Source organism: Coffea arabica, chromosome 7c (assembly GCF_036785885.1).
Source record: "Coffea arabica cultivar ET-39 chromosome 7c, Coffea Arabica ET-39 HiFi, whole genome shotgun sequence".
NCBI lineage: Eukaryota > Viridiplantae > Streptophyta > Magnoliopsida > Gentianales > Rubiaceae > Coffea > Coffea arabica.
In genome coordinates, this window is record NC_092322.1 from 7,357,283 (window position 1) to 7,492,997 (window position 135,715).

The following is a 135,715-nucleotide window of genomic DNA, read 5'->3' on the forward strand; positions in this document are numbered from 1 at the left end:
AATAAATTTCATTATTTTTCACGTTGCTGTGTCAAAATTACGTAACATTCTCCCAACTTTAAGATTGGAATTTTGGCCAATTTGAAGCCATACATCATTTGGGAAAGCTGTTTTCCCACCCTTCAGTATTCATTAAAGTCAGAGCTCAAGTGTACTATACCCTGCTGAAAAGCACCTATATTCTAGTAGTATTTTTCCTGAGAAAATATTGAATGAAATGTATATGATTCGTTGAAAATAGACAACAAGATTTTCCAGTTGGAAAAAACCCTAGTAAAATGAGATCAAAAATTAGCATAGAAAAAAAAAATTTATCATTCGCGCGGTAAATGGTTATGTTCTCCCGAGTTTAGAAATTTCAAGTCGTTGACTGCAAGCAAGCTCACATGAGCTCCAAGGTTCTAACCACTATATATTTTATTGTGTTCTGTTTTCATTAATTTCAGTCAATAAACAAATTTAGTCTAAGAAGAGTCAGGTTACTAATTTGCAAACCACCGACTCAAGTAATACTTGCAAGTTCTAGCATTTCTAAAAATGAGAAAATGGAATCTATTTAGGTTCACCCTTTATTTTTTTTTCCTTTTTTAATGATTGGGATTTGTGAAATTTACAAGTGATCATCATGCTAAACAAACATAGATCATGGATAAATGTACAGTCAATTTAACGACCTTATTTTTAAGTTTAGTAATCGATATGGTACCGTTTTCATCTAAGAATTTCAAATTATCATTTTAAAGCAACAAAAAATGTCATTATCTTAAAATGCTTGCCACTAGTGTATAGACCACAGTAGTATCGCCTTTTCACTGACAACTCAATGTCACTTTTATATTTATACAAAGTGATCTGATTATTTAACTTGTTATATGATATTTATTTAAGTTCCTTTAAATAATAAGTGAGAATGATATTAAATTTGATATCGGGTAGCGCATAGAGGATCCCACCTGCAATAACACGACAACTAATGAAAATAAATGCAAATGCATTTGACGGTTGATCTTAAAGAAAGACATTCCCGTATTAAAGAGCGATCCTCAAACAATACCACCTAAGTCAATTTCTTTCCTATATGCTATGTGATATGTGAATTGAAGTTTTAAACTTCTAAATCACATAAAGTGTTTCTTTTTCAAATTTCCTTTTGCAAATACTAGTACCGTTTCTTTCTGCGTATCAGTGCTTTTTGTTTCTTCCTTTACACTTTTTGCCAAATGTTTTGAAACTGGAAATATTGTTGAAAAAATAATTTCACAAAAAAAACAAGGAAACACTCTGCACTAAGAACAAATAGCATACACTACAGTAAAAGAAGAAAATTGAATTCCTCTCACGGTTCCAACAAAAATCAAATGTGAATTACTACTAGTACCGGTTGACATGCAAAACTAGGCCCTGCATTTTTTGTTTTTTGCTTATTCTGTTTGTTTACAGAGGATTAACCGTAATTCTCCACCAACCCTCGTCGATTTGAACCCGTAAGTTCCCAAAATTAACTAATCTATGTTTGATGACTTGCTGCATTTTACCCACTAATCTACATTTTGTTGTTTAGGTCTTGTAATTTCAAAACCAGTACGTGTGCACAACACAAATGCTAAAAAGTTTCTACACGCTCAGATAATATAATGGAACAAAGAGCAATAGATTTTAGAAAAATAAAACAGAAAGAAAAGAAAAAATGGAGGGTGGAAGGTGTTCTGTAGGAACCAGGCAAATGACGCCAGCAATGGGGACGACCATCAAGCCATGCGCAATTGAGCGGTCCAAACTAGTCCTTTCCTTTCCCCCTTCTCTTCTCTTCCTTTGCCCTCTCCTTTTTATATTCACTACTTCTCACACTCCCTTCGGACTGAGTTCTCTTTCACTTTCTCTCAAACTTTGCTTTTTTGCAGTATCAGCAGTGTCTTCTACCTTTGTCTTCTTCTCCTTTAAATTCATTGTCCTTGAGCAAATAACTAGAGTAACGGAGCCAATACTACACTACCAGCACCTGTCCGGCTATCTCCTCCAGGTAAGCTTTTGCATTAATTTCCCATGCAAATGCACGCAAACTGAATACAATTTTCATTGTATCTGCAGATTTCATGCATCACTCCCATAATTTTTTTTTCAGTTTCCATTTTGGTTGATGGCTGATGAGATCGGTCTTCTCAGCCATGTTGTTTCATCCAATTTCTTCAGTTCACCACATGCTTACTGCTCTTTTTTTTTTTAAAAAAAAAGGTTTAATTAATCAGATTCTCATTTTCTCTGCATCCCATTTTAGTGGTTTGGTTCCTAAATTATGCACTATCTTCCTTCGACATTCTTTGCTCAAGGCAACTGTGGAATGGTTTCCTGTTCTTGCAAAAAAGATACCCTTTACAAGATTATGAATACAGACATAGGTGATGATACCGTACGAAATGAGATTTAGCTTTCGACTTCCAAATCCCCCAGAGGCTCTAGCCCTATAACCTCTAAGCCTGGCCTGAGTACAAAGATTTCAGATAGACCAAACACCTACAGTACAATCAGTCTTTCTCCAAGATTTGTCAAGGTTGGCAGTTGCAGCATCTCTACCTCTCCTCTCCTGTGGTTGAGCAGTTGCCCAGTTTGTGATACTGGTTGGAGTATCCTCTGAAGTCCAATCATTACCACAGCACTGTGTCTTCTAACCTCTCATACACTGAGAATAGAGATGAAATGGTCTCTCTTCCACAACTTCTTAACAAGTTGGACTAAGGACCAGTGAGTCAGGGAGTCAGACTCAGGTGTTGCCAAGTTTATTGCAGACAAGAAGACAAAGGTCTCAGACTCCATCACTGAAATAATACATCGATTCTCGAAAAACCCATGACAGAATTCTCTCTTTTCCTTTTCGTGCATTCCCTTTCTGGCAGGCTTGATCCAAACTAGCCGAACCGCGCACTGCCTTTTAACTCCCCTTACCTTTTCGCATTCCCTTGCAAATAGCGCGTGCCAAATAAATACAAGTAGTTGATAACGTCATCCCCTCTGAACTTTTGCCACTCAAACTTCTATTACTAATCTTTTATTGATCGATCTCAATGGACTACTAATTTATCTTGGTTCTTGACTTTTTTTAAATTGTGAGAACAATGTGTTTGAATTTGATTGATAATAATTTTATAATATCGTGATCAAGTCCCTGTTCTTGATTCATCATTTCACCATTCACCACCACAAGACAACATCATTGGTACAAACCTTTAGTTGTCCGTTTCTACAGAGCCACACAATTAGTATAGATGCCACCCTCCCCCCACCCCCGTCCCCAAAAAAGAAAAACAAAAAAAAAGGAATTAAGCTGTAAAAACTGAAGTCCTTATGTTTTGAGAAGGGTTAGCAAAGCCCCATTATTGTTTTTTGTTTTCTTGAAAGTTTTGTCCGGTCCCTTATCTCAACCTCTATAAAAATGTCAATTTTCAAAGAAAAAGAAAAAGTTTTGCCAATGACAAGTGCTTCCAACCTTCCAGAGCTAAAGTTTGAACATTGTTTACTACCAAATGTGTGGCTTGATGATTATTTCCCATCCCTTGTGTAACACTTGTCATGGATTAATCTGAAAGCTTCATAGTCTTCCCTGTCCCTCTTCACTTTTGTGCTTCTTATGGCATGTTTGGCTATGTACACACACGTTACACCACAACAAGAGTTATGATCTAAGCATCATCTTCATTGATGCTGATTTTGATGTAGAACAGCCATCATGATGGACACATCCGAATCATGTGTTCCTCCAGGATTTCGGTTTCATCCAACCGATGAAGAGCTCGTTGGTTACTACCTCAGGAAGAAGGTTGCATCACAGAAGATAGATCTTGATGTTATAAGAGATATTGATCTATATAGGATTGAACCATGGGATCTACAAGGTACATACACGTTTCTTTCCATCTTTTCTACTTACATTTGTCATACGTCGTAGCAAGTATTTAGGGTTTCAATTAAAACTACCTCAAAAGTGTGTTACTTGACAGATAAATGCCGGATCGGATATGAAGAACAGAATGAGTGGTATTTTTTCAGTCACAAAGATAAGAAATATCCGACTGGGACAAGGACTAACCGGGCCACCATTGCCGGGTTCTGGAAAGCAACAGGGAGGGATAAATCCGTTTATGATAAATCAAAACTCATTGGCATGAGGAAAACCCTTGTCTTCTACAAAGGGAGGGCACCAAATGGGCAAAAAAGCGATTGGATCATGCATGAATATCGGCTGGAATCTGAAGAGAATGGTCCTCCTCAGGCAAGTACTCAATCCCCCACCCCCCGTCTCCCTTCTTCAAATCGTACAGGAAGCATAATTAGCTTTTTCAGTCTTCTTCCTTCACTCTGAAAAGAATACTTAAAAGCTAAACTATTCCCGAAATGGTTTTGAGCTTCTTCCCACCTTCGTGCATGGTTTTTGTTCCTACACTTTCAATACTATTGTCTTTCTCAAACAAGATGGAGAGGGCCAAAAATTCTTGGGAAATACTTACTAGTTTGCATAGAATAATTGTTTCAGAATTCATATACTTCAAAAGGGCCCATATTTCCAACTTGTGAGGTACGGAATCATCGATCAAAGCTTTCCGTGCATGTTTCATTAATTGTTGATCCAAACCCCACATGCATATATCTCAGCAGAAGATGCATATCCGCCCTGAAAGTCGTTTCATTAATTGTTGATCCAAAACCCCACATGCATATATCTCAGCTACAGATGAATATCCCCCTTGAAAGTCAAAAAGTTTATTAGTCACTACCAAATTAACACGGTTTCTCCAACTTGATGTGCCTTTTTTAGTGTAAACCATCCCGAATTCAACTTCTCTAAAGAAAAGTTGAATCTTTTCTAGTTGTACCTCTACAGTTGCACCATTGACTATCTTCTCTACTTCTATGCAAGTAAGGGACCGACAAGGGCAAATGATTTCAGCAACCTTTTTTATTTTTATTTTTTTTTCTTTTCCATCCAAAGAATAGTCGTGGACTAAATGTAGGGATATTTTATTACAGGAAGAAGGATGGGTGGTATGCCGAGCATTCAAGAAGAGAACCACCAGTGGGCAGACAAAAAGCATTGAAGCGTGGGACTCAAGTTATTTCTACGATGAACCAAGTGGGGTTAGCTCCGTTGTGGATCCTCTTGATTATATTACAAGGCAGCCGGCAAATAATTATCTTTCCCAAAATTTCATCTGCAAGCAAGAGATAGAAGCAGAAAACTTGAATAATTTCTTGAACACCACTGACCCCTTTGTACAGCTTCCTCAGCTGGAGAGCCCATCCATGCCACAACTAAAAAAGCCAAGCTCAATATCGTTAGTATCAGAGAACGCTGAAGATGACGAACAACCTTTAAGGGGTTGCAGCAGCAGCAAGAAAGTGACGGATTGGAGAGCCCTGGACAAGTTTGTAGCCTCTCAGCTGAGCCATGATCAGGAGAGGTACGAGGGGGATATAGTGTCCGCAGGATTTGAAGGCCATGAGAGTTCAGATTTGGGATTGCTGCTACTGCAGAGTGGCAGGGAAGAAGGGTCTTCTAAGTTAAATGGATTTTTTAGCTCCAGCTCAGATTGTGATATTGGAATCTGCGTTTTCGATAAATGAAGAATTTATCTAATTAATTAGTGGTCTTTTTTTTTTTGTTAGTATTACGTCATGATTTCCAAATATTCTAAAATATTATCCTGTAAACATAATGGTTTTGATTTTTTTTTTTTTATATGAGTGACTGAAACTCAGAGCTAGTCCTTCTTCTAGATCTCTTTATCCAATAAAGATGACTGCATGTAGGAATTTTAACTTGGGATTTGAGGGTGACCAAAGACTTTGATAGGTAGGTTGGTGCAAAAATGAGGACTGAAGTTGTAATTTTCATACTCAATTTACAGCTCAAAATCATGGCACCTTATATATATATATATATATACTTCTATTTATTACTGTGTTCGTTGAATGCACATTAGTTACTTATCAATGTAAAGATTGTACTTATCCATGTATATATATATATATATATATATATACACGCAAAATTTAAAAGATTAATTAAAAAAAATGCTTGTATAAAGATTTTACACACAACAGCCCATGGTGGTGGTATGTAAAAAAAATGCTTGTAAAAGATTTTACCTTCCTCAATTACTTCATAGAAAAGCTACCGATTAATGTACTTCTGGTTCTCCGATAAGGAGATAGTTTGTACGCGCAGACAAGGCTTACAAATTGATTTGTTTTCCCGGTAATTATCACAGACAAGCTTATAACCTACAAATTACTTCGATGTATAAGCAGTCAAGCATAGTTGTACGTTGATTCACATTTCCACAAAAGCGAAGAACAAGAAACGTTAAAAGGGATTCACTTTGATGGGATCGTTCAAAACCTCTCCTATTCTTGTTTTGCATTCTCCTTCTTTATTGCCATTTTAGTCTCCCTCACGGAACCCACCCTTTCTATGCATCCATGGCAGGAATGAGATGTCGCATTAGCGAAGAGAGAGGGTATTGAATATAGTGATAGTTGGAGTTATCGTGATGAATTTGGTGTCATACAAAGAACGGGTGTAAATTTATGGCTGTACTACGCTGCGTTATTGGTCGGCCGGCCTGCTAGCTGCTTTCCGTCATTGCATGCCATTTTGACCAAAGGGGAAAATTACATGATTCTTCTACATCACTACAATATGCTTATTACAACATGAGTCCAAAAAGAACACTTCTTTTTATTATTACTAAAAGTATTCCCTTTTTCTCACTTTAATATAAAATCGTGTGAGTTTTTTATTTTTTTTTTACGCATGATCTAAGAAAAATTAATTAACTTTGTTAGAAGAGTAAATTTAACGTACTGTTTTTCTTTCTAAAATATCCTTGTACAATAACAATACTATAAAAAATTGTACCGTTTAAGTTATGAATCCAAGCAATTAATGAATAAGAGAGTACACATGTCAAGTTAATTATTATACCCTTTATTGGAAAGCGGACTATAATTTATGACGGATCAAACAGAAAAACAAAACTATGCATGAATTTGGAGGGAGTAGTGTATATACAGCTTCCATGAATTTGGAGTCGCGACCTCTAATAATTAATGATAGTTCAGTCACGATCCAAAAACTAATCGATCAATCAAAGTGTATCGTGCCTCCTCTATAACTGAAGAATGCTACGTGTCACAGAAGATAAACATATAATTTCTCCGGGATCTCCCACCTTCAGGCTCCGTTCACTACTTAAAAGAATTGTACACCGAAAGCTAAAGATTTTATAGCTTGTAAACAAGAAAAGACAGAATGAATACGAAAGAGATTGATAGATTTCAGGCGTGCTGCTTGTTTTAATTTGGTTGACTGAAAATTAATACAGACCTCGTTTTCCAGCACTATGTGTGTATGTGCGGGTGTTTATTAGATTCAGAAAAGGTGCTGCTTTATATAAACAGACTGAATGGAAATGATTGCTGGAGAATTAGGAAGCGTCGTAATTCTAATGCTATAGGCTAAAAGCCCGAAACAGATGCATGGTTCAGTAACAAGATTTTAATTCGCTTATACGTACTCCAGAGTTTGAAGGAGGATTTCTTCCTACAAGAAACATGGACTGGAGCAAAATGTAACTACACTCAACAAAATTGGAAGTATCCATCATCCGCCAAAGAACCTTCAAACAAAAAAAGAGAGAGAGAAAAATGGTACTGCAAGTAAATATGGGCAAGAAAGCGCCAGCTGCTTGTTTCTCAGTCTTACATATCCAATTCTTTCCTAGCCTGAATCATTTGAATAATAGGCAGGCACATCTGGGTTGTTCATGGATAAACCATGGGAGTAGAGTAGGATTGTAGGAATACCTCATCGATGTTGTTAGGGTCCTATTCTGTGGGGCCATGACTTGTCTAGCATGCGCTGTGCAAGAAGGCTACCACTTTCCATGCTTGTCTCTCAAACTCTCTCAAGCCCAAAGGCCATTTGTCCTCCTCCTGCCTCGCAACATTGGAAACTAAGGTCACTATTAAGTACTATTAACCACCCTACTTCTTTTGGAAATTGAATATACACGAGAAAGAAAGAAAGAAAGAAAAACTTTGATATGTCCAGCCCCGGCAGCCAAATTGAGCTCTTGGTGCTTGGTGCATAATACTCCTAAAATTTCTTCCCAGAGCAGCTTTTGGAACTATCAGCATTTCCTGACCAAGCAAGTAACCCGGTCTGCTGCAGAATGCACGGTTCGTCCCACCGTACGGATTCTATATATGGGACCTTTGTGCAAGCTCCTTTGAAAATCATGGCAACTCTCGTAAAAGAAAGCAAATTGGTCCAAAAAGAACGACATGAACTCTACCTAAATCTCCTTTCGTGCATTTCTGGGATTAAATTTGGTCTAATCACCCATGGCTTTTAGGAAGCTCTGCACCCTGTGTATATATGCTCCTTTTTTTTTTTTATTCGTTTCAAGAATGTGCTCAACGATATCTAGAAGAATTTTGTTAGAGCTGTCCGTCCATCCAAGTACTGCAAAACTACAAAATGGGACCGACCTTTTTCTTGCATTTTATCTTATTTTATTTATTTATTTTGGTTAGAACTTAGAAGCAAAACATTAGCTTGCCTACCAATTGTCCTGATTAAGAGAACAAAAAGTTCAAGCCCGCCCCCAGTTATCATCCTCTCCCCCCCCCCCCAACAACCACAAGTATATAAAATTACTAAAGAGTGTGCAATTAGCCGGTACCACCACGTAGCCCACTCCAAAGTGTTTCGAATCTTTTAATTGCTTGCGTCAACCATATTATCACCTCTAACGTTTGGTAAAAAAAAAAAAAGTTATGATGACTTCGCTAAAACTTAAACAAAGATTGGAAATCCTTAATGTACGTTAAACTATTTGTAAGTTGCATCAAATTCAACTAGGTAGAAAGTGATAACTTATGCTGCAGCTCCTTGCAGCAAGCAAATCGTTACTTACCCTCATCTCCTCCTTTCTATAAACATGTATAGTACGCTTCAAGCCATTGCTAGTTAGTTTCATTGGAATGCAAGGGTGTTCTCGTCTGATTTTGACTTGTGAAAAAAAATCAGTTTTTTTTTAAAAAAAAATCTTATCCTTTGCTTTTGCTCCTGAATTTTATGTTTTTCAATTGATAAAAATGCTGAATTAGCTTCGATAATAGCCCCAAGTAGTCAACTTATAATATTGCCTCGTAAAATTAACTAGTTAATTCATTAGCCATGCATCAGGACGAAAAGACAAATTAAATCAAACATTCATCACTAAAGAAAAATTAACAAAAACCAAATAATCATGAGACATACTTTGACTAAGACAGTGCCAAAATGGAGTTTGGCCTGCTCTTCTTCAGTTTAAGCACACCACAAAGTAAAACCAAGAGTGAAAAATGAAACAGTAGTATCTTTTTGATGGATGGGCATGCCTCTAAAGGCAGGGGCAGGTTAATTAAACATACTTGGGGCTTCTTTTCTATTTTTTTTTAAAAAAAAATAGGAGGTTTTTAAACCAATATCTTCGCGTCTCCAATCACATGCTTCTTTTATCCCAAGCGTGAAATATTTGAGGATACATCACAAGAGAATGGTAAATATGGACGTAATAATAATATAAGTAAGGAAGTTGACCAAAATAAGCTTCTTTTAAGCGAACAATGATTCCTATAATGGCACGCAACTCCATCAACCTGACTTTGATGACCTTTTCATGCAAAAATAAAGATTAGGACACGGCGAAAAGGTCGAAACCATGTGGCCTCGCTCCCTCCGGAATTTTAGCATCAAATCAACTACTACTACAAAAGATAAGGATTCACTTACTGTGGATTCTCAGAACGCGTCTGTTGAGAAAAGAAAATTAGCTTAAAGTGCTTGCTGGTTGGTGGAACCTTCTTAAAAGATGAGGACGCGTAACCTGAAGAAGAACTTCACGCACCAAATGAATAAACGATACATCTGGAAAGCTGAGATTCAACTCAATTACCCCGGGGAACACATTGAATTTGTTTGGACAAAAATAATTTGGTTTGCAAAATTTAATCTCACAAATCCCAATTATCTTTTTATCTTTCCAATTACCTTTTTATCTCACATACATCACATCACAAAAAATACTACAGTAAATATCTCAAATAAATCATCCAAATAAACTCTTATCCAAACAAATTCATTGTGAGGGAAAAAGCAGCCCACATCCTTACCCAACAAATCTTGTGCATTACCTTGTGTTGGTTCTGAAGGTTCAGAGCCCATGGACCAGAGAGAGGTCGTCCAACAGAAGACAATGATGATTCACAATAAACAAAAGCATTGATAAGCCCCCTTTTCTGTGCACTTGTCAAAAAGTCCACAAGTCACAGAAAGATTATCCTTTCACTCCTAATTCCAAAAAGTGAAGGATATCCAGCAAAAGTTCTAGACTCTTTCAATCAACTTGATCGATCAATGAGCATGTGACAGCAGCCCCCATTTCGACCAACCAACGGTCTGAACAATTGGAGGAAAAAGGAGAATCTGAATAATTGAAATTACTTGATGTTCAACAATGAGACTTGATTTACAATCAACCCAATCCATGAATCCAAATGTGCCCTGCATCTGCCTCATCCCAATGCTATGCAACATGAATCATCAACCCCCCCCCCTTCCCTTCCCTTCCCTAAACAAAATAGGAGAGCAGGGAAGAAAGAGATTATGGAGGAGATATATAAAGTCATGCTGATAGAATGAACAGAGTATAAACAGGGACGATTAATAAGACATTATTGTGGAAGTGAAAATGTACACTGTTCAAATGACACTGACCAAAGAAAAGGTCATCGCCATCTAAAATGCCTTGACAGTACGTTATGGCTAGATTAGTGTTATACCATCAATTCTGGTTTGACATCCTTCAATAGGCTTGACGAGTAAGAAGGAAGACAAAATATAACAGTTCAGGAAAGAGGCTATGAGATGACAGCATCAGAGGGCTGACCGATGAAATTAGACTAAATCATCTTAAGTCAGCAGGATCGTGTAGTAAAAGAGTGAAAGAAAAAAGAATTTAAGGCTGTGGAACACAAAATGGAAAACCAGGAGGCTTCCGTCCAATAAAGGCCTGAAAAGTATCAAGAAAATTATTTATTTAACAATCATGACACAATCAAATGTTTCTTCTCGTATCAGGCATAGAGGATGGGGCTACAAGTACATAGCCCAACGGCCAACATGCAACTAAAACCTAAAACTTAAACTAAAAAAGTCAATAAATCAAATATGAAAAAAAAAAGAAGCAAATCACGTTGAACAGATCACACGTATCTTTAACAGTTATTAACAAACCAAATTGAAAATTAAAGTGTTACATGAACCAATTCTTACAAGACACACTGAAATTGACATATGGATTGCAAGAACCGCCACCTAACCAAACAAGTAATAATGAACATTCATGCCCTTTCACCACGAATACGCCTCGCAAGTTGGATGTCCTTGGGCATGATAGTTACCCTCTTAGCATGGATTGCACAAAGATTTGTGTCTTCAAACAGACCAACAAGATAGGCCTCAGCAGCTTCTTGAAGAGCAAGGACGGCATGACTTTGGAACCTCAAATCCGTCTGAAGATGAAAACAAATTTATGGCACAATTAGATGCAACAAAATGTAATACTCAAACAAGGTAATGAGAATATTAAGTAACTATATGAACAAAACCAATTGAGAAATCAAAGACATCTAAATCATTACACCTTGAAGTCTTGAGCAATTTCACGAACAAGCCTTTGGAAGGGTAGTTTGCGGATCAAAAGCTCAGTACTCTTCTGATATTTCCTAATTTCACTGTGGGCATGGCATGAAGCAGCAAAATCTTAAACAACAGTCTAACCTAAAAATATACAAGCAAAAGAGTTCATCAAATAGTTCAACAACTATGGAGTTTAAATAATGAATACAAACCGCAGTGCAACAGTTCCAGGTCGGTAGCGGTGAGGCTTCTTCACACCTCCAGTCGTGGGTGCCGACTTCCTGGCAGCCTACAACTCAAAAAATTGAAGAAAATTGGTTGTTATCAAGCATTACGAGATTGATATCAAGCATTACGAGATTGATCACATTCGCAAACCAAATAGTGGTGCCTGCAGTACTTTTTGATGATCAAAAGGCCAAAAAAAGGTATACAAAGATACAACATGATTCTGGCCATCAGATATACATAAGTAACAGTAGTAGTTGTTCAGAGTAACAAGCGCAGCACAACTATAGTTCATTAAGTTATAAGGCATCGGGAACAATTGACCATCTCATTTCAGGAATGACGATAAAAAAGAGTGTCCAATTAATCCATTTCAGTGCTATCTTAATTTCTCTTTCCAACTACAACCTACTCTGTTGATATCCTCTCAGAGGTGAATCCTGTTAACAATTCTAGCATTACCTAGAAATGAATATGTTAGTAGCTAAACTGCACATCAGCACACCAATCATGCTGCAGGTCACTGTTGAAAAATTTATGAGCAAAATCCGTTGTGTTTATCTAGGAATAAAAGATCATAGCTGTGTGTGTGTGTGTGTATTTATGGTATATATATATATAAAGACCAAATTCAGTCAGTACTGCACTCGTAACACCAAGAAGGACCAAATAATCCAGAGAAACCAGTCCTCCATTATTTCGTACACATAATTATTACAATTTGCATAAAAAATTCTAACAAAGAGTGAAAATAAATCTCAACATACAGGGAGGAGCTCTGTAAGTTTACAAACGACTATAAACAAGAATACGAGCTAAATCTTCAAAAAAGTGACATCAAAATTCACAAATTAGTGTACTCAAATAAATATTACCGGAACAATTCATTCCGAGGAAGAAAGCATATATACCTTGGTGGCAAGCTGTTTCCTTGGAGCCTTTCCTCCGGTGGACTTGCGAGCTGTTTGCTTCGTACGAGCCATTTTGATTTTGAAGAACTGCAAAAAGTCTCAAAAATTAAATACGAGAGGGCCAAATAAGATGAAATTAAACTGCTAAGTTCAAAAGATCAGAAAATAAGGAAGTAACCGGAATGCCCTAGGGTTTCGATGTTTTTCAAACCTGAATGAACTCTGACCGACTATTTGATTTCTTCGGTTTGCTCTTAATCTGGCCGCTAAAGAAGCTCTTATAGACGGTTGAATTAGAATTTGAACGGGTTAATTGGACACAGACCCCTGAGGTTGGCGCATATAGCCAATAAATCCCTATACTTGAAATTTTATATCAAACCCCCTCTGCTCTATTTAGAGGTGACAAAATGGGAGGGATGGGCGGGATTTGTTTCGATTCGAAATAGAACCGAATCATATGGGTTTGGGTCTAATTTTATCCATATGTGTTTTGGGACTAACTTAGGCGAGATCACTTTGGAATGAGTTTAGATTGATCTTGTCCAATACCCAAATCTATTTTCTATATATTTTTTCCTTTAATTATTTTTATTTTTTATATAACTTTAATATTTTTATGTATTAAGTTTCTTTTGATCTTATTGTGAATTTATATTTTCTTAAATTCATTTACACTTTAGAACGATCAACAGTTACTTTAAAAAGACATAACATTTTGATAAGAATGCACATATCTTCTTGCTGGATTTAAACCAAAAATTGAATTAACAAATAAAGGAAAAGATAGATATACAATCATATTCCAACAGATATCAAAATAGTCAGGGTACTGAGGCTATTGAACATTTATCCTCATCATTGTCCAAGGATATGGGTAAGGTTAGTCATTGTCTCTACCTAAATATAACATGATGTTGTCTGACACAAGGACTGGAAACAAGATTTTTTCACACCAAATTCATTCTTACTGACATCCTTAAAATTTTCAAAAAATTGATACAAAAGAAATTCACATTAAATGCTGAATAAAGCTAGCACAAAAACGAATAAATTAATTAAAAATTGATAACAAGATTGCATATAGAAATCTACGTAGATAGTTTAACAATTAGCATAAAATCAACATAAAGGGGTGCCAAGTCAAATTGAGATATCATCCACTATATTGGTCAAAAATGACACTACTTTGTCCAAGTCCCTATTTTTTCTTTGGAATAAAAAAAGGGGGGGACCATTTTTTTAAGAAAAGAAAATTTGAATTTAAAACCCGTAATTCTATGAGTTTCAACTTTAACTATTAAAGGAAGTTTCATTAATTGTCCAAATTCCGACTCTTCTAATCTAAGCATGCTTGAATTCTTTATAAAAAAACATGAATACTAGAAAAATGTGTCAACTTATACTAAGTTGGTTGATAAAACAAGGTAAAACTTCATTGAAAATGACAGGGCTTGTGAGTTTAAATAGAAATGCAAACTTGCTAAATAAAAGATAGAAGTAGGTGAATTCCACCATAACAAAAAAAGATGACGAGGTTAAATTGCAATTATTTTTCTATATTTTAGTTTTGCAAGCTCTTGTAACGTCTGTGCTTATCATACCTTATAGTCTTGTAGTTACGGGGTTATGAACCGACCCAATTAATTCTTTTTGATGTCAACATTTGCAATTGAAATTTATCACTTAAACTCATCAATGTGGCTGAAGGTTTTTTTTTTTTTTTTTTTTTTTTTGGGTCAATCGGCAACATAACTTTCATTAATATGAAGAAATTAGAATTATAGAGTCAGAGCAACTACTCCTTGAACATATGCTTGAGCAAACTCAAGCATCCAAACTAAGAAGCTAACCTTTCATTGAGTGACATTTTTCAAATTTAAAGCAGACTTTACTAATTTGTGATTAACAATGTTGTTTACTCTCCTAGTAAAGGAGAGATAACAATCATCAAAACTTAACTTTAAATACTCGTTTGGATTAATATTTTTAAAAATTTTTGTTAAAAAATATATTATAATGATTTAATACATGTGAAATAAACAGATATTTGAAAAATGTGTTCACGAGAAACGTAAGATTATTTTGGAGAAAAATGACTTTCCAAATACCTTTAATACAGTACTAAATAAGACATCCTCAGTTGCATCATTGATCTTATCTATAAGGGTTCACAATTTGATTCAGTCTCCATCTTCAACCAGCCTTGCTCTTTAGCTCTGATTGTGGCAGCTCTAACTGCAAAGGCTTCTTTTGACCTAGCTCCTCATCATTGTAGACAAAGGCAAAAAGAGAAAACTTAACTCCTGAAGTTGAAAGGGGTTAAACTGATCAACGTTTGTGATTCATAAATACAGATTATAAATGATAGAGAATTGAGTTCCTACCATTGATAGAGAAATTATTGGCTCATTTCCTAAATCCGATTGTCATTCAAACGTTTCAGACAAAACATCTCAAATGGTTATCTGCGACTGAAAAGAAAAATTATTGGTAACTAAGAGATATTCCGGTAATTACACCAACTAGGGCTGCAAACGAATCGAGCCGAGTCGAGTTTTGAGCTAATCGAGCCGAGTCGAGTTTTGAACTAATCGAGCCGAGTCGAGTTTTGAACTAATCGAGCCGAGTCTCGACTAAATTTTATCAAGCTCGAGCTCGAGCTCAACGAGCCGGCAATTTTCAAGCTCGAGCTCGACTCGAATCAAGTCGAGCCGAGCTCGAGCTCGAAAAAAATAAAAAATAATTATTTTTTAAAAAAAAATAAATAAAATAATATTTTTTTTCTTAATAAATAATAAAATATTAAGGATATATACTTAATTTTACTATGAAAATAAAAAATAAATATATATAATATACGTAATTTTATTATTAAATAAAAAAAAAAATATATATATATACTCAATCTCGCGAGTCGGCTCGCGAGCTAACGAACTTAATATTCTGAGCTCGAGCTCGACTCGAGCCGCTCGATTCGTTTGCAACCCTAACACCAACGCACAAGCATATATGGATTGTACAAAAATACAAAAACTGTTGCACACTAATTACACATTCCATCAATATCCAGATGGCTCATCAATGATAACTTTAAATGTATTAAAATGGGGTCATTTCAGTAAATATATCCAAATACATGCTTCCTTAACTTGTATCTAAAATTTTTAAACTAATACACAATATTTCATATTTCCAAAAAGTCTCCACTTATACTATTGAAATTGACCAAAACTCAATTTTATATGGTATAAGAAAATCGAATCTGTCATTCGAATGGTACATTCTGTTGATATGCTCAAAACATCACACCAACCTTACACCGGGAAGGATTCATTGTCCATTTTAGAGAATAACTAAAAACCCAATCTGTCGAAGAAATTGTTGCTAAATATTACGATGGGTTATGGTAATTTGAGACTCAAAAAAGTATTCTTCCAAATTCCACAACAATTACTTTCGCTTTTCCCGGCTTGTGAAGAAACAGGGAAAAGTTTTTCAAATAAAGCAAAATCCTTCTCTAGCGGAGAAGTAAAAATTCCCTAATTATCGTTTTTGGGGAGGAGTTTTTCAAATAATCAAACATTGTAGCTCTTTTTTGAGAAGTTATGCATGTATCTATTATATATCTACTATTGTCTTAATGGACAAATGTGATAATTCATTAGGCTTTAAATGGACCGTTCACCATTATCACTTTCCTTCCATGAAAAACCTTAGGATCAATCCAAATTAGACACTTCCCCTTTTCGTCTCCCCCTCCCATGTTCCAATACGCCAGCTGTTTGCTTTACCAGGCGAATCGAGGCTACAGTGAATGTTTTCCAGGTGAAGACATTCGTCCACCAATACAATACCATGTTCATTTGCTATATTGCAGCCTATGTCTAGAATCATCGACAAAAATCGACGAGACTAATCCCGAGACCAACTGCCAAAAAATATCTCCCGTCTGCTGTAATGAATGGCCGACAAACAATTCCATCCAAAAAAAAAAAAAAAAAAAAAAGGGACCACACAAATCACAGCTGCAATCCAAAGAATATTTGCAAGTTGAGCCCCAGAGTTTGATGATTCTATTCCATTAAACCCCAAAATTCTAACCACATAAAAACATCTCAAGCATTACACCAAAACAACCACGGATACCGCCATGATCATCATCTACCGAACCGCATCATTTCCCATATTCACAATCGACTACTCTTTCCCTAACAAACAGAAAACATCATTTATTTATTTTTCCTACTCCGAAGTCCGTACTACCTCTATACCTATACAGATACTTTGGAAACTACTCGTAAGACTCCTCGCTTTAAGTTTAAGCAGCAGCGGCTTTCCTAGCCCTCTTAGCAGCAGGAGACTTAATTGACTTTGGCTGCTTTGCCTTCGCTGGAGCCGCCGCCTTCTTCGTTTTCTTAGCCTGTGTTACTTTCTTCTCTGGCTTCGCCTTTACAGCTTCCGTCTTCTTCTTCGCCGCAGCAGTTGCTCTAGTGGTTTTGGCATTCGATTGAGCAGCCGGCTTACCAGCCCTCTTCTTCTCCGCATTGGCTTTGGCTGGCTTTTTCACGGCGGGGACTTTTTTGCCTGCCTCGCATAACTTGTACGAGGCCTTGATTTTGGTCAGTTTTCCCCTCGCGGCAGAGTTCTTCAACTGAAGCCCTAGGATCTTCCTGAAATTCGCAGGCAGCACAGCCTTGTGCTTCTCTTCCACGAACTTTGCGATTGCGTACGGACTTGATCCGCTCTTTTCGTTCAGTGCCACGAGGGCCTCCTTAATCATCTGCAAGATAAACCAAACCAAAAAAAAATCACCAAATAAATTCCCCATCCATAACAAAAATCATTTCCCAAGAAAAGAAGATTGAAATTGAGAGATTTAAAGAGCATAACAGTAATAATACATCAAAGTAAGGAGGATGAGCAGCAGCTTTGGGGGCTTTAGGCTTCTTTTCTTTAGGAGCTTTAGGCTTTTTCTTCTCCTTAGCAGGCTTCTCGGCTGGCTGCTCCGCAGGGGGAGCATCAGCCGGAGGCTGCTCGACGGCAGTTTTCTCAGCATCTCCGGTGGCCGACATCGCGAAGTGTCACAAGAAACAACAACAGAGCGATCGATACGGCGATAACCTTTCTGACTTTGCGTGAACAATTTTCCAAGTGGCAGTCAGCATTTTATAGGAGGGAGCGATCTGCGTGAAATGGAGTTTCCGGATTCTGATTGGTCAGCTAAGAGTGACGCGGATCGAGGAGTTTTAGAATCAGTGTTTTGAATCCTACACGTGGGCGATTATGGGTCGTTGATCGAACACCGAATTGGATTTTTGGGGTGCCAGTCTTGTCTGGAATGCGTACTTCAAAATACTACTCATAAGGACGCTGGTATTTTTTCACGCATAGCTTGTGAGAGGGGTGTGTTTTCTTGGCGCATTTGGGGATAATTTACAGAAGCATTTTTTACGATTTGGACTTGGAACTTTCGTGAGGATGAAATTTAGAAAATTCTGGTTGTAATGTGGGTGGTCTGAGGTAAATTGGTTGGAATTTGGGTGGGTTTTGAAGGCGTCAAATACAAACAGTTTTGAAGTTGCTTCTTCAGGCTTTAGTACCGCCTTTCTGGAACTCCATTTCTCCGTATCATTTACAGTATCTTCGTCGGTAGTAAACCAGCTAGATGGAGGATTTACCCCACACTCTTTTAGATTGGTTTTTGTAAAAGGTCAAAAGAAATGTAGACGAAACATCCCAAGTAAAAACCAGCAGATCCAAGTTGTACATCTCATCTACTTTTGATGTATTGTGGTGACGAGGCTCTTTTATTTATTTAGGATTAGGACAATAAAAGAATCAAGAATCATTTTTTATTTTTTAATTTTAAAATCTTCTATTTATAATCTCCCCTATCTTACCATCTAAACTAGCCCTCTTCCCAAACAAATTTTATTACAAAATCTGATTATAGAAATTAATCATAGAGAACAATCACAATCAGCAAAAGCTACTCGAGAATTTTAGTTTTTTTTAATCATTAAAAAACCAAAAATCATAATACAAAAGGAATTGAAAACATCACAAAAAACTAATTATTCAAAACGATTTACAATCAGGTAAAATAGCTACTCTTTAGGTGATTATAGATTTTAGGTTTTTTTTTATCATTAAAAAATCTATAATCAGAATACAAAAAAAAAAAAAATTGAAAATATCACAAAAACTGATTATTCAAAATAATTTACAATCACTTAAAATAATCAAATCTAAAACAAGCCCTTAATTCTGAATCATCTATTCCTATTCCTTGGTTTGTTATTGGAAACCTTTCTACCGAGAATTGATCCAATCAGCTTCATTAAATTTTCTCTTACCAAACTAACCTAGAAACTGACCAAAGAAAAGAAGATTAAGATCATGGCAGTGATTAAGCAGGTGCGTCAACCCAAATAGAAAGGAGACCTGCTCCTGCTCTTTGCTATCCGGTTCAAAGTTTAAATTGCAACGTCAGAGAAACGCTGACCCTCTAAAAACGCGACCATTGTAAGATCTCGTACTCAGACCGGCCGCTGTTCGATCTTCGAACCACCAAAAAACGCCATAGTTTCCCCTCTTAAAAGCCGGTACGCTCACCGTTTTCTCAAACATCCCAGATACTACTACAACTTACAGCTACAAAAATCGAACGCTCCCAAAAACAAAAAAAAAAAACTAGTAGTAAAAGACTGAGGGAGGAGGAGGATTCGGCCGTCGAATCTCAACCTCTTTCTCCCTCTCGAGCAGAGCTGCGAAGAATCTGGCTGCATTCCGTCATCTCTCTCAGCTCTGTCTCTCGTGTAAGTCTTGACGAATCAAATCAAGTTTTTTTTTTTTTGGCTTCGCATTAAGACATTCCGATCTGCTTAGTTGCTTATTCATTTCCTCATTTTAGGCGTTTTCCGGCGCATACTCTTAGCCTAGCTTTCCGATCTTCTGCATTTCAGATTTCATACAAGTCTTCTCGGATTTTTCTTTTTTATTTTTTGAAATCTTAGCTGTGTGAAAAAAGAGCTTAGATGAAGCTGCATTACTTATTTTTTATCATAAGAACGTCGTGCGTTTATTTCTGAATTGTGCAAATAGTTGAGTAAGTCAGAGTACAGGATATTGGTCAATGATTTAGTTCATTACTCTTTGGATTACCTTTTGGTTTTCATGTTGGTGATATTGCGTTTTTAGAGGTTTAAATTAGCTGTTGCAGATGTACTTTTTCATAATGATCTGGAAATTATTTTTAGTCTGGTGCTTGTTTGTACTTTATACAGCATGTGTTTATGTAGCTTTTAGAACTAAAGTTGCTTTTATTTCCTGAAATTACTTTATGCCGTTTAAGTTTGCTGTAAAATTGGCTTCTGAACTTTCCAACTCCAAATTTGTCAGTGAGTGCCTTCACCAGATAAGAGTATTATTTAGTCTTTGACTCATGAGTCCAACTGTAAGAGATACCGTTCTGTGCTGTATTTGTGCTTGGCTACTTGATTAGGAGAACTGGGAAAGCAAAAATATAGCTGGTGGTTCAATGAGGAGTTGGGGGGGGGGGGGGGGCACGGCTATGTTGGGAAGAAAAAATTATGAGTTTTGAGGTAATTTAGGGTGAATATTTGAGTCTCATTGGGAACGTCCAAGAACACTGTATGAATTTGAAGCTGTAACTTGTTATATGTTTTACTAGATGTTGAATTTTTTACTTATTTCTATCTCATGCATCCAGTCCTACTAAAAAGTTCAGCGAACTTATTACATGTGCTCAACAAAGTGTAGCTCTGGCTCTGGGTGACTGCAAAGTACTTTCCTAAGTTAAGATTCTGTAGTATTAGTCTGGACAAATGAAATGTTTAGTATTTAATCAACCATATCTACTCCAGAAATGACTCATCAACTGAACATTTTTGAGCTTCTGATAGCTTTATTGTTTTACGATCTGCATTTTTGGAATATTTTCTTTAGTTTTCAGATTGTCTAAGAAGTGATATTTTTCCTTCTGCAGATATTTCCATTTCAGAAATGGATTATTAGTTTCACCAGCTTGGCTAGTGATGGTATGAGATTGTACTTTTCACCATGCATCTGTTTCGTAACATTCTTTCACTTGACATGCTTTAACTAATGATGGTTGATGTGCTATTAAGAAGGGATTGACTCCTTTCATACTACCTGTCTTGATTTACATCTTGTTTCAATTGATACATGGAATCTAAGATGACTACATGATAATATTGACTTCTGATATAAATTTATTAATCCTGTACCTTAATAAATTAACAATTGACTGGCTAGCTTATTATCTCTTGCATAATGCTTTTTCTCATTTCTCTTTTCGCCTTTGAAGTCTTCGTTGTCAACCTGTCACAAAGATACCTGATTGTGCTTGATATCTTGTGCTTTAATCCAAGGACCACAATCACTTTTCGATAAAGACATATATGGCCATCACGGCTGAGCGAGATGCGGCCATCCAGGAAAGGAACATGGCACTGGAGGAGAGAAAGAGGGCCTTCTCTGAGAGAGACATGGCAATGCTTCAGCGGGATGCGGCTATTGCTGAACGTAATTCTGCCATACAAGAACGAGATGAGGCCATTGCTGCTCTGCAAATAAGGGACTGCTCTGTAAATAATATGCTTTCTGACTCTGCTGAGGATGGGGTTGCAGATGGAACCGAAGACATGCATTACCAGCATATGCATCATGCTATGGTTAATGCTGCATTTAGTCCTAGAGATATTCTAACTAGTGAGACCTTTAATAGTGCACAAGTTGCTTCTGAAACTGCGAAAGCCACGAAAGTGAGGCAGCCAAAGGAAGGTAAGATGACAAAATCAGTCAAGTCTCCAAGGTCGCCTAAAAGACGGGCTGAAGGCATGATTAAGCCACTAACTCCTGCTTCATCAAATGGTTGGAATGCTGGCCATGATTTGAAACGCGAGGAAGAATTCGAAGGGCATCTTGGTACGTGGAAGGATAATATAGGCTTGAATCAAATAAACTTTGACGAAACTGCCATGCCAGTGCCAGTTTGCTCCTGCACTGGAACACCCCAGCCTTGTTATAAGTGGGGGAATGGTGGATGGCAGTCGGCTTGCTGTACGACGACCATGTCTGTGTATCCGTTACCTCAGGTATCTAATAAGCGGTATACCAGAGTCGGTGGCAGAAAGATGAGTGGAAGTGCCTTCAATAAATTGCTAAATCGACTTGTTGCCGAGGGTCATGACCTGTACTCTGCTCCACTGGATCTGAAGGAGCATTGGGCAAAGCATGGCACAAATCGGTACAGCACCTTGAAGTGACTCCGGAATGACCTGCTGTCAGTGTTGCACACATGTTGGACGGTTTATGTTGTATGGTGCAATCTTATACCGCCCATTAGCGGAGATATTGGAGGGGCTCGACTCTGAATTCTGCTGGTGCTCATCAAATCCCAGATTATAAACAATGGAAAGGAAAATATACAGAGCTCAAAATTTGTTTTCCATGTTCTGTTGTATTGTGTTTGGTGTTGATCTTAGTTGCTATGGATTAGGACAAAAATTTGTTGTTGGGCATACATGATACGGGGAGAAAGATTATGTATATGAAATCTGAATACTCAAACAGCTCTATACCAATTGAACCTGAAGCTGCAAAATCTTATCACCGGAGCGAATGCTGTAATTTGGCACTCTCAATACCAGTTGTTTTTTTTTTTTTTGTCCAAGACGTTTTATTTTCACCTTCAAGTAATTGGAAGCAGTTTCTTGAAAAATTACGAATTCAGTAATTGTCCACGCCTGCACAAAATGCATTCGCGTTCGGGCGGTAGGCCCCGACTCCAGATTGGTTTTCTGATTTGGCTAATAGACGAGCAAATTTTCCTTTGCATTTGACTTGAATTGACATAATTTATTCTTGTTTCAGAAAATTGAAAATCCGTCAAGGACACTATACAACTAGGTGGCACATTTTTTAGGGCAAATTTTCGTGACCGTGGATTTGATCCTCAAGGCAAGAAGGCCATCAGCCATTCAGACTCGGAAAATGTTTCAAAGTCCCAATTTTCCATATTCTCATTTGCATTGCCACGCTGTGCAGAATAATTAGCTTCAATTTCTCCTTTTTTTTGTTGAAAAATTTAATTCCCTAGCATCTTCAAATTCTACACCTCCTGAGCCTGGGAAAAAATGTTTGCACTCTCTTGAGAAAAAAGAGAAATTGACTTATTAAATCTCAGCCACCAAATTGAATACTTATATTAGATCCGATAAAGTTAAACGCCAGACTTGATCACAGACTCGACAATCCGGGAAAGCAAATAAATTCAGATTCCACACTCATGCGACTTATTTAAACATAAAAAAAAAAAAAAAAAAAAAATCCCCAGGTCTACTCCATAACAGAGGCACTTCCAGGGTTTTAAAACCCTCCTCGCGAAGCTAAAACCATTCAACCAACCAACCAACCAACCAACCTTTTAGAGACAGACTTGCATAATAAATGTCTAATATTATAAAATCAAATGCCAATCTATATCACGGTTGTTAATTCACATTAATTACAAGGCCAGAAAAGGACAAAATTTCTATGCTGTGAATCCCAGACTGGACAATGAGTACACAACCAGAATGGCTAGACAATGAACAGTAATTAAACCAAACATGCCAGACCAGCCAATGCAGACTAATACAACTCCAAGCAAGCCTCGTGGTTCCAATTCCTATATACTCCCTCCGTTCCTTATTAGATGGCCTGAATAACTAATTCTCTTAGATTAAGAAAGTTGGTTATTTTCTAAAAGTCAACAAAAGTTTAACTTTACTTCTCAAAATTACCCTTTATCTCTCTTCATCTCTTCAACTACTTTTATTGTTAATGCTACAAATACTGCATTTAATTATTTAGAGTTCCAATTCAAGAAAGTTGAAAGGGTAAGCAAGGGTAAATTTGGAAAAAAGTTCATAAATGCTTTCTTGATATCATAAAATGACAGATAAAAAGAAACAATGGATTAGGAAAGGAACGGAGGGAGTATCATTTACCATGCAAAACTCAACAATACTTCATTTGGCCAAATTTGTCCTCAGCCACCAGCAGTACCACCTACTTTCCTTCAGGAGTATTTTGCAAAAAGATAAAATAAACTAGGAAAATAAAAATGAAAGATGGAATGAATGTGTCTAAAAAATCACAATGAAACATCAAAAGGTCCAGAAAACTAGAAACAGGATCTTTCTCCAGTTTTAATCTTCGATAAAAACTATGGTTCCTGCAGGTAATCCGTCTGGATAACAAATTTTTCTTCTTCAAAGTAGCTAGTAATGTCGACTACAGGACATTGTCGACTTATGCAACATCAATCAAGTATCTATTTCCAACCACTCGTGTTTGTTTTGACATTGAACTTCATAATTTAACAATTACCACAATCTGATAAAAAAAAACCTATGTTCGCAAGATAACAAAGCATTCCCTTCAGACAGCACCAAATGCTCATCCACGTAGAACAGGGGAAAAAAAAAAGCAAAGAGCACAAAGAGCATCCTCAATTATTTACAATATAACCATTTAACCTCAATATGAGTTGCATGTGAGACTACGCATTTCAATCTTCTATAAAACTCTTGGATGATAGGTTTTTACATCGAAGTAACTATTTCTGTCTCTATGAGACTTTGTGCATTCATGAAAGACTAATCATACATCCATCCAGTATCTGACTCCTACAATTCATGTTTGTTTTGCTATCAAACTTCAGAGTCTAATAGTTTTCCCAATCTGATATTAAACCCTACATCAAAGCGTTCCCTTTGTACACTAACGGTAGCACCAAATGCCCATCCATCAGGGGGAAACTTAAAAGCCAAAAAACCTCAATCATTTATCATATGATTACTTAACCTCAAAATGAATTGAATGTGGGATACTGGGCACTGATACCTGCTAAACTTACTAGTTTACGTAAGCATCAAAACTACTTAGTAGCAGGAATTTGATATGATAATCACTAATAAAGCTTTAGCTACAAAGAGGCAGTAACTGCATCTTAAGTTTAGACCTTCATGCCTTTTAACCAAGAAAATGTAGTGCACTCAAGCCTAGCAAAATTCTATTACATATATAACCATAGCATATCGTAACCAGCAAATCACAAAGTCCAACTCATATCCTTTTCAAAGCTACAGAAGAAACTGGATCTGATTAAAAGAATACTGCATGGTTATTCAGAGTCATAAATCATGCTCTTATAAATAGGCTTGACTTATGTAATCTTTTAACCTCTGATACAATTGGTAAGGTAATATAAAATCATCACATATCATGTATCTCCAAAGAGGTAGAAAACTCCACAATGATCGACTAAGAGAGTGTCAATGCCTACATAATTGTTGCTTCAATCCACTGACACTTTTAAGAACGTCTATACATGATAAATCCGTCATTGCGGTATAAGTTTTATCACCAATAGAAAACAACTCCTGTCAAAGGCATAGTTTACCTGAATATAGACGTTCATAATCAAACTCAGCAGCACCTCACATTTACCCAAAAAAACCACAAAATGCCAGAGAAAATATATTCCTTCTCCATAATATAGTAATAAAGTGTTTAAGCTCAAATTACAGCTTAGAAAAGATCTATACTTGAGTTACAGAAACATAAAATCAAAACCTACAAGTTGAACTAAAATATGCCATCAAGGTGATCTCCACCAAGTTGTCAACTTAACATCATCATTGCAGCATTATGCAACAACCATAAATAAAATAACTTGAGCTGAATCTTTATCACCTCAAAGGACAATAGCATGCCCAACTTATTCCCTTGAAACAGAATCAAAACATGTACTTTTTGTCCATAAAAGGGTTATTACTAACAAGGAAAGCAAGTGTCTTCCTCATCTGGACTGCTAACTCCCCAAACTGCTTCCACCTAGAAAAAAAGGAGCTCATACCTATTTAAGTCTCCAACTTAGAAACTGAGTACCAGTATCTACAAACGTCCATCCAAGAGACATGGCTGACAATCTAAGACCAAATATTATATGACAACCAGGATTGGTAAGAGGTAGAGAGACAAGAGACCAGATGATACAGCAAAAACGGGGAGGGAGAGAGAGAGAGAGAGGAAAAAGTAGAAAACAGAATCACATCCCAGCAGCAGCCGTACGAACTAGACCTGAAGAAAAATGCAAAAACCATAAAACTTAAGTGTGAACAACCCAACAAGAACACCTATACGCAGTTGTGCAAGTGTATTACCTAAAGTTCATCATGTCTAATAGTAATATCCACGTCCATATGGACGATCACCTCCATAAAATGATGGATATGCTCCTGCACCATGCTGCAAAATAGCAAGAGAAGAGTCCAAATCATAAAGCTGTTAAGACGTAGAATGCATTGTGGAAGGAATATGACCATCATACGCACATCAGAGCCATAGTAATCTTGTCGATAAGGCCCACGATCAGCTTCAAACCCACCTAACATCAAATAGGAAACAAGCATAGTGTTATGAGAAGTGATTACAAATCAAGAAGCAAAATTTAAGAACATAATAGGAATTTCTGAACCTCGGTAACGACTTCCATGAAAAGAAGCTGAAGCGTCAGGATACTCAAACCGAGGGCGACGAGTGCTTGGCTCCACATAATCTGGATCCTGATCCTAGGAACAAAAAGAAACATTGTTAACTTGGAAAAAAAAAATTGAAGAATCTGATTTCCTCACATATCTTATCCCAAGGTTTCTGTTCTAGCTTACTGTCATAAAATACGGTCGTTTAATTCCATGGGCAGGGTCATCATAATAATAGGGGTCATCAAAGTGTCTTCGAAAATATGGCTCATTGAATCCTTCCTCTGGAGGGAAAGGCTGCCTCCTCAGTGGATCATGAACACCATGGCCACCATGTCTACTTCTATCCATGTCAGGCCGACGTGGCAGCGGACCTCCACTATATCCTTGTTGAGGCCTGAAACCCCACCTTCCTCCTGTTTATGCAACAGAGTCCATCATAAACTTGCTCCAGCAGGGAAATAGGAAAAAAATGGTTCTTGATCTTGTATAAATAAGCTAACAACTATCATAAAAATTCTCCTCCTCCATGCAAAGGGTGTGAAATTGTATATCTAACCATGCGCAAAGCTTTGCCTTCCATGCAAGGGATATTCATTATCAAGTTCACGATCATTTAGAGAACCAATTCTACCACCACGTCCAGGTCCACGTGGATAAAAACCCCTGCCATGCTGGAAGCTTGGTCGATCGAAGGCATGACCACCTCGACCAAAACCCCTTCCTGAAAGCACAAGACCACGTCATACTGCAATTGAGTATTTGAATATAAAAGAAGTCGACAAAATTTCCATACCAAATCTGGGGAAAGTCCCGCCACTGCTTCGAGCTATTCTAAAACCTCCAGACATACTGCCTTTTACTGCCTGAGTTTTAGGCAACGGATTTGAAAGTCTTGCTCTTACTTTTGCCTAATTACAGAGAAGAAAATGTCAAAAGCTGAAGAGGTTGCATCTAGTAGAAATTACGTAACAAACAGGACAAAATTATCATGACTCATCCTCTGGGTCATGTCAAGAAATGCGTGTCAAAGTTCTGAAAGCATGATATTAACATAGGTCACTGAAATAGTTCTAAGATGCAATTTGGAAGATGGATGGAGATTAGAAATGGACATATTTATGGGGTCGTGCAGTACTATGTTAATATATGCTGGTAGAACTACTCACATACAATCAAACAAAACCATCACTGTTAATTGCAAGACTCACTAGCTGCAGATGCCCTTTAAGATCGCAAAAAATTGAAGCATACCTTTGAGTTTCCATCACCCAGTTCCATGTTGTTTACTTCCTCAACGCATGAAACAGCAGCTTCATGTGTAGTGAAATCAACAAACCCGAAATCCTTCCTCTTGGCTGTAGACATATTACGAGCTAGCATTACACGTGCAATCTCCCCAAAACGTCTAAATGTCTCTCTAACTCGATCTTCATCCCAATAAGGAGGAAGCCCATCAACAAATACTGATTTAACCTGGGCCATCACTGCTGGGTCTGGCTCACGCAGAGGTTCAGCAAAAGCCACCTTAGCAGTTCTCTCAGCATGGCCAAAAATAGCATCAGGCTTTTGAAGTCTCTTGTATGCCAGCATAGCTTCTGCATGACAAGAAAACTCAAGAAATGCAAAACCGCGACTCAGCCCTTCGTGTTTGGGATCTGCCACAAGAGTGATGCTTTCAACACTTTCTATGCCATACTCCTTCAGCTTGTCTTTTATCTGCCATCGGTTATGATAAAATTAGAAAAAAAATTTTCTAAAAGTGCACCATCCAAAGATAAATATTAATCTTACAGCTTCTTTTGTCCATGTATTGCAAATATTGCCAACAAACAACGTATCATTGTCCTCACTTGGAGCAGTCCCACATCGCTTCCCACGTATCTGCATTACAAACCAATTATTGAGTATTTATACAATTTTCAGGTATATGAAAGTGCATAAGTCTGCAACGGAGAATGAATTTTTCAGTGTGTGAGTCAAAGCACACCATCTAAAGATGCATCTTACAACAGGGTTTTTCATTTCCGACAAAGCCCGGTTTGCTTCTTCCTTGGTTGAAAACCTGACAAATGCATAACCCTTATTCTTGTTGGTGGAGGGATCCTTGTGTAGGCGGACATCAACCACCTCTCCAGCATATTTAAACACCCTCTTAAGATCTTCTTCAGTAACATCACGATCCAACCCACCAACAAAAATCTCAAGCTCTTTCCTCAACTTACGCTCCTTTGCAGCAGCATTTAGTTCTGCACGCTCCTCTTCCAAAGCTTCTTCACCTTGCCCTATCATGTCATCTTCAGCAAACTCTTCTTGGCCAAGTTCATCATGAATCTCTTGATCAGCCTCTGATCTGTCATCATCTGCTTCTGCTAAAAGACCATCAAAGTCAGTCATCTCTTCTTTGGGGTCTTCCTCCATTTTATCTTCCTCAGTCATGTTCTCCACTTTATCCTCAATAAGTTTCTCCTGCTCCTCTTGTTGGTCTATCATATTCTCTTTCTCATTTGGTTTAGTAGGTACATCGTCCTCAAAATGTTCAGAATCTACAGAAGTCGATCCCTGTTCTTTCTGATCAAATGGTGCACTTTCCGTGACTGATTCTTCTGCCTTGTTCTTCAATGACTCTTCAACATGCAAAAAATTTTTCTCCACATCAACTCCCTCAACTTTTTCAACGTTTGGTCCTTCGCTTATTACTGGTCTGTCAATATTTCCAAGGCTAATTCCATCATTTTTAGCAGTCTCAGCACCCTTTGCCACTGGTCCTCTATTTGCAGCATCTAAGACATCATTCTCCTTCTTGGATTCATCAGCAATTGCATTTTCAGCTTCCCCAGACCTTTTCTTCAGTCGAGAAGCTGGTCTAGCAACAGTTCTTCTTATGATCCTCTTTACAACTCTTTTAGTAGTTTTCGTTCCCAAAGCAGGTTTACTTTCCCCTGTCACCTGAACAGCACCATCATTCGTTGCTTTTGCTCCCTCAACTGCACAAGAAATAAATAAGTTAGAAACTCACACTTAATTGCAGTGAATGTGCAAACAAAAAATATATATATATATATGTATGTGTGTGTGTGTGTGTGTGTGTCCGAATATTAGAAGCTAAAATGAATTTACTGGCAACAAAAAGTCCCTAATTCCCGAAATTTGTAACTCAAAATAATCAGAGAAACAACTAGATGTCAAGGAAATCTTTACGCGCAATGCAAAATTGCTTTTCTTGACAATCACAAGAGCCTATATACCTACTTGAAGCAGACAACCTCAAAACTTACAATTCATCTAAGTAGATAAACCTAAATTTTATTAAGAAATAAGTTAAACTTATTATCAATATGGATGAAACTGTATCAGAATCAGAATAATCCAAATATCACCTGCTGATGCTGGTTCCTGCGTAGGCAGGGCGGTGGTTACGGGAGCGCTTATGGTCTCGAAGGGCTTAGTTTGCTGTCCTTTGAGGGCGGGGCTAGGTCTCGCTTCGGAGGACTTGGGTGGTAAGGTCGACGTCCCCGGAGCTTCAGCCAATGCTGCGGACTCGGCGGAGCTGGGCGTGGATTGTGATTTTAAGGATGTTTTCTTGGCCGGCGGCGTCTTCTTCGGTGTTGCGCCTGTATTTCGAGTTCTCATAATTTGATTGAATTGTAACAGTTACAATCGGTTTATACCGGGGGAGGATTGTCAAAAACCCTACACAGTTAAGAGAGACTTGAGCGGGGAAGGCAGCTTCGATAATCTAATCGTATCGCTTTGGTCATTTATACTGGTAACCGACAGAAGCTGAAGTCGGACACGATACGACGTTGCTCTGTATTCCATAAACACCGTAAAGATTTCCATTTTTTTTATTTCCTTTTTTGGGAAAATTTTCAGAAAGGAAATGGTAAAGTGGTAACAACTGAAATGCATAATTAAGGTGTAATTTTTGGTAAATCTGTGGAGGGGATGTGGGTTATTATTCATAAATAATAAAAGTATTCATCTTGCAAATAAATTTATGAAATTAAAAAGTTCACATTTTTATTTATTAAGATGCACACTATAAATAACCGAAATGCATATTATTGCGAGGGTAGTTTTATTCATCCAACAATAAATTTATTTTCTTTTTTGTAATCCATAATAGTAACCCATATCAGAGTCACAAATATCCCAAAATTACATTATGAATTTCAATTCTTTTTATTTCCTTTTTTCCAAATTTTTTTTCCTAAAGAAGATTGTAAAAACAAAATAGGTTAAAATATTGAATTGGCTTTCCAAAATGAAGTTGCTTCACACACACACACACACACACATATATATTTGGCAAAAATGATAATAGTAAGTAACTTTTTTTACTAGTGGGGTCGTGAACTCAAAACTTTTTTATTTATATTTTCTCTTGTTTTATCATCCAATCCAAATCTATCTTCCATTCAAAATAATTAGGGATAATTTACCTCCCTTGATGATAGACAATAACTATAATAACCTTTATAATTTTTCAAAAGACAAGTCATTGATAAAAGAGGGAAAAAGATAACAGAAAAATGGAAATCCATTCTTCTTGACCAGCCCAAATATTGTGGCCAAACAATTTCAGTTATAATCATTAAATTGTAACCTTCTATCATTTAAATATGCCAATCAAGGTAGTTGTCTCCTTTCTTCTATCACTCAAATGCGCTATTGCTATTGATCATGATGGAAGCAATCATCACTGTCAACAATCTAATTGTTCATATTATTGAGTATAAAAAAGTTATTGGATTACGGGAAAGAATAATTTGATAGATTGTACTAAAATTATTCTCCCAAACTTGCACTTTTGTTGATGTTTTGCCTTTTAAAAATTTTTTATGATTATTCATACCAAGGAACTTTAAATGAAGGCAATTTTGGGCATTTATATACTTTTTTAATTTTACATCATCAAGGTGAAACCCAAACCTATGTTTTAGGGAAGGTATGTGTAATTTTCAAAATGTGAGGAGAGTTGTCTAAAATTACTAGAAACCTCAAGGGAGGTTTCTGAAATTATAATAACCTTGAAACAGAAGTGATTATGATATGATATTGCACTATATTATATAAATAAATAGTATAAAATTTTTTCATTTTTGTTGGGAAAATTTAAGAAAGGAAATTATAATAATAATTGAAATCCATAATTAAGGGGTAGTTTTTGAGAAATTTATAGAGGGGATATCGGTTATTATTCATAAAGAATAAAAGAATCCATCATGCAAATAAAATTTATGAAATTATTGCTAATCTAAAGTTCACATTTTTATTTATGATGTGCACTACAATTAATTGAAATACAGATTGTTACAAGGGTAGCTTTTTTCATTCAACAATAGATGATATATTTACTTTTTTTAATTCATAAATAATAATTTACATCTTTTGTTTAAGTGTAAGTGATATGGTTCAAAATTAGAATTTCTTATTTATATTATCTTCTTCAAATCACCCACAACCTATCCCTCCCCGAAGTGACAAGTATCCCAAAATTACACTACGAATTTCAATTCTTCTTATTTCCCTTTTTTCCAAATTTTTTTCCTAAAAAAGAATGTGACAAGTTCATATGTTAAAATATTGAATTTGGCTTCCAAAACGACGTCGTTTTCGATATTTGCAAAAAACCTTGTCGCAGGACCTCGGTTCAACGACATACGAGCCCAGAAAAGGAAGTACTCCACAATAAAGCACGTCCTCTCTGAAGAGTAAATAGAGATGGGCGCGTCAGAGTCAAGTCTCTCCGGCTCCCAAGTAATCCCCTCAAATTCAATTAACCTGAAATAAGCTCTACCTTTTCCGATAGCATTTTATTATTGCTATTTTATTTATTTAATTTGTATATTTTTCATGGGTGAAGAGACCTGGAGATGAGATTACCACAGTATCGGAGCGGTCAGAAATTGTGGATCCTGTCATAGAGCAGCTCAAATCCCTTAAAATTGTGAGCTGCTACTCCAATTTTTGAGCTTTTTTGCTTTAATGGATTATCGGTTTTTGTCCTCGTATTACTTTAATATCACATCAGTCGGTTTTAATTACGTGTATTTTGTAAATGTTTATGAATAGGCAACTCCAATATTAACGTCAACGCCGGCAGAGACTAGCTTGACGGATATTCTAGTGAGGAAAGCTTCATCTTCTTCAAATTCAAGTAATTAAGGGGAGCTTTCCTGTTTGGTTTGATTTCTCATTGTATTGTATCATTTGGTCCCTAAGTTCTGAACTTGAAAAGCTTTACTCAAGTTACGTTGGATTCTTGAAACTTGTATATGCTGGAACAAGCAACGACTTGGTATTGATTGGGTGCTTTTGCATAAAACTGCTGTTGATTTCATGCCACAAAATGATAGTTGTAATGATCGATTTTCCCAAATGTTCTCCATACTTAAAATATGTCTCAGATGTTATATACTGGAAGATGCTTAATGGATGAAAAATAATATTGCAGTGCCTGAATGTGTTATTTCAAGGAATTAAGTCGAGATAATCCTCTAGAACAACTTCTAAATAACAAAACCTTTGGAAGCAAATCTTGTTCCCTAGTTGAAAAGGAGCCTCTGGAGAAAACCTGTTATCCTTTGATTGAATTCTTTGGTTACCAAACGTATAGTTTGCTGTCGAAAAGTATGCCCTCTAGCTATGTATTGGACTGCAATTCATTATGGGAATTCCTGTTAGTTGGCAGCCTTCATCAATGTTGGCATATTGAAAGTCCTTGGATGTGTGATGGAACAAAATTTTAATTTCCTGAGTTTCTAATTGTGCTTTTGGCTGCAGCTTATGATAGACACCCCTCCTAACAGCTAAATGGTTATTTTTATGTTTTTTGCATGATTCTTCAATTTCACTGCTCTATTATCCATGTATTACCCCTGAAAGATTGAAAACTGAAACAGGTACAGTCAATCCAAATGTGTTGCTTGAGCTCTTTTCCATGTATCGTGACTGGCAAGAGCGAAAAGCACAGACAATTAGTAAAAGACAGGTAAATGGGATCACTCGTTTGTTCATTTTTCTTTCTCCTTCTTGTTGGATTTTGTTATTTAAGAGGGTTGTTTTGGTTGAAGTAATAAGATTTCCTGTGACAACCCGACGGAGGTAAGAAGTTGAAGCGTACTACTTATAGGAAACAAGTTCTCGATTTCTCTTGATTTTAAATTTAAGAATCCAATGGCCCGATTTATGTATTTTAATGTCCGCTTAAGGTCCAATTAAGAGTTTGATGTACTAGGACTCTGAACCTTCTTGTAATTTATATTAACATGTTGAACCAGGTGTAGTTTGGTACTTGTTTGATATGTCATTGGGTTCAAATAGTTAGTAGCCACTAGGCAGAAAGGGAGGGGCAAAGACATGCCGATAGTAATTGACAGAGGCTGGATATACTTGATTTCTGAGCTGCTTGCTTGGTAATTCGTGCAGGAAGAGATAGAAAATAAAATAGAAGTTGCTGATGCATTGGCAGTTAAGCTTCTTCAACGTTTCAATTATTCTGTCTCTGCGATGAAGACAACTTCACACCATCTCTCAGAAGGTAATTAGAATTTGAGTAAAACAATGAAGGTGGTTACCAGATTGGTGGTTGCATATTAGCAAGCTAGCGGAGTTAACTGAGCATGCAAGAATTCTTACTTAAAAGCTTTAGCGCCTGTGCAAGTTAAAGAGTCTAGTCGGGGTTGGCAGGAGCTCTAAATGACCCTCCCCTTATTCAGATCTCGTGGGTTGTTGGAAAATCTGGTAATCTATGAACTGCTATGTAAGTTGCATATGGTTGGAAGTGCATCTTCGGTTAGGAATGTCCTCAGTCCGCATAAGCACACGGGATCAGAATGGACTTCATTGTGTTAGCTTCACCTAACTGACTTCTTGTTTGAAAATCCATGCAGTTCATGCGTTACAGGTGGAACTCGGAGAATTGAAGGGAAGATTGACTGAGGTTATCAGCAACTGCGATGCATTGTGTCAAAGAATTACTGCAGAGGGACCAGAATCACTTCGATCATCTATCAAGCCATTTACAGCATCGCCTATGGACATGGGTACTGCTGATGTGCTGAATTCTAATAAAAACTGATATGGATGAACCACAATTATAGCAAGTAGGTGTTAGGCTATTCTTCTGTTTTATATGGTACATTATCTTACTGGAAAATAGAAATTCACTCGCATGCTGCAGTTTGGGCTTTTGTTGACACAATTCTAACAAGTTGGTTTAGGTTGTCTAGCTCGGCCAGGAATTGATTTTAATGTGTATGTCCTGCAGATAGGACATCAAGCGAGTCCTGTTACTTTTTTGGGTGTTTATTCTGTAGAAACTTTTGCAAGACACGTAATTTTGTTTTTCCAGTGGCTGCGCTAATTTTAAGAGCCATACAGTTAAGGCATTCATCTCACGTCTGTATGCATGAATTGTAAAAGAACTGGAGTAGAGTATTCGTTTAACAGGAGTCGATACGGACTAAATTTTTTTTTTTACTTTTAACTCTTAACTCTTAAATCCAAGAGAGGACAAATCGTAAAGAGCACATGGCTCGTTCCAGTCACTCGCTACTCGGTTTTGCAGCAGTGGTAATCCAAATACACAAATAAACGGTAAACTCCTCCAAAGAACAAAATTAAAAATCTATATGGATTAGCTTCATTACACTCTAACCCAACATCAGAAGTAGCTATACTGCAATTGAATCACATTCTTTAATGATAGATTGTATCGAATAAACAAAGCTGCATTTCTGGTGAGGTGCACGTAATCTGAAGCAGTCAAGGCTGTTGTTGAGCATCCATGTAACCAGCATCAACGAGAACCTTCTCCCTCTTAGCCAACTCAATATCTTCATCTACCATCATCTTCACCAGCTGCCCAAATCCAACCTTTGGCTTCCATCCCAGCACCTTTCTCGCCTTACTAGAATCTCCCTTCAGATTATCCACTTCTGCAGGCCTAAAATACCTCTTATCAATCACCACATGATCCCTCCAGTCCAACCCAACATACCCAAATGCCACCCGCAAAAACTCCTCAACCGTGTGAGATTCCTCCGTCGCCACCACATAATCGTCCGGTTTCTCCTGCTGCAGCATCATCCACATTGCCTCCACGTAATCCCCTGCGAAACCCCAATCCCTTGAAGCCTGCAAATTACCCAGAAACAGCTTGCTCTGCAGTCCAATCTTGATTCTCCCCACGGCCCGGGTAATCTTCCTCGTCACGAAGTTCTCCCCACGGCGGGGAGATTCGTGATTGAATAAAATCCCATTGCAGGCGAAAATCCCGTATGCCTCCCGGTAATTGACCGTGTACCAATGGGCGGCGCATTTAGAGGCGGCGTAGGGGGACCTGGGGTGGAACGGGGACGTTTCAGATTGGGGAGGAGGGGTAGATCCGAACATCTCCGATGATCCGGCTTGGTAGTACTTAATGTGGGACCGGCCGGTAGCTGAGATGTGGGAACGGACGGCTTCGAGGAGGCGGAGAGCTCCGGTGGCGACGACGTCAGCTGTATAATCAGGAATCTCAAAGGAAACAGCGACGTGTGATTGGGCGGCGAGGTTGTAAACCTCGTCGGGGTTGATTGTATCGAGCCAGCGGCGGAGAGAGGAGGCGTCAGTGAGGTCAGCGTAATGGAGCTTCATCTTGGCTTTTTGGGCATTGTGGGGATCGATGTAAATATGGTTGATGCGTTGGGTATTGAAGTTAGAGGATCGGCGGATGAGGCCATGGACTTCGTAGCCTTTGATGAGGAGGAATTCAGTTAAGTAGGAGCCGTCTTGACCAGTTATGCCAGTGATCAGGGCTACTTTCCGGCTCGTGGGAGGTTGAAGAGCTGGGGACGGAGAAGCGGTTTCATCGCCGTTGGCCGCGCTGGTAAATCCGGATCTGGAGGTGGTTTGGTTGTCGGTGGCCATTTATGGCAGACCAATGACTGAAGTGTTTGGCGGGTTTGACGGAAAATGGAGGGAGATGGGGAGGTTTAGGTCGGGGAGAAAAGGACGATTTGTAGAGGGAGCAGAGCAGGATGCCAGGAATACTAAGGCGGTGTGACAGCTCGCGTTTGACAACTAGGACCAGGACTTTCTGCGCTCTCAAGGCTAGTTTGGGGAGTCGTTAGAGAAGAAGATTAATGACTTGCGGGACCAGAAGTAATTGTTTTAAGGCCTAGTTTGGGAGTTTAGGTGAGGAAATTCTATAGTTATGACTTATAAGCCGTCTCATTTGCGGGCTTGAAAAATTGATACTTTTCCGTTTAATGCAATGGATATTATTCTTTTATTCTTTTTTTATTTTGTGAAGTGAATTGATTATTTTTTCGAGTATAAAAAATTTTGGATAAATTTGATTCCAATCACTATTATCACGAACCATAGCGTACTCCTCGAAACCATAAGTAAAGAAGCGGTTCATCTTTACTAGACTCTTCTTTTTTTTTAACATCATTCTTATTAAATTGAGCCAATTTCAATTTTCAATTTTAGAGAGAGTATTGTTTTGCGATGTCTTTTAAAAATTTTAACTTTCAAACCAATAATAAAAACTATACCTTTTTTGGTTCTCCTTTTTTCCGTTGATCTACTTAAAAACTAATTTACATGCAGAAGTATTGTCATTGTTAAAGAATTAAAAAAAGAAATATTCCAACTTACTCTTCTTTTTGTTTTTAAAGCTAAATACTTTAACTTGCTCTCTAGTGTCATCATATCTCTTCTTTTCTCTTTATTTAGTAATCCCAATCAAGAGAAGGTTTTCATTCATACTTCGTTGCTTTTCTCTTTTTGCATCTCTAAATCTATCCATCCAAATGAAAGTGTCATTATGAAAAGGTGGCATTTGATATTCTTGTTACAGTTCAAGGAATGATAAACGAAAAAAGCAATGTAAGTTGCAAAAAAGAATAAAAAGGAAAATAGGACCAAAAGATGAAATATCTTAAAGGGGGAAGGAGTGTAAGTAAGAGGTCCCGGGTTCGAATCCTCCTATTTACATTGAAAAAAAAATATTAAACATATGGAAAGGGAAGAGGAATTTATGACATAGAACACCCTGCACCCTTTTTCTTATCTTTATTAATGAGTTTGATAAATCGAAGAGATTTAGGTAGGTGGATAAAAGATTTCTAATCCAGCACAGGCAAGGCCTTAAAAAAGGAGTACACACTCTACGATATAATTCACATTCAGGTTGCCAAACATAGGTTGAATTTGGAGTTAGATGTTACTACTTTGTTAAAAGATTTATGATCTAGCCCAAGCATATACCTAGGCAATAAGAATGGTTTGTGAGGATGCCTACCTCGGCCACCCACTCTGTCGAGATGATCCACCTCGACCATCACTCGAACGCGGTCATGGCCTGAGCATGACCCCTGGGTTCGGGCGGATCTATGGCCTCTGACATGGATGACTTCTAGACCTCACCCCTTCCATTTCGCCTGCACGCTGATGATGTCAACCATACCTGACACAGTACGGAGCTCATGCTTTATCTGAAAAGCACCTGATACTCTTAATGGCTACTGCGCCAGACCCCCCGTCATCAAGCCCCGACTACTACAGTGTCAGAGTCAGACATCCTGTCAGGGGACAGAGCCGTAATGGCCAGAACGTGGGTCCCGCCAACATAAGCACACTGCCCTGTCCTCCATTATTGCCCTATAAATACCCCCATTCACTCGTCAAGTAAGCACACTACTGTCTTTTACTGTTCATTACGTTTTTATTCCTCCAATATACTGACTTGATCGTCGGAGTGATCCCAAGGGAGAAGCCCCGCCACTCACTTCGGATAAGCAGGTTCACTTTGGACCGGCAAAACTGTTACACCTCACTTGAGATAGGACTGATTCAGGTCGGTTCAACTATCCACCAGAAACCACCTCTTCAATTGGCGCTGTTAAGAAGTGCGTCTTTGGCGTCACCCGAGCACCATCAGCCCTCAAATCTCATGGTTCCAATCATCGGTTCTTTTCCTAAAGCTGTCGGGGGGTATGCCTTCCTTGTGACCGCCGTAGACTACTTCACTAAGTGGGTCGAAGCCGAGCCTCTAAGGTTCATCACCGGGCTGGCGGTTCAAAAATTTTTTTGGAAATACATCATTTGCCGCTTTAGCATACCTCAGGTCATCATTTCAAACAATGGGAGGCAGTTCGCCGAGAACCCGTTTAAGATTTGGTGCGAAAATCTCGGCATCAAGCAACACTTCACTTCGGTAGGCCACCCCCAAGCCAACGGTCAGACCGAAAATTTTAACCGAATTCTCTTGCATGGCCTCAAGACTCGATTTCACCAAACTGGATCATCATGGATAGAAGAACTCCCTAGTGTCCTGTAGTCCGAGGTCAACCACGCAAGAAACCCCATTCTCCTTGACCTACGGAACCGAGGCGGTCATCCCTGCTGAAATCCTCAAACCCAGTCCTCGGTTGGCAGCTTATTCAGCCGAGGTGAATGAAGAGGAGAGACAACTGGATCTCGACCTCGTGGAAGAAAGAAGGGATGTTGTCTCAGCTCGGGTTGCTTCATACAAGAACACCTTGGCCCGTTACTACAATGCCCGCGTCAAACATCGTCGATTTCAACCAGGAGATCTGGTCCTGAGGAAAAACACAGTCAGTCAAGCTGAACCGCAAGGGAAATTATGCCCAAAATGGGAAGGCCCTTATCGAGTTGTGGAATCTAACTTAAGTGGGTATTGTAAGCTAAGTTACCGGAATGGTTCTCTAGTACCGAGAACTTGGCATGCCGAGAACTTTAGATTGTATTATGCTTAAAAATTTTAACAAGTTGCGACTTCAGACATTTTGTTATTTTTTAATACCTTTGTATCACACATCCGTCATTAAAAAATAAGGGGGACAAGCAGGGGACGAAGCGAAAAAACTAAAAGAACCGAGATGAGAAGGAATAGAGATTTCATTTAATGAAAAAAACATTACAGAGGGAATACCAGAACTGGGGTTAGGAGTGTTACTAAGCACATCCCGCCTCGGCATTCCCCTCCACCTGCGAACCTAAACCCCTTTCTCGGCTCCCTCCTGGCCTGTTTCCTTGCCGATCTCTCCTCCGCCGGGATGAGGCTCCCCACCTCCTCCATGCCCCTCGCCAATTTTCTCGCCGGAGCCTTCAGTAGCCTCTTCTTCTCCCCCTTCCTCGTCGAACTCCTCGTCGAGCTCAGATAGCCACTTGTTGAACTCGTTCCAGACCTTATTCAGGTTTCGTCCGGCTTGGAAGCCCTCAGCCATCCGATCACACAGCTCCTTGGAGTCCTCGTTGTAGTTGGTCTTATTCCTCAGGGACTCCAAGGCCTCGGAGGAAAGGAGAGGAGCGGCCTCGTCAATAGCACAGGTGTAGCCGAACATGAAGCTCGTCATGGTCAGTTCGCCGAGCTCCCTATTGAAGGTTTCGGACCTCTGGTAAGCCTCCAACGCCGAGGCTCCAGCACTCTCGAGTGCCTGTTCGTGGGATTTCTTCACCTTGTCGATCCTTTTCTGTTCCACCTCGAGTGTCGATCTAAGACTATTTATGGTAGTCTCGATCTCTACCTCCTTCGCTTCGACCTGTTGGAGTCGCTTCTTGAGTTCCGTCTTCTCAGACTCGGACACCGCAAGTTTTTTCTCTAACTTGGAGATCTTATTTTGTAGCTTGCCGGTGTTCTGCCCCTTGACTAGGACACAATACCGTTGGGCCATCTCGGCCACAAATGCTGTATTGGAGGTCGTGGCCACCATGACGCTCTAGATCACCTCGGTTGGAGATAGCTTCCTCTTGAACTCCACGTCTCTCGGTAAGCTCGACTGCATCACCAACTCCCGTGCGACCCGAGGTTGGGTGCATCTGTCGTTGACCGAGATCATCTAGTCTGGGCACCAGTGTTCGCCGGGATGTGTCTTGCTTTCCCCAAGAAATACAGGGGGCTATGGAAATGATTCTATAGTGACGTCCCCGTGATCGGATTAACTGGGGGCTTTAGTTGTTTGCCTCGGCTATGAGGAGGCGGGAGTGCCGTTGTGACTCCCTGGTGAGGCACCCTTTCTGGCACCGATGAGGTGGACCCCGTGGCAGCTGTGGCCGAACTGCTTTTGGCCGCCATGGCCGGTGCGCTCTCAGCCGCCGTAGTCAAGGACAAATGTCCTTTAGTTTTCTTTGGTGGTAGTGCCGATGTCTCACCCGAGTTTTTCCTTTTTGGCCACTTGGCCACCTCAGCCGAACCAGAGGTTATAATATCGGATAGCTTAGTCACTGCACAAGGAGCAAACATAATTATTTGTAATAGCCGAAGTGAAAAGAAAGCTAATAAAGAAAAACTTACAAGGCTTCGAGTGTTTTGTGGAAAAGAAAGGAAGCTTTTCAGGGTCAATCATGGCTCGGCTATTTCCCCCATCGACCAACACTACCTCGGGGTAGTCCCAACAATTAATTCAAAACCCTGATCCCATTAATTTCTGAAAAGCCACCTCGTCATGATTCCCCGTGGAAGGGTCACCTTTCGATTTAAGCGGCTTCCACCAAAAATTTCATGGGAAGTCTCCAGCCGGGACGAAGATGAAGTCGCGCTTCCAGTTCTTTATCGAGGTGGGGGCGTCAACCACGAGTTTCGGGATGGTGTTATTCCGGTTGCAGATATAGAACCATCCCTTATTCGTCCCGTGTGCCTTGAAAATATAGCACCGACGAAAAATATTAACGGTGGGGATCACCTCTTGATGTCGGCATAGTATCTCGAACCCCACCAAAATGCGGATCGTGTTCGGGGTGAGCTGAATGACCCTGACGCCGAAGTACCGAAGTACGTCCCTGAAGAACCTTGACGTCGGCGTTTTTCAGCCCAGCCTCCAGCTGTTGGAGGTAAATTGCCACAGTACCCATTAGGGGCTTCTCGGCTGAGTCATTCGGCCCAGGTGACCTAATGAGATACCCAAGCCTAAAGGGGTATTTTTTTATTACTATTTCGGCCTTGTCTCTTCCGACACGGCTCCTAAACATCGGCATTTTGCCGAAGTCTGTCTCAACGACATTCTTTGGCGCATCCGGCTCCAATACGCCCTCATCGTGGGGTATTTCAGTTTCGAGATCGTCATTATATACGACATCGGAACCTCCCTCAATCATTTCGGAGGATTCCGATCCCGGGGCTGTCTCGGCCGTCTCCTCGGCCGATTCATCTGCAACCTTAGACGTCGACTCCTCGGAGCTAGACAATGTCGTGTCTTCTGGAGGGTCAGGCCTCTCCTCGGATTGGTAGCTCGGTTTCACAATTTCTTTGTGGGTTTTAACCATTTTGGTCATGTACGAAAAACAAGACGAAAAAGAAATCACCTCTTCACCCACAGATTTGCAAGTCTGATACGAAGTTAGAAAGTGACGGGTAGGGTGGTGAAAAGGACCTCCTATTTATAGAGGGTCGAGGGAATCCGAAGAGGTGGCAAGAATGCGAAGAGGCGGTCACGTTCAAATTCAAAAGATGCATCTCTCTCTCTTCATTAATGCCCCGTCCTTTCAACAAACATGCCCACCTGTCGCACCCCCTCATCTTCCGGAACAGGTTCAGGTCCCAAAATCTGAATGACCTCGACGCAAGAAAGTCTCGGTCCATCACGAGCCCCTGAGCTCCCGAGGCTTTGGGGGGCTTATTGAGGATGCCTACCTCGGCCACCCACTCTGTCGAGGTAATCCACCTCGACCATCACTCGAACGCGTTCATGGCCTGAACATGACCCCTGGGTTCGGGCGGATCTATGGCCTCTGACATGGATGACCTCTAGACCTCACCCCTTCCACTTCGCCTGCACGCTGATGATGTCAACCCTACCTGACACAGTACGGAGCTCATGCTTTATCTGAAAAGCACCTGATGCTCTTAATGGCTATTGTGCCAGACCCCCCGTCATCAAGCCCCGACTACTATAGTGTCAGAGTCAGATCTCCTGTCAGGGGACAAAGCCGTAATGGCCAGAACGTGGGTCCCGCCAACATAAGCGTACCGCCCTGTCCTCTATTCCTGCTCTATAAATACCCCCATTTACTCGTCAAGTAAGCACACTACTGCCTTTTACTGCTTATTACGTTTTTATTCTTCCAATATATTGACTTGATCGTCGGAGTGATCCCAGGGGAGAAGCCCCGCCACTCACTTCGGATAAGCAGGTTCACTTCGGACCGGCAAAACTGTCACACCTCACTTGAGAGAGAATTGATTCAGGTCGGTTCAACTACCCACCAGAAATCACCTCTTCAGTTTACAATATCATTTACACGTACATTGCCAGTTGTAGCTTGAATTTAGAGTTAGATGTTACTCTGTTAAAAGATTTCTGATCTAACCCAAGCACAAACCTAGACAATGAGAATATTTTACGATATACTTCATGCTTGCATTGCCAACTTTAGTTTGAGTTTGGAGTTAAAGTGTCATTTTATTACCAGATTTACCAGATGTCTTAGGCTATAATTAGCCTTAGATCTTATGGTGCTACTTTGTTCCAGGGATGGCAATTGAGGGAGGGGATGGAGTGGGATGGGGGTCATTTTCTTTCCCATTAAAAAAGGGACAGGGACGGAGGTATACCTAAAAAAGGGACAGGGACGGAGGTATACCTAATTATATTTATTGAAGCCTACATTATTTATTGAAAAAATCATTTAAAACGTTTCTCATATTTTTTTAAATGAGATTTTTTATCATTCATTATTATAATGGTAATTTTATGTCTCTTGCAAAATTAAATCGATAAAATTTATTTTTAAAAAATCGGTAAAATTTGATCCCAACTTAAGTTTTCGATCTTTTTTTACACCTGACTCCATCATACAGTCCACACATAATTATTATTTTAGGACTAAAAGGTTAGATCTTGTTTATAGTTAAACAAATAACCTGATCCATATTTATTTTTATTCTTAAAAAAGTAGGATCAAATTCAAGCCATAATCAATTTTCTCAATAAAAAGGGATCTCATCTAATTATATATATTCATTTTTGTCACTAAAAAATGGGATTTAATCCTTTTATACATAAAAAATGACTGCATATGAATCATGTTAGTGATTTCAAGTTAAAACATGGTAAAAAACTTAGGTTTTGACTAAATTTTGTTAACTTGATTTTATAAAGGGAGTAAAATTACTATTTTAAAAGGGAAGGAAAAAAAATCATTTGGTAAAATGTGAGAGATATTTTGAACGATTTTTTGTTATTTAAATGGAAGATCCTGAACTCCATATCTCAAATTTATACTCTCCTTCCCTGTATCATCCAATCCATCGTTCCCTCTTCCCCGACCCACATGATGCTTGATTTTGAAAATCATCCCATTGTGTTGATCTCTTAAATGAAGCGACGTAAAATCATGAAGTTTTATCTTCATAATTATCATTTAATGTAAACATTGTCTTGGTTACAATATGTTCTCTAAATGATTAGCTCTACATAATAGTCATTCAATCCAACTTTTTTTTGTATGATTTCAAGATTTCAACAGCTTTCATAAACTTTTTTTGTCAATGATATCTATGTTTACCACTAAACAATGTGCTATATATAGCTAATTGTCAATGAGGTATTTATGCACGTATGGAAGTTAACACACATAAATCACACTAAATTTATTATGTAAACACATATACTAACAATTATTATTTTTCATTGCATTTATACATTTTACCTAATTATTTTTATGTTTTAAAAGAAATTTAACATCTCATCTATTTCTTCTTCTCGAGTAGTGCGTGCAGTGGACACTCATTAAATATTTCCAATATGATCACATTTTATGTTACATGTATAAGAACCTACTTAAGTAAGAAAATCTCTATTGTTTATTAAAATTAATCCTCAATAATTATGCCACCCCAAAAAATGTTGCTAGTTCCTAATTTGAAGTCATACATGCTGTAGACTTTCTTTTGACTAATATTTCATTCGGTGGATAGACAAAGAATCTGGTCTTCCAAAACTCATACATCTTGCCTTCCATCCAAACATCTCCACCATAAATTTGCAACCAAGTCACGGATTACATAAGATTAACTTACCTTATGAGATTAGTGACAAAAGGAAAAAAGTGATTGGAATTAAGAATAGACATTGATGATAGCGGGAAAGTGAGTCGGACTCAAATAAGTGCCCCGAAGCTGATGGCTCAAAAAAAGAAAAGAAGCACATGTCAGTAGCCGTGGCAGAAGCAGATGCAGATGAATATCCCCGCACTTTTCCAGGTAAAAGTACACTAATCATTTACTCTCCAAATCGGACGAGGCGGATCAGTGCGTATGCAGCAACCCTGGTCTCGTCAGCGCCTCTTCAACCCAAGAGACGCGTCTGTTAAAACGCTTGAGCTCAAGCAAAATGGCCGAAACTCAAACAAGACGAAGCAGAAAATAATCGCTTGTTATAGCCTCAAAATTTTCCTCTAGGGCTTTTGCATTCTAATATCTAGAACATTCCTAGTCTTGGAACACTGCCCAAAAAAAAAAGTTTTCTCTTCTGCGGCTGCTTAACGAACTTGAACTTGATTCAACCATTACTACATTAATTAGTGGTTCCGGTTCCTAAATGCGGCGTAAATCGTGTTGATTTTCTTTATGTAAAACAAGATAAAAAAATGAAGCGAGTGAAGAAATCCAGCAGAGTTTGTTGGGCAACTGAAGCTAATCTTTGTCAGGTATACTCACACTAATGCTGTTGATGACCATCATTGTTTCCGTACTAAATTCGTGTATTGAATCAGCTTTTCAGTGTTTTTTTTTTTTGAAAATTTTTCTTGTGTTAATTTTTTTTTGGGAAAAAATTACTTGGTTTTTTAAGACTTCAAAAATGAGATTTCCTGCTAATTTGTGAGTGCACATTAGTTTACAAATTTGCAAACAAATAATTTGTGTGCATTCATTTATCTATTGTATTTGGGAACAGTACTTTATTGATTTTTGTTGGTAACCTAATTGATCCTGCCCATTGTAGTAGGATTGGTTTTAAGAAGCCACAACTATATTGTTTTTGGAGAGACCAGGTATTAAAAACTCTGTTGTTTTCTAAAATGCAGTTCTTAAAAATACAAACAAAATTGAAATTTTTGAAAAAGAGCATCATGGACATAATTTAGATATACAGTCAGTAAATTTTTAGACATATGGAAGTACACATTATAAGAGATAAGACGAGATAAAAAGGTCAATAATCATTCAATTTGAGTTTAAACTTTAAAGGAAGCTTTGAACTATTTGAGGTGCTAATCTGTTACATGGGGAGATCAAATTCTGTTCTACATTAATGAACGCAACTCATACTTTAGGGAAGCAAATTTCTCCTTCCTGGATGCATGGATGCATCTAGTTCGGTGGAGAGAAAGAACTCAACCCAATAAACAAGCTTCTGAGAACCCTTCATTCTCATTTCACGGAAGAAGTACTCATTGAGCTCCAATACGTGGCTAAGACACTGATAAGCTGGCTGTGTTTTGTGTTTACAATGATTCTGGGTGCATAGCTTTTAAGTTATATCTTACTAAAAGAAATGCAAACTAAGATGTTTTCGACCAAGCAGGTGCATGCAGTCAAAAGAAGTAAAAGGAGAGTAGAAAAAGAAGTTCAGGTAAATGAAGCCTTGAATAATAAATTTGTTCTTTGTAGGCATGAACAGTTTGCTTCATTTTTGAGGCAAAGAGAATGTCTAAAACATAAGGGATTCTGAGAGTTCTCCAAGCAGGAAGGAGATGAAGTTCCGCTCATACTTTGTATCAGCTGTTCTGATTAAGCATGTGATCTGACCATAAGCTATTGAAGATCATTTTAATTTTAACTAAATGATCTACAGATTTCAAGCTTTCGAAACTTGACTAACAGAATTATTATCTGTCACTCAGATGTATTCTTTTGATATGATCTTGGTGATGTTTTGCTTTTCAGAAGTCATTGATAAGACAACACATTTTGGAAGATGTGAAGAATGGTATCAAGAAACTGTCTGGAAAATACTTTAATTTCAAAAGTTTTCAAGGTGGATAAAACGTCCTGTTTAAGTCTTTTGACTTAAAGGTTCCCAACATCGAATGAGCTACTCTTAAGACACTTCTTAGATTCCATTGAATTGACGATAATCCTGATGCTAAATGATATGCTAACATGTGCACTTATCAAGCTGGCATTCAATGAGTGTGCCAATGCTTAGTTAGAGCATGTTAGTCATTATGGGCACCGTTTATGGGAATAACCGTGCTATAATATCAGACCTATTCTTCACTGTATGTGAAATTATTATGAGCTAATGTTGTCGGAAAACGGTAAGCAACTCCAAAAGATAACTTGAACATGTTGAGTTAAAAGAAACATAATCATCTAAACTTTAAATTACGCTTTCCATTTTTAGGTCTACTTAGAGCATTAACTTTAGGGTAAGCATATTGTGATTGGCTTGCAATGGTTCGCGTGGGAGCTGTTACACAATCTGAAGCAGCCATGATGTCTATCGAAGTACAGAAAGTGCTGTTACAATATATGCATCAGTCGTGTTATGAGTTCAAGGAAAGGACAGAGTCAGCTGATAGATCAATTGAATATATACTTTGTATGGAAAGGAAAAGCTGCTCTCCTTTGCCAATGTTAAGTCTGATTTGTTAGAATTTGTCCACTGGAATAGCTTAGGAAACACGGTTATTGTAAAGTGCGAAATAATGAGTTCAAGTGGATGAAAAATAACCGACAAGGATAGCCTCTACCTATTAGGCTGTGGTTGCAATTATGTTAGTAAATCATCTTGAGCATAATTCTCAGCTTCTGAGCAACACAAACCTAGAGTCTAGCAGGGTATTCAAAGTCCCTAGAGCAGTCCACAGTTTCTGCCTTTTGCTTAGATAAAGGGGTAGAAGTAATGGCTCGTTGGAAGTTCTTGTATGCGCACGCAATGAACGTGCTTTGGGGAGATTGTTGATTCTTGTCTTTAAATGAAACATGTACCATGCAGTGTGATGTGTTCCCAAGAGGGCATCGTCACTTGCATGCGTGATGCAACAGTAGAAGAATGCTCCAATATAAACGAGATCGCCTGCTTTAGTTGTGAACGACCAATAGGTACGTGGTTCTTCTTCTTATCCTCAGGCTTTTAATATGGTAAACTACAAATTTGTGTTAATGCGGTTTACTCTGAAGATGAGGCGACTTGCCATGCTTCTCCTATGTGCTTGTTGCAGAAACATTGAAGTTATCATAGGGTTTTCATATAGGATTTCATAATCATAGGTAGTTCTATACTTTTATTTATTAAGGAAAATTGATTCTCAAGATAGTGGATGCTTGGTTAAATGTGTAGAACTTTTGCTGCTTTCACTGATAAACATAAAGTTGGTACATTTTGGTTTTTGAAATATGGTCGTGCAAGAAATCAACTAATTTCATCATGTTTTACCATCTTGAAATGTAAGCCTTGTCTATGTGAAGTATATATTGCATCTGGTTGGGATGAGAAGGCAGGTTCTTGAATGTGAAGGCAATGAAACTTCTGCAGCGGAGTTACTGCTGCCTCCTCTATGCTGTTCCTTTCACTTCCAATTCGGCCTTCTGGGCTTGTTTTGGGATTGGGGTGGTGGGGAGGAATGGGGAATTGATTGAATAGGCTGCCATGTGGTGCGTCAAACAATGTAGCCCTGGTGGTTCTTTCTCAGCCTTGTCATCTCTCTACATGCATTATGTATATTACCGTGTTATTTACATATTTATCCGATCCAATACATTCAAGTCCTCGTTTGTTATTAGTGCAGGCAAAATTTTTCCAATCAGAAGATTGCCTATCTGAAGTAGGTAGGGAACCTCCTGGCAATCCTCACGAAAAGGTATCAAACGAAAATATTGCGATTGCTGATGGTTTTCCTGGTTCGTCAGTCGGAAGCTATCCCAACCCACTGAGCCATAAAGGTGTCTCACACATTCCTCAGATTCCGTGGAGAACTCCTCCTCGAGTAAGCTTATTAGAAGTGATAAGACTGCATAATTTTCACATTTTGCTTCTCAATTTTGGGTAACCTATTATGTATTTATCAAGCAGTTTGATTTGAAGTTTGAATGTCACGTGGCTGCTGGGGAAGAAAGTGAAGAGGTAGAGGTTCAAAAGCACAGGGAAATGAGAGTGCATGAGGCAGTTTATCCTCACTTTTCTGCAGTTCCTCACTGGTAAAGTAAACTCTTTTAGTTTAATTCAATTAATTGCTTTCTTCTCTTGACCACATCATTGGCATTTTGCAAATAGCCCCTCGATCTCATCGGATGTGGAAGCCGAACATTTTGATGATTGGCATACTCCGGTTATTCCTGTCACCGCAATTGAAGAAGCAGCAGAAACGGACTGCCTCGCCAAGCCAGAACCAGCAAAATTACCCCAAAGCCCATCAACTTCTGAAATTTTTGACATCCCTCAGTGCAAGTCTCTTCTTTCTCGAGAGCTATCTAAAGGTAAAAAATCTGATCATGCACCACTGCAAGATCTAGATGGCCCAATGGTTGCAGCAGCAGCTGCCACAACTGCAATCATGAAAAGTAAAGAGCCTCCAAGTTTAATAGACCCAGAGTTGTTGATAAAGCTTCTTAGCAACCCAGAATTGGTACAGAAGCTGATTGATGAACGCAGACTAGCTTCAGATACTACAACTCGAACATCTGGATCAAAGACGGTTGAGTCTTCAGTTCACCGTCCCAGCGCTAAAGGCAGCTTTCTGTTTGAGGAATCTACCATCGAAAGCTACAAACCTGACAATCCCAGAACAGGGTTCATCCACCGGCCATCAAAAGTGAAATGCTCGCCAGCTGCCCCAAGTAGAATTAGGGCTCAGTTGGCCAGTACTGAAACTGGACCAACATTTGCATGGGATGAAATAGAACAGTTACTTCATTTTCAGAGCTCAACTATTGTTTCATTGGTCCAAAAGTCCACTACCGAAAATACGCATCCAGGCAATGCAGGAATTGAGGCTGTACTAAGGCCAGGGAATCAACCATTAGCTGTTAAGGCAGAAACTGGAACAGGTCTTGGGCCAAAGCAAGTGACCACATCAATTTCATTACTGAGCTCAAAGTCTGATTTGCCAAGTCAGAACTCCAATTATGAAGTCTTTCAAAGAGCTGATGTTGGAAATATGTCTCTGCTGAAAGCATCACGTGCCTTATCAAGCTCAATTCATGATGTTTTAAGTAAGAAATCCACTGGTAGATACATTCAACTGGCCGATGATGGACATATGGCTGTACCAAGGCTAGTGAAACGACCACAAGCCAACAATATTGAAATTGGAGCATGCTCTAGATCAATGACAGTGGCACCATTAGTTCCCTTACTGAGCTCAAACCCTGATTTTCCAGGTAAGAATTTCATGAAAGGACATAGTCAACTGGGTAATTTCAGAGATCTCTCAGTACCCAGGTTTGTGAAACCAAACCTAGCTGGCTCTTCTATATCAGGAACAGCTTTTGAGCCAAAGAAAGTGACGCCATCCGTTCCTTTGTCAAGCGTATTGCCTGATTTCAGCAAGAAGTCTTCTGGAGAACATGGTGCACTTTTATACACTAGCTTCCCTGAGCCTGCTGTAGAGAGGCATTCCCATACCTTTCCCCGAATGCAATCTGAATCCTTGGTTGATCGGTTGGATACTGCATATATAGCACCACGTCTTGGAACTTCACCTGTCCCTGGATCACTAGCTGAGGTATATCGCCTTAAGAAGTTGATTGAAGAACATGGGTCGCATGATCGTGCAGGAAATGATTATGTTGGTGAAATTCCTGCTCCATCTTCTGTGCCTGGCGCCGAGCATCCATCTTTTCCTTTGGAGCCCTTGAGGGTAAAATTCCCGTCCACAGATCTTTTTGACAATTAGTTGTTGTGCATTTTCTTGTTCTCTGACAACCACATCTCTTTCTTTACAGAAAGATATCAGTTACTTCCAGTCCTTAATCAGGCAACATGGAGAAGAAAAAGGAAGTCAGGATGATGAGCTGTCTCTATATGGAATATCTCACAATCACCTGCAGTCAAAGGAATCAGATCGAAAGTATAAGAGAACTTGTAAGTTCTATAATAGTTCAATGGGATGCCGAAATGGTTCCAGCTGCCCTTACGAGCATGATGTACCTGGACAGTGGAGGTCTGATGTTGTGTTAGAGGTGCCTGGTGCAAAGAGGTTGAAGCTTGGTGGAAGTTTTACAGGGAGAACATGAAGTAAAATGTTGTAAGAGATTGGCAACTAAATTGTTATTTCCGCATAGTTGTTATAGTTTGTACAGCTCAAGGACCATTCTGTTTAAGTTGGCAGTTAATGTCAACAATGGAGGTCCGAAGGAACATTTGTCATAATTTAGAATTTCAGGACTTCCCTTCTTGTTTTCTCTCCTAACGTGAGTCTTTGTTTGAGACTCGACCTATAGTAGCTTGAATGGGCCACTTCTAAGGAGTTGATCAATTATCAGATGAGTGATGTTGAGCATGCAAGATTGCTGGACTCTCAAGAATACATCTGGAGAAATTTTCTTGCAATGTTCATTTCATTGCAATGCATGCAAAAAGGGATCCAGAGTTCTGCAAGTCTAAATGGTTTTCAACTACGGTGAAGTAACCGGCTCTTTTCTGCTAGTGGTTCTCCTTACTGGACTTTTTTCAATTGGTTCTTCCTTACTAGGCATTTTTTGTTTTTTTTTTTTGGGCGACAGACGTCCTTACCAAATTAACTGAGCCCAGCTTCAATTTTGAGCCGAAGAAGAAGAAGAAGAAGAAGAAGCCAAATATTTCAACTTACTCTTTGGTGTCATCATATCTCTTCTTTTCTCTTTATTTAATACTCTCAATCAAGAGATGGCTTTTATTCATACTTCGTCGGCTTTTCTCTTCTTGCATCTCCAAATCTTTCCATCCAAATGAAAGTGTCATTATGTAATCATAAATGAGAAGGGGGCCGGCATTCGATATTCTTGTTACAGTTCAAAGAATGATAAAGACAAAAAGCAATATAAGTTACAGAAAAGAATAACACGGAAAATAGGACCAATTAATGAAAATATCCAAACATATGGAGGGAGAAGAGGAATTTATGAAATAGAACGCCCTGCACCCCTTTTTTTTTTTTTTTTTTTTGTCTTCATCAATTAGTCTGATACATCGATGAAATTTAGACAGGTAGATAAAAGATTTCTAATCCAACCCAGGCACGCTCTACGATATAATTCACGCTTAGATTGCCAAACATAGGTTGAATTTGGAGTTAAATGTTACTTCTTTTTTTTTTTTATCGAGATGGTAGAATTATATTACTTGACACAAAAGTATTTACAAAACGAGCAAAGGCTCGATACTTACAACGTGCCATTAGCACAGCAAATTAGAATTAACCCATTCTACTACGTCTTGATAATTGCTCAAAGCTGGAACACTAAACTGAACACTTTGATAATTTCTATTCACTATTTCTAAGCAAAAGGAGCATTGTAAAACAAGGTACTCAGCCCTTGGACGTCCTGTATTATCAATAATGTTGTTACCCATGCCATGCATCCATTGATTTTTTTCGTTGGATTTGCTGTAGAAGATTTTTGTCAGGAACTCCAATGTTGACAAGTCTCCATTCCTGTTCTGCTGCCTTGATTAGAGCAAGCTTGACACCCTTCAGCAAGTTGTTGAATTTGATTCTCACTTGCTCTTTCTCTCATTGCCCATCCCATTAGGTCCTACTCCCTTCCTTCATTTGCCACAATACCATAGCCAACAGCTCTTTCTTTCTTGTTCCATTGCCACAATGATTATAGCTTCTTTGTATTGTTATGTATTAATTTGATTTTGCAAAAACAATTGTGGAATGGCAAAATGTCTATGGTTGCTTCGGTGGCGTTACACTTAGAAAAGATAAGGAAAACTCAAGACCTTTTGTAAGACTGTTTCTATTGGTCAAAGTATTATATTTCCTTAGGCTGGTTTGGATGAATTTTGGACCGTCACTGGGAGAAGAAACAAATTAAAAAAAAAATTAAGAGAATACGAGAGAACGGAAATGATTGAATAGTTAATATGGTTCGCATTCCAAAAGTGGCAAAACAATGAGGAAAATTTATTGAAGCCTACATTTTTTTATTGGACAAATAGTTCAAAACGTCTCCATATTTCGTTAAATGAATGATAATTTTATATCATTTTTGTTAAAATTAAATTGGCAAAATTTGATCTCAACCTAAGTTTTTGACCATTTTTTTCGCTGAATCCATCACATGATCCACATATGATTATTGCTTTAGGGACAAAAATGTTAGATCCTATTTGTAGTTGAACAAATTATCCTATCCATATTTATTTTTACCTCTAAAAAAGTATGATCTAACTCAAACCATATTCAAAATTTTTCCACAAAAAAAAAAGGAGATTTGACCCAATTTATATTCATTTTGTATCACTAAAAAAAAGTGAGATTTGACCTTTTTGTATGTCAAAAATGACTACATATGATCACATAAGTTAAAAAAGTGATTGGAAACTTAGGTTAGGACTAAGAATTTATAAGAAACGTAAAATTAATATTTTAAAAATGAAGGACAAAATAATTCATTTAGTGAGATGTGAGCAATGTTTTGAACAATTTTTCCTTATTTATTTTCAAAGCACTAATTCTGCCCACGATGTTAAAGAATTAACATAGTGGTGCTTGATTATGAAAAAAATCATCCATTTTTGTTAATCTCTCAAATGAAGCAAGGGAAAATCATGAAGTTTTATCTTCATACTTATCATTTATAAACACTAGCATTCTAACCCCTGCTATGCATGGATTTATATTTCAACTTTCAAATTGAAAATTAAAATTTGAAGCAAAAGAAAAAATTCTCATAACTTTCAGTTTAGTTTTTTGTTTTTAAAATAACTTATATTTGTATCTTCAAAATAAAAGCGCCAGACTTAATTAATTGGTATATAAATTTGGATTGAATAGCGTCAATTTTTCTTTTGAAAAAGTTCATAATTGATTCCACATTGATTCTCCCAATTGAAAGGAAAAATTTGAAGGAAAAAAACCATAACATGCAATTTAGTTTACTAATATTTTTAGAATATATTTAATTTTATCTCCTATAATATGATAACTATAATAAACCAAGAATTGACCACAGTGGTTGTAAATATTGGCATCTAAAAATGTAAGTAAAAAAATGATAATATCTTATACTATCCCTTACAACTATAAAAATAATAAAAAATTTAGATTATAAAAATGGCATAGTAGTGTTACATATTTATATATGAAGAAAACAATAAAAATACATAAAATAGTCAATAATATCCAAAGTTCTTTTAGTAGTTGGATTTCACACTCTTATTCAAACCCAATTAGTGTCGAATTTAGATCAAATACATATAAATTGAGATGATATAGTTTACCGTCAAATGTTCTATATCTTTCTATTAAACTATATTGTTACCTATTTCTCTATTATTGGTAAGATTTGTGTTATTTTTATTTTTATTTTTATCAAAATAAAAATTTCCATTTTAAAAGACTTTTTTTTTTTTTTTATCAATGATATCTATGTTTAACTCTAAATAATCCGCTATAGCTAATTGTCAGTGAGATACTTATTAATTGCCATAACTACATCACGTTAGATCATAAAAATACACTAGTCCGCTAGAATAGTCCATCATATTACATGAACGTGTTTGAAATTTAATTGGTCTAAAATATAATTGCATTATTCTAACAAATGCACATTAACACATATAAATCACACTAAATTTATTATGTAATGATCTTTCATTGATTTTAAAAGACTTTCCCTAACTACTTTTTTTTTTTAAAAAAAAAATTAACATCTTCTTCTTTTGTGGAGTGCTTAGCAGGCGCTCGTTAAATAACTGCAATATAATTGTATATTATGTTACGTGTACAAGTGCTACAAATGTTCCTAATTTGAAGTCACAAATGTTATAGACTTTCGTTGATTAATATTGCGTTCCGTGGGTTGAAAAGGAATCTCATCTTCCACAACTCAAATATCTCCATAATAAATTTGCAACCAAATCACGGATTACATAAGATTAACTTACCTTATGAGATTGGTGACAAAAGGAAAAAAAGTATTGAAATTAACAAGCAGAGACCTTGATGATAGCGGGAAAGTGAGTCGGACTCAAATAAGTGCCCACGAAGCTGACGGCTCAAAAACCAAAAGAAGCCCCCGTCAGTAGCGGTGGCAGAAGCAGATGCAGATGAGATGAATATCCCCGCACTTTTTCAGGTAAAAGTACGGTGGCCTATGACGCTAATTACACTAATCATTTTCTCTCCAATTCGGGCAACGCGGATCAATGCGTATGCAGCAACCCTGGTCTCGTCAGCACCTCTTCAACCCAAGAGACGTGTTTGTTAAAACGCTTGAGCTCGAGCAAAACGGCCGAAACTCAAACAAGACGAAGCAGAAAATAATCGCTTGTTATAACCTCAAAATTTTCCTCTAGGGCTTTTGCATTCTAATATCTAGAACATTCCTAGTCTCGGAACACTGCCCAAAAGAAAAAAAAAAAGGTTTCTCTTCCGCTGTTGCTTAAAGAACTTGAACTTGATTCAACTATTACTGCATTAATTAGTGCTTCCGGTTCCTAAATGTGGTGTAAATCGTGTTGAATTTCTTTATGTCAAGCAAGAAAAAAAAAAATGAAGCGAGAGAAGAAATCCAGCAGAGTTTGTTGGGCAACTGAAGCTAATCTTTGTCAGGTATACTCACACTAATGCTGTTGATGATCATCATTGTATCCGTACTAAATTCGTGTATTGAATCAGCTTTTCAGTGTTTTTTTTTCCTGAAAAATTTTGATGTGTCATTTTTTTTTGGGAAAATATTTATTACTTGGTTTTTACGACTTCAAAAATGAGATTTCATGCTAATTTGTGAGTGCACATTAGTTTACAAATTTGCAAACAAATAATTTGTGTGCATTCATTTATCTATTGTATTTGGAAACAGTACTTTATTATTGATTTTTGTTGGTAACCTAATTGATTCTGTCCATTGTAGTAGGATTTGCTTTAAGAAGCCACAACTATATTGTTTTTGGAGAGACCGGGTATTAAAAACTCTGTTGTTTTCTAAAATGCAGTTCTTAAAAATACAAACAAAATTGAAATTTTGTAAAGAGCATCATGGACATAATTTAGATATACAGTCAGTAAATTTTTAGACATATGGAAGTACACATTATAAGAGATAAAACGAGATAAAAAGGTCAATAATCATTCAATTTAAGTTTAAACTTTAAAGGAAGCTTTGAACTATTTGAGGTGTTAATCTGTTACATGGGGAGATCAAATTCTGTTCTACATTAATGAACGCAACTCATACTTTAGGGAAGCAAATCTCTCCTTCCTGGATGCATGGATGCATCTAGTTCTGTGGAGGAAAGAATTCAACCCAATAAACAAGCTTTTGAGAATCCTTCATTCTCATTTCACGGAAGAAGTACTCACTGAGCTCCAATACGTTGCTAATACACTTATAGGCTGGATGTGTTTTGTGTTTACAAGGATTCTACGTGCATAGCTTTTAATTTATATCTTACTAAAAGAAATGCAAACTAAGATGTTTTCGACCAAGCAGCGTGCATGCAGTCAAAAGAAGGAGAGTAAACAAAGAAGTTCAGGTATATGAAGCCTTAAATAAATAAATTTGTGCTTTGTAGGCAGGAACAGTTTGCATCATTTTTGAGGCAAAGAGAATGTCTAAAACATAAGGGATTCTGAGAGTTCTTCAAGCAGGAAGGAGATGAAGTTCTGCTTATACTTTGTATAAGCTGTTCTGCCTAAGCATGTGATCTGACCATAAGCTATTGAAGATCATTAATTTTAACTAAATGATCTACAGATTTCAAGCCTTCGAAACTTGACTAACAGAAGTATTATATGTCACTTAGATGCATTCTTTTGATATGATGTTGGTGATGTTTTGCTTTTCAGAAGTCATTGATAAGACAAAACATTTTGGAAGATGTGAAGAATGGTAACAAGAAACTGTCTGGAAAATGCTTTAATTTCAAAAGTTTTCAAGGTGGATAAAATGTCCTGTTTAAGTCTTTGACTTAAAGGTTCCCAAGATTGAATGAGCTACTCTTAAGACACTTCTTAGATTCCATTGAATTGACGATAATCCTGATGCTAAATGATATGCTAGCATGTGCACTTATCAAGCTGGCATTCAATGGGTGTGCCAATGCTTAGTTAGAGCATGTTAGTCATTATGGGCACCATTAATGGGAATAAGTGTGCTATAATATCAGACCTATTGTTCACTGTATGTGAAACTATTATCAGCTAATGTTGTCGAAAAACGGTAAACAACTCCAAAAGATAACTGGAACATGTTGGGAGTCAAAAGAAACATAATCATCTAAACTTTAAATTACGCTTTGCATTTTTAGGTCTACTTAGAGCATTAACTTTAGGGTAAGCTTATTGTGATTGGTTTGTAACGGTCCACGAGGGAGCTATTTCACAATCTGAAGCAGCTATGATGTTTATCGAAGTACAGAAAGAGCTGTTACAATATATGCGTCAGTCATGTTATGAGTTCAAGGAAAGGACAGAGTCAGCTGAGAGATCAATGGAATATATACTTTGTAAGAAGAGGAAAAGTTGCTCTCTTTTGCCAATGTTAAGTCTGATTTGTTAGAATTAGGCCATTGGAGTAGCTTAGGAAACACAGTTGGTTATTGTAAAGTGTGAAATAATGAGTTCAAGTGGATGAAAACTAACCAACAAGGATAGCCTCTACCTATTAGGTTGTAGTTGCAATTAGGTTAAATCATCTTGAGCATAATTCTCAGCTTCTGAGCAGCACAAACCTAGAGTCTAGCAGGGTATTCAAAGTCCCTAGAGCAGTCCACAGTTTCTGCCTTTTGCTTAGATAAAGGGGTAGAAATAATGGCACATTGGAAGTTCTTGTATGCGCACGCAATGAACGGTCTCTGGGGAGGTTGTTGATTCTTGTTTTTAAATGAAACATGTACCATGCAGTGTGATGTGTCCCCAAGAAGGCATCATCACTTGCATGTGTGACTCATCAGTAGGAGAATGCTCCAATATGAACGAGATCACTTGCTTTAGTTGTGAACAAACAGTAGGTACATGGTTCTTCTTCTTATCCACATGCTTTTAATTTGGTAAACTATAAATTTGTGTTAATGTGCTTTACTCTGAGGATTAGTTGACTTGTCATGCTTTTCTGTGTGCTTGTTGCAGAAACATTGAAGTTATCAAAGGGTTTTCGTATATGATTTCATAATCATAGGCAGTTCTATGCCAAAATTAAAGGAAAATTGATTCTCAACAAAGTGGATGCTTGGTTAAATGTACATAGAACTTTTGCTTCTTTCACTGATAAACATAAAGTTGGTACGTTTTGGTTTTTGGCATGGACCTCAGCTTTAATGTTGTCTCTTAATTACATGCTTGATGTGGAATGTTGGTAAACTGTCGTATTTGGCAAGCAGCTCAGTGATCATTATATTCTTTGTAGATGTATGGGGATGTTTAAAGTGCATTGATATGAGAAAGGAAGAGGAAAATTTTTTTTAAATGGATGACCTTGGTTAGTTGGAGCTAAAAAAATGATGATTAAGTGAGTACTTCCCTTCAGAAATCCTTGGCTTCATAATCATGTCACCGCGCGGTATCTTCTAGTTTCTAACGGGGAGTCTTCTTTCGTTTCATAGATGCTTGGGATGTTTCAATTATTTTGGTTATCAATTTCAGCATATGATATCGTCACTTACTATGTCAAATATGACAATGCTCGCTTCTACTTAGGTTGAACCAGTATAACTTTAAGAGTATAGTGGAACCGTATTCACTTGACACAATGTATAACCGTTACTTGCATTTGAAGTCATAACTTTGCTCATCTTGAGTTAAGAATGCTTACGCCCTGTCAGCTCCACCATAGTTGCACCATAAGTGGATAGTGTGAATTGCTGAAGTCATTGTTTTGATGCTTCTAGCTCCATTGTTTTCTGTTGAGTCATTGCTTATTGCTGCTAAAAGGAGCATCTTTCGCTATCTCAAATAATGCATCCCAATACAGAATAATAAAGTTCTTCGCCCTTCTGTTAAATATTTAATACGCTACTTTATAGGCTGTTACCTTTGCTTTTCGATATGTGGTTTAAATTCTCTTGATTTACATACATATTGGTCTCGCTGAAGTTGTCGAACCACTTTTTGAGTTAAATTCAGCAAGACTTTATATGAAGCACCTCTGTTGCAGTTCTCTAGTTGTCTTTTGTCTGCAAGGAGTAATGTTTTGAAATATGGTTGTGCACACAAACAAATAATTTCGTCATGTTTTACTATCTTGAAGTGTATGCATTGTCTAGGTAAAGTATATATTGCATTTAGTTGGGATGAGAAGGCAGGTTCTTGAATGTGAAGGCAATGAAACTTCTGCAGCAGGATGGGTGAAATGAAGTTATTGCTGTCTCCTATATACTGTTCCTTTCACTTCCAATTCTGGGCTTCTGGGCTTGTTTTGGGGTTCAGGGTTGGGGGGAATGGGGGATGATTGAATTGGCTGCTATGTGGTGCGTCAAACAATGTAGTCCTGGTGGTTCTTTGTCAGCTTTGTTGTCTCTCTACATGCTTTATGTATATTACCACGTTCTTTACATATTTATCCGATCCAATACATTCCAGGTCCCTCATTTGTTATTTGTGCAGGTAAAATTTTTCCAATCAGAAGATTGCCCATCTGCGGTAGGTAGGGAACCTCCTGGCAATCCTCACGAAAGGGTATCAAATGCAAATATTACGATTGCTCATGGTTGTCCTGGATCGTCAGTCGGAAGCTACCCCAACCTACTGAGCCATAAAGGTGTCTCACACATTCCTCAGATTCCGTGGAGAACTCCTCCTCGAGTAAGCTTATGAGAAGTGATAAGACTGCATAATTTTCACATTTTGCTTCTCAAGTTTGGGTAAACTATTATGTATTTATCAAGCAGTTTGATTTGAAGTTTAAATGTCACGTGGCTGCTGGGGAAGAAAGTGAAGAAGTAGAGGTTCAAAAGCATAGGGAAATGAGAGTGCGTGAGGTAGTTTATCCTCACTTTTCTGCTGTTCCTCCCAGGTAAAGTAAACTCTTTAGTTTAATACATTTAATTGCTTTCTTCTCTTGACCACATCATTGGCATTTTGCAAATAGCCCCTCGATCTCATCGAATGTGGAAGCCAAACATTTTGATGATTGGCATACTCTGGTTATTCCTGTCATTGCAATTGAAGAAGCAGCAGAAATGGACTGCCTGTATAATGAAACAGCAGCGCTCAACATTTCCACCAAGTCAGAACCAGCAAATATGCCCCAAAGCCCATCAACTTCTGAAATTTTTGACATCCCTCAGAGCAAGTCTCTTCTTTCTCGAGAGCTATCTAAAGGTAAAAAATCTGATCATGCACCACTGCAAGATCTAGATGGCCCAATGGTTGCAGCAGCAGCTGCCACAACTGCAATCATGAAAAGTAAAGAGCATGGAAGTTTAATAGGCCCAGAGTTGATGATAAAGCTTCTTAGCAACACAAAATTGGTACAGAAACTGATTGATGAACGAGGACTAGCTTCAGATACTACAACTGGAACATCTGGATCAAGGAAGGTTGAGTCTTCAGTTCACCGTCCAAGCTCTAAAGGCAGCTTTCTGTTTGAGGAAGCTACCATCGAAAGCTGCAAATCTGACAGTCCCAGAACAGAGTTCATCCACAGGTCGTCAAAGATGAAAGGCTCACCAGCTGCCCCAAGTAGAATTAGGGCTTACGTGGCCAGTACTAAAACTGGACCATCATCTGCATGGGATGAAGTAGAACAGTCACTTCATTTTCAGAGCTCAACTCTAGTTTCATTGGTCCAAAAGTCCACTACCGAAAATACACGGCCAGGCAATGCAGGAATTGAGGCTCTACTAAGGCCAGGGAATCAATCATTAGCTGCTAAGGCACAAATTGGAACAGGTCTTGGACCAAAGCAAGTGACCACCTCAATTTCATTACTGAGATCAAAGTCCGATTTGCCAATTCAGAACTCCAATTGTGAAGTCTTTCAAAGAGCTGATGTTGGAAATATGTCTCTGCTGAAAGCATCAGATGCCTTATCAAGCTCAACTCCTGATGTTTTGAGTAAGAAATCCACTGGTAGATATATTCAACTGGCCGATAATGGACATATGGCTGTACCAAGGCTATTGAAACGAGCACCATCCACCAATATTGAGATTGGAGCAGGCTCTTGCTCAAAGACAGTGGCACCACCAGTTCCCTTGCTGATCTCAAATCCTGATTTTCCAGGTAAGAATTTCATGAAAGAACATAGTCAACTGGCTAATTTCAGAGATCTCTTCGTACCCAGGTTTGTGAAACCAACTGTAACTGGCTCTTCTATATCAGGAACAGCTTTTGAGCCAAAGAAAGTGACACCATCTGTTCCTTTGTCAAGCGCATTGCCTGATTTCAGCAAGAAATCTTCTAGAGAACATGGTCCACTTTTAAACACTAGCTTCCCTAAGCCTGCTGTAGAGAGGCATTCCCATACCTTTCCCCGAATGCAAGCTGAATCCTTGGTTGATCGTTTGGATACTGCATATATAGCACCACATCTTGGAACTTCACCTCTCTCTGGATCACTTGTGGAGGTATATCGCCTTAAGAAGTTGATTGAAGAACATGGGTCGCATGATTGTGCTGGAAATGATTACGTTGGTAGAATTCCTGCTCCATCTTCTGTGCCTGGCGCAGAGCATCCATCTTTTCCTTTGGAGCCCTTGAGGGTAAAATTCCCATGCACATAGCTTTTGACAATTACTTCTTGTGCATATCCCTGCTCTCTGACAACCACATCTCTTTCTTTACAGAAAGATATCAGTTACTTCCAGTCCTTAATCAAGCAATACGGGGAAGAAAGAGGAAGTCAGGATGATGAGCTGTCTCTATATGGAATATCTTACAATCACGTGCAATCAAAGGAAGCAGATCGAAAGTATAAGAGAACTTGTAAGTTCTATAACAGTTCAAAGGGATGCCGAAATGGTTCCAGCTGCCCTTTCGAGCATGATGTACCTGGACGGTGGAGGTCTGATGTTGTGTTGGAGGCGCCTGGTGCAAAGAGGGTGAAGCTTGGTGGGGCTTTTACAGGGAGAACATGAAGTGCAATGTTATTTCTGCATGGTGGTTATCGTTTGTACAGCTCAAGGACCATTCTGTTTAAGCTGGCAGTTAATGTCAACCATGGAGGTCCGAAATAAAATTTGTCATAGTTTAGAATTTTAGGAGAAACATATTTTGAAATGTCCTCTTCATTGTTTAGTACAGACTACAGAACTTCCCTTCCTGTTTTCCCTCTTCACCTGAGTCTTTGATTCAGACTCGATCTATAGTAGCTTGAATGGGCCACCTGCCACACCTAGGGAGTTGATCATTTTTTCAGATGAGTGATGTTGAGCATGCTGGATTCCTGGACTCTCAAGAATACATCTCGGTCATATGGGGAGAAATTTTCTTGCAATTTGGATTTATTGCGATGCATGCAAAATGAGAGCCAGTGTTCTGCAAGTCTAAACGGGTTTCACCTACCATGAAGTAATCGGTTCTTTTCTGCAAGTCTGGTGGTATTTTTGGTGTTCTGGGCGCCTTGTAGAAGGCTAGATTGCGAGCTGCCCAAGTTGGGAAAGCAAAACCTTGTTCGGTACTTGTTATGGTGCTTAATCTTTTTCTGCTTGTTCTTTAGTCCGAGTCAAATCTGGCCATCTTTACTTCCTAGCTTATTCTTCCCAACCGCCCCACTCTTCAGGATGATAAAGTCCATTGTTCTACCTTATTCTTCCTAGTTTTGCTTGCTTTTTTACGGCTATACTTCAGATCAACAAGCACATCCTCCTAATTTCTTTCAATATCATGAAACGGCCGCAATTTTTGAAGTTCCAAGTAATGCTCCCGTCCGCCAGACAGTCTCCTGTCCCACAGAACTTTCACAGAAGGCTGAATAGTAAATCACTTTTCAATCTTTGATGCGCCTCAACAGCTCCAAGTTCAATGGTGTATTGGACCATAAGAACCCCAATTTGATGCATCAAAAATTTGTATCGCCCCTAACAACGTGGTAATCTTCTAAAAGTTTCACTGCTCCTGATAGCGTGTTAATTGTTAGTAATTTTATTATTAATTTTTCTCTTTGTCCATATCAAATATTATTTTAATTGTTAACATATATTTATATTTAGTGTCTGTTTGATAACATAAAAAAGTGCTGAAACTGAATTCATTCAGACATTCAGATGTTTTGGTGTTTGATAAATAAAAATTTTTCTGCTGAACTTATTAAGTGGTACTGAATTTGTATGTATTTTTTTCAGCACAAGAATCATAACTGAATTCTTAATTTGATAAGAATCAAGAGATTTACTTCAACTACTTTATCTTATCTACCAAATCTATCCTTGTTTGTTAATTACATTCAAAATTCTTATCTAATTAAACAATCTGACATTCTCTGTCTAATGGCTTTCTACTACTATTTTCTCTCTATTTAATGACTTTTTTACAATTTCTCCATGCTTCTCACATCTGTCTACTCCTTATCTTTTTCCATCTTTCTACTCTTTCATATTTTGTTATTTTTTTCCTCCCAACTTTTTTTATTGCTACCATACTCACCGATCTCAAATTCATTATTTCCAATTGATTATTTGTTGTTTTGCGTCAACATTTTTCCATTGAAGTAATTAAATTTTTATATAATTTGGTGTGAATTTAAAACTTGTTTATTGCAGCTTCCTTTGCTTATATTTGGACTTTTCTTATCAAACTTTGATTTAAAAATATATTTGCACCGATATTTGGACTTTCCATAATATATTTTTTCTTTTATAGTACTTTGATTTAAATATAAATATTGTCATTTTCATACCTAACAATTTTAAACTAATTAAATCATAGGTTCTATTTCCTTTTTGGATTAAAAGATAGAAGGGCAAAATTGTACAATTTAGCTTATTAAGCATTAAGTTATAAATGTTTATCAAACAGTATAAATATGTTCAGCATTAAGATTCAGATATTCATATATCTCTTTTCAATGTTTAATATTCAGCAAATTAATTGTTTCACTATTCAGAATTCAGAGTTCAGAATTCAGATTCAGTTTTATCAAACATAGCCTTAGTATTTGGACCTAGGAGAAGTGGAACTTAGAAGTTAGAAGGTGCTAAAAATGGGACCTTCTCCAGAAAAATACTCCACACGGAGAACCTTCCAACGGATCTGCAAACCTGGCCCCGCATTGTGTTACAAGAGGATTTCTTTTCTGCCGCTGATGAGTAGTCTTTTTAGTAGTCGGTAGTTGACTGGCATTAGAGGAACGAAAAAGAAGGATATTTAGTGGTACTTGACTTGACTTTTTTGTCTTTTCTTTCCTTATGGTCGGCAGAGACCAACTAGGGAGATAGGCGGTCTTTTGTTTAGAATAGGAACGACTTCGTTCTTTTTGGGCCGTGTCCCGTTCCATCGTTTTCTTTGGTTTTATGGTTTTTTCCGTTTCTTCCATTAGAACTACTTGGAAAACAATTTCTCACTCTCGTTAATTAGAAAGACACCGATGCCTTAATGAAATTGCGCTAAGATTTTTCCGTGGCGTGGCTAAGCTTTTTATCTAGTCAAAGGTCAATGCAACGATACAGTTTCAAATATCAGTGAGATCGAATTAGTTTTCATGCGTTTCTTAATTTGTTAATATCTACACGTTTTTTATTTGAATTTCATGGGATTATTTTGTTAATTGGATATCATGTTCAATGTGACCTATTAATCTCTTGCCAAATTAATCCATTAAATTCGTAATTATTTAATCGATTAATATTAGTGGTAACTAGCGTTTTTACACATTAGGAAAACGTGCAATCTGATTTAAATAACCTTTGTAGCGTGTTATTGATAAAGGTTAGGCTTTTCTAGTTCTTAATGTAATTAGGAAATTAATTCCTACGGTCGTACCTAGGAGTGTTTCCTGATTAGGGGTAATCAACGGTCGTACCTTAGTTATCAATAAATTAAGGAGAAGCTGGTCGTCAGAGCTTGTCGGCGACTATAACTAACCTGTTAATAAAATTAAGTGAACCTCCCTTGCATCAATGATCGGATGAATGGACTGTGTTTGAGTAGTTGTATCCTTGGTTAGAGTTTATCTATTATTTATTTAATTTCTGTCTACATTTGTGTTAGTTAATCGTTTACTTTTGGTTGAATTGTTTAATTGTTTTTAGTTTCATTCCGATAAAACTCCCCCGTGTCCCGAACTTGAAAAGAAAAGAATTACTCCCAGTCCCTGTGAATTCGGCACCTGTCAACTCCTAAAGAGAAAGAATCGTGGTCAATCTACAGTTAGATCTGAAGCATGTCGTGTCAGGTAGCCTTGGCGCCAATCGTTTTCGAAAGTCGGAAAGAAATGAACCAAGATAAGAGACTAATTCGTATTGTTTGGAAGCCAAATTTTTTGTCAAGTTTATCTGCTACAAATTTTTTAATAACTTTAATTACAATAATTTCAAAAAAAATTTCAAAATTTTTAAACTATACACTCCAAAATATGAAAAAAAAAAAACATACTTCAAAAATTTTTTTAAAAACTTTTACGGCAGCCTTGTTTGGAACCCAAGTTTTTTGTGAAATTTATCAGTTACAGGCTCCGTTTGGATTAGCTGTTTTTGGGTTTGTTTTTCAAAAACACCACTGTAGCATTTTGAATCTGAAAAATAAGTTCGTTTGGATTAGTTGTTTTTTGGGTTGTTTTTCAAAAACTATATGAAAAACTTTTACTGTAGATTTTTTTGAATTATTTTTAGAGGTATTTTTGAAACACATTTTTGAGTATTTTTAGAATATTATAATTTTTATATTTTTATATAAATATACATTTATGCATTTATAATCCATTTATATTTACAAATGTATAGATGTATATTATTATAAATGAATAAATTATAAATGAATATTATATAAATGTACAAATTATAAATTATAAATTATATATTTTTATATAAATATGCATTTATAATACATTTAAGATATTTATCAATAAATATATTTATATATTCATATAAAAATATATAAATGTATTATATATAAATATAAATATATTTATAAATGTATAAGTGTATATTATTATAAATGTATAAATTATAAATGAATATTATAAATATATTATAAATTATAAGTGTATATTATTATAAATGTATAAATTATAAATGAATATTATAAATGTATAAATTAAAATATTATAAATATATATTAATATTATGTAGAAATGTATTTATATAATTAATATAAATGTACATATGTATTGATATTATGTATAAATGTAAAATTAATATTATGTATATTAATATAAATGTATAAATGTATTAATATATATAATACATAATATAAATGTATATTTAAATGTATAAGTGTATATTATTAAAAATGTATAAATTATAAATGAATATTATATAAATGTATAAATTAATAAATTATAAATATATATTAATATTATGTAGAAATGTATTAATATAATTAATATAAATGTATACATGTATTAATATTATGTATAAATGTAAAATTAATATTATGTATATTAATATAAATGTATAAATATATTATATTATATATTATACATAATATAAATGTATATTATAAATATACATAAATATTTATATATTATGTTAAATGTACATTTATATAAATGTATAATATATTATACATTATATTATATATAATTTATATAACATATAATATTTATGTAAATATATTATAAATATATAAAAATATATTATAAATAAAATAAAATATTTATAATATGTATGTATAAATATATAATATTAGAAATGTATAATATATATAATATACATTATTATTAATATAATTTATGTATAATATACATAATTGAAATATACATATTAACATATATTAATATATATTATAAAACAAAATTGAATAAATATATTTATAAATTTATATATAAATAAATTTATTTATATAAATATATAATATTTATTTCAATTGATATAATATATATAATATTATACATAATTGAAATAAATATATTTATATTAATATAATATATATATAATATACATAATTGAAATATACATATTAAAATACATAATTGAAATATACATATTAAAATATATTAAAATATAATTGAAATATACATATTAAAATACATAATTAAAATATACAAATTGAAATATACTTATTAAAATATATAAATTAAATATACATAATTGAAATATATTTGGAGTTGTTTTTGATATATTCTTTGGATATGGTGTTTTTGAAGTTGTTTTTGAAATATACATTACTGTAGCATTTGGAATGTGAAAAACAGTTTTTCAAAAATAGGTGTAAAAACACTCAATCCAAACGCAGCCTAACAAATTTTTTAAAAATTTTAACTATAGTAATCACAAAATTTTTTTTAAAGTTTTTAAACTATAAATTTCAAAATATTCAAAAGGGAAAATCGTCCAAAACGTCCCCCACATTTTGTAAAATGACTTTTTTCGTCCCCCACTTTTAAAAGTATAATTTTATGTCCTTTACATATTCACATCGGTCAAATTTAGTCCCTAACTAAGTTTCCGATCATTTTTTGGCCGGAATCCATCACGTGCCTTGCACGTGATCTTTTTTGAAGGGTAAATTTGTCAAATTATATTTTACATAATCTAATCTATAGTCCTCCACATTTTATAAACAAATTTTTTCGTCCCTCACATTTTATAAAATGATTTTTTCATTCCTCACATTTCACAAAATGAATTTCTCCATCCCTTACATTTCACAAAATGAATATTTTCATCCCTCACTAATTATGTATGTGAGGGAAACCCTAAAAAAAAATGTGTGTGAATATATTTTGTTTAAACACAAGTATATGTCTATTTGATTTTACTTAATAATACGAATAGCATAAATATATGTATGTGTCTATTTGATTTCATCTGGTATTAGCTAGTGAATAATCTTGCATTCATTGTCAAGTTGGCCAATAAAACTATTTTCGGTCAAAATACAATAAGAATATGCAAATTAAGGTTCTATTGGTAAATATTAGTCATAATCATACAAAAAGAGAAGATAGTCCACAAGTTGGGCCCAATTACATACATGTGTTTATATTATTATTATTAAACAAAATCAAATAGACATATATATATATATATATGTGTGTGTGTTTAAAAAAATGTAGTCACACACATAATTAGTGAGAAATGAAAAATTCATTTTTTGAAATGTGAGGGATAGAGAAATTCATTTTGTGAAATGTAAGGGATGAAAAAAATCATTTTATAAAATATGAGGGACGAAAAATTTTATTTTATAAAATGTGGAGGACTATAGATGAGATTATGTAAAATATAATTTGACAAATTTACCCTTAGGGTGCGTTTGGTATCCCATAGAATTGGGGTTTAGAATTGGAATTGGAACCCCAATTCTAATTCTTGTGTTTGGACGCTGCATTTTCCATAGAATTAGCATTGAATTCTAATTCCATGAGGTTCCAATTCCACAATCTTAATTCTTTGCCGGACCAAAAGAATTCTAATTCCAATTCCACAGCTGAATTCCTAATCGGGTCGACACGCGGGTCTTGTACGAGTAAAAACTCAAAAATGGGTCAACTGTAAAACGAATGGAAAAAACGTAAACCTCTCTCCTTCCCTTCCAATTATCGATCGCCATATCAGAAGTTTTGATGGAGCATTCTTCGTCGCCGCCGCCTCCTCCTCCAATTACGCTGATAGAGGCACTTTTGCTGCCGCCTCCACCCCTCCATGCCCCACTCCCTGCCTTTTGCACAACTCAAGTTCAAATTATGGGGTTCCAATTAGTTTCTGTCAGTCTTTTCCTTCCCCTCTTTGTGTTGACTTGTGCCTCCCCCTCCGCTGGCCTGGTGTTGCCCACCTTTGTCGTCACCGTGCATTCTCTCATCCTTCCTCTCCTGGGTCACTAATTCCTCTCTCCCTACTATTCCAGATTTTCCAGATAGATTTAGAGCTTACGAAGGTAACATCAAAGTTTAATTTTTGCCAATTAAACATTTTTTAGGGGTTTTTTTTTGATAATTTGTGGTATTGATTCTATACAGTTATTATTATTATTTTAAGCTTATAATTTACACTGTTATGTGAACAAAAGAACAAGTTGGTCTTTGGTTTCGAGTGTCTTGTTTGTTTGAGTCTTAGTTAATTAGTCAAAGTTTGGCTTGGAACCTTTTCGGAATAATGCCTGAATGTTTAGGATTTGAGAGTACTTATGTACAAGTTAGCTGCTAAAATTTGTCAGTTTACCTTGCAATTAAATAAATGTAGAAAGTAGAAGGTGATGCTGATGTTGTGGAAAAAAATCTATTATAGTGAATTATATCTCAGCCAATATATTTGTGTGTTTACGTCTTTCAATTTGATTATTGTTGCTCTAAACGTTTCTTTCTTTCTCTTACATGTGGAGTTGCAGAAGAAATTTATATTGATGTTTGTACTTCTAAGAATCAAGATTGCTTCTTTGAACTGTAAAATGATCTGCTTACCGCATTTCTTTGGGTACTTGGGCATTTTTTGATTGATTATGAGGCTTTTGGAAAAACCACCTTTGGTTAGAAGTAAACTAATAATACTACTAGTACTATCATTTTATTCATCTCTTGATTTTCTATCTCTTGCTTTTAGCTTGATTCCCAATATTAACTAGTAGTACTCCTTAATTGCCTCTGCTTCTGGCGTTTATACAACTCCTATCCTAGTAATTCCTCAGCCTATCATGTTTAATTACAGGTTAGTGCCATCTTCTCGCTATTGATGGGACAATTAGCTTACACCAATATATAACTAAGTCCGGACTCCACAGATGGACAAGAATTTAAAAGAATAGTTTCACCAGCCATGCTTGTCAAGATAGATTTCTGGAGAATGCTAACATAGATCTAAATGGCTAACTTGTAATACACTTATGATGCAGTTTAGAGTTATGCCATGATCCTCACACATGCACAGACAGGGAGAGGGGAAGTTGGCAGCCTTGTAATTCCAATAGTGTGAATATTGAATGCTGATCATATTTGCTAAGACAGAAACTGTTGTCTTGGAGACGAGCTTGGCCGTAGGTTTGTACCCCACATTGCGTTTCCCGTCTGCTTTTAAGTCCTTAGCAGAGGGAGAAGAAACAGCAGCCCCACATAGACTAGCCTGGAATCAGAAGACATGTAACAGTAAAATATCTACGTCTTGGGGGGGGAAAAATGCAGTGAATGGGAGGAGAATTGCTCTCGATTGCTCGAAATGTGATTGAAAGGACATTTGGTTTGTTCAAGAAGCGATGGGCCATTTTGAGAGATGCATCTTTTTTTGATATCAATACTCATGTCATGATAATTAATGCATGCGCCATCCTTCATAATCTTATTCGAGTAGAAGAACCAAATGATCCTTACTTGGATGAGGTTGATGCTGAGATGCGAAGAGTACAACATGAGATTGATGATGAAGATGAAGATGAAATGGAAAATGAAGATGAGGAAGATGGAATGGAAGATGATGGTCCAAATAATGATGGTGGCATAAGAATGTCCATTCTGCTTGTAAACATGTGATTGTTGACTTTTACATTTTTGCTGGACTGATCATGACCTATACTTTCTTTAGGTGGATTGTGAGGTAATTTGCTTTTATCATTTGAATCTTGCTTTCAGGTCTCTGAGTTTGCAACTTAAAGGTGCAAAACATGTTGTATATGGCTTGATGTTTGTTTGGTGTCGATAGACAACTAGACCCTTAAATATATCAGCAAGTTGTGAGAATATATGATCTTCAGCATTCTTTGCAAAAGGTCGAAAAAGCTCTCTTGCAGGACTAGAGCAACTTCACTTGTGCAACCATGAACCATGTGATTAATATCAGATTATTTCACTGGATTTACATATGGGTTTATGAATGCATAATATCAGTTTATGCATGTAGATTTGTGTACGTTTGGCAACACATCTTTCTACTGATAATTTTCTCTTTAAAAATCAACGAATTGCACAAGATGAGATATTTATGGTTTATTGGTTACAAGTGATGCAGGTTTTTGTTCAAAACTGTTCTTGAAGTTTTGGGTCAAACGTGTCTGCATGAAACAAGACTAATACTATATTTTTTTGGTAGAAAAGGAACTAATTGGTTTTTTTCTTTAAAGCTTTAATAACAATTGGTTAAATGCAAGAAAAAATAAATTATTAAAGGCACTAATTGATTTTTTCCTTGAAACTTTAGTGACAATTAGCTAAATGTTTAAAAAAATTATTCCATATGAAAAACAAAAAAAAGAAAATTTTTATGTAAGCAAATGTTAGATGGAAACAATTCTAATTCTTAATGAACTCTTCTTGCATCCAAACAAAGAATTTGGAATTCCAAATGAATTCTGTATCAATTCTATGCATTTCTCAAACAAAAGAATTCCAACGTTTTGGAATTCCAATTCCTAGAATTCTAATTCTATAGAATTTTAATTCCAATTCAATTCCAATTCTGTAGAACCAAACGCACCCTTAAAAAATGATCATGTGCCTTGCACATGATGGATTCCGGCCAAAAAATGATCAAAAACCTAATTAGGGACTAAATTTGTCCGATGTGAATATGTAAGGGATATAAAATTACACTTTTAAAAGTGAGGGACGAAAAAAGTTATTTTACAAAATGCGAGGGACATTTTAGATAATTTTCCCTATTCAAAAATCTACACATTTCAAAAATTTTTTTAAAAACTTCTACAGTAAATTATAGTAAAATTTTAAATAAACTTTCAAAAAACTCACCTTTCAAATAGGATTAGTAAAATTTTAGACAAACACCCAATAAACTCACCTTGAAACGAGGCCTATATGACTTCATAAGCATCGGTGAAGGTTGCGAGCGGCCAATGCTATTACCTACCACCGCAACTTATATTGCGTATTTTATAATAATAAGATTGAATTTCAGAATTGCACCGCCAAGAAAGAAACTACAATTTTGGTTTTCAGAACGAAGCATATCTAGTCAGGAAGATGCTTGCTACCCTCGTGAGCTGCATGCAATTCGTTGTATGTCACAGTATGCTGCGGTTGTCGGTTTTGGGCATACAAAATTACAAATAAGCAACAACCCATAATTGAATCAAAAGATACAAATACTTGAGAAAAAGTAGCTCTTTTTCTTTCCTTTCTTTCTAAAATCATGTTTCTTTGAGATTGAAGCAATCGTGTTGTCCAAGGCACACAGGCCGAAAAATGTTTTGCAATAACCAGTGATGTTCCACAGAGCTGTAACAGTTCAAATAGAGGGGAATATCAAAATCTCAAAGTAGATTGCTAAATATTCGCATTCGTGGTACGTCAAAATAGTTCTTCACCATGCCGTAATAATCTGTGACAATCAACCGGTTCTCAGGATGATGTGAACCCCACTGTCAGTATCAACAATGTCACTTATCTCACCAACCTTTAGAGCATATGTTGCTTGCTCAAAAGGCTTCTGCATCCGTCCCCTTCCAAATGAGCCTGAATTGAAGTCATAAGCTGAAGGGGTAAGGAAGAAAGATGGAAAAATTCTGGCCAAGAATTCTTGAAAAATCCATTTCGTTACATAGAAAACACGCACACACACACAATCAAAAACAATATTAGGGTCCAATAGTTTGAAGGTCTATACAAATGAAGCAGCAGATTAATTTGCAAGACGACTGCCGCATATAATGCCCTAGCTAAAACCTAGAACCTTTTCATTAAAACAGGATAGAAATTTATGCTCAAGAACTAGCAAACTATTCTCCACTTGCACAGAGAACTTCAAATCTTAGACAAAAACAAAAATTTAGTAAGCAATATATTGAAAACTATAAAGCAAGGAGGTGCATGAGACCCGGCCTAGAGCAAATCGCAAATTTTTGTACAATCTGCTAGCAATAACACACAAACTAGACCAAGAAATTCTCAGAGATCTCCAGAAAAGCATTACTATTGCTATAACATGCAATCTACAACGACAAACTCCCCCACCCAAAGGCAAATACGGCATTCATACCAGTGATTGGTTCTAGTGATCATTACCAATTCTCGGGGACATAACATCAAGGATCTCCAACGACACCCCATATTAGTATTATAACATGCAATCTAGACCAACAGATTCCCAGACCCAAGAGCAATATGTTTTTCATACTAGTGATCATAAAATGTCACTGATGAGGTTGAGTAGCATGACGTTGGGCATGGTGAATAGTGATATTCATCATGTAAAATGAATTCTCAGCATATATACTCTATCTTACGCTCTAACCAACCAAAAACCCAGAAAACTTTAATTTGATCCAAAAGTCATTAAGTGACACAGCTAATTATTGGTTGGCATTCTGCACTTAGGATGGTCATAATCACCTTTACTCGTGCAATGATACAAGCCTCATGCTGTCACCAAGATTACATAGAACAAACTGAAGAGGACACCCTGTTTAAGTATGACATGGAATTATCCAATTAAAACTATTTCAAATAATTCTATTAGTTTAAAATGACTATGCCAATTAGTTTCCACATGCTCTAGTACATTTAGTTTATGTATTTGCTTAAGCGGTACAAATCAACAAAAGTTAGTCTAATTGAAGAGGCAATACCCACAACTAAAGAGCTCAAGAAAAGCATGCTCATTATCATGGAATTATCGACTAATACCATTCCAAATAAATAACGAGAAAAGACAATTGCTAAGAATGTAAGTTCAGTCAAAGTAGCACTTTTTCATGGATGAAGATTATATTGGTATTACTATCATACTAATTCTGGTAATCTTTTTGAAACATAATGGCAGTAGAGCTACTTTTCCAATATTTTCTTGCTCCTAATCCATGTCAAAATCAATAAATTCTAATACATATTCCGGTGAGCTCAATGTCCTCAATCAGAATCCAAAATACTCGATCCTTAAAATGCAGAAACAAATAAGTAATTGCTGATACAGTTCCATATATCTGTTTGACAAACAAAATTGGGGGGGGGGGGGGGGGGAGCAGAGACTTATCACAAAAAAGAACCAAAATTACCAGCCTCCACCAACACATAAGCATCTTTATAACAAATTTAAGAGCTAGAGTCACGTGCAAAATAAATGAAAAACACCTTAAAATAAAAATTTTAAAAAAAAATTGAACGGTTAAATTACATAAGCACACATCACTTAACAAAAACAGAAGAAAGTAAATTAGAAAGAAAAACTAAATCAAAATTAAAACAAAAGGGGATAAATACCGAGGTCTCCTCCGCGCTTGGCAGAGCTGCAATCGGAGTAACGAGCGGCAACGTCTTCGAACTTAGCCTTGGCGGAGACGATGTCTTGGCGGAGAGCTATGAGCTGAGAAACGGCAGCGTCGCGAGTGGTGTTACTGATGATTTGACCTTCTGGATCTTTCCAGGAAGCTTTGCGCCGGGATCCTTCGTGCTTTATCAATATGTGGGAAGCCCTAACGCTATCCGGGGAAGATGAGGACGAGGACATTTTCGTCTTCTTCTTGTGCTTTTCCGACCGATCCGTCGATGGATTCGGAGCCGAATTCTTCTTCCTCTTCCGATCTGACTCTATTTTTGCTGCTTTTATTGGTTAAATTTTTATTCTGCGAAGAGCACCGGAATGGAGAGAATGGAGAAAGTGGGAATTAACAATTAAGCTCGAGTTTGACTGACCTCAATAAGTACCCGAGTGATGTTTTGCGCTTCACCAGTGGCGGCTCCAACTCGAAGTTCAGGCTCAAATACTCCTTCTACTCAAATCAAATAATAAAATATTAAACCAAATTGGTCACTCGCGGCCCTTGGGCTACATGTCTGGCCTACATGGGCTTTTTCAGCTAGCCTGTTCCACTGCCCAATTGCTTTTTTTTTTTTTCCTTTTTTTTTTTTTCTTTTGGTGGGAAGAGTTGGAAAACAAAAAATGCCAAAGAGCATGCGATGCGACAAGTAAAAACTGATTTTTTGTCGTTAAATTTGTCCTACTAATTACTACAATTAGAATTTCAGCAACAGCACCTTCTATTTTTCTTTTACTTTTCAGCTTTCTAGAATTAAGTATTTCCTTCATTACTGTTGTTTTCTGAATAATCTTCAATACAAGTGAAAATGCATTAATCCGACTATGAGATATTAAAAAAAAAAATAGATAATTGATGGTACCCAAAAGAAAAGGATAAAATTTTATTATTTTTGCACGTCCACGTTATTGATGGCCTAGTGCCAGTAGCCGGTAGGGTACCCGTAACAGTGTGTATCCACGACAGAAAAATTATAATATCCTTAAACGAATTAACTAATTAGACTATAATATCCTTTACAAAGCAGATAAAATATTGTACCCAAAAAAAATAAAAATCAGTCACTCCAATGTTGAGGAAAAATGTCATGAAATTCAAATTTGTCATAATGCTCAAACTCTCTCAACGAATCGTTAGATCATCCAAGGAATAAGGGGTATAATTTAACAAAAAAAAAAATGTCACGGCCAGCTGAACGAAATTGAATAAATTTTCCTCCGAAAATATATGCCTCCCAGGATCTCTAAGTTCACCACCAAAAAATATTTCTTCCTAAACTTCTCTGAGGATGGGCCAACCTTTTCTTAGGATGTCATTGATCTTTGCATGAATACGTTTTTGCAATCTTGGCGGACAAAGCTCTGCTGCGTAGCCATTTAATTTGGCTGCCAGACTTGATTTTTCGAGCTCTTCTTCAGGCAAGTTTCCCATTAGTTGGAGAAGAAACGGATTCCGTTTCAGCTCAAATTTCTGAAGATCGCAAGTCAAAATTTTCATTAATGTTCCTTTCATTCTGATAAGTGCATAATGTGCCCAGTAAGAATATCGCAGAAGCCAGGAATAACTTCTAAAGAAAACTAAGCAGAGGTCATCCTTCTGCACTCGTAAATTCTGCTGGACCACCTATTTTAGAATCTGCAAGTTGCTACAGTGACTCCTTCCTATGCGTTCCGAATAGGAGCAAAACAAAGGAAAACCTGTACTTGTAACACCAATTTTGCTTTTGCGATTTATACAAGTTGATGAAAGACACTAACCTGATGATCAGGCTCTGCAGGATAGAATGTTCCCAATTGCTGAATTTGAGTGGTTACAATGCCACTCTTTGACCTTGTCTGCTCTCTTTCTTTACTTACAGAAGCCAATCTTGACTCTTCAGTTCCATTTGTGAAAACGATGGATCTGCTTGGAAAGTTTCAACTAAGAAAGCCAGCATTATGACATAGAAAATACAACTACAATCCAGGTTCCCAACAGTACCTGTACTGGTTACCCACATCAGGACCTTGCCCAAACACCTGCCTAGAATCGTGGCTGGTCCAGAAGACCTCCAAAAGTTGTTTAAAAGTAATTACCTTAGGATCATATTCAATCTGCACAGAATCAATTTCAATATATAAAACAAGTGTAGAAATAATTGAATGTCTATTAAAGAGCATGTTTTGGTAGTTGGTAATTGCAACAGTATCTGACTTGGGAGTAAAATTCCATTTTCTCTGTAGCGAGACTAGCATGTTATCTCAAAGTGTTCATAAACTTTCATATTGCTAAACTTTTAATTTGGATGTCTTTTATGCTATTGAGGCTATCATAGATTAGATTAGGCAAATGGTTTTCCACCTTTCAGCTAATTCAGGTCACAAGCAAAACTCTTGGCAGGATAAACATTACATTAGCTCCACAGTAGACTATAATAATGATCTGTTTCAAGGGCTTGAAACAGCTAACCATGTCAAGAACCCAAATCAAACGAGTGCCGACTTCATAACAAATTAAACTGCAACAATAGGTTTGTTACAAGCATTTAGTTCACAAAATGAAGTACCACTCTTCCACTCTCACTCAGTGCTGGTGGACAACTGAGAAATCCAGCTGAAAGGTAACAAGTGCAAACAAAGTTGATGGGATGACTGAAACCTATTGTTGCAAGTCCATTAGCAATAACCTCATGCACGGTCATGTTACAGAATCTCCAAGGCCTTCTCTAAGCAAACAGAACGATGACGGTCAAAAACTTAGTTGCATAGACTGGCTAAAAACAATTCAAGATCTTTACACCTGTATCCCCCAAAACATAGGAAATACTTCCCAGTTTTTCTTGATTAAGACTCATTAGCAATAAAAGAAGTTGACTAATTCTCCATGATCTGCCTAGAATAACGATAGTTCATAGGAACAACCAATATTCACCATTTTCCTCTCCTAACTAATCTTGTTAATCATTAAAAAAAAAAAAAAAAAAACACATCCCCAGTACTTATCTCCAATCACTCAACATTAGAGCCTTCTCAGGCTCAACAACCGAGTATGAGAATTAGCAATAAACAACTAAAAACAAAATCTTGATAAGTCCTCAAATTTCAAATTAGATCCAATTGTCCAACCTTTTACCAATCAGCAAAACCAAAAGACTTAAACCGGTAATAAAATGCAAATCAATAGGCTGAAGAAAGAAGGAACGTAAGAGGTGACCTGAACAGATTCAGCGTGATCACCTAAGCTCCGATACTCGGGATTGGTTTTGGATCCACCGGCATAGCCGACAGTCGTACGCACAACCCCATCCAAGCAGCCAAACACCGCCTCCGATCTCCAGAAGCTTCCTAGAGCAAAAACCGCTGTTCGGAGCTGTTGTTGATTGGCTGTGTCTGTAATTGAACCCTCCGATAACTGGGCGGAGAATCTGATGCCCACACATAGATCTGCTGCCAATACAATGATTATGGGTAAACAGCATGTAAGGCGCGTGGCCTCCTTCATTGGGCTCGGAGTTGAATCGTCGACGGCCAGAATAATCCGGTCGGGTCGCTGGAATTCTTTCTAATGTTCGACGAAGTCGAGTCCGGTTTCTCCAAAATTCGGCTGGCTGTGATCGGGTCAATCCGATTCGATCCACAAGTCCATTATAAATATATTATCTCATTTTTCAATTGGTTGCGATTTCTCCAGTTAATGCACGAATTAATAATTCATGATGGTTTTCCAGTGGTATTTTTTTTCCTTTCTCTTTTTTATGTTCAAGAGAAAATTACTAGTTCACCCACCCAAAAACTTGGGGAGAATGATATCTGCTTTCTGTCAAAAAGGATTTCTTAGGCTCCAGTTACGAATTACGACAAAGCTTGTTTAGACACCCACGGCTTTCTTTTTTTTTTTTTTTATGAAAAAATTTTGATTGATGTAAAGTAAATGTAGATCCTTCCTTGTGTTGAATTTCATTTGTCCACAAATTTCAAGTAAATTTTAGGACCAAGGGAGTAATTCTTGTGCTTGGATAGGGAATTGTTGGGAACAATTGAACAAAAATTCGTCTAGGCTGTTAACATTATTGTCTTGAATTTGCTAAGCCCCCTCTAGAGCACCTAGACAGAACTACATCACAAACAAGAAACAAATAGAAAAGATTACATAAATATATTGGAATCACAGTTGTTCTCAATGTTGATACTCACTTTACTTATTCAAACAAAACCCAGAAAAATTAGATGCCTACAATCAAAGCAATCAAGCCACATCTAGTTTTGGCCTACAAAAAAGTACAGTAAATGTTAACTGGTGGTATGAAAAAGGAAAAAAAAAAAAAAAAAAGAACTAAATCGAAAAGACCAATTAGGTGTTGCTTCCTCATCAGTCTCCTTGAGTTGGTTATGCGAATCATCATTGGCTTTAAACTATCCAAAAATGGTTGATTTCTGGGAACCATGAAGTTACTAAGCACAGTTGTTCTCGTCCTTGTTAAGTTGTGAGGAGAAGGTATACAAGACCTTTCAAATACTCAACTATTTCAGATCCTCCAAGCTTTGAGCTCCCATACACTCTATCGACAAAAGTAATTGGAACCTGTGAAGACATAAAATCGATTTCAAATATCTCTATTAACACAATAAAACACGATGAGGAGATGCAAACCAACGAAAGAGCCAAAACTAAGAAGAAATAGTTCATCAGAGATCTTAAAACCAAATGACTAAATCTCATGTGCAGTTAGAAGCTATAGATATTTGCCAAGAAGAAGATGATAATCAACCCATTAAAACTAACAGACCAAATGATAAGCAACAAGAGATCAAGTACCTCAGCAATGTTGTAACCTTTTCGTGTAGCACGAACAATCATCTCCATCTGAAAAACATATCCTTTACTCACGCATGAGCCTATAACATCTTCAAGCACGGATTTCCTATAAAGCCTTTAGGCAAAATAACAGTTGTTAGCTAAGGTAGTGGAAGCTTAGGCAGAAGCAACTACAGCATTTGGTATATTGGTTTACCGGAAAGATCCAGTTAGGTCTGATACACCAGGCCAAAGGAGTGTCTGCGCAAGGACATTTGCTCCCCTGCTTGTCAATTTGCGCATAAGATTCCAACCATGCACGCCACCTCCTTTGACATATCGTGTTCCAGTAACTATATCTGCACCCGTCTCCATCTGCTTCCTAAACATCAAAACATATTCAGCTACTATACTTCTAAAACTTGGTAAAATTAAATAAAATTCTAATACTTGAGTTGAAAGGTTCTTACTTGATGAAGTTTGGAAGATATTTTGGCTGTAAAGCAAGAAAAAGAGATGCATTATGTGAAGCAACACATAAGCTAAATGAACACCAATAATAGTTCCACTGATATATAGGCTAAATGAACATCAATAATAGTTCGAGCGGAAGCAAAAAAACAGATAAAACACATGCCTGCAGAAAACCTCAAACACTCACACATTTAATCCAAAACCGATGCAATACACAGACTAAAAATTGACCCATGTAGTCTCACTGTGCTCAAAGGCCCTAATTCAACAAAATAACTTTCTGTTAGAACTCAGTTTTCCAGTTTGTTAAACACTGCTGCATATGATCTTCTTAACTTATCAAACTTACACCCAAGGTAAAAGACCAGTATCAAAGCAGCTAAAACTATTATGATTACTAAATGCACTGTAAAAGAGACAGCTCACCAAAAGTATATTAGAAATGGAAATACACTTCAGATCTCCCAATCATTTCATAATCTTCCACCAACCTCAAGCTCAACCCAGAATAAGCCGCTTCCCCCCTTGTTCACACCAAATCCTAAGAAAGTGAGGAAAAAAATGTGTTTCTTTTTTTTCCCCTCCCTTCCTCTTTTTCTTTTTGGAGGCACAAAAATTGGGTTGAGGACTATCTTCCCTTTTTTTTTTTTGGTTTTTGTTTTTGTGGGGGGGGGGGGGGGGGGGGGGGAGAGGGGGGTTTGATAGAGCATCCTCCTCATCATTCTATTGAGTACGAGTACACTTACATGGTGTGATAAATCAGCATCCATAATGACCACAAAATTCCCTGAGGCATGCTTCAGGCCATGGATGTAAGCCGTACCTGAAACTTAACTAAATTAATGATCCCTTTTGCTAGTTCAAAAACTTAAACCAAGGCCAGCCAAAGACATACCTAAACCAAGCTTCTTAGGTCTAGCCCTCAACAGCTGGATTAGTAGATAGCCTTACATAAGTAGACCTTTCAAAGAGATAAGCATAGGCAAAGCATCAACAACATTGCGAATTAATACTAAAGAGGACTTACAATGCGATCCTCTCCATAGACAGATTGCAGTTGTTTAACTATATCCTGAGTCCCATCTGGACTTCCATCATCCACAACAATAATCTCAAAATTGACATTCCTAGCCAGGTAAGGACCAATTGTCAGATACAAGTATAGATCATGAAGAGAATGTTGTTTGTCATTGTTTTAGTGTTACTGTTTTTCACATCTTTAAGTAATATCTATCATCTAATGTCAAACCAAAACCTATGAAGCACAATCTCAAATAGTTAATTTCGTACAACAATTTGGTCCATGTTATTCACATATTCAGTTGCAAGTCCAAAGCTTCACCTTCTTACACCTAATGGTTCCCACACCCACTCATAACTATAGAGCTGAATATGCTCACGGCTAATCATCTAGAAGTTTGAGTGGACAAACAAGCAAACTTTTTCACAGCAATCAGTTTTAATCAGCTTATCCTGGGCATATGTATAAGAAAAACTACACTTTGTTACCAATTACCAGTCATGATTGAGAGAAAAAAGTATCCATACAAAATATGTGCTACTGTGTGCATTGCTTATCAATTTTCAAACAATTCTGAAGCTAAGATTTTGATACTTCACATGATATCTAAATCAAATACCCAGAAACACTTCTTTCCAAATTGTAAGTCAATCACACACACAAAAGCACAAATAATAATAATAATAATAATAATATAATGCTATAATAATAGAAAGACTAATAATAATAATAAAAGCGAAGAAGTGTTCCTGTGTAACATGGAGATAATTATTTCAGCAGTTCATAGATGATTCTGATGACCAAGTAATAAGCTGTAAGATCAACAAAAACACTTCATTCAAATAAACAGAAATAAACCTTTTGATGCATGCAACAAAAAGATTTAGAACGTGAAATGAAAAATTCACAGAAGATAAGTGTAAAAGCCAAAAGTGCAATGAAAGAAGCCACTAGACAAACAAAGCAGAGGCAATGGAACATGCATCATCTGTTTTATACATATATTCACAGAAAAGGAAAAGGAGAACATGCATCATCATGGATAACTTGGTAACAAGAGAGACAGAGAGAGTACGGGAGATGCTTGAAGATGAGATAAACAAGGAGAGCAATGTTGAGGCGCTCATTGTAGGTGGGGATGATTATACTATACTTATTGCTATTCTCCTTTTGCTCATTGCCCATATTCTTTCTGCATCAAAATCCCTCCAACCCCTAGAAAGTGCAAATTTTTATTGAACTGGGTTAGAGAGAGAGACGGAAGGCAAAAACAAAAACACTTACAGCTAATGCAAGTTGTAGGTAACAACTGTTAGTATTTCAATTCAAACTAAAGTTCCATCCTATTAGTTTTGGTTGTTTGTGATAATTCAACCCTCTAATACGTTAAAGAGCTATACCCAACAATCCACTTGTCTCAGACTGAGCTGGAAAAGATCGAGCTCATGTGTTCTTCTCAGCAGCTTACTCCACTTAGGTACTTGATCCCATCAACCAAATTGGATAGCAAAACAATTTTGGTACAGCTTTAAAATGCATATTTTTCTACCGCATAAGATTTTCATTTAGCTCATTCTTCTACTTGTCAAATTATGCCTCTTCAATTCCCTTTTGTGTCAGCTGAATTTCCAAAGCAGTATAACTATCATAATTCCTTATCAGTGAGCAATAGCTCTAACAAATTCTTAAAATTTGACGGAATAACACGACCGATCTGATTAAAAAAAATCTTCTTTTAGTATAATATGAAGGAAGCCCATCTTTTCAAGTTCAATTTCGATTAGTTCAAGTAAATTACATATTTCATGCTGAGTAAGAGCAGTAAAATACCACTGATGTCCAAGAATATATCCAAAACTTTTCGATATGGGTTGGTAGCTGCTGTAACTACGTGAGACTGTTTGAAGGAATAGCTCTAACATAAGGTACCCAAAATGTATAAAACAGTAAATAACGATTACACAAAGATTCCCATACAAATTCAGCTCTCCATCTAAACTAACTGAAGAAGCATAATGAAAAGATGGGAAATTCAATCAGTTTAACAACTTGCACTGAAAATCAGAAACGATCTAACCTTAAAGACGGCAACTTTATATGGTTTGGAAGCTTGAATTATGCGCAAATGGCCGAGACTTTGAGAAGACAATTATTGGGTTTAGGGCTTTGAATTGGGAGTTTGATAATATTAACGAGAGAAGTTCTCTCTTCTTTCGTCTCTTTCGAAAAACCAAGAAAGCAACTATTGATGAACGAGTGATAGCCTCGTGGGAATATAAAAGTCAATCCTTTGTTACCCGTGTTAATTAATGAACTGGGCGGGTTATTTGGGCCTGGTTTTTATCCATTTGGATATGAGTTTGACCCTTGAGGCTAACCCAGTGGTCATTGACAATCTGCGTTAGAAGCTTGCTATGCTTGTATGTAAGTAGTATAGTCCAATGCGGATTCTCCATCTCCTCCCATCATTCCTTGTAAAGTTTTAGATTAACGTTTAATGTACATATATTTTTATATGATCTAACTTAAATTTACACCACATTATCTGTATTCACGTTTGAAATCTTTTATATGTATCATAAATGTAGACCTCCTTGTATATGAAACGGTAATCCAAAAACTGTTTACTTCATTTATGTGCTAGTATTACATAACATAATCATTTCTTGAAGGTAATTGCTCTAGTGTTTTTCGAATAATCAACGATGACAACAATAAAGAAGCAGACTACTTTCAATTCATCGATGATGATCAATTCATCCAAATACTTTCAAAGAAGTTCAAAACTAAAATTACACTATGCTGTTAAGCTTTAGCTACACTAGCAACACCAGGATCGCCACAGCACTAAAGTGAGAAAAATTTGAACCCCAGTTACTGAAATATGGTCCACAGATCAATCTTCACCAAATCTTCTTAGAACATAAAAAGCTAATCAATTTCTATAGCTCAATGGTTAAATTAACACAACCTTGAGAGAAAAATCGCAACTTTAGCAGAGAAATACAACGGCATTACATGAAATGAATCCTCAATAATCTAAGACTTACAAAATGGTCAATCCTCTCTTAATTAACCCCTAATGCCTCAGGTGGCGCAAATCTTTTGTGGCATTACGCGAATCACAACTATTACAGGAAACAAGAAAAGGAAATTAAAAAAATAAAACCCAAATTACCAAAAGATTAAAAGGGCCAGTATCACGGGCAAACGACAATTATAAATTAATTAAAAAAAAAACTCAGAGAGAGAGAGAGAGATCAAATAAAAAGCCAGAGGAGTATAGCACCTTCGATTTAGAGGGCAATGGGAGAGGTCGGAAAATGTTTAGAGAGAGGAGAGATGAGGAGGGTGGTGGTGGACGATGATGACGTTGGTCCAACACGCGTCGTCTGAAGAAAGGTTTTAAGGTGAAAAGGAATTAAGGGTGAGGGAACGCAGGGTTTGTTGGTGGCATTACTTCTCCACTTTACTCTTTAGTCTTTTCTGTGTTTCGGATAATTTTTACGCTACTATAATTGCTTTGATTAAAATAATGGTACGAAGGCTATTTCTTTTTTACCCCTAGAAGTTTGCTAATTTCTAAAAACAGCGTACTATTTCACTGTAATAATTTATTAAGCACGTACAAATTATTGTGCTTGTGATACTTAACACGTTGAACTCCAATTCATAAGTTTTCCTCTCTCCACATCTAATTGAGAGACCGTATTGTAAACCAACTCTCTTGATTTTGGTGAAATTTTGCATGATCAAGTGATTACATCAACTAATACTACTGAATCTAGCATCTTATTTCTATTAATCAAGTGTAGGTTGTAGCATTCCTGTACAAACATTTGAGTGATACAAAATGGGTCAAATGAATTTGGTATTGGAGAAATTTTTGGTTTTTCATCCATGACGATGGGCTAATTAAAATTGTGATAGCCTCGTGGGAATATAAAAGTCAATCCTTTGTTACCCGTGTTAATTAATGAACTGGACGGGTTATTTGGGCCTGGTTTTTGTCCATTTCGATATGAGTTTGACCCTTGAGGCTAACCTGGTGATCATTGACAATGTGTGTTAGACGCTTGCTATGCTTGTATGTAAGTAGTATAATCCAATGCGGATTCTCCATCCCCCTCCCATCAGCCCTTGTAAAGTTTAATGTACATATATTTTTATATGATCTAACTTAAATTTACACCGCATTATCTATATTCACATTTGAAATCTTTTATATGTATCATAAATGTAGACCTCCTCATATATGAAGCGTAATCCAAAAACTATTTACTTCATTTATGTGCCAGAACAGATTATTTCTTGAAGGTAATTGTTTAAGTGTTTTTTGAACAATCAACAATGACAACAATAAAGAAGTAGACTACTCACGAAGAGTGACATAGATCAATACGTCGACGATGATTAGTTCAACCAAATAATTTCAAAGAAGATCACAAAATAAAATGAATGCTCAAAAACTAGTTGTAAAACAATACAAATGCGACAAAATTTAAAGTAAAAAATTCTAACACCTTCACGGTACCATGAATGTGGAGTATGTTGATATCATTTAAAAGTTTGTAAAATTCTTTGTCAAATTTGAGAAGTGTATATCCTCTTTATCATGTACTCTTTGAAATTTTTTAATAAATAGGTCGGAGTTTATGTCCAATCTTACACAATTTCTAGGTAGTTTTTTATTAAGAAAAGAAACTATTTACATCCACAAATTCTCAGAAACTAAAAGTAGTTTTAATATCTTGTTTTCTTCATGCAGGCCCATTTGCCATAACATGTGGACTTGCAAATTTTTTTAAACCTTTGTTAAATTTTACATAACCACTTACTTTCAAGAATCTCCTTTGCCAAAACCATTGCCATTACCCTTTAGTTTTTCTTTTAACTCGAAAAGCCCTTTCCTTTTTGTGGTATTCCTACTAAAGTAGAAATACAGATAAGCTAATACCTAGTCAGTAGTTACTAGTAGGAGTGTGCACAATCGAAAATTTCTGATTTACCGACCAATTTCGAATTGAATTCGGAATTTCGAATTCGGTAATTTGGTAAATCGGAATGAAATTCGGTAATTCCGATTTCGAATTAATCGAAATCGAGTCGAATTCGAAAATATAATTTTTGAAATCGAAATTACCGATTTCGAATTGGAATTTCGAAAGCGGAAAAGTAATTTCGAATCCGTTTTACAATTTATGTAATATAAAATTTATATCCTTATACTATATAAGAATGAGTTTAGGGTAAAGATTTCAACCGCAAGGGTGGGACTATTTTGGAAATGTGAGAGTATTTAAAGTGTAATTGAAGTATTACTTATGAATCATTATAACTAATTTGGTTTTTTTATAATTACTTAAATATCCTCTTAAACATTTAAAGCTAGGGGTGAGTTTAACATATGACAATGTTCGATATCTGATTGAACATTGGGTACAATTGAATTCAACTTGTCTCTTAGTGGAATTACATAAAAACCCTTTTAATTATTTAATTGTACTAACATCCAAATCTCTTAATTTTTCAAAGCCTTTCTTATCAATTATTTGCAAACTTATGATATATAGATGTTAAGACATAATTAATGCCGATTAGTAGAGAAGTTTGGTTTCTTGGCCGTTGCCATAGTAACCCCCATCTATTCATATTCATTTCATTTACTTATGACTTTGTTCCATTACAATCATGCAGTCTATTGAATTCGGATGTTGTTATATTAGCCACTTCTCTTTCCCATTTTGCTACATCCTTCTCAATAGGTATGTTTTCTTTAGCTAATCTACTTTTTTGGTTGTAAGAAATATGTGATCTTGCAAGTTGTATGTGCCATACTTTTTTTAGTGTTTTAATCTAATTGTCCATGTTAGATAGACTTCATAGGGAGGATATTACATTTGTTAATTGTTTTTTTTTGTTTAAAATAAGTTTATTAACATAAATTTTTTCATTTATAAATTGCATCTACTTCTTTTGTTGTTTATCTATTAGTTACGATAATTTTCAAATTATTTGCTACTTTATTGATGATTCTATTTAGGCAATTTTTCACTTCATTTGATTTGCCAATATGTTTAACTATCTACTTAAAAGTATATACTTCATTACTTTTAATTGTTTTCTTGAATTGAGTGGATTAAGATTTTGTTGAAGTAATTATTTATCTAGATTAGCATGTTAGTTATTGTATATTTTTGCAACTAGGTCAAATTTGATATTTTGTGATTGTAACTCCTATCGAGAAGGAGATGATTTGCTATACGTACTAAATCATATAATAAATTATAATTGATTGATTGGTCAATGTGTAGGTTTCATGATAATATGTCCCTGGAATCAATATAAATTCAATAATTTGGCTTGCAAGAATTGAAATTCCACTAGCAATGACTTCTTCAAATATGCTAATTGTTCAAATCTCACATATATGACAAGACAATGTGGTGGATTGCCCGTCATATCAAAATCAAATTCAAACTAAATAATTATCCCTAAAGTGCATGAACAGATACAAGTAGATCTTTTATTCTATTACATTAAATACAAAATGGTTGACCGTATCTTATAATCATATTTCATTGCATATTATATTTTTTGACTCAATATGTAATTTATGATTTTTCTGTTTAATATCACATAATAAAAATGACATACTACAATTCTTATACTACAAAATAGCAAATAATAATTATTAACTATTTTTAATTACAGGTGCTAAACTCCCGCGCGTGGTGCGGGCTTTTGCTCCTAATACATGTCACTAAAATTTTGTTTAGTGTTCATCTAATGATAGAATTGGTATTTTGACAAAATTTTAGGCTTTATTCGACATTCTGTCCAAATTAGGCCATAAGTGGCGCGGAAAAGTTTTCCAACTGTAGCAGTGCCTTTGTTTTCTGTCACGAGTAAACTTGCAAATGAAAGAAAAAATATTCCTTACTCCCGCATTTCATATGATTGCAGCAAATTGAGTGACATGTACGATTTTATTAAATAAGTTGTGGCGATAATTCATTTCCAAAAAAAAAAAAACTATAATTATCCAAAAAATTAGAACTTATAAATAACATTGCAATTGCCCAAATTATAAAAACAAGAAAAGCATGCATATATACATGCATAAGAGCGATTGTATCAAATTAGATAACATCAATCAACAAAAACATTATGCACCAATTGTGATATATAATTTATTACATTTTGTATTATGTCACACAACACAATTAACTATATCACACGAGGAGTAAAAAGAAAAAAAAAACAGATGTCTTATAAACTCAACAATAGAAAATTAAGGAATAGTAATTGCACTATAGTTTGGATCCTTTATTAATTCACTAATCATGGATTAATAAGATACAGTTTACTTTTTTTTTTTTTTTTTTTTGGGTTTCTCTGGACTAGACCAAATTTTAGAATGACAAGTGAACATAAGAAGATAACACGGAGTATTTAACAAGTATGCTATGTTATTTGTTATAAAGTTATTTAAAATCCACCCAAATTTGTAAAAGAAAGGAAAAAGTTCCTTTTAAAACAAATCTTAGAAAAATTAGATGCCGAGTCCAGTAACTGTCAAAATCCAACCAAAACACCTTTCAACAGCTTAAGCCCATTAGCCCAATACAAATACCCACTCCGCTTCAGCCCAACGGCCACCTCCACTCTCCTCTTCACCAAACGCCCACTCCCCGGCGATATCCTTTTCCCTGCTCGCGGAAGCATCAATTAGAACTTCTCGTTCCCCTTCTTCTTCTAAGGGTTTTTGAGGAGACAATTTTGGCCTAAAAATTGGTATGGATTGCGGATGAGGTTCTTATTGTTTTTCGTGTAATTTTCTTCCATTGGTTTTGTTTAATCGATCCTAATTATCAATGCTTGGTGATTATCATTGTCTTTTCCTCGAATTAATATAGCAGAAAGGTATTTTCTTTTTCATCTGGTCCTTAGTTGGGACGGGCCGACCCGGACACTTCAGTCCTGGCCGAGCAAGTAGGGGATCGTTCTCTCTTTTTCTTGTTTTAGACTGCAACTGTAGGATTCGTTTTGTTTGGGTGATTTTTTACTTTTTTCTTTTTGGTAAATATCCCCGTTAATAATTCGAATAATCTTCTTGTTAATTGATTTTCTCTACATTTATTTTTATTTTTATTTTTATTTTTATTTTTGTGTGTTGGATCCAAGAGCCAGTATAATTTTCACTCACCTAGGAATTTTTTTTCCTTTTGTCCTTTTTGTATGGCATGGTTGTGCTCCTAAAAAACTGATCTTGCCTGAGAATACTCGTTCGTTTTTGTGCGACTTTACTTCTAGTAGTTATTATATAATATAATAACAACATGAACAATACATTATGGGTTAATTACAATTACCTCCCTTAAGGTTTGGCCAAACTACCAAATGATCCTTGAAGTTTGGACAAATAACAAATGCCCCCTTATTAGTAACTTCCGTTAAGTATCATAGATGGAATTGGTGAAAAGACAAGATAACCATAAGCATTATTAGTTGGAATAGTGCCTGTATTGTATTTTACAATAGGAACGAATTTTCAAACACTCAGATATAATTTTATATTCTTAAGAAAATCATAATTCTTCCTTTTATTTTAATCTTCGTCATCTCTAATTTTCTGAAAGCTTGAATATGGCAACCATGGCATGGCAGCAGCAGTCGAAGGCTGTCCAGCCCATCTGGCCATGCTCAGTCTCTACCGGCCACTAACATTCAATGGTGGATCTTTGTCAAATTTGCAACTGGGACTTGAAATTTGTGTAAATTATGATTTGATCATCAATTTTGGCCAAAAGTGACCACAAAAGCACCAAACAAGCCTAAATAGCTGTGTCTCGTATTCTTATTAGGGGCGAGCAGATTCGGTTCGTACCGAATTCATAATCGATTTTGAATTCAAAATTCGGTAATTGAAATTGGGTACCACATTACCATATTCGAATACCAAATTGATATATAAAATTATATAATATATAGATAAATGGTATTTAGTATTAGTATATACTACTAATACTTTATTATATTATACAGGTAAATGTTATTAATAATAATTAGTATATGGTATTATCATCATATCATATACTTATAATACTAATAATATATAATAATGTACAATATATTTATATTATTTTAGTATTTATTAATTGTTATATGACTACAATAATGCATAGTAAAACATTACAATATAAGATAACTATAATACTTATTATTTTATACATGAGTAACATGACTAGAATTAGATAATAATTAATACATATATGTATAATACTAAATATTAAACAATAAACATAATTAGTAATTAGAATTTAGATATTGGTAATTTGATGCATCATTCATGTTTGAATTATTGAATAGTTGAATGCGTAATCTATAACTTACAAGTATTAGTGTACTCTAAATATACATTACATATTCACTAATCTTAAGGCTTTAAGTATAGATAAGACAACTAAGCAGTGTAAGTGAATGTATATGAATTGCAAATCAATGTATTAGTGTATTGACTTTCACAATAACATATGTAAATAAATAAGTTTAATTTTGATTTGAAATAAATTATAAGTTTGTAACTAACATAACTTATCACTAATAATTGTAATTTGTAAGTTTGTAACTAATATTACTTATTATTAATCATTGTAAATTATAAATTCATAAATTATTACTAATCATTGTACAGTCTAAGGTTTATTCTAGTTTAAATTAATCACTTTTTATGTGTTCCTTAAATCATAGACTAAGGATTGTAGGTATAAGTGATCAAATAAGTTAAAAGTTCATATTATCTATTTACTAATCTTAAGGCTTTAAGTATAGACAAAATAACTAAGCAGTGTAAGTGAATACATGTGAGTTGCAAATCAAGTAAATAAGTTTTATTTTGATTTGAAATAAATTATAAGTTTGTAACTAATGTAACTTATCACTAATCATTGATTCATTGTAATTTGTAAGTTTGTAACTAATATTACTTATTATTAATCATTGTAAATTATAAATTCATTGTAACTACTAACTAAATTAGTTTAAATTAATCACTTTTTATGTGTTTCTCAAATCATATACCAAGGATTTTAAGTATAAGTGATCAAATAAATGCCAATTAAACATCAAAATGATTTGAACATAAGTAATGTGTTCAATTATGAATAAATTTGGGGATCAAATCAGTATTAATTTTTAAATCATTGAGGAGCATAATGAATGTATTATAATTTAGGAGCCCCAGTTTGTATATTAAAAATTACAAAATCACTTCATTTGGGAAAAGTCGGATTTCATCTTCAGCTGATGAAAATTGAAAAGTGAGAAAACAACCATTGTAAATTTGCAATATTGCATAGTGCCGTGAGCCCGTGACTGCCGTCACCTAGGGCTTTCACAGCACTAACACTCCCAAGTCCTAAGCCCCAATTCCCAAATCGAAGCTGCTCTCTGCCTATCCGGCCTCCGCCAGTCCGCCGCGCTCTACGTCTCCTGTCGGTTGTGTCCTGCCGTGCTGGTTCATCGCTGCCGAGTGTCGAGGACGAAGCACCAAGATCTCACTAGTTCATCGCTGGTTCATCACTGCTCATCTCTGGCTCACTTAGGTAAGTGCTCCTCTGTTTTTGGCTCTGTGTCTCTGGCATTAAAATGGGCCAAGATCGACTAGGAAATTTGTTATCCTGAATTGATAAGGGGACGGAATCTGAGCTTCCAATTGCAAACTCTAACTGTTGTAGTAGTTTGGATTAGGTGTGATATAACATAAGCTTTGTATTTTATACACAAGAAGCTCTCTCCAGTTGTGCAGCCTTTAAAAGTTAAGGCCTTGGGGAAAAATTCCACCTTTTACCCGTTAGAAAAATTAAAAAGGAAAAAATTTGCTAAAATGAAAATTTTACCTCCTTGTCCGTGGAGATTCTCAAACTCTGGTGCACATCTAGTGAAAGTACGGCTCCAGAAGTTGTACCTAGGATTCTGGATATGAATTTTCTGCAATGTGCAAAAGAAGAAACATCTAATGGCTTGCGGGGGTTGGTAGTTGCTGAACTATAAAGATTGGTTTTATATATTCTCTTTTCTTTTTCTTTTGTGGTTCTTGGGTAGTTAATTTCTCTCTGCCAAGGGCTTTCACAGCACTAACACTCCCAAGTCCCAAGTCCCAATTCCCAAATCGAAGCTGCTCTCTGCCTCTCCGGCCTCCGCCAGTCCGCCGCACTCTACGTCTCCTGTCGGTTGTGTCCTGCCGTGCTGGTTCATCGCTGCCGAGTGTCGAAGACGAAGCACCAAGATCTCACTAGTTCATCGCTGGTTCATCACTGCTCATCTCTGGCTCACTTAGGTAAGTGCTCCTCTGTTTTTGGCTCTGTGTCTCTGGCATTAAAATGGGCCAAGATCGACTAGGAAATTTGTTATCCTGAATTGATAAGGGGACGGAATCTGAGCTTCCAATTGCAAACTCTAACTGTTGTAGTAGTTTGGATTAGGTGTGATATAACATAAGCTTTGTATTTTATACACAAGAAGCTCTCTCCAGTTGTGCAGCCTTTAAAAGTTAAGGCCTTGGGGAAAAATTCCACCTTTTACCCGTTAGAAAAATTAAAAAGGAAAAAACTTGCTAAAATGAAAATTTTACCTCCTTGTCCGTGGAGATTCTCAAACTCTGGTGCACATCTAGTGAAAGTATGGCTCCAGAAGTTGTACCTAGGATTCTGGATATGAATTTTCTGCAATGTGCAAAAGAAGAAACATCTAATGGCTTGCGGGGGTTGGTAGTTGCTGAACTATAAAGATTGGTTTTATATACTCTCTTTTCTTTTTCTTTTGTGGTTCTTGGGTAGTCAATTTCTTTTAGTATATTTTAGGAAATAAAGAAAAGAAAAAAATGTTATTATTACTTCAGGAAAACGTCAAAGGAATTAGTGATGACACATGGGTCTATAAGGGCATTTTTGGCCTCTCATAATAGTTTTGTTGCTGACATCATACCTTAACTAACGTCTTAGGATAGCAAGGGGGTCTTTGATAATCGTTTGCTTAGTCAAGGGATTAGACTGTTATTTGATTAAACCTCGAGGTTTGACTGGTAGTTTGGCTCAACCTTAGGGGAGGTATATGTAATTAACCCATACATTATAGTAGTTAGTTTTCGGTCAAAAAGGACAAAAAAGCAAAACCTAATTTGTTAAGCACTTAAGCTCTAGCCTTCAGTCTTCCTTCCTTCCTCCGCCGCTGACTCTACCAGTCTCACAACTCTCACCTTCCTCCTCCGCTGCCAGTGTACCAGTCTTCAGTCGAGAAGGAGCTCAACTGAGAGCCTTCAGTCTTCAGCTTTCCTACTTTCTCAGCGCTCATCTTCACTCTCTCTCACTCTAGTCCTTCATCTTCAAGCCATTGTCGGTGTCTACAGCCATCAAGCTAGCCCATCATCAGCCCGGCAGTCTTCATCTTCAAGCCATCATCAGCCTTCATCTTCAAGGACAAATTGAGGTACGCTGGTGATTTTGCTTAATAGGGGCTGGGCTATAATTGTTATTAATTTGTGTTTCTAGTTTATTTTTCTTAGGCATTTCATCAAACAGCTTGTGAGTATTCTAGTAGTTTCGAAATTTCAATAAAAGCAATATCTTTCAATTGTAATGAATGGTTGTATAAGTATTGTGATGGTTTAGATTGTAATGAAACAGCTTGTGGTTTTGTATTTCGACTTTAGATTGTAATGGTTGTATTTTATTCTCGTGGATTGGAATGGTTTTATACTTCTCTACCTCTTTATCCGGTGAGGTTTACTTTATCTCTCTTCTCGCCTTTTATTTATTTATTTACTTTTAATCTCACAAATTTCAATCTCTTGTATGCATCTGTGTTTTTTGGCTATAATTCTTAGAATATATTGTGCATTTTTATTTTTACGTTTGTCTACAATTTTTAAAACTTTTTTTCGAAGCTTTGTGCTGGATTTACCGGTATACAGTTACTGCTAATTAATTTTTGGTAGTTTTCTTGCTGGACTTTGGGTTTAGGGTTTTGCGTAGGGAGCATAGCAGGAAATAGCAATAGCAATGAGTCGTAGCTTAGGAATACCGGTGAAGCTTCTACACGAAGCCACAGGACACATCGTGACCGTAGAGCTGAAGAGCGGAGAGCTCTACAGAGGCAGCATGGTTGAATGCGAAGACAATTGGAATTGCCAGCTCGAGAACATCACTTTCACAGCTAAGGTACTCTCGTTCTGATGTTATTCTGCCCTTCATTAAGAATTGTGAAAGTGCTTTTCTGTTTCAGGTTTCTTTATGCTGCTTTCGAGCTTCTTAATGAACTTTTTCTTTCACTTTGATTCCAATGCATGATGGGCGGGAGCCTACGATGATTTTCTGTGGCAGGAAAATTGAAAATATGGGATGTTAGTAAATTGGAACTGAAATCTATTCACTCTTTAAGGAGGTAACATGGGTTGGGTGGTGAATGCTATTCAGAACACGAGGACAGTCAGTTGTATTTGTGCTCATAAATGATGTATATAGGTTTTCCTAGTAAGAATTTCATGTTTGTGGCATAAGTATTTTAAAACTATTATTGGCAATATGTTCTCATATAACAGAATTCTATCCAACTAAATTCCTAGTCGTGTATTTGCATTTTTAAAATTCTTTGATCTTACATGCAAAACCGTTCTTTAATGTGTATTTTTTTTTTTGTGGGTAAGGTCTTTAATATGTGTTTTTATTGTAGAATTAAGCATCTTATTTTATGACGTGTCCTTTAGGTGTCAGATGCACGTCTCAGATTTTACAACAAATTAAGTGTCTTCTGCACACATGCTTTAGAGTTCACAGTTTGTCGGACTAGTTGGGGTTGGGGTTGTAAGGAACTTTTTGACCTGTGGATGCTCATTTATCGTACTTATTTTAACTGACAGCTGGTTTTAAGAGTATTCCCTTGATAATTTCATTGAATTTGGACCTGTCATTTTTGACATTCATGAGCAATTATTTCCAGTGCCATATAATTTCTTCTACACCAATGGCTACAGAATATAGATCTCTTTTTGAATTGTTGATAGATTCTGAACGGTCTCTTATCCTTTCATGGATCTTTGAAGCACTGATATGATTTACATCTTTAGCCACCTCAATCCTGATATCTTCTTTTTTAAACCTCTGAACTGAAGCAAATTAGCTTCAAGACTTCAGTTGTTTTTGACTGCCTATTAGAGAGAGTTTCATTGGATTAAGATGTTATGTCGTGCCCTTTTGGCGTTTTTTAGTCTTGTGGAAGACTAATTTTGGTCTGTATCGTTACAGGATGGCAAGGTATCACAACTGGAGCATGTTTTCATTCGAGGAAGCAAAGTCAGGTACAGAAAGTGTAATATAAAATGTTTTCTGATTCTCTCAACTGCTTTCTGAGTTCTGAAACAAATTTTTATCAGGTTTATGGTGATTCCAGATATGCTTAAGAATGCTCCAATGTTCAAACGTCTAGAAGCTAGAATCAAGGTGCTTTCCCAGTTTGCCCATGTGTATTAGAGTGTATTTGTGACCAAAACAGCTTAGCTTATGCTTTTTATATTATCTTTTGAAGGGCAAGGGTTCAGCACTTGGCGTTGGACGGGGACGTGCTGTTGCCATGAGAGCCAGGGTAAGATCTATTTCGTGACTTTTGCATCTTATACTCCAAGATCATTTATTTAAATCTAAAAGTTAGGAATGACACTCCATATCTGTACTGTAAGCTCTGAAATGCATTATGATCTCTTGTCAAGAAAAGGCAATGCTGGATGGCCACTCTAAAACTGGGATTTAACAAATACTGTAAAACAAAGAGAATGTAGTTTTATAAAATGATTAGCTTGGAGAAATAGATAGTTACAAATTAAGTTTTGTGGAGTGAAGTTTGCCTGACTGTGCCATCCATGTATGCAGGCTCAGGCTGCTGGTCGTGGAGCTCCACCTGGTAGGGGCGTTGTGCCACCTGTAAGGAGGTGATCATTCCAGAATATGATTGTAATCTTAAGAGCGTCAAAGCTCGTATATTATGCAAGGGAGATCATCAAAGCCATGTTCTGCTGCCCATTTTGGTATAGGATAATATTCGGCCTTTGAGACCTTAAAAATTATGTACGCTTTTGAACTTGGCTAGTGCTCATTTAGAGACGTGGATGGTTTTCCAATTTACGCTTCCGTTTTAGCTGATTCTAAAATTTGATGTAAACCAAATCGATTGGCTGTCTGTTAGTAATGTAGCGAAAGAAGTCAACGTGGGAAGTCGTATTCCGCTGTAACGTGGAAATAGCAAATTGCCTCCATTCGTAATTACTTGTGCGGATGCAATAGCGAGCAATGCAATAAGCTTTTCGAAAAGGATGGATCCAGAGTTTGAATGATTATCAGGATTTGCAAGGCCATGGAGGAGAGGTTGGTTTTTGGTGGTGAAACGCAGTTGATAATCCAGAATTGCGTGTACCCTTTCATTAATAGCTGCCCTTGCTGCTACAGAAGCACCTTTTACTGCCTGCTGGTTGGAAGATCCAAAACTTCGTGGTTATATTGAATGAGCGGCTATTAGGCAGATTATTTGTGTCTCTGACAAATTGAACTACCTTTGAAGAAGAAATTAAATTATGCTAATTGGAACCCGAGCCAAGTCATGGCTCTTCAAATGAATTGGAGCAATTCCAACTCAGATGTTTTTGAAATGGAGCAATTCTAACTCATAATTATCTAAGATTGAAATTCTAACTCAAATTCTAGTTTGTTAATCGTAAGAATACAAGAGTAACATTGCACGGTTATGTTGCCCTCCATGATTATGCCAAAAATCTCCATAGTTGTTAGTTTCCGTACTAATTGATGATGGAAATGTGAAAGATATGTTGACAAGGGTCCTCTAGTGCAATTCAAACCATGAGCACAAAGCTAGTCGCCACAAAGCAATCCTAATGTTCCACCAACCAATTCTAAGATTGAAATTCGCACATTGTCATTCTCACTTCTTTATTGCAAAATCGCAAAAGACGTTAGTTAATAGTACTGGAATTATTCTCCAGATTAGATTGCATGGTACCGATGAAAAGCCCGACAATTGAATTGTGTATACATTACTAATAATAAAAGTCTTCGTAGTACAAGTAGTCATGCTATAAATTGGGTGCAACAGAACTTTTTCCCTACAGCCTAAATCAAATCCTATCCATCCCAAGTGTTTGATTCACAGTTCACAAACAAGAAAGGGACACTGCACAGCCCACAGAAAGGGACTGTCAAAATTCATCTGTATCAGAGGCGGCTGAGCTGGAACGTATAACAGTACACCATTAGTCCATCAACTCACAAAAAACCAACCAAACGTTTGGTATAATTTTTCTTTAGTCTTCAAGCACAACAAAAGTGTGTTCTCCGAATTGAAGTTCCTGGGCAGTAGCGATCAGTGGCTTTGGCTCTCCAAAGTGCGCCGAAGGTACGTATTTACTATTTTATTTGGCATTTGGGCGGCGACCGAGGACCAATAAAATTGTCTCACTTGACGTTGACGTTGACTTGGGTATGGAGGTCAGAAATTTCGACGGTGAAGTTACGAAAGATGTCAATTTCAGATAAATGGTTGGACCACTAACGGTGGTCGCAAAAGATTGACTACTATTTTTATTATAACGGGGATTTATGCGTTGAATAGGCTTTCTTTCTACTGAAAATGCTTGTTTGACCCGATGAGAAGACTTTTTTGGTTTCGTGTGAACAGAAAATTCAACTTTTACGGTGGATTGCTTTGGACCTTTGGTTTGACTTTCCAAAATATATATATATATATATATATATATATATTCATGAAATGTATGACATCATAGCTTAAGGTGATTGAGAGTTAAAAAACATGACGCAGTTGCTATCAAAAAAAAAAAAAAAAAAAGAAGCTCCGACGCAGTTGCTCAAGTCTAATTAATTAAAAAAAGTTCCATTTCGACTGAATCTTAGGATTTAAGAACCACACAAAGCTTTTCTAGAAATGTCAATATCATCCGCCATTTTTCTTTTAAAAAATTAAGGCCAAATCTAGTTTAGTTGTAAGCTACGAGTTGAGTGAATTAGTGAAAGGTCAAGTAAAACTCAAATTTCGTATTTCTACTATTATTAAAAGTTAACTCAATTGTGTGTGTGTGTATATATATATATATATATTTCTGGGTTGTGTCCGTGGATAAATAAAGCAAAGAAGAAAGGATAACTGCTGCCAAACAGAATGAAGAGAAAACAACTGATAAACCACATATATAGTCCACACGTTAACGCAACTAATTAAGCAAGTGTTAATTAAAGTTGATATTAAGCAAGTGTTTGGGACATATCAACACGTACTAGTTTTTGAAGAATGACTGGAGGGTTTAAGGCCTCTCTTATCAATCAGAGTTTTATTAGCCTGTGCTCTCCGTCTCCTTCAATTCATCAAGGGAAATTGTTTTTGATCAGCTTCTAATTCCTACTACGGGATTTGCTTAATTCGCGGTTCCGTCAACAAACCCTAATAGTATTAATTAGGTCTTACGTCCAATCCAAATCCAGAGACCAAAATCTTAATCTTCAATTGTGTGAACTTAATCAAACCATTGAATTAGGGGACCATTTGGAGGTCCCAACTGCATGTGCAAGGCAGAATATGTTTCCAACATGTCTTGGTCGATTTATGAAAGAAACCATGCCCAATCGACATTTGATGATTGATGGAATTGATTAACCTAACTTCTGCTCTACTTAATAAAACTCAGTAATCGACTTCCCTGCTAGCTTAATGATGATCAAAAGCCATTGCTTAAAGCTCATGCAGGGGAAAGAAAATGAAAATAAATAAAAAATCAAACTTAAGTGCGATATTAACTGTCACAGTCAATCAATCATATATATATATATATATATATATATATATATATTTTAAGGATTGCTCAAACACTCGATATATAATACACTTAATTAAGATACGATGAATTTACTACGTGAATGAATGCATGCACATATTCATATTTATTACATCTATGTATTTAGACACTTTCTCAAAGTAATTCCACTTTTAATTTACAAAGAATTAAGTAGAGTACTTGAGGCCTCTCTTAACGATTGACCCTTATTAATGACAAACACTAATCAGTTGCTATCTCCTCAATACCAGATCAAGAGACGTTGCGTCTTTCTCATACTAGCTAGTTGTCCGCAATAACGAAGAAGTCAACTCCAACATTTTGCAGTTTTTCTCTTGTTCATATCCATGCATAGAGAAGCTGTGTAAGAACTGAAAATAAAGAACTTGGCCAAAGCAGGGATGCAATATCCCTGGTTCCGGATATGACAAACTAATTTAGTGGTTGACAAGAAAGGTAGGTGGCTGCGTGGATGGAAATAAGTTGCTGGGGATTGAATAATTGGCTAAAAAATGGCCTACTCAATGGCTTGGAGGGGCCAGCAAAGACTTGAATGTTCTCATTGACATGGAAAAATTAGAACGAAGAAACGCGTTAACCATCATGCAGATTGCAGATGCCGTCTTCATCACTATTGCTATTGGTTCGGGTTGCGGGGGCAATCAGCATACATATGCAGGACCTTTTGAACGCCAAATTATCACTTAAAATAGGGAAAATCAGTAGCCTCCTTATAGATTTATTGTACCATGCATAAAGTTTTTAATGGACAAAAAGAATTTCAATGTCGGATTATTTGTTTTTCAATTATAAGAGAATTGATGAGTACGTCCCTACATTCTTTCTTCTCTTTTTGTTTTTTCAATCGAAAACCTAGTTTTCCATAATGGCGTTTTTTTTTCTTTGATATTGGAAATATCATAATGGTTTTTTTTTTTTTTTATATATATAGTATTATCATTTTTTCAAAAGGATAAGAAGCAAAGACTTTATTGGTACGTACGTAATTCATTTTACACCATGATGATGATGATGTGCAAGTCCAAGCTATGTAGCTTCAAGTATTTCGCTTTCTTTTATGAAAAGGAAAATGGGATTTGACCCACTCAAGTTGCATGTAACGTGTGATCATAGACTACGAAAAAATATCGGTTTTGCAAGTCCACGGAAAGTAATTGTCAAAGTGACACTAAAAACTTTGTGGTGCATCAAAAGGTTGGTTAGTTGCTTAATATTGTTGAATGTGTATACTGTATATCATTCATCTTAGTGTATACTTACATCTGTAATGCGAGAGTGCATATTGTAAAAAACAAGTTTTTTTTATTTTTTATTTTTTATGTTGAGGCCTTTGGCTATATTGAGCTAACTCTTAATACTTGTGTGTTAGACTGTGCGTAAATAATAGTAAGCCATTAGTTAGTTGACTATGAAATTGTATAAATAAAAATATATCATTAGTTAGTTGATCGTAAGGTCAATTTTTTTTTCCTAAACGAGAGATTTTTATTTTGAATTCAAAATTTCTTATTTATAATTCTTTTCAATTTATCATCTAACTCAACCCTTCATAAATCATGAGATTACTTGTTCGACTTTCAATTCTTCTATTTTTTCCCTTCTCCAAGACTCAGTATCTCCTTTAAAACAAACAAAATAAAAAGAAATTATTTTGAAAAACTTGGTAGGTGTATTCAGTTTATTGTATCAAAGACTGTAAGCATAAGGACGTTGCTCCCGTTTAAGATGTGCACCAATGACTTACATGGTTTACAGGATATTATGTCTACGTAAGTAAATATCTTTGAGCTCTACAATCTTCATAGGAATATTATTGGCTTACCTTGTATATTATTCTTAGTGCCCGTGCGATTCTTCAAATTGATATATAACCACCAAAATCGAATGCAGCCCAACATTTATTTCAGAACACGTTTCAATCTTCAACTTTTTTGTACGAAATGATCGAACCAGAGAGAGAAACAAGTTTCGACAACTATGTAATGATACAGTATGCTTTCATTTCATGCATGTCTTGGTTAGTTCCTTGATTGCAGATTACTGCAGACGATTGATCAAGTACGTACTTTAACTGAAGCAAGTATCTATCATGTTACTGCTAACTACCGCGGTGGAACTTCATAACCTCAGACCAACAATGAATTTTAGATTGAATCATGAGCCTTGAAAGAATTCACCAAAAAAATAATGCAAATGGTCAAGTTTTGGCGCAACTTCATAGTTCGTATACATATGAAGAGGGGAAAAAAACGGAAATCTGGAAATCTCCGCTCTGCTGTCTCTTAGACTATAACAAACAAGAGAAATTTCCAATTTCCAAATTCGTGTATATACAGATCTCCACTAATGAAAAAAAACCAGACAATTAGTTTCCACGTGGTCAGATGATGGATATCCCATGCACTAAACTACTTAGCTTAAGTAACCGGTGGTGCCCATCATCCATGTTATAGTAAACCTTAATCCACCTCTACATACGGCAAGAAACTCCATCTTGCATCATCAGCTCCCTTAATTATCTGATCATGGAAAATAGAGAGCAAAAAACTTCTTCATCACAAGGAATGGTGAGGCCCATCTCATGGTTGAAGCCAAACTCTTCTTCAGCTCGTTGTAACAAGCTCTGGAATTCCGGGTGTTCCAACCAAGAAATGGGGATGATGTATCTGGTCCTATTTTGGCCAACATATACTGCAAAATGGCCTTTTGGGACATCATGTGGAAGGCTATTGTCGTGATCATGACCAGCATTCTTCCTTCCAAAACTTGAACACTTTTTGAGGATTTGTTTGAGGGCCGCCGTTTGAGTAGCGGCATGTTTTGTTCCTTTCTTAAGAGCCATGTTTATGGACTTTAGAAGAAAAAGGCTCAGCCAGGCAAAGAAGAGATAGAAGTTGTATGTATTAAGAGGAAAAATTGCTAAAGAGAATGAAGGGTTCGAAGGAGGTGGGGATGAATTGAGGAGGATGTGGAGGAGTAGTAGTATTTATGGGGAAAAAGAAGAAGACAGGGAGTGATTATCTGCGAGACAGAGACATGTGGAGTGTGGGGGCAACAAACTAACAGGGCTTAGATGTTCTTATTTGAGAAGTCTTGTTCAAGGCCATGCAACCTCATTCCCCATTTGGCCTTTTCCCTTTTTCTTGTTACCCCTCCCATAGACAAAGTGGACCACTATACTCTATGCTCTATACCATAAACTCCAATCTCCGTTCATCCTATGTGTGTATTTGTGTTTTGGACAGTGTGATTGTGCATGAAATCCCCATTTGATTAATGATTGATTGAGAGAATTAGGAAATGGTACGTTATACTCATGCACACGGTACTTAAGTTGTAAGGTTGCCAAAAGGTCACGCAATGACAATTAAACCATCTTATAAGTTTAATCAGGGTGGGAGTCTGTTGTCTGGCACGTTTAAAACCAATGCTTTTGAGCTTCGCCATCCATGTTCGTTATCGATACTTGGCATTAACAACCTCGGTTTCCAGTTCCACCTTCGGAACTGCTAGGTGGCACGGAATTGAAACTGACGAATCATCCCATGGCCTACACAAGTTTCTTGGCTTCTTGCTGGTTGTAAAACTTCGTTCTCAGTTCCCTCATATTTTCAAGTTCAATGTTTTTCTTCTTCTTTTTTTTTTTTTTTCCCAAGTCAGAGGTTAGATGTATCGGAAACGTTAATCGTTGCTAGCTACTTCTGTGGCCAAGGAAGGAGATTGCAGTCTCTGTCTGTCCCAGTAGAATTTACATATGGGCTGCTCTTTTGTAGCATTTCGCATGATCATGACACTGGTTAGTTTTCCAAGGTACAACTTCTTGTGAGCTCAATATGGATTCATGAACGAATCAAGACTGATCATTTAAGGATGGATGAATGGCAGCTGTCTATTGTGAATGTGAATGATCATCTTATTAAGTACAAGAAAGGGATGCCTTCGTCCTTTCTCTGAACAAAACAAATGGCAGTGTAGCTACATGTTTCAGCAAAAGATCAAGGACAACTCATTCTACTATTCATTTGCACGTAAATCCAGGACTGCTGTTCTTTCAGTGAAAAAAGAAAAAGATAAAAGAACCAATCATGTATGTACCTAGAGACCGTTCGATCATTTTAAATTTACTCGTTTATTTTGAGTTGAGGTTTAGGCCCTCTATAGATTTGATAGAAAGGAAGAGTCTTCTTCTGTACCACGGAAGGTAGATGCTTGAATATTAGCTAGGTTGATGAACAGACTGTGATCACCTTTAGGGGTGGGCAAAAAAACCCGCCGATCCGAAAATCCGATGAACCCGATCCGATCCGATCCGAAAAATAGGATACCCGATCCGATTTTTCTTAGCGGGGCAGATGAGGGTCGGGTACCCGAAAAATCGGGTACGGATACGGATCAGAAAAATAAAAACCCGCGGGTACCCGACCCACAGGGTATATTTTATAAATATTAAAAAAGTATGGATCATTTTATAATTTTGTAATTTTTAATTCTAAATGCAAGTGAAGTGGCTCGCAGCCTCATATTCTAATCCTATATGATCTACTCTTCTCATTTTTTTTTAAGAAAGCGAATATTCTCGGTGAAACATGAACAAAATGAAAAAAAAAATTTGTGAAACTCTGTTATAAAAATTGTTCATCCCTTTCATCTTTTTTATTTTTATTCTACTTCCATCGATCTTTCCTGCAAATCTTGCATCAATTCAATCAAAGATTTTTGTTTGGAGTTTCAATTTTCTGTTAACTAGATAATTAAAATATTTGTGTCATTCATTTGCAATTATATCTCTTTAATTTGTCTCTTTTATTTAGTGTAAGAAATTTATTTTTCTTTTTCAACACCTTAATACCATAAGGTCTATTCCAAAGATGTAAAGAAGTTGGGGAAGATTTTTAACGTTATTTTGGTTATATTTTTTTCAAAAATAATTAGTTCTATTCAATTCTTTTCCGAACTTGATTTCACAATTGACTTATTTGAGATGCGGTCTTGTACCATAATATCCTTGGAGAAGTTACCAAATACTTATTATCCTTGTGTTTGTTGTGTTGTAGAAGTATGAAATGTGTGAAAATGGTGATGTACTCAAAATTATTATGAAACTTCGTTTTGTCTATTAGATATTCTAATATGTACTAAATTTATGAGATCGATTTGATTATTGGATGAAATGTGTGAGAATGGTGATGTATGGACTTTAATTACAATATCTCTACCAATATTAATTGGAAAGGCATGTTTTTTTTATTGAAAAACATGTTGATATTAAGTAGAAAATAAATTTTTTTTTATTGAAAAATAGTTTTTTTTAGGGGCGGGTACCCTATGACCCGCCCCTTTTTTTCGGGTACCCGCTATTCGGGTACCCGAAAATATTAGGAGCGGGTTAGGATCGCAAAATGGCTGATCCGATATATTAGGGTCGGGTCAGCCAAATCATGTTAGGGGCGGGTACCCGACCCGTGCCCACCCCTAATCACCTTGGCATAATTTTTTTTTTTTTTGACAGCAAAAAATCAAGTTTACTCTCGAAAAATGGAGGATTAGGGAAATGTACATTGAAAAAAAAAAAGGGTACGTGAGTTTTTTTTTTGGTTCAAATGTATGCATGCCCTAAGTCCTAACCCCTTTATTATTATTATTTTTTAAGGAAACAAGTTCAATATTAATGTGAACAACGGGCAACCATTAATTTGGGTCCCCAATCCCAATCCCAATCCGGAGTATTTATCATGGTCAGCACAGCATGCATTCAAAACTAAGGCGACAAACAGCAGTTGTTTTGAATGAATATACTGAAGAAAGTAGCTTATAGCGACTTGCATCCTGTCCCTGGTTTCGGCTGTTTTGTCCTCCATTTGCAAACGTGGGTGGGGTCTACGGAAAACATTAACTTAATTATATCAGTACTACTACGTACACAAGTTCGCAATGCAAACGTACAAAATATAATATATAATATAACATACGAACATGGTGCTTCTATCCATCTCTATCAGTGAATGTCCTTGCTTGCGTACTGTGTAAGGCTGTTAAGGAAATGATGCATATTTAGAAAAAATTGCAGCTGATCTATTGTTAAGAGAAGGGCCATTTACGAGCATGATTGGATTGGACACTTCATTTTGGCGAAGCATTCTGCTGGTGACCATTAAGCAGTGCCATTTATGGCTCCAGTTAGAAATCTCCCTCCTCCTAATTTTGACTACTTGCACTCGAACAAGCAAATACAGGTTGGTTGGTACTATATACTGTACTTGCTACTCCATCAATCATATATGTTTCAACAAGAAGAACCTCCCATGTGAGCAGAAACAAGAATGAGATGCTAGCAGATATGGATCCATAATTTATATATATATATATATATATATTAAAAAAAAAAAGAAGAAGAAGAAGAAGAAGAAGTGATTTCCATGTTCTGAGGTCAACAGCTTTGCCCTGTTTCGGTTACAATCAACAAAAGAATTCGCCCTCTGCCTAGCCTGATGCAACGAAGCATCAGGGTTGTTCATCCATGCTCCAAACCAAATTCCTCTGATAGTCTTTTCAAGCCGAAACAAAAGGCAAGGGACAATTTTGAGGAGATTATTAAGGTCAGAATAAAATGCAATGGATTCCTCCTCCCTCTCTCTATGAACTTATCCGAGTCTGATAGGTATGTGACCTGTCGTCCTCTTTCAGACCACGACGGCATGAAAGAAAACTGGAGAAGAATGTAGAGGACATATTGATTGAGATGGGTCAAGTTGTAACAATCACAACCATGGCTGGCTTTTCCCATGTTCTGTGAATGGGATTGGGTAACAGATATAAAAGGATGGTGAGGCATCCGTGAGCAAATCATCTTGTCAAACTCAAATAGAGGGGGAATGCCCTGAGGGTACTCCTAATAAAACAAAGAGCAGAGTTTCTACTGCTTGATTAATATTGACAAGAGTTTTCAAAAATTAGCATGTGAAGGCCATGTTACTTTTGCCTCCAAAGCCGCTGGTGAAGACGGCGGCGGTGGCGACATAAAAATCCATATTCAACCCACATAAATCATCTGATGCCAACGCTAACAGCAACTAAACATCACTCAAAAATCAGTAGTAATTCCTGCCTACCAATAATACTCGCGTTGCGGTTAAGCTGTGCCTTCACATTGTACTTTGCTCAGTCCGATAAAACACACAACAATCAATTACGTATTTCTTAAGAAGAGTGACACTCTCTTTATCAACCAGCTAAACGTAGCCCAAAATACCACCCTCAGGGCAATCCCGTAAGGTATAAGGATCGAATCGAGAGCTGTCCACAAAAAGTTAATAAATGACAAATAGATGATAAATTGAACTGATGATAAGTTATGCGGACATCGGATTCTTTACACAACTGTAGAAGCATACGTTATTGCTTTCCTTCATGGAGGAAGGAGAAAGGAAAAAGAAAAGAAAGGAAAGGGAAAAAAGGGAGCTTAAAAAGCCACATGTAGGACAAGGGAGTGACCTGCTGATCTTTCATGAGTGTACAAATTTTTTAATTGATTCGGGCACTTCACATCCAATTATCGGGAGAGCCATTTATTTATGTAGGAAACGAATAGCAAAGGGCCAATGGGGCTTTAACTCCGCATGTGTTCCCAGCTTCAAATGAAAGCACAGCCAGGAACTTTTCACAGCTGAAGAAAAAGAAGTTTGTTTTTGGGCAATCGCGTACGCCAAAAGCATTGTAACCCAAAAATGGAGTCCCAGCACACAGCAAACCATCTATACAGTAATTGCCAGACAGCAAGCCCGTCAATTGACTATAAGACAAAGGGATCTCATCAAAGGATGGAAATAGGAAGTTTAACTTTACTAAAAGATAGCAGCACAGAAACTAGACAAACCGCTGATAATCTTATTTACAGGCAAATCCGGTGTTGTATTAACATCTATTGCAGTTAGACAAGACTTGATGCAACTCGTACAGAATAATACAGAGATCCCTAAACCTACCAGCCTAAGGAACAGCAAAGAGAAAAAGGACCAAAAGACGCCGCCTGCAAGAGAACTAGGAAAGACAAAGGTGGCAAGCTACCTAGATAACGAGTCAGTTCAAATGTACAATGAACTACATACACGCGCTCATTGTTCAACCCATTCAGAGTGGACATATATTCTGAATGTTGACTTGCACAATCATGTACATTCACTAACCAGAGGCTGGTTTAAGAGATTGGGGCATCCCATCCATCATGCTCAATTGCCTTCTCAGCTTCATAATGTGAGCTTGCACCTATCATGCAAGAACTATTGCTAAGTCACATAAGAGTCAAAGAAGCAACCAAAGTTTTTAAGGGGAAAAAAAAACATGATCTTAGAAACACACACCCACAAAAGTTAGTCATCAATAATCCACTGCCAAGATAGTTTACAATGACGAAGGGAAAAAAGTTTATTATGAATTTTTGAAAGGTTAAAACTGAAGATACATATTTCCCTTGCAACCTTTGCAATATTGAAATGAGGGGGAAAAAGACTGAAGGACTAACGTGAGGTTGTGCTCCCAACAATATCAACAAAACACTTCCACAGTATTTCACTGATGGGATTATGGCACAGAAACTTCATACTCCTCACCAATCAAATAACATAAAACGTCGTCAACTGCAATCTTTTCAAGAAAATGGCTTTGAGGCACAAAACATATGCAGCTACACAGGATTCATCAAGAACAAAATACCATATGTGCACAGTCATCAATGCATGGTTGAATCAGGAAAAGTAAAGTATTTGAGAAGCCACAAAACAAAAAAAACAAGAAGCAGAATTTTCACCTGTTGACGAGCTGCGGCAAGCTTTAGCAGTTCATCTGCCTCCGAGAAATTGACGAACCATGGGCTAAGCGTATGATCTTTTGTGTCACCTCTGCCACTTTCATGCACCTCTTGAACTGGAGCTGAGAAAATAAAGCATAAATGAGATTTTAGAGCAAACTAAGCGAACATCATTTTATAAGAAAATGCCATACCTGGAGGCAGACTTAACGTGGCAGGAAGTCGAGGCACAACTACTGCAGGATGATTCTGGACACGAGCTAAGAAATCTGCAGGTGGTTCAGGGAAAACAATCTCATTGTATGTTTCCACAACAACAGGTTTTTTAGTTGACTGAGGTCCGCTGTCCTCTTCAGAATACAACTTCAAATGGTGATACCTAGAAAGGACCATACACACATTAAAAGGCAGAGAGAGAGAGAGAGAGAGAGAGAGAGAGCAAAGGATAACTCACAAGTCTAACTGCTTGTCACAGACATCATTGTGGAAGAAAAGGGAGATAGCAATTTCAAATTCACCCCAACCACATTCAGATATCTCAAACGGTGGTGATTCAACAACTCTCACAGGATTATTAAAGCTTGGATGCAACTGAAATACAGCTCGCTTAATTACAACACCAAGATCCTCATTTGTGGCCCCACGAACATAAACTGTCCACTTATGCGACAGAGTTCTAATTCACACCAAATCATTCAAAAATAAGTAAACAATTAGCAGGAAAAGGCAGGAAATCAACTCAAAATTACCTCTTTACTTACTCGCTGGCTTTTCTACCAAGCCAAAATGCTATTGTTCCATAAACTATAGGAACAGAAACTTCCACATCTTTGACCCTCTTCACTGCAATCTGTTCAAAACCCACGAGCTACTTTAGCATATTCCCTATGATAAATAAAGACAGAAATAAAAAAGGTACTGTAAACATAATCCAACATCCGCATGCATGCAGCTGGATCAAACCTAAAAGGGGGACTGAAAAAGTTCAAAACTTCAACTTTACTAATTCAAATACCACAAAAAATAACAATAATAATAATAAAGGCCTTGAGCATAAGAAAAATTAAACCATCGTCACATGATAGAAAAGAAACCATAGATTTTAACCTTCAGGAACAATGCTTGAAAACAACAATAACAACAACAAAAAACAACCACGAGAAAAGTTAGATTCCCACGTAGTTGCAAGTAACACATGCAATTGCAAACATGCAACAATAACAACGTAAAATGAAACAAGAAGGGCTAAGTTTTACGTAATTACGATCAAAACAAGAGTCAGAAACATAAAACTACAGAAGAAAAATGAAAACGGGTACCTTCTTTTCGGAATCTTCGGAAGGCCTAGTGATTTTAATACGTTGTATTTTGGGAGTGGACTCATTGGTCCCATCTGGTTGACATTCACCTTGCAAATTTTGAGGCATTCTTTATTTTTTGCCTGAAGGGACTAACTAGGGCCGCTTGTTTCTTCACATTTGACGGATTCTGGTGAGAATTGAATGAAATCAGGGTTAGGGTTTTGGGAGGGAGAGTTGAATTGAAGGAGAGGGGTTTTAGCTTTTATAGTAAGTTAAAGTGGTTGGACTTTGGTTTTGTCTTTTTGCGTGTGGAATGGCGCTAATTTTTCAGAGGAGTTTTGGTAAAGCGAAGTACTACGTCGTTTAGTGGAAGTAAAGTACTAAAACGCAACCAACCAGAGATAGTTTATACAGTGTGAAATGTATATTGATGGGTCGGGCTTAGCAAGCTTTTGGAGCACCCGCACTAAACAGACCCGCTAATCCAAAAGGTTGCCATGCTCAGTCCCCGCACTTGAGCCTTCTCGGGGCAGAATTTCTATTCTTTGTGGGAGAAAGAAGAAGGGTGATCCGGATTTGAAGAGACAGATCCATTTCTGGATCCCAAATGCTTCCCAAGGGATTGGTTTCAGTACTATTTATTACCCGACGCGAATTATATGCATTGGATATTCTGTCGAAATTTACATAATTCCCATTAGAAGAAGTGATAGAAAAAATGTATTAATAAAAATCTTAAAAAAAAAAAAAAAAAAGAGTTTCTCACAAATCTAATCTAATCTATCCGAACAACAATACAAAGACCGTTATGATGGGTTTGCTTCCTGATGTTGATAAATCCTCGTACTTGGAGTCTTGCCTTTCCAATCCTAGGGTGTTTTCTAAATCAAATCCTAACTACGACAAGCTATTCTGCTGAGTTCTGAACCGTTCACAGTGCATATGAGCAAGTATCTTATGACTTGCCCCTTCACGGGGGAAGGGATGGTGCTGTCGGCAATCGAAGTACTGGCACTACTGCGAGACAAAGTAAATGCTGCCACTAATTCGGGAGCTAGAAGCGCAAGGGGCCCGCAAGTCAGAACAACAGAAATTGGGAACATCATGTGTACAACACAGGAAATGAGGCAGGAACAGTTCCCAGCAGTTGACGGCCATGATTTGACTAAAAAATTTTGTGCGGTTCAAATCACATCTTGTAACTCGATTTTCACGTCATGTGTGCAATCAAAGTTACGCATAGTGAAAAATGCACACAACTGACAGAAACGATTGCACTTGCAGCCGTTCGTGCCCCTTATCCGTACAAGGCATGCTTTTATGCCAGGAATAAAATGTCAAAGCTCACATTCCGTGAGAGAACAACATTCAGGACATACAATTGATAAATGACAATATGCACTTCACTGAAGGCGAAACAATCGACTACGGATTGCAACTCTGCATCCGTACCAAATGATCTTCTCTACTTCATCTTTCATGGTGAGCCGATAGATGACAAGAAATAAACAGGTCTCTTCCGAGAGTATGTTTTCAAGAAAAGAAGCCTTCGCCCATCTGCAGCGCTCACCAGCATCCACCCAAGGCTATAGGACACGTGACTCCCAAAGTTAAACAGGGCAGATAGCCCATGGAAAACAACCAAGCATGCCAAATCAGATGTTCGAAGAACTCAGCGCCATAACCTTGCACTGCTCATTCATGGCTAAGAGCTGCGCCTCTTTCTTGTCAAGCAGAGCACTAAGCCTCACATTCTCTTCCATAAGTTTCTGAACTTCAGCCTCTTTCTGCATTTTCTCACTCTCCAACTGACTAGTCTTTGCTACTAGCCTGCTTCGTTTACAATGTAATCAACCACGTTAAACTCATAACAAGCACAATGAAACAGGTGGAAGAAAAGAATTCTCCTAGGAGCATGTCATGTATGAAGAGAATCTCTCTCATTTCTTTATAGTTATACTCATATTACGAGTGTTTTCATTAATGTGGAACACCATTAACATGGAAAATACCTGCAGACAGTTTTTTTTTTTTTTTTAAGTAAGCTCCATAACTATTAAACAAACAGTTCAATATGTGCAAAAAAAAAAAAGAGGTTCTACTCATCCATTTACTAAGCATCTATAAAATGCCAAAGAAAAGGCAAAATGAGCAAGGGAAAAACAGAAGATACTGACCGCTCAAAAAGCCTCTCAATTGTCTGAAATTGCTTTTCTGATGAAAGAAGCGTCTCTCTTACACTAATAAGACTACTGACATAAGTTTTTAGTGATTCAAAATCTCGCTTAACACGAGCAAGCTCTAACTCATTTTCTGCAGCTCTTTGCCTCTGTCTAGAAGTTTCCCCAACCAACTCTTCAACCCTTTGTCGCATCTCATTCAGAATACAGTTTGTTCCCAAAGCAAAATTTTCCATCTCCTCTAACTTTGTAGACATGTTTTCAATTTGAACTGCCTTTCTTTTTATCTCTTCCTGGCCTACTGTTACCTTCTCCTTCTCCAAAGCAGTTTCAGATTCTGCCACTAAAACCCTCTTGACAAGGCATTCCATAACATCTGTCACCATTTGTACACCTTTCAGTAGTTCACCAATATAAGCTCCATCTTGTTCATCAAGTAAGTCATTATCACTGGTAAGCTTTGTCCAAGTTTCTTCCTCTAAATCTTCAAATGGAGAAAGATCCACGTTCCTTGACCATCCAGATAATGGTACACCATTTTTGTCCACAAGTCCCACACCATCCACTTGTTTTATGCCGCAGGAGGTATGGGCCAGATGAGGAACAGCCACGATTCTTGCTTTGGATTTCAAGTATGTTAACATAGTTGCAGTAGTTTTAACTCGTCGCCATAAAAGATCCAACTCCTTCTTTGTGTCTTCCTCGGACCCTTGTACACATAACTTTACTTCTAGAAGTTTTACTTGCAAAGCATCCACTTGTGCCTGGTTTCTTTCCATCTCCTGCTTCCAATCCAACTGGGTTTGGCTCAACTGAGACTTAAAACCTGCCAGGTTGACATCTTCTTCTGTTGCCATCACCTTCAACAATCATGCAAGGCATGCTTAGGAATTAAAAAAAAAAAAAGTGAAGTGAATCAACAAAGATATGCACAATAAACACCAGCAGAAGGAAATATCTTCCAGAATATATACCAGTGACATGACTTATGTAGTTTCTAAGGTCCAGGTAAAAAGAATTTCAGTGAATCTTATGACAGCTCCATATTCATAATCCTATTTAGGTCGCGGATGAGAGAGAGAGATAGAGATTGGGAGTGTGGTAGAGATTTACAACATGTAAGTGTCATAGAATCTGAAAACACACAATGAAAATAAGAAACCCGGTAACTATGTATGCAAGTACACATGTTCGTCTCTCAAAATCACATAAACGACCAAAAGACTGCTTGCCATTTGTATATGATTTGTCTGCTACTAAGTTCAAAGCCCAAATTCCATATCCAATTCTAATGCTTTTTCTCAATGAAATAAAACATCAGTGATCAGTACATGTAAAAAAGTAATCATCCATGCCGAAGGAGCAATGAACCTTGAACTCATATTAAAGACTCCTTTACATAATAGCAGAACTAGGAAATGAAAGTGCATCACTATCCTTTGAGAAAAAAAAAGAACAGAAAAAGAGAATACTTTTAGAAAGCAAATTAAGTAACCTAACAAAGATTTGGATAGTAAGCTAGTAAAATAACAACATATGTTTAACAAATCCACCAAAAGGAAAGCTTTTGTGGCTTTTTCCCATTCTAGCATATTAAAATTACACTATACTGTTAGGCTTTAGCTACACTGGCAACACCAGGATCGCCACCGCACTAAAGTGAGAAAAATTTGAACCCCAGGTACTGAAATATGGTCCACAGATCAATCTTCACCAAATCTTCTTAGAACATAAAAAGCTAATCAATTTCTATAGCTCAATAGTTAAATTAACACAACCCTGAGAGAAAAATCCCAACTTTAGCAGAGAAATACAACAGCATTACATGAAATGAATCCCCAATAATCTAAGACATACAAAATTGTTAATCCTCTCTTAATTAACCCCTAATGCCTCAGGTGGCCAAAATCTTTTGTGGCATTACGCGAATCACAACTATTACAGGAAACAAGAAAAGGAATTAAAAAAAAAAACCCAATTTACCAAAAGATTAAAAGGGCCAGTATCACAGGCAAATGACAATTACAAATTAATTAAAAAAACTCAAGAGAGAGAGAGAGAGAGATCAAATAAAAAGCCAGAGGAGTATAGCACCTTTGATTTTGAGGGAAATGGGGGAGCTGGGAAAATGTTTCGAGAGAGGAGAGATGAGGAGGGTGGTGGTGGACGATGATGACGTTGGTCCAACACGCGTTGTCTGAAGAAAGGTTTTAAGGTGAAAAGGAATTAAGGGAGAGGCCCAACCAACACTTGGTGGTATTACTTCTCCACTTTACTCTTTTCTGTGTTTCGGATAATTTTTACGCTAGTATAATTGCTTTGATTAAAATAATGGAAGCAGGCTATTTCTTTTTGACCCCTAGAAGTTTGCTAATTTCTAAAAATAGTGTACTATTTCACTGTAATAATTTATTAAGCCCGTACAAATTATTGTGCTTGTGATACTTAACACGTTAAACTCCAATTCATAAGTTTTCCTCTCTCCACATCTAATTGATAGACTGTATTGTAAATCAATTCTCTTGATTTTGGTGAAAATTTGCATGATCAAGTGATCACATCAACTAATACTACTGAATCTAGTATCTTATTTCTATTAATCAAGTGTAGGTTGTAGCATTCATGTCTAACATTTGAGTGATACAAAATGGGTCAAATGAATTTGATATTGGAAAAATTTTTGGTTTTGAATCAATGACGATGCACTAATTAAAATTATGAAATCCACCGTTTTCAAATTAAATATAATTCAAATAAGATCGTGGATGTAAGATTCTTATTTATTAAATTGACAGTGTCAAATCGGTCAACCATCAATCGTTGAATTTGTCACGCAATTGATCCGGACTAACATTAAATTTTGGGAAAAATCACCAATTTAGTTCTCAAACTATTTTACTAAAGTCAATTTGGTCTCTCAACATTTTATCGCATGAATTAAGTCCCTTAACTAAATTTTTTGTGCCAATCGAGGACCTATACGATGTCGCCACCCAAAACACATGTATCTGTACAGAAACCGACGCGTGGCAGGGGGCTTTTTTGGAAGTACACAATAGAATTTTTACGGGAAACAAGACTGAATTTTTTGTGGTGATTTAATTTGTTGTGGGTAAAAAATTTCCTTCCGAAAAAGAAATTCTTACAATGTTCGGATTCCATATACGAACTCGTTCCTTGGATTCTACAATTCCGACGGGTTTGCCGAAACCAATAGTAGGAACTTCAAGATCCAGCAATGGAAGCTCTCCAAGAACTGAGGTGGGAGAGGTGGATACCAGCGTTCCATTTCAATCTGTCAAGGCCGCGGTTAGCTTATTTGGGGATGCTGTAACCTTGCCTAGGTTCAACAACGACGACAACAACAAGAAGTAGCCCCTTCTATCTAGAAAGCCAAAAAATTCCTCTGCTGCTGATGAGGTATATATGTCATAGAATTCTAAAGCAGCCCTTTTTCTTTGTTTTGAACATAGAATCTATTGTAGTATCGAACAACCAGCTACCATCACTTTTACCTCTATGGAATAGTGATTTTTTTTTGGTTGGCAGGGAGCAGAGAGTGCTCGAGAAAGAATCCGCTCTTCACTTGGACCTCAAGCAACTGGAGGACTTCAGGGCACGACTCAAATGCACAAAAACCACAAAAGCTCAAGCTTTCTGGGAACTAGAGAAAGCCAATAGAACACTACAGGAATTGACAAACAAGTTTGAAATCATTACTGAATCCAAGCAAGCGGCTATCGAGGAAACAGAAGCTACAAAGCAAAGAGCCAAGGAGCTCGAGGAACAAAAATCCAGCAGACAACACCTTGGCATTGATGCTTGGAAACAGGACGTCGACAACGAAAGAAAACCATATAAGGCCTCCGCTGCTGAGCTCATTTCTGCAAAACAAGAGCTTACAACCCTCCGACAGGATTTTGATCGAGTTCTCGAAGCAAAACTGGCTGCATTTCAAGAGGTTGCGAACGCCCAACACCTCATCCAAGTTTACCGAGACAGGCTAACTCGAATTTCCAGTGAAATCACCACCTTGCACGATACACTGGGAGAGGTCAAGTTGGCCACTCTCCAGGTGCAAGAAGAAGGAAACGAGCATCGTGAAGAAAAGCAGGCTCGCTTCCAATCTCACCAAACAACCAAGGAACAAGTAGTGCTGAAAATCAAATCATTGAAAGAAGAATTTGATGCTAGCGAAATTCTCGAGGAAAAGCTCGAAGAAACAACGGAGGCAATCAAGCTTTTGCAAGAACAGCTGCAAAATGTTAGAGAATCAGATATGTCCTTTCTGAAAATCGCCATAGCAGAGCTTGATGCTACAAGAAAACTGCGAGAAATTGTGCAGGAACAAAACTTACAAAGAAGCTCAATAGATTTCCTTAAGGAGAAACTTGATAATGTCAAGAGGGACCATTCTAAATTGAAGGACAAGGCATCGGAAGCAGAATTAACAGCTGAAACTTTGCAAAGTGAATTGGAGAGATATAAAGCACAGCTCAACGCAGCTCTTGCAGGAGATCCCCAAGGAGAGTCCGATGATATGCGCTTAAAACTCCAGCAGCTGGTGTCGGAGGTTGAAAATGCTAGGCAGGGAGCAGAAGAGATCAAGAAGGATATCTCATTACTTAAGCAAGATGCTGAAACAACACGTGAACCAATTCCGTCGGAATGGAATAGAAAACTGCTGTCATTCTATCGGAATATTCATCCTCGAGCTTTTCCTTACTTTGCTATGTTGCCCGTGAACCAATTTCTCCATTCCACTATATTTTCGTCATCTTGTCTCCCTCAATTGCTGGCAATTTGCATCGATGGAAAACCCTAATTTCTTCCGCTATTTGGATGTAAAATGGGTTCTGTCTTGGAAAACCCCTAATTTCTCAGGTTTCTCCCAATTTGGATACAAAATTGGTTCTCTGTCTTACTTCTCGTAGAAATTCTATTGTGTACTTCCAAAAAAGCTCCTGCCTCGCCATCAGTTTCTGTACAGATACATGTGTTTTAGGTGACGACACCGTATAGTCCTCGATTGGCACAAGAATTTTAGTTGAGAGACTTAATTCATGCGATAAAATGTTGAGGGACCAAATTGATTTTAGTAAAATAGTTTGAGAATTAAATTGACGATTTTTCCTTAAAAGCCCAAACGACAGAAGAAACATTAAGAAAATAATTGTAGAGTAAAAATTGCAAATTCATAAACAAGACGGCCTAATATCTCAATCATTACGCATATTTTGATAATGCCAACTTTCCGTTTTGCAGACGATTACGTACACATAATGAAACTATTCATATCTATCATATCCATCTCCCTTTGATGAGTCTGGTCAGTTTCTATAAGATTATTATTGTGAAAATGACTGGCTTTCATTTATGTCATCAATAATCAAAACTAGCATCTGCCATACTTTGTTCCACATATGTCAATTGGCAAAATTTTCTACCCATGGTGTCAATTTGCAATTTTTACTCTACGATCCTTTTCTTAATGTTTCTTCTGTCGTTTTGGCTTTTAATGGATGAAAGCTTTCGTGTTTATTGGGTTTTTGACTATGCAAATTGTTCATTATTTGGTGACACCTCATTTAGGCTATCCTTGTACTGTCGTAAAATTGGCACATCTAAGCACCATCATCATCAGCAATCAAATCTTTAATCTGGACAGGCAAGTCGAAAAAGAGGTTTTTGATATAATATGGGCATTAGAGAACAAATTCAGTAGCAAATATGCAAGATTCTAGGTAATATATGATTAGAGGTGTCAAAATGAGTGACTTGGGCGGGTTTGGGTTGGGTAAAATAGATAATGGGTATAAGTGAGTCAACCCATTTATACCCATTTAATTAGATGGGTATAAATGGGTAAGTCAAAAAATGAATTAGGTAACCCAATTATCCATTTATAACCCATTTATTTTAATTTTTTGTAAACTCATTTAAATTTATTTTTTCAAACTAAGTAATCAATTTATACCGCTCTTTGTACCCACCATTAATTTTAAATATTTACTTATAATGTTCAATAAACCTAATTACTAATTTTTTTCCCATTTATACTCTATGTCGCAAAATTATATATTATTTAATAATTAAATAATAAGAATAAAAAAATTGAACTAAGTACTATAAAAGTTAATATAAAAATTTATTCCAAAAATTTTGAACCGCTAACATTTTTTTCATATATAAATTTAAAATTTCATTTTAGAAAGATAAGAAAAGAGACTAAAACTTATCATAAATTGGTAATGCTAAAAAGTGAGCAAGTTAACAAATTAAGAGAAAATAAAATAATAAGATAAAACCAACAAATAATAATAATAGTGAAACAAAAGTAGTTAACATCATAACAAAATGAAATATTTGAAAAAAAAAAAGATGGAAGAAGATAAGAGATTTGGGAGAAGAGAATTCTAAATGGGTTAATTGGGTTTGATGGATTATCCAGTAATACGAAGGTCAAACAGAAGACCAACAATGAAGGCACTGTTATAAGTGGTTGGTTCTGCTTGGATAGAATTGTTTCAATATAGGTGTCATTGAGAAATGGTCCACCAACAAGAGCTCCAGTTGCCATGTTTGGATTTGGAGTTGGTGAACGAAGCCACTTGAACCCATCATTGCAACCTGTATTAGCATTTGCCGGAATTGAAGCTCCCCTGTGATAGTCACTGCTATTTCCAACGAGGAAGCTCATCTTCGTTGGATTACTTTCCAAAACATAAATTGCTTGAATTAAGTTGATTGAAAACAAGATTACGATAGGAAATGGGAAAATCTAGAATCATGATCTTTTTGTGTCATGCAACAACACATTGGTTCTTGAGAGATTTTAGAAGTAATTTAACCGGGACCACCTTTTCTAGAGCTACACGATGTGGCCAATTAATGCAGCTAAATCAGTTCTTAGATAGTGTGGTTAAAGAATGAAGTCCCTTGAAATTGCTAAACTTCGCAGGTCCAATTGAACCGAGGAATGTGATAGGGACAGAACCGCTATCAGACAAACGGCTATTGGTATTCACATTCGCTATATTAGTATTTGCAATTTGTTATACTAGTGTCTGTATAGTCTTGTGTAGTATGTCACTAGAGGCTCCACATCATAAAATAATAATAATAATAATAATAGGGTTAATTTTGATAAACTCCTTCAAAAAATTCTTCTTCCTCGCATCGATCTTGAATGTTTAATCGAATCAATTTACCCCTTACTCTATTATAGTTCTCCCAATCAAGTACAATTAGGTTGGAAGTCCAATTGCGTGCCGAATTTAGCATGTGCGATGCGTGTAGTATTTTGACTTAGCCAAATTACCCCCAAGTTTTTAATTATAAAAATTTTTTAATTGCTTGGTTTTGTTGCTTGTTGAAAAATTTTCAAAATAAGCTGGTTATTCCCCATCTCACTAAAAATTCTAATTTTGTGCAATTTTAGATTGATCGTAATTGAATTTAATTTTACTATATATTAACTCATGGTTACTACTCCCCTCCATCCCACTTTGATAGTCCTGTATTTTTTTTTCATATGTCCCAAATTGTAGTCCACTTTCCAATTGAAAAATGTAGTTGTATTTTAATTTTTCTAAAATACCCTTATTCAATGTAAGTAGTTGTTACTATAAACCTGTCCCATTTAATGAGAGTTGATTCTTTTTTTACCATCAATTTAAATTCCCATAAAGTTGTATCATATTTAATGTGAGGGTATTTTTGATATCTTTGTTATAATGGCAAAATGTATTAGAAAAAATATAATTGTCAAACACATTGTACTTTATATTTCATAAGTTCAACATTTTTTACAATAAGCATAATATTCACATTATGTCTCTACTTATTTTATTAGTTTAAAAGTTTGCTCAAAAAATTTTTTTTTTGTAAAATTTTATATAGCATGGGATGTGTATATTGGCCAGTTCATAAAATTATATATGTTGCAGATGCGAAATTCAGAACGAGATTGGGCAATCCAACCCAATTGTATCTAATTGAGAAATTTGTAATAATGGAGAGAGTGAATCGATTCAATTAAATATTCAAAGAGACAATAAAGATTAAAGAAGCACTTCTCTAGGGGATTTAGTAGAATTAATCCCAAAAAAAAAAAAGCAAAAAAGTTTTAGTGTTTTACACCTTCTCCGTTCAGTCCACCCCAAAAAAAAAAAAAAAAATTGTAAGTCCACGTAGGTATGGTTTGTCTGGCATTTTGCTCCCATCAGTACTACTACTAAAATTAACCATCACTGATTCACTGGGTCGCATAAATTTTTTTTCCTTTTTTTTTCGGTGGAAAGAAACTTCTGGGGTTTTCTTGTTCTTGGTGAGGGACAGAATCTATCACGAGAAAGTTTATACGGATGAGTGGCGGCGGCGATGGAGGAAGTGGAGGACGAGAAGGCGATTGGGACTGCAGCGGTTGTGGCAACCGCAATTACGCTTTCAGATGCTTCTGCAACAGATGCAAGCAGCCGAGGCTCCTGGTTGACAATAAAACCCCAGCCGATTCCAAATGGCTCCCCCGCATCGGTGATTGGATCTGCACCGGTAAGTTCCCCCCAATTATCCATTTGGCAATTGCTTCTGTCTTTCGTTCATTCATAATCCAGGGTAAATAACCCTCGTATGCTCTGATAATTTACTATGAGAATTCTTCGCTTCCATAGCTAGTTCTGTAAATTATAGCTTTGTTAAACTATGTCACATTACCTTAAGAGCTGCAGCCATTTCTATTTTTCGATTTTTTCTCCCTAATCCATGATTACCACCTGCTTTTATTTGCCATGGAATTAAGGGTTTCTTCACAGCACATACTTGCTGGTCTCTCAAAAGTAAGACCTTTAAGCTAGATGCACGTCTGAGCTAGAGAGAGTAAAGTGCATGTTTCTTCCCTGCACATGCGATAATCTGATAACCAGATAAGGCTATAAGTTAAATCAAACATTTTGTTATCATCTGAAGCATCTAAAGAGTTTCCAGCATTATTCCGTTGTGTTTAGACTTTTTTCTAAGCTAGTTATTCATCATGCACATTACAAGAAGTTAAAGATGCCGGTCAAATCTATGCTGCAAGTTTTGTGAAAGAATGTACGAGTGGGATACTACTTTGTTGATTATTTCATGCTGTTTGTTTGTAGCTATTCTTTTCTTCCATGCAATGTCTTTAGCAACAAACACTAGTTCAGTTAGGTTGTGAATTTTTAAAGTTTTTGGATGATGATTTTGTATGCAATCGCGGTTGGCGTGCATTTCTTGGAATATTTCCACTTCCTGGCTGCATTCTGGGTGCGTGTGTATGGCAATGGATCGATAGGTTGCACTAACAACAATTATGCATCAAGAGAAAAGTGCAAAAAATGCGGGCAACCAAAGGAGATAGCAGCAATGCCAGCTATGGCAATCCCTGGAGCTTCTGTCCCAACTTATCCAAATTATTTTGCCAGGGCACAAGGAGGACTCGATCAAAGGATAAACAACGGATTGTTGGGGAATGGATCTCTCCAGCAGTCACTGCCTTTGAGCTCTAACTGGCCTTTTGCTGGGGCTGATAAATTTGGTCTTCAACCGGCTGCTACTTGGCCAGTGAATGGGATGAATACTTCTGGTGTTCTGCATGCTAGCCAAGCTAATCAACTAGTTTCTGCTCCAAAAAGCTGGCGCAGTGGTGACTGGATCTGCAGCTGTGGCTTTCACAACTATTCTTCTCGTGCACAGGTCTGACAAAGCAGAAAATGTTTTAATATTTAAACTTGTTCTTTCAGATGAAGTGACATAGATCACACATCTGAATTTTGTGAAGTTGTCCTGTAGTGCAAAAAATGCAACACTCCAATGCCAGAAGCTGCACGTTCTTCTTTTGTCAGTACGGCAATTACAGGTACGTGGAGATGTCTTTTTTTTTATGTACTAAGTCTCTTTAAACATTCACATACGGACGAGAATGTTTATTTCTTTGTTTTCTTTAATTGTGGCCTTCTTTTCCACCATTTCCATTACAGGTCCTCCTTTTTTTTTGGGGAGGAAGGGGGGGGGGGGCGGTGGTTGGGGGGTGGGGGCTGTTTTGCTACTTGCTTATCATTTTGGGAGGCTCCAATAGAATGAAAGTTTGCAACGTTTATGTTCCTTAATCAAATAGTTTGAGTCTGTAATTGATCTTTTCTGTGCTATTTCATGGAAGCTCATGGAACAAAAAGACTAGCTTCTGAAGAACTTGTTCACGAATGGGATAGCAAGAGACTGAACGCTGGACAGGTTGGACACCAATTTCTTTATCGGGTTTCAGATTGAGTATTTGATTCTAAATTGTAGCTTTGACCTTCTTTTATTTCTATAAATCTGATTTGCTGGTTATGGGTTGCAGCCTGCATATTCAGGACCTGAATCTGTTGTCGGTCCTAGTGGCAGTCAACCATCTCTCATTTACTCGATCTTTCCAAGTGCAAGTTCAGCTTTGGGTCCAAATTTGCAATTTAATCTGCAGGTACCGCATGTACCAGCAGCTCCTACTCTTCTTGGCAAAGGGTAATGATCGCTTCTTTGGTGCTTTGTTCATATTACGTGGAAGTTGGCAAAGGATTTTTTTTTTCCTGGATGTGTTATATTCATCTGGGATGTGGTTATATATGCTTAAGTTTCTCTTGTTCCTCACTATTATGTCATTACCTTTCATTGTTCTGTCCTGCCTTTCTTTGAACAGTCAAAGATTCCAAAATGAAAGTAAGTATTGGTCAAGCTACCTTCTGTGCTCATCTGTCTTCTGACTTGGAGAGTCAGATTTAAATTTGTAAAACAGAACCAGCTGTAGCTTTTCTCTATGAATCAAACATTTTTCTGAACAATAAACAGATTCTTGTATGGAGCATTAAGCATATTGTATCTTGGCTCTTAATCTTTTCTTTGGTGTTTGACCCCCATACCTGGCAGGGCAAAACAATGGCGTGATGGGGATTGGATGTGCAATAATTGCAACAATCACAACTACGCATCTCGATCAGAATGTAACAGGTCAGTACCTAGAGAAGCATACTTCCAGTACTAAACTGCTTCTTGTTCTATGATATGTCGTCTTCCTACTACAACCCCGACTCCTCTCTTCCTTCAGTGGAGGAAGACCTGCTAAAAAAATTCAATGAAAGTTATAGCAGACCATAGGGAAAGAAATGGCATGGAAACATTGAGATTTGTTATCACGTCCCTGCAGGCTCTTATTTCTGAATTTTTGCAATACAAATGGGCTGATTCTCAAAGTTCTTGGAATTACAGGTGCAAGAAGCAGAGAGAGGTGCTTCTTCAGCAAGTTGGTGTTGCGTAGCCTACAGCATTGAAGGGATTTTAAGTTTGCTCCAATTGTGTAACAGCTACTGTTGATTATTGGACACATGGATTCCATGCGGTGATCATTCGATCATCCTGCCTAGATTTGGTTTGATTTACTGCACAGTGCGGGTACAAATTGAGTTTATTATGAAAGGTTGTGTTCCAGCGTGAAGTATGAAAATGTGCAATCTTTCTCAGGAGCCTTTTCAGTGTTAAAAATGTGGTGATTGAATCTGAATGCACCAAATTTTCATTTATTGGATATACTAGAATACTAGTCAAGGCCGTGGATAACAGAGAAATACAAAGGGTAATAGTTCTCGAACAGAAAAACTTAATCCACTCTTTTAACTCTAGACTATCCTGCACCTACAGAAACTTCAATTCTTGATTCGTAGAGAGATTCTCATTAACCTTTGAAAATGGAGGTGGGAGCCAAGGGAGGAGAATCCAGCTGGTAAAGATTGAGTGCGGGGCCAACAAAGCGGAATACTATCCACCCCCCAATAATGATAAAGATGGAAGCATAAGCAAACTTGTTAAGCCAGAACAAGATACCCTTCTCCCCCATATAGAGCTCTACAACCTTCTCGGTCAGAGTCATGGATTCCCAGTCCTTGGGATGAGCTGCTGTCTTTGCTTTCATGGACGCGCCGTCCTGCTGTTGATTTCTTCTTCTTCTTCTTGAACCCCTTCGGAACCGAATCTCCACCGTGTCTGGAGGCTTTATGGGCTGCTGAATTGGTGTTGACGCATTTGGTTCGTTGCTGCCGGTTTCACCGTTGATGTCGTCGCTGCTGCTTTTAATGGGACCAAGCGTGAGGAATTGAACATGTTGGCGTTGAGATGATGCCAGGGAAATTGAAGCTGGGATAGCATTCAAAGGTCTTGGCGGAGATAGCATGGCCGTGTTCGTTACTTACCTGTGTCGGAGCCAGTCAGCCAGTGGATGGATTTCTTATCCCTCTTAATCTCTTATCCTTCAAAAAATGTTGCTATGCTATAATATAGGGACTGGCCCCACAAAGGAAAGTAAAAAATAAAAAAAAAGGGTCATGTCAGAGACGTTCAAATAATTGAAAGTTTGATCCTTTTTCTTTTTCTTTTTTTTTTTTTTTTTTTGTGAATGGAATTGAAAGTTTGATCAAATGCAATAAAAATTACTACGATTAAGAAACAAGTTAACTAGGACGTTAAAATTAGCAAAACAAAAAAAAAATGTTACCAAATGTAAGGGTGACCGATTGCCCCTACTCAACTTTGTAAAAATTACAAATTAGGCTTGAAATTTTTATAAAAATTTTGGTTTCTCTCTTAATTGCCCCATTTAATTTTAAAAAAATATCCTTATATCTTGACAATGCCACCTATAATTTGAAAAGTGGTCATCTCTAAACAATTAATTTCTTTTTTTAAGTATTTCTTCTAGGTCCCATTGTTTCAAAGCTATTAATTGAGATACATTTAATTACTACTTGAACTAGAAAAATTATAGGAAGTAGAATTTAAACCTAAATTTATTATTTTTTTTATTTTAAGTGTACAATCTTGCTCCCGCTGAGTAGTCTGCGCCTAGGTCCTCCTTCATTAGTGTCACCAACATTACATAAGAAATTAATTCCAAGACAAATTTAGTAACATGTTAAATCATCTCTAGCATAGACATGAAAAGGATAATTCCAAATCAATGCTACAACTAGAATTAAGACAAAGCACACAAAATCTAGAGGGTGCCATTTATTTAATTTCCAAAAACTCCATCATTTACTATGTTTTACTTAGGGATGGCAACGAAGATGGAAAGTGCCCAAATTGGAAGTCATGATGCGAGTCGAGTGTGGAGATTGAAAGGATTTTTCTTCCCTCGTTTTAAATGTGGTAAGGGACAGGGAAGATACCTCTACCCTGTCCCCTGTTACTAATATAAAATTTAAAAAAAGCGATAATATTAGAAAATCTCCTCTGAGGATTATGCTAATATTACTTGACACTTCTAAAATTTTAAAAATATCACTTATCTCTCCTGTCAGTGAAATGGGAACACTAATTACAAACATATACACACAGACACACACACACACACACACACACACACACACACATATATGTATGTATGTATCATAGTTTGTACGATAAAATGATTATTTGGTTATTTTTAGTTTACTTGAATTTTTTACATATTGTATTTTATTTACTAAAAAATAAAAATAAATATGATGATTGTGACTTTAGATTTGCTGTAGACATTATAACTATTCATCAATAATATATGCATATCTATTATAATTTGAGAACTAAAAAATCATAATTTATATGATAAAATGATGATTTGGTTTTTTAGTTTACTTCAAATTTTTAAACACATTGTAAGTTGTTTAAACAAATACGATGATTATAAATTTAAATTTGCTATTAAATGTAGAGAAATGAATTTAAAAAAATCAAAATGATTTTTAACCTTAATTTTACACTGAATATTAGCTAAAAATCTAAAAAAGATTTCTATAATGTTATTATTGATATTATATATATAAAAAGAATACAAAATAAAAAATAGCATTAAACAATTGTAGGACACTTGTGAAAATATGGGCCTATTTGGTAGCCTAGTTTTTTACCAAGTTTTTTAGCTACTAGTTTTTTAACAACTTTTATTACAAGAACTCAAAAAAACTTATCAAATTTTTTAACCTATACACTTCAAAATATCTAATACACAAAAAACTTCCTCTTTTCTTTTTCTTTCTCCCTCACCCCAATCCACCACACCATCATCGCCGGCCACCACCTCCGTTGCTGGCCATCGCCGCCGCCACCTATTCCGGTGCCGACATTCCTCTTTTTTTTTTTCCTTCCTTTCTCCCTCTCCTTCTCCCTCTCTTCCTCTCATTCCCTCCCCTCCCTGGCCACTCTCCCCACCAACGCTTGCTGTCCAACCCTCGCTGCGTGCCACCCGCCGCTTCCTCCATTCTTTCTCCCTCGCAACCCACAGCAGCCACGACTGCCGACGCAACCCGCGGCAGCCACGTACTGTCGACACAACCCGAGGCAACTAACTTTCGCCGATAGTCCCGAACCCAATCTAATAACCCATTGCACAAAAAGGGAGATGAAGAAGAGGGGGAGAGGGAGATGGAGAAGATGGGGAGAGAAAAAGCAAAAAAAAAAAATTGTGCACGCCATGGCTGTTGGTTCTCTGACTTCGAGAGGGAGAGGGGGAAGGTGAAGGGGAGTAGAGGGGGAGAGGGAAGCAGAGAGGGAGAAGAGGGGAAGAGAAAAAGAAAACAAATTTTTTTGAACAAAGCTGTTGGTTCGTCGGAGACAGAGGTAACGGGGGAGGGAAGGGCCAGGGGGAACGAAGAAGAAAAAGAAGAAGAAGAGAAAAGAAAAGAAAAAGGAAAGAAAGAAAAAAATTTTTTTTATCTTAAAAAAAATTTGTTCAAAAATTTTTAAAGTGCACTATAGTAAAATTTTAAATAAATTTTTAAAAAACTTTTAGGTTCCAAACGGGGCTATGTGACGGGACGGGAGAAGGGGGATTTTAGAGCAGCCCGGGCTATTGACAGCCCTACTGTTTTTCTAGAAGCTTTTGGATTTTGGGGGCTCAATTTGTCTTTTAGCAGTCCAACTACTATTTTCTAGGACAAGAAAACCAGTAAAAAGTGAAAACATTCCTCATAAAAAGCCAGAATCTTCAGAAATTATGCCAAATTTATCAACTTCTCTTACAGCTCGGTTTGCAAACCCGACAAGTCGCCAGGCCCTTTTCAGATAAATAGAAATTTCCAAATACATCCCCCAATTCCACTCTAATTTCAAAAAATCCTTAACTAATTCCGAACCCCATTGAGAACTCTGCCGTAAATTTCACTGCTTGTTGATCTTCCACCTGAAGGAACTCCAATTTTGCGCAATAAAAACTGCGGAATAAAAAGGAGTAAAGTTGGAGTCGGTTGTCCTGCGAGTCGACTCGTTATTGGGATGGCGAACCACCACAACCACCAACAGCAGCAGCCGCGAACTCGGAAGGACGACCCGTTTTTACTCAAATACAACGCCGATGACCTCCGAATCGCCTCCGAATTCCTCTCCAATTGGCTGCCTTTTCTCTCCCGAGGGCTTTGCCGTCGCTGCACACAAACCCTCTCGGATCTCGTTCGATCCCTTGATCCCGGTAGTACTCCTCTCTCGCAAATCCTTGCACGCTCGAAGTTTTCTATATTGAATTGCATCTGAATTATCAATATTCTTCTTGCATATTTGTACTATTTGGCTGTATTCTTCACTATTACCAGTTTTTATTTCATTCTTCCCTCTTGGAGTTATATGTCATCCGTTTATCTTATTCTGTAGAATTAATGGGACCTGGGGTGCTCGAGGAAAAAGTATACGTATACGACAGCAAAATTAGTTGGGTGAAGTGCGGACGAAAAGTTTTCTTTTTTTCTTTTTTTAAAGAGCTGAGCTTTGACATATTTATTTAAGAAGATAATAGAGCTTGTAGGGGAGAAAGCAAGCATACCCCTTATGATCACATATATCAGAAAAGAGGTCAATATCAAAAATTAAGACGATTATAGTCAAGGGATTACAAGGCAACCCATTTGATGGACAGCCCACTTGAGTAATAGTTCTCTGCTCTCCAATCTTCATAGATGGCACAGCTCCAGGCAGGGCGCGGTGCACGATCTTTGATCCTTAGTATCCAAATTTTGTAGATGGCTGCACATGGATATGTAAGAGATCAAGTCCTGAAATTTAACCAAACTAGATAAGTTTCTTTCTTTTAAGTTGAATATGCCCAACTATATAGGCTTCACCGGGAAAAACTCATAGTTGATCAGCTTGTATACCCAAAACTCGAGGTCTAATCCTTGTGACAAATGTGTTTTTACATGTTAACCTGGTTGTAAAAGCATACTTAGGCATATAGTTCTCAGGTGATGCAGCCCTTGCAAGGGCAGAGCAGACCCTTTGCTAATCTGCAAATGCAGATTTTGCAACGTATTTCCAGATTTAGATAGATTAGGTCCAGAGTGGTCTAATCCTGACTTCACAGAATGATCTGCCAAATTCCGAATGCTGCAAGTATAGAATTTGCAATGTAAGAATTCTGATGCCAGGGTAGCTTTCTCAGAGACCTGACTTCAGCGTAGCCCTTCTACCTTTTACTACTAGTGAATCTAAGGAATCTTTTTTAGTTGTTTTAGTTGGACTTATTGAGCAGGCATCATTATTGAGAAATATAGAAGAGATGATAGGGTGAATGGCTGTAGTTTCCTGTTCTATTTTTGCCAGCACTATGGAGGTTTTGTGGGCAATTAACATCCAGTAGAGTTTGATTATTAGGTAAGTGAAAATTTCGAGCATGTCAGTTTTAAAAAAATGTAATGCTAACTTTAAGATATTACTGTTGTGCCCAGTTTTGTTGTTCATGGTTTTTATTTGATGAGTTGTCTAATGTGCTTCGGTGTTTCTATGAATGTAGGGGCCGAAGAGAACCCAGTAGTTTTCACTCTGAAAAATATGGACATTAGTGGATGTGACAAAAACAACTGTGACACTACCTCACTTGGAAATTGGAAGGATGATGTAGATGTGACTGAGATTGCTGATACAAATTCATTAGGGTCCTGGAAAGATGGTGTAGATGGGTCATCAGAGCCTGTTGCTGAGATGGAGTCTGAGGCCTCCACAATTGAAACATCAAGCTCATATCCTGCACTTTTTGAAGCTCCTAGGGAGAAAATGTCGTGGGCTGATATGGCTCAGGAGGATGAGCTTGAGGCAGAGGAAGAAAATGAAGTCACTAGTAGGCAGGTTGGCCATGCGAATGGTGTTGCCGAGGAGAATTTAACAGTCCAGGAAGTTAAGCAAAAGACACAGTTGTCAAGGGAGCAAAGAGAGTACATTCGGTTTACTAATGTGAAAAGAAAGAAGGATTTTATGTGTTTGGAGAGAGTTAAAGGCAAACCTGTTAATATACTTGACGGCCTTGAGCTACATACCGGTGTCTTTAGTGCTGCAGAGCAGAAGAGGATAGTTGATTATGTGGAAGTGCTTCAGGAGATGGGAAAGAAAGGCGAATTAAAAGGTAAGTGAATTTATCCACCAATTTTATCCATATAAACTCTGTTTTATTGTTATTCTTTTTTTATTTTTTATTTTGTGGCTAAGACGTATAATAAACAACCTTTTTCTTTGGTGAAGATGTAAGAACAGGATGGTAATGCAAGAAAAAACTTATGGAAAATCTTTTTGTCTATACATGCATGCTTACAATGAGTCTGAGAGTAGTTGAAATGAAATTTTACTATTTACGGAAGAATTTGATGCTTATGACAATTATCCAGTCTAGCAGATTTATTCACTGAATTAATTGCTGCTTGTTCCCAAAAGCAAACTTGAACAGGAAGGGCAATACTTCTATAGAGACTTCTTCTAGTTGCTTTAAATTGTTATTGTAGTGGTATCTGTAAATGGCCTGGCACTGAAGTGTCTGAATGATTTTCTCAGCACGCACTTTTACTGCACCACAGAAGTGGATGAGAGGCAAAGGTCGTGTTACTATGCAGTTTGGTTGCTGCTATAATTATGCAGTGGTAATTTCTTCTGCTCATTGCTATTAGTGCCCGCATTTTGATTAATCTTGTTGATAGTTTCCAACAGGAAATCTTACAACTCGATCTCTTGCACGTACGTGACAGGATAAAAATGGTAATCCTCCGGGTATCCTCAAGAATGAAGTCGTCGATCCTCTTCCTGACCTCTTTAAGGTCATGATTAAAAGGCTAATCAGGTGGCATGTCCTCCCGCCATCTTGTGTTCCAGACAGCTGCATTGTTAATATCTATGATGAGGGGGACTGTATACCCCCTCATATCGACAATCATGATTTTGTTCGCCCATTCTGTACTGTGTCATTCCTTAGCGAGTGCAGTATTGTATTTGGATCAGATTTGAAAATCATTGGTCCAGGCGAGTTTTCTGGTTCTGCAGCCATCCCGTTGCCTGTTGGGTAAGTTGTTTCTTTTTTTCGTTTGGGTGTCTGTGTGTGTGTCTTTCGCGATTCAGTCACCGCTTTTGTTTCTTATGCCTGAGTCTAGATGTGCTTGAGAGTTTATAATTTATCAGTTGTCGCTATGAATGTAAGGGATCATTTTTTGGCTATGATGTTGCTTCAGATCTGTTTTTGTGTTAAATGGTAATGGAGCTGATATAGCTAAGCATTGTGTCCCAGCTGTTCCCAGCAAAAGGTACGTATCCAAGCTTCATGACGTATTTTTGCACTGTCATTTTTTTTTTGAGATGCTTATGCCTTAGTTATATATATATATTCCCAGGATATCGATTACATTCAGGAAAATGGATGAATTAAAACGGCCAATAGGTTTTGTTCCTGAACCTGATTTGCAAGGTCTACAACCACTGACTTACGGAGTAGATAGGCCAAAAAAATTGACTTCTCCAAAACCAAGGGGATTTGGGAAAAAGCTGGTAGTCAGAAGAGATGAGGGAGATGAAAACAGCAGTGAAGCAAAAGGATCAATAGAGAGGGGTTCAAATGCACGTCAGTCAAATCGAACTCGACAAGGTTTTGTAAATAGGCGAAACGTAAAGCTGTATTTGGAAAATTAAGGTTATGTTGAAGTTGATCCAGAGTTGTGTATGGATTCTTTTGCCGCCACATCCAGTGGAAAAAGGAGCTGTTGGTTGTTGGCATGCTTTCCTTTGTACATGGTGGCTTCATCATCTTGCCTTGCTTATGTAGGTGGCGCAAGGAGATAACAAATTTGTGACAGCTGAATCATTAATTGTACCCGTCTCTTGATTTCTTTACTGCTTGGTGAGTATATTACACAGCAATGGGTCCTGTGACAGATGATTCAGATTATCACCCTAAAGAAGCGTTTAGTCGGATGTAAAGATTTATGGCTGGGTAAGTCAGTTCGAGCGTCAATATTAAGCCTTTTAAGGTTTCCAGTCTGTGGATGATCCGTTGCTACTATTTGCCCGTGTCTTGTGTGGGGGGCAAATGAGCGGAAGCTATCAGCAGCTGCATCAAATCAGCTATGCGATTGGATTATCTGTAGTTGATTGGTTATGAGAGTAGCAAGCCATTGTGGTATGATGTTTTTTTTTTTTTTTTAAAAATATAATTATTCTCCAATTTCATTTCAGAGTGCAAGTTGTACAACGAGTTTTGTAGTTGTTTTTTTTCGGTCTAATTCTACTTGAAGGTTGGATTGCATTATAAGTTCATTGTATCAACATTTTAACACGCTCCAGAGATTACATAAAATATAATGGATTCCTATTCTTCTGCTGTGGCCCAAGTTCATCACCAGTTGCCTCGATTCTGCAATTCTTGTACAAATGGTCTATATCATGGGCATTGCTTTTTTTTTTTTTTTATTTATAAAAAAAGGAAGGTTTGATAGAAATTTCGTTTGATAACATTTATGTGCTTCAGTATCAGTGGCGCCTTGACGTCGAGCGTATTACACTAACAACACGTCTGCGCCGGTAGTAGAGTCGTAAAAGCTGCTGCTTTATTAAAGGAAGAGGATATGCAGAAAACAACTCTCTCGCAGCATTTTTAGAAGAACTAGGCATTGATGCGGGAATTAAAGTAGACTGCCATTAAATTCTGCCGTAGACTGCTTTATTAAGTTCTTTATCGTTTCTTTCCCACATCCATTTATTTATCTCCGTACTTGCTTTCCAATCTTCATGGAGAACAAAGAAACCCCATCTTAATTTTGACCATAAAATGAGAGGAAATGGAAGAACGAAGACAAGATAACAGGAGTCTGCGAGGACCACACTAAAGCAAATCCCAGTGACTGTTTCCAATTCACATTTTCACAACCTTATTCAGGAAAACATTACAGTCAAACAGTCACAGAGGAGAAATTATTTGTGGCCCTGTTTTACCTATTCAGAGATTCAGTCAACACAAGGGCAATTTGAGTCAATTAGGGCTGTAAATGTACAATTAACTCCAAACTGTCATCTGTTCGTCTATGCGGTCCAAGCAACTGAACAAGAAGGCATGCACAGATTTGGGTCCTATGTGTTAAACCCCCAAAGTACATTGAAGCTGGGGTCCACCTAGAATACTACCTAGTGAGGAGTGGACACTGGAGACTGGAGACTGGAGACTGAAGAGAGTAGCAGTAGTAAAAAAAAAAGTACTACTACTACTGCAGCATGAAAGCTCCCTCTTCCATCATCACAGCCGTCCATAACTCAGCAGTAACTGCTGTCTAGTCCATGGCATGCACATTTGTACGTGGGAACATCCATTCTTGGCAAGTTTGCTTCCTTCACGCGTATCAAGTAATCCCATAAAATTGGCAATTGAGGGGGGTGAGGGGTATTCATTTTCGACTTTCACATCTCCCAAATTTATTACAAGTTACCACAATACACAAACAATGAAGTAATGCCTTGTAGCTGCAGTTTTCTTTATTTGGGGTTTTTAGTCTCTTTGTAGAAATTAACAAAGTCAGAAAGCAGAAAAAGAAATTGATCGCTAGCACATATAATGTATAGGGAGTGCGTGAGAGAGAGGGAAGAAATCTGAGGGGGATGATGATGATGAGAGTAAATCTTTGGAGATATGGGAGAGAAAACAATTAATAATAACATCAAGAAGATGCATGATTACCCGAAAGAAAAGGGTGAATAGAGGCCATAGTAGTGAAGGGTTTTGCAATTTGCACCCTAGGATTTGGTTAGGTCACTACTTACATATGAGGTAAGCTGTAGCAGACCAAGATTTGGGATATATTAAGAGAGGACATGGGACAGGGGTTTTTGAGCTAGCTTTTGCTGGAAAATCAGCCTCTAAAGAAACGGTACTCTTGACTGTTATCAACAACAAGAAGGAATAGTGCTGCATATTTTCGTGTCCTGGCTCATCAGTCATCAGAGGGATGAAAGAATGAAAAACTAATGAAATATTGCAAGAGAGATAAGTGGTCATGATGATAGTGTCAATAATGCAATCTCAAAAGGTGAACCCCGAGACAGAGGCCCAAGAGTCTGCAATAGTAGTCAGAATTTTAGGAGAAAATGGAGGGATGAGACTGTTAAGGCAGAGGATGAATTCCAGGGAAATACTGAATGAATAGTTCCAATTAGTTTGTGCATGCAGACAGTGATGAAAGGACAGTATAGTGGCGTTTCCAATAAATTACTCCTATGACATTAATTTGCTGTAAATTCTTTCTTTTTTTGGTCAGATTACTAGCTTTGGAACTTCTTTTTTTTTTTTTTTTTTTTAAAGAATACTAGATTTTCATTTCTTTATGCATGTCATTACAATGCAATCAAAACTTAAAAGGGATCATCATATTTAGGAACTTGAATTAATACTTTAAGAGTTCATCCAATTTTGTATGGTGATTTTTTTTTTTTGGAACGCAAAATTGCGATTAGCTGGGTGCATGTTATTTACCTATGTGTATTAAATGAAACATCATGAATTCAGGGGCAAATATCCAAACATCCTGACCACCAGAAAGAATCACATAAACTCTGATCTCATTCCCGGCTCTGGGGTGCTCTCTCCAATGACATTCGCTCTGCAGTGGAATTGCGGCAACTTGATTCAGATTTCAGACCACCTCGAAAACATAATATAACAGCACATCAAAATATATGCCATAGCTAAGGCCATCAAGTTAGTTAACATTGGATTTCTCTCTCCCTCACTCTCTCCTTTTCCTTTTGTTATTAGCTAAATTCAGCATACTATTTTATGTATATCCAGCGTGGTTCTCTTTGCAAGCCAATTACTTGCACAAGAAATGTCGGTTTTCAGCTGTTTACTACTAGTAGTTGTTTCTGTGGTTTGAAGTATGAATTCTATGTTTTTAATCTCAAAAAAAACTGTCAAAGGCATAATGTCCAAATCTTATGATTTGTACATTTGAGAAAGAACATAAACACAGCCAAAATCACAACACAACCTGAAAGAATCCTCTATGATCAGATCATTCCCATGTTTGTATAACCCTGATCACAAAATATTAAACCCTTTCCCAGCACAGAAAATCCCCAACTTGATTCCCCGATTTCCCTCTATTCATTGGCAAGTGCAAATGTGATTACACATAAAACCCTAAACAAGGTTACTCTTTTTGATGAGATATGAAAACAAATAGACTGGTATTCACAGGGACTAAGACATTCAGCAAACATAGAAATGTTTACAGCCAGCGTGCTCATTGTAAATTACACATGAAGAGGAAAATCTGCAACAAGGCCGATCTTAATCGGGTACTACCTAAGCTTATCTAGCTATAGCACATAATGCTAGCTATCACTCACTGCAACTGCAGACAGAAAAGAGCAAAATGGAGTGATATTTAGACCAGATGTTGAGGGTTTCGGAGATAGATAGCGGCGTTAGGAAAAAGAACCCTGAAAATGATGGAGCTTTTTTGTCATCTTCGAATCAAAATCTGATCATCTTCCTCCAATTGAAATGCAATATGCATGTAGTACGTACTACTTCTGCTGCTGCTTGTACCCTTACTGCTCCCCTCCAGAGAGAGACATAGCAAATTAGCAAATAGCGATAGCCCCCTACCACTTCTACTAAATGCTTTGCATTTATTTTGGGAACGCGTGCTGCTTCTTCATACTTCATAGCAGAAATGACTCCAGACCTGATTCTCTATCCACCATCAGCTTTCTCCAACTTTGCCCATCTCTCCTACAGTTTCAAAAAGGCTTCCCTACATTCAATTGTGGGTTCAACCATCTTTAACAATTACAGTATATGTAGCACCATATACTGTTTTTAAGTAACTAGACCAGATGAAAGATTTTGAGCTGCATCCATAAATTATCTTCATTATCTACTGAAAGGAATTAGGATTTCAACTATCCAGTTCCTTAATCGATCCCAACAACCCAACGGGTTATAATAAACAATCTAAGCTAAAATTCTTGAGCCCATTGACTGCATCAGCCCAAACCCTGATGATAACCACCCAAAAAGAGAGGGAAAAAAATGAAGAAAGAAGCCAATAGTGGGAACATGGGAATATGTTATAGTTGTAGAGTACTGAAGCATGCGTAGGTAATTCCACTGTCACTTTGAGGCATTCTAATCACAGACATACAATGAGAGTGAAATTTTTAATTTGAGAAATGGGTTCTCGTCTTGGTCTTTCTTGCGCCACCAAAAGTCCCACCAGGCCGCCTATTGCAAGGAGATTATCCTTTCCTGAAGCAATGGTAATGCTGGAGGAATATTCATTCTCTATCATCTCATTTTAAGTGCTTTTAAGTTATTACTCATCAACAAGTAATCTTCAGCGACTAACAACTTATAATCTTCATCCTTAGCTGTTTATACAGAATTGACTTGAAAACTGTCTTCCAAGTCGTTAATGGTAACAATTAAACTATTAACTATCAAGCTTAATTTCCAAAAACTAAAAAAAAAAAAAGCAAATCACAGATATGGAAGGGAAGGTTAAATATATAACTGGACAAGGGCTATTCTGATTTTTTAAAAATCACAAATCATCTGATTAGGCCTTCGAATGAGTGTAAGTACGGTTAATGATTACCATTTTCACGACCATGCCCCCCTTTACTTCTTTGAGCCATATTACATTACTCGACTAGAAAAAGGGTTCCTTTAGTTGGCTATAAAGTTAAGCCTTTCACCCATTAGAACCCTGAGGGTAACTCACCATCTGCAGGGGTGAATTTGAAATTTGGCTTTTAGGGTCTGGTAAGAGGGGCCATATCCTAAGAAAAACAAAAGAAAAAGGTAGTAAATCACAACGGCAAATCATAGAGAAGCAAGCTTCATTCATTCTTTCATTCAGAAGCTCGACTTTTCTCTTCCTTCCAATCAATACTGCATATCATGTCATTCCTCATTCTTTTTTCTGTGAGTGAGCTTATGCCCTTGCATTTATCAAGGTAGCTTTGATATATGCCTTTTCATCCAAGCAAACTTCCTCTGAAACCCTCTCTTTCTAGTCCCTCTTTTGTCCCTTCCTTTTTGTTATCCTATCGCTCTGTCAACTTCAGTCCTTCTCCCTCAGATATCTCGGATATCCTCTCTTTATCACCTCCATGTGCCTCTTCCTCCACCCCTTTTTATACTTGTTTTATTCTCACCATCTCATGCATTCCAGTCTCACCAAATTTTCTCTCTCAGTCTGTTCTCTCTCTCTCTCTCTGTGAGTCTGTTTTGCTGTTTTGTTTGCTTCTCTTTGTAACCTTTCTCTAGTTTCCAACCTATCATGGAACCCCAACAACAACAGAACCATCAGCAGCAGCAACAACAAAACCAGCTGCTGCCAAATGAAGATGGGGGCTGTAGTAAAAACGGTTTCTTGTGCAGGCAAAGCAGTACCAGGTGGACTCCCACCACTGAGCAAATAAGAATCTTGAAGGATCTTTATTACAACAATGGAGTTAGGTCTCCAACTGCTGATCAGATTCAGAAAATCTCAGCTAAACTCAGGCAATACGGCAAGATTGAAGGCAAGAACGTCTTTTATTGGTTTCAAAACCATAAAGCTCGTGAGAGGCAGAAAAAACGCCTTACCACTGATATATCTGCTATGCAAAGAGGTGTTTGGAGATCTGATTATCAAGAATCCATCTGCAGTACCAAGTACCCTAACATCACTTCTGGTGATTTCTAAACCTCCCTTTTTTTCTGCCCTTCCTCCTGCATAAATTGAAATGTTACTATATATTACTGTAACTAGTGTGTGTAGTGTGCGTGTGTTCCTTTTTTCACATTTTAGCGTTTTCATATTCAAGATCTTTGAGGGTTTTCGGGGGAAACTTTTGGTTTCCTTACAGGTGCTCCCTCGTCATCAGCTTCTGTAGGTGGTCTGCATGCTGCTGGCCAGGTGGGAAATTATGGTTATGGATCTTTTGCAATGGAGAAAAGTTTCAGGGTTAGTCTACACATACAAAAGCTGAATTAAAGTTTAAAGCTTTGAAACTCTACAGCTTAATCCACTCAAGCAAAAGAGATCACAGTGTATTGTTTGAGCGT

The 135,715-nt window shown here is 36.9% G+C and overlaps 21 protein-coding genes across 44 annotated transcripts in view; 10 read left to right on the top strand and 11 right to left on the bottom strand.

Annotated features, from left to right (window-relative positions):
* Nucleotides 1-1,862: 1,862 nt before the first annotated feature.
* Nucleotides 1,863-5,912, top strand: LOC113701430 (NAC domain-containing protein 37-like). Its single transcript, XM_072056692.1, has 4 exons — nt 1,863-2,020; nt 3,717-3,887; nt 3,993-4,268; nt 5,024-5,912. Exons 2-4 carry the CDS (start codon nt 3,722-3,724, stop codon nt 5,611-5,613), a joined length of 1,032 nt encoding a protein of 343 aa, XP_071912793.1. The 5' UTR covers nt 1,863-2,020; nt 3,717-3,721; the 3' UTR covers nt 5,614-5,912.
* Nucleotides 5,913-11,270: 5,358 nt separating this feature from the next.
* LOC113700364 (histone H3.3) lies at nt 11,271-13,206 on the bottom strand. 2 transcript variants are annotated; one of them, XM_027220794.2, is made up of 5 exons: nt 13,091-13,206; nt 12,880-12,966; nt 11,953-12,029; nt 11,745-11,835; nt 11,271-11,613 (listed from the first exon to the last, which is right to left on the bottom strand). In XM_027220794.2, exons 2-5 carry the CDS (start codon nt 12,949-12,951, stop codon nt 11,443-11,445), a joined length of 411 nt encoding a protein of 136 aa, XP_027076595.1. In that variant the 5' UTR covers nt 12,952-12,966; nt 13,091-13,206; the 3' UTR covers nt 11,271-11,442. The 2 variants fall into 2 exon arrangements, with proteins under 2 accessions (XP_027076595.1, XP_027076594.1); XM_027220793.2 differs by having other exon boundaries at nt 13,058-13,129.
* Nucleotides 13,207-16,922: 3,716 nt separating this feature from the next.
* On the bottom strand, nt 16,923-18,033 carry LOC113702008 (histone H1-like). Its single transcript, XM_027222939.2, has 2 exons — nt 17,784-18,033; nt 16,923-17,662 (listed from the first exon to the last, which is right to left on the bottom strand). The coding sequence occupies exons 1-2, from the start codon at nt 17,952-17,954 to the stop codon at nt 17,201-17,203; spliced, it is 633 nt and encodes a 210-aa protein (XP_027078740.2). The 5' UTR covers nt 17,955-18,033; the 3' UTR covers nt 16,923-17,200.
* A 1,163-nt stretch (nt 18,034-19,196) lies between these two features.
* Nucleotides 19,197-22,544, top strand: LOC113701827 (barley B recombinant-like protein D). Of its 2 annotated transcripts, XM_027222652.2 has the most exons (3): nt 19,197-19,700; nt 20,891-20,942; nt 21,297-22,544. In XM_027222652.2, exons 2-3 carry the CDS (start codon nt 20,940-20,942, stop codon nt 22,191-22,193), a joined length of 900 nt encoding a protein of 299 aa, XP_027078453.2. In that variant the 5' UTR covers nt 19,197-19,700; nt 20,891-20,939; the 3' UTR covers nt 22,194-22,544. The 2 variants fall into 2 exon arrangements, with proteins under 2 accessions (XP_027078453.2, XP_071913589.1); XM_072057488.1 differs by lacking the exon at nt 20,891-20,942 and having other exon boundaries at nt 19,563-19,700; nt 21,233-22,376.
* A 2,895-nt stretch (nt 22,545-25,439) lies between these two features.
* LOC113701826 (uncharacterized) lies at nt 25,440-30,204 on the bottom strand. The gene is made up of 11 exons (XM_027222651.2): nt 29,837-30,204; nt 28,467-29,443; nt 28,251-28,340; nt 27,711-28,175; nt 27,253-27,367; nt 27,016-27,180; nt 26,643-26,872; nt 26,453-26,546; nt 26,310-26,362; nt 26,139-26,223; nt 25,440-26,055 (listed from the first exon to the last, which is right to left on the bottom strand). The coding sequence occupies exons 1-10, from the start codon at nt 30,087-30,089 to the stop codon at nt 26,155-26,157; spliced, it is 2,511 nt and encodes an 836-aa protein (XP_027078452.2). The 5' UTR covers nt 30,090-30,204; the 3' UTR covers nt 25,440-26,055; nt 26,139-26,154.
* A 1,860-nt stretch (nt 30,205-32,064) lies between these two features.
* Nucleotides 32,065-34,861, top strand: LOC113701615 (uncharacterized). Its single transcript, XM_027222361.2, has 6 exons — nt 32,065-32,219; nt 32,326-32,409; nt 32,535-32,619; nt 33,365-33,453; nt 33,891-34,002; nt 34,355-34,861. The coding sequence occupies exons 1-6, from the start codon at nt 32,184-32,186 to the stop codon at nt 34,540-34,542; spliced, it is 594 nt and encodes a 197-aa protein (XP_027078162.2). The 5' UTR covers nt 32,065-32,183; the 3' UTR covers nt 34,543-34,861.
* Nucleotides 34,862-34,981: 120 nt separating this feature from the next.
* Nucleotides 34,982-36,519, bottom strand: LOC140010448 (GDP-mannose 4,6 dehydratase 1). Its single transcript, XM_072057489.1, has one exon. The coding sequence runs from the start codon at nt 36,372-36,374 to the stop codon at nt 35,229-35,231; it is 1,146 nt and encodes a 381-aa protein (XP_071913590.1). The 5' UTR covers nt 36,375-36,519; the 3' UTR covers nt 34,982-35,228.
* Nucleotides 36,520-44,819: 8,300 nt separating this feature from the next.
* LOC140004324 (uncharacterized) lies at nt 44,820-50,878 on the top strand. The gene is made up of 4 exons (XM_072056809.1): nt 44,820-48,407; nt 48,494-48,618; nt 48,695-50,279; nt 50,365-50,878. The coding sequence occupies exons 1-4, from the start codon at nt 48,138-48,140 to the stop codon at nt 50,653-50,655; spliced, it is 2,271 nt and encodes a 756-aa protein (XP_071912910.1). The 5' UTR covers nt 44,820-48,137; the 3' UTR covers nt 50,656-50,878.
* A 3,530-nt stretch (nt 50,879-54,408) lies between these two features.
* LOC113702006 (uncharacterized) lies at nt 54,409-62,625 on the top strand. Of its 6 annotated transcripts, XM_072058098.1 has the most exons (7): nt 54,409-56,107; nt 56,147-57,583; nt 59,175-59,372; nt 59,459-59,583; nt 59,659-60,794; nt 60,894-61,273; nt 61,358-62,625. In XM_072058098.1, exons 4-7 carry the CDS (start codon nt 59,534-59,536, stop codon nt 61,646-61,648), a joined length of 1,857 nt encoding a protein of 618 aa, XP_071914199.1. In that variant the 5' UTR covers nt 54,409-56,107; nt 56,147-57,583; nt 59,175-59,372; nt 59,459-59,533; the 3' UTR covers nt 61,649-62,625. The 6 variants fall into 6 exon arrangements, with proteins under 6 accessions (XP_071914199.1, XP_071914194.1, XP_071914195.1 ...); XM_072058093.1 differs by having other exon boundaries at nt 56,147-59,372; XM_072058094.1 differs by having other exon boundaries at nt 56,147-59,372; nt 60,900-61,273.
* Nucleotides 62,626-71,697: 9,072 nt separating this feature from the next.
* LOC140010450 (peptidyl-prolyl cis-trans isomerase Pin1-like) lies at nt 71,698-74,053 on the bottom strand. The gene is made up of 2 exons (XM_072057499.1): nt 73,807-74,053; nt 71,698-72,063 (listed from the first exon to the last, which is right to left on the bottom strand). Exons 1-2 carry the CDS (start codon nt 74,051-74,053, stop codon nt 71,939-71,941), a joined length of 372 nt encoding a protein of 123 aa, XP_071913600.1. The 3' UTR covers nt 71,698-71,938.
* On the bottom strand, nt 74,053-77,662 carry LOC140010449 (peptide methionine sulfoxide reductase A5-like). 4 transcript variants are annotated; one of them, XM_072057493.1, is made up of 5 exons: nt 77,055-77,662; nt 75,843-75,955; nt 75,620-75,764; nt 74,239-74,315; nt 74,053-74,168 (listed from the first exon to the last, which is right to left on the bottom strand). In XM_072057493.1, exons 1-5 carry the CDS (start codon nt 77,340-77,342, stop codon nt 74,156-74,158), a joined length of 636 nt encoding a protein of 211 aa, XP_071913594.1. In that variant the 5' UTR covers nt 77,343-77,662; the 3' UTR covers nt 74,053-74,155. The 4 variants fall into 4 exon arrangements, with proteins under 4 accessions (XP_071913594.1, XP_071913593.1, XP_071913595.1 ...); XM_072057492.1 differs by having other exon boundaries at nt 74,053-74,315; XM_072057494.1 differs by lacking the exons at nt 74,053-74,168; nt 74,239-74,315 and adding an exon at nt 74,935-75,523 and having other exon boundaries at nt 77,055-77,658.
* A 315-nt stretch (nt 77,663-77,977) lies between these two features.
* LOC140003937 (dolichol-phosphate mannosyltransferase subunit 1) lies at nt 77,978-83,607 on the bottom strand. Of its 4 annotated transcripts, XM_072057496.1 has the most exons (10): nt 83,420-83,607; nt 83,181-83,258; nt 81,206-81,345; nt 80,137-80,236; nt 80,005-80,038; nt 79,856-79,932; nt 79,106-79,131; nt 78,853-79,017; nt 78,657-78,771; nt 77,978-78,422 (listed from the first exon to the last, which is right to left on the bottom strand). In XM_072057496.1, the coding sequence occupies exons 3-10, from the start codon at nt 81,313-81,315 to the stop codon at nt 78,318-78,320; spliced, it is 732 nt and encodes a 243-aa protein (XP_071913597.1). In that variant the 5' UTR covers nt 81,316-81,345; nt 83,181-83,258; nt 83,420-83,607; the 3' UTR covers nt 77,978-78,317. The 4 variants fall into 4 exon arrangements, with proteins under 4 accessions (XP_071913597.1, XP_071913596.1, XP_071913598.1 ...); XM_072057495.1 differs by lacking the exon at nt 83,181-83,258; XM_072057497.1 differs by lacking the exons at nt 83,181-83,258; nt 83,420-83,607 and adding an exon at nt 82,208-83,138.
* Nucleotides 83,608-90,478: 6,871 nt separating this feature from the next.
* Nucleotides 90,479-95,413, top strand: LOC113701717 (small nuclear ribonucleoprotein SmD3b-like). 9 transcript variants are annotated; one of them, XM_072057501.1, is made up of 8 exons: nt 90,480-90,737; nt 91,237-91,471; nt 92,409-92,619; nt 93,128-93,350; nt 94,434-94,486; nt 94,562-94,628; nt 94,714-94,770; nt 95,055-95,413. In XM_072057501.1, exons 4-8 carry the CDS (start codon nt 93,192-93,194, stop codon nt 95,115-95,117), a joined length of 399 nt encoding a protein of 132 aa, XP_071913602.1. In that variant the 5' UTR covers nt 90,480-90,737; nt 91,237-91,471; nt 92,409-92,619; nt 93,128-93,191; the 3' UTR covers nt 95,118-95,413. The 9 variants fall into 9 exon arrangements, with proteins under 9 accessions (XP_071913608.1, XP_071913602.1, XP_071913601.1 ...); XM_072057500.1 differs by having other exon boundaries at nt 93,153-93,350; XM_072057506.1 differs by having other exon boundaries at nt 92,521-92,619.
* A 4,952-nt stretch (nt 95,414-100,365) lies between these two features.
* On the bottom strand, nt 100,366-101,003 carry LOC140010451 (protein SMALL AUXIN UP-REGULATED RNA 9-like). Its single transcript, XM_072057508.1, has one exon. It carries the CDS (start codon nt 100,899-100,901, stop codon nt 100,575-100,577), a length of 327 nt encoding a protein of 108 aa, XP_071913609.1. The 5' UTR covers nt 100,902-101,003; the 3' UTR covers nt 100,366-100,574.
* Nucleotides 101,004-105,923: 4,920 nt separating this feature from the next.
* LOC113701653 (transcription initiation factor TFIID subunit 14b-like) lies at nt 105,924-108,510 on the bottom strand. 2 transcript variants are annotated; one of them, XM_027222406.2, is made up of 6 exons: nt 108,182-108,510; nt 107,624-107,712; nt 107,317-107,538; nt 107,057-107,241; nt 106,863-106,984; nt 105,924-106,321 (listed from the first exon to the last, which is right to left on the bottom strand). In XM_027222406.2, the coding sequence occupies exons 1-6, from the start codon at nt 108,287-108,289 to the stop codon at nt 106,238-106,240; spliced, it is 810 nt and encodes a 269-aa protein (XP_027078207.2). In that variant the 5' UTR covers nt 108,290-108,510; the 3' UTR covers nt 105,924-106,237. The 2 variants fall into 2 exon arrangements, with proteins under 2 accessions (XP_027078207.2, XP_027078208.2); XM_027222407.2 differs by having other exon boundaries at nt 106,082-106,335; nt 108,182-108,421.
* A 776-nt stretch (nt 108,511-109,286) lies between these two features.
* On the bottom strand, nt 109,287-112,578 carry LOC113701652 (uncharacterized). 2 transcript variants are annotated; one of them, XM_027222404.2, is made up of 3 exons: nt 112,438-112,533; nt 110,341-111,203; nt 109,287-109,993 (listed from the first exon to the last, which is right to left on the bottom strand). In XM_027222404.2, the coding sequence occupies exons 2-3, from the start codon at nt 111,198-111,200 to the stop codon at nt 109,819-109,821; spliced, it is 1,035 nt and encodes a 344-aa protein (XP_027078205.2). In that variant the 5' UTR covers nt 111,201-111,203; nt 112,438-112,533; the 3' UTR covers nt 109,287-109,818. The 2 variants fall into 2 exon arrangements, with proteins under 2 accessions (XP_027078205.2, XP_027078206.2); XM_027222405.2 differs by having other exon boundaries at nt 109,461-109,993; nt 110,341-111,226; nt 112,438-112,578.
* Nucleotides 112,579-113,490: 912 nt separating this feature from the next.
* Nucleotides 113,491-115,207, top strand: LOC113695322 (WEB family protein At1g12150-like). The gene is made up of 2 exons (XM_072056866.1): nt 113,491-113,714; nt 113,893-115,207. The coding sequence occupies exons 1-2, from the start codon at nt 113,491-113,493 to the stop codon at nt 115,166-115,168; spliced, it is 1,500 nt and encodes a 499-aa protein (XP_071912967.1). The 3' UTR covers nt 115,169-115,207.
* A 3,385-nt stretch (nt 115,208-118,592) lies between these two features.
* On the top strand, nt 118,593-121,865 carry LOC113702316 (ranBP2-type zinc finger protein At1g67325-like). The gene is made up of 7 exons (XM_027223455.2): nt 118,593-118,896; nt 119,663-120,063; nt 120,160-120,226; nt 120,527-120,600; nt 120,710-120,870; nt 121,273-121,353; nt 121,612-121,865. The coding sequence occupies exons 1-7, from the start codon at nt 118,710-118,712 to the stop codon at nt 121,658-121,660; spliced, it is 1,020 nt and encodes a 339-aa protein (XP_027079256.2). The 5' UTR covers nt 118,593-118,709; the 3' UTR covers nt 121,661-121,865.
* A 38-nt stretch (nt 121,866-121,903) lies between these two features.
* Nucleotides 121,904-122,653, bottom strand: LOC113702317 (uncharacterized). The gene has a single exon (XM_027223456.2). It carries the CDS (start codon nt 122,567-122,569, stop codon nt 122,075-122,077), a length of 495 nt encoding a protein of 164 aa, XP_027079257.2. The 5' UTR covers nt 122,570-122,653; the 3' UTR covers nt 121,904-122,074.
* A 2,725-nt stretch (nt 122,654-125,378) lies between these two features.
* On the top strand, nt 125,379-129,985 carry LOC113702315 (RNA demethylase ALKBH9B-like). The gene is made up of 6 exons (XM_027223452.2): nt 125,379-125,839; nt 127,154-127,759; nt 128,182-128,267; nt 128,373-128,683; nt 128,850-128,921; nt 129,009-129,985. Exons 1-6 carry the CDS (start codon nt 125,647-125,649, stop codon nt 129,301-129,303), a joined length of 1,563 nt encoding a protein of 520 aa, XP_027079253.2. The 5' UTR covers nt 125,379-125,646; the 3' UTR covers nt 129,304-129,985.
* Nucleotides 129,986-134,886: 4,901 nt separating this feature from the next.
* LOC140010472 (protein WUSCHEL-like) overlaps nt 134,887-135,715 on the top strand; it is a 1,915-nt gene continuing 1,086 nt past the window's right edge. The window contains exons 1-2 of the mRNA XM_072057635.1: nt 134,887-135,342; nt 135,517-135,614. Coding sequence (XP_071913736.1) covers nt 134,946-135,342; nt 135,517-135,614 — 495 coding nt within the window. The 5' untranslated portion in view covers nt 134,887-134,945. The remainder of the gene's footprint in view (nt 135,343-135,516; nt 135,615-135,715) is intronic.

What these genes read in the sequence shown, in the direction of transcription:
- LOC113702315 (XM_027223452.2), top strand. Translation starts at nt 125,647, where the DNA reads ATGGCGAACCACCACAACCACCAACAGCAGCAGCCGCGAACTCGGAAG. An exon ending in AAAGAAAGGCGAATTAAAAG is followed by an intron (nt 127,760 to 128,181) that starts GTAAGTGAATTT and finishes TGATTTTCTCAG; the next exon opens with CACGCACTTTTACTGCACCA. An exon ending in CCAGCTGTTCCCAGCAAAAG is followed by an intron (nt 128,922 to 129,008) that starts GTACGTATCCAA and finishes ATATATTCCCAG; the next exon opens with GATATCGATTACATTCAGGA.
- LOC113702006 (XM_072058093.1), top strand. Translation starts at nt 59,016, where the DNA reads ATGATTGAATTGGCTGCTATGTGGTGCGTCAAACAATGTAGTCCTGGT. An exon ending in CGTGGAGAACTCCTCCTCGA is followed by an intron (nt 59,373 to 59,458) that starts GTAAGCTTATGA and finishes TTTATCAAGCAG; the next exon opens with TTTGATTTGAAGTTTAAATG. An exon ending in TTTTCTGCTGTTCCTCCCAG is followed by an intron (nt 59,584 to 59,658) that starts GTAAAGTAAACT and finishes TTTTGCAAATAG; the next exon opens with CCCCTCGATCTCATCGAATG.
- LOC113700364 (XM_027220794.2), bottom strand. Translation starts at nt 12,951, where the DNA reads ATGGCTCGTACGAAGCAAACAGCTCGCAAGTCCACCGGAGGAAAGGCT. An exon ending in GGAAACAGCTTGCCACCAAG is followed by an intron (nt 12,030 to 12,879) that starts GTATATATGCTT and finishes TTTGAGTTGTAG; the next exon opens with GCTGCCAGGAAGTCGGCACC. An exon ending in AAATTGCTCAAGACTTCAAG is followed by an intron (nt 11,614 to 11,744) that starts GTGTAATGATTT and finishes TTTCATCTTCAG; the next exon opens with ACGGATTTGAGGTTCCAAAG.
- LOC113701826 (XM_027222651.2), bottom strand. Translation starts at nt 30,089, where the DNA reads ATGAGAACTCGAAATACAGGCGCAACACCGAAGAAGACGCCGCCGGCC. An exon ending in CGGGACTTTCCCCAGATTTG is followed by an intron (nt 27,181 to 27,252) that starts GTATGGAAATTT and finishes TTGTGCTTTCAG; the next exon opens with GAAGGGGTTTTGGTCGAGGT. An exon ending in AAGGCAAAGCTTTGCGCATG is followed by an intron (nt 26,873 to 27,015) that starts GTTAGATATACA and finishes TTGCATAAACAG; the next exon opens with GAGGAAGGTGGGGTTTCAGG.
- LOC113701430 (XM_072056692.1), top strand. Translation starts at nt 3,722, where the DNA reads ATGATGGACACATCCGAATCATGTGTTCCTCCAGGATTTCGGTTTCAT. An exon ending in TGAACCATGGGATCTACAAG is followed by an intron (nt 3,888 to 3,992) that starts GTACATACACGT and finishes GTTACTTGACAG; the next exon opens with ATAAATGCCGGATCGGATAT. An exon ending in GAATGGTCCTCCTCAGGCAA is followed by an intron (nt 4,269 to 5,023) that starts GTACTCAATCCC and finishes TATTACAGGAAG; the next exon opens with AAGGATGGGTGGTATGCCGA.
- LOC140003937 (XM_072057495.1), bottom strand. Translation starts at nt 81,315, where the DNA reads ATGGGCAATGAGCAAAAGGAGAATAGCAATAAGTATAGTATAATCATC. An exon ending in CTCATCTTCAAGCATCTCCC is followed by an intron (nt 80,237 to 81,205) that starts GTACTCTCTCTG and finishes TTACCTGGCTAG; the next exon opens with GAATGTCAATTTTGAGATTA. An exon ending in GACCTAACTGGATCTTTCCG is followed by an intron (nt 78,772 to 78,852) that starts GTAAACCAATAT and finishes TTTTGCCTAAAG; the next exon opens with GCTTTATAGGAAATCCGTGC.
- LOC113701717 (XM_072057507.1), top strand. Translation starts at nt 93,192, where the DNA reads ATGAGTCGTAGCTTAGGAATACCGGTGAAGCTTCTACACGAAGCCACA. An exon ending in ATTCGAGGAAGCAAAGTCAG is followed by an intron (nt 94,487 to 94,561) that starts GTACAGAAAGTG and finishes AATTTTTATCAG; the next exon opens with GTTTATGGTGATTCCAGATA. An exon ending in GTCTAGAAGCTAGAATCAAG is followed by an intron (nt 94,629 to 94,713) that starts GTGCTTTCCCAG and finishes TATCTTTTGAAG; the next exon opens with GGCAAGGGTTCAGCACTTGG.
- LOC113702316 (XM_027223455.2), top strand. Translation starts at nt 118,710, where the DNA reads ATGAGTGGCGGCGGCGATGGAGGAAGTGGAGGACGAGAAGGCGATTGG. An exon ending in AGAGACTGAACGCTGGACAG is followed by an intron (nt 120,601 to 120,709) that starts GTTGGACACCAA and finishes TATGGGTTGCAG; the next exon opens with CCTGCATATTCAGGACCTGA. An exon ending in TCTCGATCAGAATGTAACAG is followed by an intron (nt 121,354 to 121,611) that starts GTCAGTACCTAG and finishes TTGGAATTACAG; the next exon opens with GTGCAAGAAGCAGAGAGAGG.
- LOC113701652 (XM_027222404.2), bottom strand. Translation starts at nt 111,200, where the DNA reads ATGGCAACAGAAGAAGATGTCAACCTGGCAGGTTTTAAGTCTCAGTTG. An exon ending in ATTGAGAGGCTTTTTGAGCG is followed by an intron (nt 109,994 to 110,340) that starts GTCAGTATCTTC and finishes TAAACGAAGCAG; the next exon opens with GCTAGTAGCAAAGACTAGTC.
- LOC140010449 (XM_072057491.1), bottom strand. Translation starts at nt 77,342, where the DNA reads ATGAAGGAGGCCACGCGCCTTACATGCTGTTTACCCATAATCATTGTA. An exon ending in GATGTGGGTAACCAGTACAG is followed by an intron (nt 75,765 to 75,842) that starts GTACTGTTGGGA and finishes CTTTCCAAGCAG; the next exon opens with ATCCATCGTTTTCACAAATG. An exon ending in CTGCAGAGCCTGATCATCAG is followed by an intron (nt 75,333 to 75,619) that starts GTTAGTGTCTTT and finishes TGCGATCTTCAG; the next exon opens with AAATTTGAGCTGAAACGGAA.
- LOC140010448 (XM_072057489.1), bottom strand. Translation starts at nt 36,374, where the DNA reads ATGGCCACCGACAACCAAACCACCTCCAGATCCGGATTTACCAGCGCG.
- LOC113701615 (XM_027222361.2), top strand. Translation starts at nt 32,184, where the DNA reads ATGGGCGCGTCAGAGTCAAGTCTCTCCGGCTCCCAA. An exon ending in AGCTCAAATCCCTTAAAATT is followed by an intron (nt 32,410 to 32,534) that starts GTGAGCTGCTAC and finishes GTTTATGAATAG; the next exon opens with GCAACTCCAATATTAACGTC. An exon ending in AGACAATTAGTAAAAGACAG is followed by an intron (nt 33,454 to 33,890) that starts GTAAATGGGATC and finishes TAATTCGTGCAG; the next exon opens with GAAGAGATAGAAAATAAAAT.
- LOC113702008 (XM_027222939.2), bottom strand. Translation starts at nt 17,954, where the DNA reads ATGTCGGCCACCGGAGATGCTGAGAAAACTGCCGTCGAGCAGCCTCCG. An exon ending in CTCATCCTCCTTACTTTGAT is followed by an intron (nt 17,663 to 17,783) that starts GTATTATTACTG and finishes TTTATCTTGCAG; the next exon opens with ATGATTAAGGAGGCCCTCGT.
- LOC140010451 (XM_072057508.1), bottom strand. Translation starts at nt 100,901, where the DNA reads ATGGCTCTTAAGAAAGGAACAAAACATGCCGCTACTCAAACGGCGGCC.
- LOC113701653 (XM_027222406.2), bottom strand. Translation starts at nt 108,289, where the DNA reads ATGCCTCAAAATTTGCAAGGTGAATGTCAACCAGATGGGACCAATGAG. An exon ending in CCGAAGATTCCGAAAAGAAG is followed by an intron (nt 107,713 to 108,181) that starts GTACCCGTTTTC and finishes GGTTTTGAACAG; the next exon opens with ATTGCAGTGAAGAGGGTCAA. An exon ending in TGTGACAAGCAGTTAGACTT is followed by an intron (nt 107,242 to 107,316) that starts GTGAGTTATCCT and finishes GGTCCTTTCTAG; the next exon opens with GTATCACCATTTGAAGTTGT.
- LOC140010450 (XM_072057499.1), bottom strand. Translation starts at nt 74,053, where the DNA reads ATGTCCTCGTCCTCATCTTCCCCGGATAGCGTTAGGGCTTCCCACATA. An exon ending in CAAGCGCGGAGGAGACCTCG is followed by an intron (nt 72,064 to 73,806) that starts GTATTTATCCCC and finishes ACTTCAATTCAG; the next exon opens with GCTCATTTGGAAGGGGACGG.
- LOC113695322 (XM_072056866.1), top strand. Translation starts at nt 113,491, where the DNA reads ATGTTCGGATTCCATATACGAACTCGTTCCTTGGATTCTACAATTCCG. An exon ending in AACGACGACAACAACAAGAA is followed by an intron (nt 113,715 to 113,892) that starts GTAGCCCCTTCT and finishes TTTGGTTGGCAG; the next exon opens with GGAGCAGAGAGTGCTCGAGA.
- LOC140004324 (XM_072056809.1), top strand. Translation starts at nt 48,138, where the DNA reads ATGTATATTACCGTGTTATTTACATATTTATCCGATCCAATACATTCA. An exon ending in CGTGGAGAACTCCTCCTCGA is followed by an intron (nt 48,408 to 48,493) that starts GTAAGCTTATTA and finishes TTTATCAAGCAG; the next exon opens with TTTGATTTGAAGTTTGAATG. An exon ending in TTTTCTGCAGTTCCTCACTG is followed by an intron (nt 48,619 to 48,694) that starts GTAAAGTAAACT and finishes TTTTGCAAATAG; the next exon opens with CCCCTCGATCTCATCGGATG.
- LOC113702317 (XM_027223456.2), bottom strand. Translation starts at nt 122,569, where the DNA reads ATGCTATCTCCGCCAAGACCTTTGAATGCTATCCCAGCTTCAATTTCC.